At 39.8% G+C, this 113,312-nt stretch overlaps 1 protein-coding gene across 2 annotated transcripts; it reads right to left on the bottom strand.

Annotated features, from left to right (window-relative positions):
* Positions 1-4,319: 4,319 nt before the first annotated feature.
* On the bottom strand, positions 4,320-67,083 carry NWD2 (NACHT and WD repeat domain containing 2). Of its 2 annotated transcripts, XM_030492215.1 has the most exons (7): positions 65,912-67,083; positions 43,066-43,154; positions 37,222-37,338; positions 14,361-14,564; positions 12,458-12,602; positions 11,567-12,156; positions 4,320-9,971 (listed from the first exon to the last, which is right to left on the bottom strand). In XM_030492215.1, the coding sequence occupies exons 1-7, from the start codon at positions 66,060-66,062 to the stop codon at positions 6,036-6,038; spliced, it is 5,232 nt and encodes a 1,743-aa protein (XP_030348075.1). In that variant the 5' UTR covers positions 66,063-67,083; the 3' UTR covers positions 4,320-6,035. The 2 variants fall into 2 exon arrangements, with proteins under 2 accessions (XP_030348075.1, XP_030348076.1); XM_030492216.1 differs by lacking the exons at positions 43,066-43,154; positions 65,912-67,083 and having other exon boundaries at positions 37,236-37,311.
* Between the last annotated feature and the right edge of the window lie 46,229 nt (positions 67,084-113,312).

Here is a 113,312-nt window from a genome sequence, read left to right as displayed (position 1 = left end):
CAGTCCATGGGCTCACGAACTGCAAAGCTCTGGAGCAGCTCTTTGGCAGATTTTATGGTTTGTTTTTTTTCCTCCTGCCAAGCTTTTAGTGTTAGCTGAAAATGGACTTTGAGAGCCAGGAAATGTCTTATTACAGAACCTTCACTAAACTCTCCCAAAGGCTCTCTGGCCAGTTACTAAAGTATTGTCCTTAAGTTGTTAGGGAGGTGAGGAAGGCGGGAGATGCAAACAGCTGGGGGCTGCCTCTGCTCATGCAGCACGATGCTGTGTGCAGACCCGAGCACAGCACTTGTGCTGCGTGCCTGGCTTACAGCCCTGCCAAGACGGAGCCGGACTCCGAATGCCAGCTCTGCACCCGGTGGTATTTTGCCATTACCTTCGTGGGCTAATGAGCTGGGCTAAGAGGCTGAGAAACGACCCAGTCCAAAAGCTGTGCTGTTGGCCAGGAGGCCACTGGAAGCGACTTTGGGGAGGCTGCCTCCCCCTTTGTCCTGATACCCAGCCTCCTTGTCAGACTCTTTTCAGGGCTACTGTATTTTTGACGTTCCACAGACTTCATTCTTGTGGTTTCTTGAACCTGCACCCAGTATTTCTGCAGCATTAGAGAAGTTCTGCCCCAGGACTGCAGTCCCAAGCATGCTGTGCTGCTGTAGTACTGTTACTGAAACCTAACATTTTCTATGGATATGTGCAAACTGCTGCGATCTATTCAGGCTGCTTGTTTGGTCAGGCTTTCATAGTTGTGTCCTGCAGGAAATGGTCACTTGTCTCACCAATCCATAGTCCTTGTTCAGAAACACAGGTGTGACAACATTTTTTTTCAAAGTACTTGAGACATTCAGCCTGCAGAAATCCTTTCCTTTAATCACATTCTTGTACCTTAATCGACTACTTTGGCTGAGGTTTTCTGGAGAACCTTCCTGCTGAAATAGAAGTCTGCCTTGAAAAAATACAGCCCCAAAGGTAAATTTTGTAACTTCAGATACTATGTCAACATGACATTACAGCGAGGAGTGCTGAGCAATTTACTAACAAACAATGCAATAATGGAGACAAATGGCAGCAAACTATCCTGTTACTTTTGGGGTGTTCTATTTTCACTTGTTCTACAGCATGTCTGGATTTTTGCTTCATCTCTCACCTTGCAAGTGTGTGTATTTCCCTTTAAATATGCTGAATATATCTATTTTAGTCTAGAAGCTTTCTCACATGCACTGAAATGCATGTGGAATCAGAGCTGTGGCATGAAAAGGGGCGAGTTTAATTTATGCTATGTAAAAGTAAGACCTGTGCTGGTGTGCAGTATTGTGTGGTGAAAGCTGTGACAGCAGGAACATGTGAATGTGCCTTAAATCTGTATCTTCTGTATATTCCCTGCTGAGGCCGGAGAGGGGACCGGTGTGCTGCCCAAGGGGCAGGTTCTGCAGGTGGAGAGTGTACCATGGCTGGGAACATGTCAGGGGCTTCGCTGAGTTGGGATGGGAGCGTCACCCACCCTGGTGAGCAGGAGCAGCATGGGCCTGGGATGATGAGGCAGCAGGGGCAGGAAGAAGAGCTTGCTAGGTGCAGATCTTAAGAGTCACTTTGGGAAACACTTGTGATCTTAATAGCATGTTCTACTGGACTAGACATCTTGTGAGAACATTCCCTCTCACTCTTCTGGTTATTGTGTTTTCAAGTGAATTTAGCATCACGTAGCTGGTCCTCAATGGTGAACATCCCTTTTTGACAGCAGGACAGTGGTGCAAATTGTGCCTCTGGAGAACACACGATAAAATGCCTCATCCCAACCTGGGAAGGATCATGATGACTATTCCTTCAACCTCTGACCTGCCTGCTGAAATTGGGAATTGAGGCTATGATTTAGACCCGCACTGAGAGCACCATTTTATGTCATGAAAGTGAGGAGACTACCTCCAAAACACAAGCAATGGTGTTCAGTCATAAGGAAAGGTAAACTGGGGAAAAAATGTAGCTCATTACTCTCCTTGCAGCCAGGTGGTGTTCCAGGAAGAGATACCGAGTAAGATTCTTCAGGGGGTGAAAGAAGTTTGAAGTAGGTTGTATCTGTAGCATAAATTCTTGATAATGATTCTTAGTAACAAAGCCTTGATAAGAAAAACTATCCAAAGGCTCTAGTCCACATTTAGAAGATTACGCAATCAATTTTATGGTTACATAAAAAAAAAAAGTGTGAAAAATTAAGATGTCTTTGGTTTTATACTATCTTCTTAGAAGAGATAAAAATAGATTTCACAATTGTCCTTTTGCAATGTTAATATTTATGTTAAACCAGGTATTTTTAATCTTTAATCAACAAAATAGAACAGTTGTAGCAATCTGTAGCAGCAGATTGCTGCTAAAAGTCTAATGGTAGTTAGCCAAAGGACCCATACAGAGACACGTAAGAAGTTTTTGACAAAGGGCAAAATCTCAGTATTTTCAGCTGATCTGTGGGGGGGATGAAACAGTCCCCCCACATATGAATGCCATTTTAGTATGGATTTTTGCTTTAAATTCTCTTTGCTAGATGGCTAAAACTTCTCTTTCCATCGTTTTATGTACAGGGCTTGAGTATGCGGCATGGAGAAAGCAGGGCTGGGGAACCACTGAAACCTGAATGCCTTCTGAATGCTTTTTGCAGGCTACACGTTAACTCACATTTTGATGTTATCTGACAATAATGTGAAAAAAGTTGAATGGCCACAGGCTGTATGAAATGAAGTCATGGGCCGTGCATTCCCCAGCTGTGGCGCAAAGGAAATGACTGATAAAAATATTTTTTCTAGCTGACCTCCGGCTTACCTTTGTCTGCCAAAGAATTTCCGGCTAATTCCCCTTTAAAGCTTTCTTGCAACTACAGCCTACTCCTAGAATCTTCCGTGTCAGAAAATATGGACCCCATGTGAGCCTTTTGATCGATGCACTTTAGATAAAAAATAAGTGGAAGCTTTGTTCTATATACCAATAATGCTCCTTAAAAGAAAGTAAGTTGCTCTATTCCTAGGTAGGGATAGAACAGCGCTTGGCATTTGCATGGCTCATTATTAGAGAAACTACTTTGTCCCTGTACCACTGCATAGACATACGTGGGGACAGATTTGTGAAGGGCTATGGAGTGCTCACTCTGGCAGTAGCAAGTAATTGGGGTCTGAGCAGCCTAATGTAATTCAGAAACCTACATCTGCTGCTTAGGCTCAGCGTGAGGAGAAATAGATTTAGAAAGCTGGAAAGCTGAATGAGATAGTTTATCTGTTAAGACATAGGTAAATTATAAGGAGGGACAGGATTTAAACAGCATCCTTCAGTGAGATTAGGAACTCAATACCTGTCCGACGGGTTTAAATGGATTAGAAGTCATGTTCATGTTTGTGTTTCTCGTTGTTTTACAATTAAGAAAAATAGTACTGCTGTCCCACTCTTGCCATCCTTGCTTAGAACATAAAAGACTAAGGTTCAAAGTAGGACAGGAACATGCCTTTTTATGTACAGCATCACTGCTTTCATGTGTCAGCCTATTCCTTTGACCAACTAGACAAGGCTTAAAATCAATTCTCTCTTTGGCCTGAGATGAAGGGAAGACTGCTCTCACGTTTAGGTCCTCTGTTTTGCTGGGGACTATTTTCTGCTCCAAGAAGCCATGCCACTGTGCAGAAGACCACAAAGTTTATTGAGCCAGAAGACAAGAGGAACAAATCTGGGTACTCTTTGGATAAGCTGTTCAGCTGAGCTGGGACCAGCTGGGCTCCTGTAGTGCTTCCTCAAAAGAAAGAACATTTCTCTGTTTCTGTGTTTTGCTTTGTTTCAATGTTACACTCCTTTACTACCCAAAGTTAGCCACTCTCCTGGCAGATAGGAGGTGTATTTTTACTCTTACGAGATAACGAAAGAACAGGTTATGCATAAGGAGTTCAGGGCTCAAATGTGCTAGTCATGCCCAGTGCTTAAAGAAGGTGGAAGTTGCTTACCTTCAGGACAGGATCCACAGCCCCTTTCTGAGCTCCACAGGTCTGAAGGGAAGTGGGATTTCAGGTGCTTCTCTCTTTTCTGTGCTTTCTACTGAGTAGGTTACACAAACCTTCATGTCTGTTGACTTGCACCCTGGCAGTATGCAATCAAATCATAAGCAGCACCCAAGCATGCTTTTTTGTTGCTTTTTGAATGCTTGATTTAGTTAATTAAAGTGGGAAAAATACCGGATTTTTTCCTTATAAATATAGCCCTTACAAATTATTTAAATACAGGCTAATAGGAGATGCAAATGCCGCGTATCCCTCTGCCAGTATGAAATTTCCCTGAAATTAAGGGAATCAGACAAGTCAGTTTCCATAGTTTATTAGTACAAACAAGGCATACACAAGACTGTATATTGTTTGAAGACTGCAATAGATTTCTAATTTAACAACTCTGTAACAAAATTTAACTAAATTTGACATTTATGAAAATATAAATCTCTGCTTGGGTAGGTTTTCCCAACAATACAAAGTTTACATAAAAACATTCAATATGATCTATTAGTTGCAAACAAGTTAGGAAAAATCATTCAAGTCACTTAAATACTATATTGGCTTGTACATTGAACATTCACACACTACATTAAGTTCTAGCTTAGCATTCATTTCTTGGAAATTTGTGGCATGGAGTTCTGATTTGAAAAATAAAATTGTTTTGTTTAAATAATTTGAAATTATTTCCCCAGGTGTGCCATCTTTAGGATATGGAAGGAGGGGAACATCTTATCCTTTCAGATGCTGCTCAGTGTTTTTGTTTACTTGGGCAAAATGTAATTTATTTTTTTTAAAGCATTTGTCATTAATTCACAATTTCTGCCTCGAAACTGGTAAAATTGTACAAAAGGCTCAGAACAGTTCTAAAGCAGAAAGTGAATCTCGTAAGTATGTGGAAGTCAGAAAAACCCATTATAAATTGGAGCAGTAAAGGAGTTTTGGACAGCCTTTACATTTAGTGGGGTATTTCAGCACATATACAAGTAGTCCCAGAGTGTTTGGTCATCTGATCTGTTATCATGGGAAAGAACAGAAATGATAGTAAGGCAATGTTATCAAGATTAATACATGGCATGTCTCAAAACTTCCTACTAAGATTACTTTGGGGACATAGGAGATAACTTCAGACTTTCTTACAACAAAACGGACAGCAACCTTTTAACACAAAGAAATTAATGTGTTTAACTGTTTGTAACACCCTTTCCCTTTGAAAAAGTTTGCATTATGACCTGTACTAATACACACTGTGAAGACCAAAAAAAATCCTCAAACAAAAAATACCCCCCCAAATCCTTTATTCCTTTTATGACCTAGGTTTTTGTCATTGTTGCCACAAATCCCTGCATGCAATTAAAAAAAAAATAATAAAATCTTTCAGTCCATTCATTGAAGTGAACAAATACTTATCACCTCACACGTTGACATGTTTGCAGCTGACAGGCACCTAGTCCTTTCAACCCAAAGATTAATCCCAATTAAAAAATAATAAAAATCAGTAGGTATTTTTAAAATGATGATGGAATGTATCAAGTGTTCCAGGTTGGCAGGTGACATCTTGTCATTGCACCATCAAGCAGAAAAACACATTTTTGCAAGTGGGTATAAAGTTGGCTGTTAGCTATAGACCCATCTAGGCGACTTGGTATATAAAATAGTGGTCTGACTTTCTTACCGATCATGTGGCGCTTTAGTTCTAGTTAAGCAGTTTGTCGATCCCGGATAAGGTCACCTAACTTCTGTAATAGCATAACATTTTTGATAGTATTGCTAGAAATTTTTAATCAAGGCCCTGGTGAAATCCTGGACTGAACCTTGTATTCCGAAATTTAAAAAACCCTGCAGCCCATTTGCTTTATGTTTGCTTTTATCTTTACATAAATGTAAGAATATTTGTCAAGGAAAAAACAGGTGCTCTGCCCTCTGCTGTTTCTGTCTGTCTTCCAAGAAATGCACTGATTTTTACATGAATTCAGAAGACAAATCTATGCATGTATACTATTATTCAGATAAGCTCATCCAGATGGTTACTCAGTTGTCAGAAGCAAAACTGTGCCCTCTGCAATCTATGGCTGAGCACACTCTCTCATAGCAATAGTTGTGTTTTTTGGTTGGTGTTGCTTCACTCACCTCAGGCTCTGTCACTGTAATGGGGCTATCCCTTGCAAATACTTCTGTTGATTCCCTCCAAATGCAATCTGCAGTGACTTTGAAGCTATAATTGTGACATTTTGGCCTAATCACTTGTGTTGTGTTGTTGAAAATCTGACGGCTGTTCGAAGTAGCAATTTTGATTTTCAGTGCAGCGTCGACTCGATCCACTACAGTGTAAGTACCTATACTTCCGTCATCAAATCCAATAATAATATTTAAATGTCTCTGTGAGAGGGCAAGAAAAGTGGGAGTTTTATAAAGAGAACAGGCACCAATGTTTTTGCCATCCGCTAGCCTCATTACAATTAAGCTAGAGACTGCACCATTATCATCATCATCTTCACTGCGAAAACAGATGTACACAAGATAGCGGCCATCACGAGACAGCCTCTGCCGCCAGATGACACCTGGAGCATGAACCACACGAAGTTTTCCGCTGTATAAATCAAGCACATTGATATTCTCATCACCACGGGTTATAATTCCTAACTTCCCATTTGGGGATATTTCAAAGTCTTCCAAATTTTTTAAGAAATTGGTAGGCAATTGTACGCGTCTGCAGATGACTTCTTCTGTTAGGCTCCAGATGTTCACAGTTTCAGTAGATGTTATAAATACTATAATATCTGGGCAGTCTGGTATCAGCTTAATATCCACAATGCTTGCACCATCATCACAGCAGAACTTCTTGGTTATACTTCCTGTCCAGAGACTCACTGCCAAGACTTTATTCTTCGCCATTCCGACTACAAATGTGTTTGCAGTTGTTATAAATGCATTCTGTAAGGCAACTAAAATATTGCAAACCCTATGTCCTGTAGCCAGTCGCCAAACTCTGGATGCATTTTGCTCGCAGAGAGAGACTACAAATTGATCGTTATGAGTAATCATTAGCTCCGAGATTTTTTGTCCATTAATACGAAAGATATTTTCACCACTAACTGTGTGCCATACGTACTGGCTGCATTTATCATCCGATGTAACCATTATCTCTCCAGAAGAGGTTAGCACACAGTTTTCAACAATACCTTCATGCTTGAACACAGCTTCAATAAATCCAGTGCTGAAGTTCCACTTATGGACAGAATCTGATCCATCCAATGTGTATATTAATTCACCTCTAGCTGGCAACACCAGTCTTTGGATAGGCTTGCCAGATTTGTCAATATTGGACATAGCAGTTATGATGTCTATATCCCAAATAGAAAGGACACCACTGGTGGATAAGGATAGCAGCATGTTATGATGATTTGATTTAATTAGCCTGACTATAGTTCCTGAGATTTCCTGTAAGCTTGCCATACACTGTCCTGTATCTCTTCTCCAAACAAAAATGGCTGAGGTATTTTCCATTGAAGCAATTATACAGTTGCCATTTTTGGACAACACGGCAGATATAAAGCGCTCATTGTGTTTAGCTCTAAACTTTTCAGCCACCTTCCACACACGAGTGTCAAGAAGTTCAATGCTGAGAGCCTTACAAATCAAAATTGCACTTTGGTCTTCAGAAAGCTCTATGCTGACAACTTCACTGTCTTCTCTCCGGCAGTCAAAGTCATCTGTAAGCTGGGGATTCACGATTTCCTCTGTATTCCAAACAGAGAGGCTACCCTCACTGTCCACCATCACCATTTCTTGGGCAGTGTCCAGAATGAGAAGGAATTTCACGAATCCACTAGAAAAGTCAGACGTCACGGTGGCCAGTTTCTCTCCGCTGCCCAAGTGAAAAATGGTCGCAGTGTTCAAATACTGTCCACAGAATGCATAGACTCCATCTGGAGAACACTGCACACAGGTCACTTCATACCAGCAGTGGAAGTGATAGAGAGGCCAACCATAAAGCAGATCTATTACAGTAACGTCTTTGCTGGCCTCCAGCCAAGCAAGTGCATGGTTGACTGATAAGGTAAATCCATTTATAAAACTGGAGCCCCCCATAATTCCACAATGTTTTGACCCCTTAATTTCCACCTCAGACAAAAGACAGGAATTTACGTTATCATATACCAAAAGAGTGTTTTTTGTTGTAGCCACTACAAGATACTTTTCATCGCTAGTAAGCTTCATCCCCAAGATAACAGATGGAGCTGTTGTAATCTGCCTTAGTAACTGGCGGGTCTCTACATCCCAAGTGCTGATGGAGCCATTTTCTAAAGCAGCAATAATTGTGCTGGGATTAAAAGTAGGCAAAATCTCAGTGACATGCATGCAGCTGGAAGACAGCGGCAGGCGCTCAGGGCTGTAAGTCACGTCCATGGAGGAATGCAAAGGGACAATAGAGCAGTACTTGGGTCCATCCTTGTCACATTCTAAGAGGAGATGTCTGAGTTTGGGCAATGAACTTACTACTGGGAGAAGCCTCTGCTGCAATTCAGCGGAGAGTGAACCTGGGTATTTTACTACTTTGAACTTAATACTGCGGAGGGTACTGGCCAGAAATTTCAGCTCCTTTTCTTGAGCGTAGGTGTAAGCCAGTTCTATGTCAGAAAGTGCTTTATCAAACTGCCCTATTCTAATCATGGTATACAGCCAGCTGAAGTTCATAATGACTCCGTACAGAAGATCGTCTGTTCTTCCACATCTTGTCAAGTGATGAATAAGCTCTGTCATTTTTCTGTGATTGATAAAAAAGATATCAGGCTCTAATGGATTACACTGAAAGACCCATGGCTGATCAGGTGCTTGCCTGTCAAAAGCAGTCTGATCCATGCAGTGCTTTTCATCCTTGTTCAGGCCTCTACTGTCACGGTCAGGACAACTGTTCAGATATTGGTCATTGCTGCAAAAAGGCTTTCTTCGTCCACCTGACCAAACACCAAGGAAATACTCTGCCATGATTGTGTGCATTTCACGCAACTCTTCTTCATTGTGCAGGTACAATTTCTGGGCAATTAGTTGCAAGTGCCTATTTGCCCAAAGAAGCAGTGTTACATTTTTCACCTGTCGCTCTATTAAGTACCCATGTAAGCCCTCCTTAAGCCTTGCGATGTATATATATGGAATTCTCAGTGGGTTACTCTCTCTGACACTCTCACTCAGCTCATACACGACACTGTTGTCCAGGGCTAAAATATCTTCCAGTTCCATTTCACTAAGGCCAGATTTGGACATAGTGATGTAGCCAAGTGCTCTTGACAATAGTCTTGATCCACACTTGCTTTCCAGTGACCAAAACAAGTGCTCTATGCTTTCATGGACAGTGACACAGAGGGAGGACTCATCCACATCTTTGTGAGATCTCCAGTTCCTGACCTCTCTGAAGGTTAAGTTCACAAACATAGGCAGTGTGCACTTGGAGAATGCTTCATTGACATAGATTTGTTGCCCTGATGTTACTTTTCTTTTAACTCGCAGCAGCTGATGTTTCAGTACTTGGCTACACATCTTTCTGTCCCTTGCAGTCAATTCAATGTAGTTGTTGTCTTCATGAATAAGGCACCTCAGTTTTTGCAGGATCCCATGCTTGTTTGGCAGTGTTGACAAAATTATCCGTACTGAACGCGGAAGGTGAATGGGAAGCCACCAGAGCTTCCTACCATCATCACTATCTGTTAGCTGTTCTAGGGCATCGAATATTATCACCAGCGGCCTGTGGAATGAAGACTCATTCAGGAGATTTATGAACAAGTCCCGAAGGTCATGAATCTTTTTTGGGTAACTTTGTACGAGGCAACGATAGTTGACTGCTAATTGTTCACAAATGCTTTGAAGTATATTCTTCAGATCTGTACTTGTTTCAGTGGATCCCAAAAATCTTATGATTACCACAGGGTCAGAATCTGGTCCCATCTCTTCTTGCAACCAGGAATAGGCCTAGAATATAGAGCATAATTTAGATAATATCCAAATGAAGCACAGTAACAGAGTTTACTCTGTTAATACTACTTATTACAGATTGCCTGTAATAAATAAACGTTTTAAAATGTTACTGGCTGAATGGAAATGCTTTCACTGGCAGAATTCAAGGTGGGTTTGATTTATGTGCACTGAATGAAATTCATATAATATGTCATGTTTGTTTAGCACAGGTAGTATCTCACAACACTAAGATCCAGATCCACAAAAAGGCGTGAGCAGAATGTAGTCCATAAATCCCAGGGTACTCTTTGCAAAATCCATGTCTCACTTCTGAAAGTCAGTAGCTAGACTCTCTTACAAATAAATTTCCTTAGACACCAAGCAATGTCATCCTTGGCCAAGCAGACCAGCTTGCCATCTAAACTTGTTTAACATTGATTCCCAGCTGAGTATAAATGCATGCCCTGATGGTTTTGGAGGAGAGGGATCAGAGTACAGATTGCCCTTTACTAGCTGGTTACCTGAAATTCTGAATCACAGAAGTATGCTCTGTCTTGGTGTGCCTACGACTTTTGCTCTTAGACACTGCTGCAAGGGGTAAAAAGTTTTGCTGTTTTTTTGGTTGGCATACTCTAAGCAAGCGAGGAATGTGGCTTTAAGCCCTCAGTCTGTGCAGGCTCACACATTCAGTTCTCTTACTTGCTAAGTCTCTTTGCCTCAAGTTATTACAGTTATTTTATTTTAAAAGAAAAGCATAACAAGAGACTCTAGGTTAGCTTATGTACTCAGATCTGAGTTGCAAAACCCAATTTCATTTATGCAACTAATGTGAATCTATAGGAAGTCACATTTGTGAAAGATATGGGATTTAAAACATTACTGTTCCCTTCTCTATTTCCTTCTTGCTGATGCAGCTGTTTCCCAGCCTACTGTGCTAAATTCTTTGAGCACTCTGCAGGGCATTCAAAGTGGTGACTCTCAGCTGAAGAATTAGGCATATCGATGCCAGCTTGGTCTTCTTCTGCATCTGGTCCTCCCTTGCACAAACTGTTTCACTCATCTCCCTGTAGTACTCTGCTCAATGACTTAAACAGCATATGTCGGATAAATAAGTAAGTACAGGTACTTTTGCAGGTTATTACAGACAGATATGTAGCAAGTGTATCAGACTAATTCCAGAATAATTTCTGATGAGAACCTAAGATGGCACGACTTGGAAAGACATATTGTATTTGTGATTAAGACTAAAAACAGCATATGATGTTTAGATGGTTCCAGATCTGCAGGACCTCAGTGGAACAAGAGGGAAAGAGATCCTTCTAAATTACATGTTGTTAATTCAAAAATATATTGATTCCTATTAGGTTTTTAAGAGCTCTGAAAAAGTATTTTTGGTCTGGCTAAGCACGATACAGACACCATATTATTGAAAGGTTAAGTCTTTTTCTGAGTATGTGTACAATAATATGCAGAATACAGTTTTTATTATTTTTATTTTATATATTGAGGGCTGATATCACATCTGTTGACAAAAGGAAGAATAAAAACTAAGTTGGCCTTTACGCACTAATACTCCTAAGTTCACCATATTATGTAATGTATTTATTTACCTTCTTTGCCACTTCGGCTAATAAAAGAGTCTTCCCTGTGCATGGTCCACCGTATATGATAAGAGGGTTAATGTGTCCTATTTTGCTGGGTAGAATATACCTATGAACTATGTTTAATGCTTCACATCTGTATTCATAAAAAGTGGAGAACGTTTTACATAGCGATGAGTGTTGAAGAACTTCATCATACAGCAAGTCAGTCTCGGTGTCAAAATTCTGCTGCACTGTTGCTTGGATTATATCAATCATATCTTCATAGAACTGTTTGCCGAGTCCTTCGATGTAATGGTTCTCCACTTCTTGGGAGTAACCCAGTTTCATGTCACAGTGAGTGACGGATGTGTACACTCTCAGATTGGATGATGCCACAATGGTAGGAATGAATTCATCCCTGAGCTTGATCAGTTTCTCATGGGCTTCTGGATCTCGTAGATATTTCCCAGCCGTATGTATCACATCCATGTATTTTCCCATCTCTGGAATTTTAACGAAACGTTCAATATTGGCAATTTTCCGAATGTAGCAAACACACTTCTTTAGGAAAGCTGGTGTTTGTTTACCCAAAGCAAAATCAAGTTCATCTTCAATAGCTGAGGATGAAAAAAGAACACAGTCTATTAACCTTTCTTTATAAACAGTTCAAGAACATCCCCCTGACTCAACATGAAGATTCTTAAATGATTGCATCTGTTTTCTGTAAAAAACAGAAAAAGCACAGAAAAATTGCTGTGCGCTTTTGTATGGGTTTTGATCTCAAGCAAGCACAGTGAACATTTTTTTCCCACTTCAATTATATGAGAAATGCCGACAGAAATATATTTTCATGTTTGTGGAAAGGTTGATAGAAAAGATAATAAATGAATATATACAAATATTTAGTCTGAACTTTACCAGAGGAAAGATATCTCTTTGCTTGGCTGTGTTTCATTTTCCCTTTCTCATACAGCAATTTCACAGCAGTCTTAAAAATCTTCTTAATCTCTTCTGATATATCTTGCCATTTGTTCTCATTCATAGAGCTTGAAGAAGATTCCATCTTTTAAAAATATCCATAGTTAAACAATAGCTGGAATACACACATCTACAGCTTCAGAAAGTAAAAGTCTATTCAAGGTCATAAATAACATGGTAACAGAGAAACACATACAATAAAAAAAAAAGAGTTCAATTTTTTATACTGCAGATAATAATGCATTCCATTTTAGAGATATGAAAGTTAGCTACTCTGATTATTTGCTGAATTCCTACTGTAGGCAGCTAATGCAATATTTTTCAAGAATAAGACCAATAACACCTTTATAGAAAGAGGGTTTTGAGAATCAAGCCTGAAATAAAGATAATAAAGCAGCAATAATACTGCTAAAATTATTGATCCTTTAATGAGAAGTAAGAATAATTTAAACTTGGATCTCAAAACTGAAAATGAGGTTCCTGGTACCTGTAATTAAGCGCCTCGTATTAGCTACCGTATTTGAAAAATACGAGATTATGTGTGACATTACTTTCATTCATTGCTATAGCAACAGCAGTCTTACTGTCTTCAGAGAGGGACTCTAATGTAAATTCACTAATCCTTTCAGATGGTATCTCACAGATGCCGTGATGGAGGTTTAAGGTGGTTTAAGGCAGCTGGTGGTCACTGCTGCATTACTTACTGCAGGTGAAGTGTTTAAGGGGTCTCTAGTTTTCCTGGAGGGTGTAATAGGAAAAAGACCAGCTTCCAAGATAAGCTCCCCAGCAACTCTTTCTTGGCATGGTCAGAGCCGCATATCTTTTATTACTTCTGTAAATTTCTGAGGTATAACTCTCTATTAACTTCAAGTTATGAACATCTTTTTACTTCCTCCTGTGTATCAACAGCTTGAGGAAAGTTACTAAGTTTTAACAACAAAAAAGCCAAGCTTTATTCATAGAGATATTGTGGGCATTAGCAAACAGTGCAAAGTTACAGAGCTTGCTTTCTCCCTTGTCATCAATACTTCAGAATTAGCCACATTATACTGTCTTCAAGTCACTAAAACTCTTTTTGTGTCTGTTTTTTCATGTTTTCAATGTTTTTTCATGCAATGGAGAAAATATTCTGCTACACAATAAGTGAATGCAATATAATGGTTTAATTTCATTTTCTTGAATAATACAGTTTGCGCTCAAAATGAAGTGAATACTCTGTTAAGGACTTCATTTTGTACACTGAAATCTGTCCCTGGGTATATTGGATGTGGAGGAGTATAGAACTGAGCCCTGGGTGATATACACTTTTTATTGTCATCAATTAAAGACAAATGCTTGTTTTAAAAATGATAATTAACAGTATTCAAAAATCTGTTAGAATACAGTTAGTAAATTAAAAGTATGAGATCTGACTTGGGACAGCACTAAGCACTTGTTTGACTGTTAAAGAGCTTTCTTGTATGGGAATTGAAGGGAAAATGTGTATTTCCTCTGCAAATCCTGTTCACTGAAATCTAGCAAAGGCACAATACCAGGGCAGAGAGCCTGAGCATTCCCTATTCCAACAGCAGGGAAAAGAAGAGAAATCTGTGCACTAGCCCCAACAGGTTGACTACAATGCACTTGCTCTGGCTGTTACCAGAGTCATGACCCATCATGTTCCTTGGTGTTTCACAGCTGCTCCCTTCACCATGTACGGGAAAGGAGCATTACAGCACCAGTTGCTCTAGTGTGGACAGGGCTGTAGAAGCTAGTTCAGAAACAGAAGCAAGCACTGGCCCTAGGGACTGCCTGCCACTGTACTGAGAGAGAAGAATTTTGTAAGGAGGTGACTATGACTTACCGTATTCTGGTAGCTCTTCAGCATTTCAGATTTTGGTCTGAGGTAATATGCTGGTGGAACTGCATTCTCATCCCTGCAGTACCACTCTTCTAAAATCCTTGTCTCTAACTTGGCTTCTACAGCAGCATCCAGGATCATTTCAAATTCTGCCGACTCAACTTCCCCTGGTATTCGGATGTTCCCATACTTCTCTCCCAGTAGGCCCTGTGTATTTGCAGGAAAGTAGGGATTACATTTTTCTTTTTAGTTATGCAAAACCCCTCCTCAGGATCTGAATTTCATAAAAATCAGTGTGGTAGTAGCTTAATGACTTTGAAATTACTAGAAAGGGAAACAGATACAGTGTAAGACGATTAGTGTTAAGGGTAGAGTACTGAGCTGTATCCTACTATGATGACTTGGCAAAATTTCAAGTGGATGCGTTGTCTTTCATAATATTAACTGGTAATAAAAATACAAAGGCATTCAAAAGAAGTAATTAAAAAATACCCAACATACTTAGCACAGTATTGACTCATTTATTATTTATTCCCATTAGTCACAGGTTGGAATTAATCTCACATGCAAAAGTGAATGTGGAAATCCTTTTCTCTGGACTCAGGATAAGGATATATCTCTGGATTCTTTACCTCTTGGCTTCATTCTTAGTTCACAGTAATGGAACAAAAGATTTTATATTTTTTTTGATGTAAGTTCACATGATGTTATGTATAACTCCTATTAGTATTATTAAATATGTGGCCTATACCAACAATACCAAGGATCAATGCTGCAGAACCACAAGCTGCTTTGCTGTCTTATATTCCCTTATTGCAAAAAGCATTCAATGTCTTTGCCCCAGTATGAACTGGGGCACTCAATGAACAGTGCGGTCATGGAAAACAGTTTTGACTGAATATCAAGTAGAAATGGATCAAACCCCAATTTAGTACTTAAATACACATTTTGTTGTATAAAGGTAAGTTTGTAATATTGCTTGCAATGCTCTGAATATACTTGTTTGAATTTATTTCTGTAGTATGCTGTCCATAAATGTTTTATAAAAATACAATTGTAATGTCCTACATCTCTGCAGGAGATAGAGTAGTAGGAAATTACTGCATTCTTTTGATGGTTTTTTTTTTCAAATTTGTGGTCATCAGATTATATCTGCATTCAAATCTTGGTCCATAGAAGTCAGTGAGAATTCTCACTTCATTTAAAATGGGAATTTTTTCTACTTCTTTCCTCATTTAAATCTATTCAGTAAAGATTTTGAGTTAATGAGAAGGAGTACTTGATGTGGAGAGGAACCAACAATATCAGCATCTTGATTTGAATCAGAAAGATCTCTTAGTAAAGTAATGCTGATGCAAATACAGTAGTACCCTAAAAATGTAAATGACCTTGTTTGTAAATAATAAATCCTAAATATTCATTATTTTTAAACCACTCATCATAATGAGAAGCTGTTTTAAACTCTTCCAGCTGTAACTAAACCCTGAAAATCAATAACTGATGATGATGAAGCCTGCTTCAGTGATTATAAAAGCATGGAGCCACAGACGGCTTTTCTGAATCCAGTTGTGTTGGCAGAAGGTACTCAAGCGGCTCGTCTTGCTAGTTGCTGTAGCCTCAGCGCGGGGACATCAGAACAGTGCATGTGAACACTCCTTAACCTCTTTCAGGCAAAACCACCTCTGTTCGCTCAGACCACAGTTCACTTGTGTAAACTAACCTGGCTGATTTTTGCTTGGAGCAGATAAGGAAGCGCTCACATGAACTAGAGTGCTGACTCTGATGGCTCCTCCAGCAGAGGAGTAGTGACAAAGTGCTGGTGGACAGGAAAAAGACAATGTCTGTCCACTGCTTAGCAGAAATGAAGAAATGTGTAAGTTGTGCTAGTTCATGCAGTCCAGGCTCTGACAAGTCCCAGCACCCAAGTCCCTCAAAAAGCTGCTCCAATGGAGAGACATTAGGGAAATATGGGTTTGCCTGGCTGCCCATTCAGATCCCACAGTAGCTTCATTCAAGGGTGCACATCAGGGAGTCAGGAGAAAGGAATAAATGTGTTTAGTAACTAGAATTAAGTAATAATCATTTTAATGAAATGATCCAGTATTTTTATAATGTGGATTTATTTTTTTTTTGTGATCATTCTAACTAGTAGCTCCCTTCGTAGACAGAACTACATTGCTTCACATAATGAGATAACTGGGGAAAATTTCTAAGCTTTTACTGTTCTGATCTATTCATAGAGCCCTATAATTTTGGAATTCTGAATCTGCAGAGGTTAAACAAAATAGAATATTATTTTCCTTCTTTATTCAAGTGAGGTTAATAACTCATATCATGCTGAAGTGCAAGCCTTTGCACATTCAGATTGATATAGAAATCTAATATATTTCTCTCAGAGGAGCTTCACTATGCAAATTTTGCAATTACCTTGTATAGCAATTATTACAAAAATTCATTAGGCTACACTTTTTCTGAGCTGAAGTCCAGTGGGTTCAATAGACAGTTGCCAGAGCAAAGATCAATAGCTGGGCTCTTCATTAACAATAATAAAATGTCAACATTAAAATGTCTGGTTTTAATGTACTGCATTTAATCAACTAAATTTGTTTTGGAATTATTCTGTGTACTTTTCTGCTTCGCTGGTACAGTTTGTGCTGTTCTCTCTCCACTCTTTTATAGGTAAATAACGAAGAGCAGTACTTTAAAATGAAGATTTTTTTCTTGTATCTTATCTGCCATTGCAACAGACATTTTGTAAATAATCCTGTATTAAGAATCATCCTCCTGGCTACTTGAGCAATACACAATAAAAAGGAAGGTTGACATGATCAGAATACTAGAATTACTGTGGATGGCTGTGTCATGAGCTTTTAAATACAATGGAGGCTCACGCAAATATTATTTGAAAGCCTTCACTGTTTTTTAAATCAAATGTTAAAGAGCAGAAGGCATACATTTATCATGGTGTATCTTTGTGCTATAGATGGCATCACTAATACTTTGCTCGACGTCTAGCGTTAGTTGAGGGAAGAACTACATATACAGACATACACAGAAGATGAATCACACAGACAGAAGTGTCCTCCATTTGGGATGACGGCAGTGAGTGTCCATAAAGCTTAATAAACAACAAGATAAGCCTCGTACCATTTTGCTTTGAGGTATTTGTCCTCTTCTTGTTTCACTGTGGTTTATGGAAAAATTTTAAGATTAATCTTAAAAGATGACACATGCATAGTTCTAGGAAGCAAAGGAACAAGGAAGTGTGGAGGAAAGACAAGTCAGAGTGAATATATATTGATTGCACTGCAAGATGAAAACTGAATCTAGCTTGTTATTGTTGACATCTAGTGCATGGAAGAGCTAACAGCTCTACCAAGAAAGGAACACATCAGTTGAACATCATGTAAGGATCTATGTCTGCTAAAGCATTTAGTTTTAGAACTTAACAAGTGGACCATTGCAAACACAAGTTGCAGAGGCTATGCCAGCACCTCACTGCCATGTATTTTTCCCCCTGAGAACTGCTCAGGGAACAGCAGGCAGCAGAGTACTGACCAGTCTTCTGTAGCTGTGTCCACTGCACACCAGAAAACTACTGTAGGGGTTGTGGTGGCAACTCTTCATACAAGCTGCATGAGTTGGCCAGGCTCAGAGGACACTTCTGAAATTTGTGTCAAACTCACGAATACTGCTTCATGGGGCTGGTGGGAGCAAGGACTCCATGTTTTAGCCAAAAAATTAAGGCAAGGTTAACGAGCAGCTGAACAGAGATTCTTACGACACTTGTGGCACCTACGATGAATATGTGGATTTAGAAAGGCCATTAAATGACTTGGTGTTTTTGATGTTCTAATACAGTAGGACAGACAAGTAAACACAGACGAATAGAAATAGTAACATGATAGAGAATAAAAAGATAAAATAATAAGAATAATTAAATTTTTAATAAAAAATAAATAAATAAAAAAAAAATCCAGCACCGGAATGAAGAAGGGAATTGATTACACAAGTAGAGCCAGCAAATTGTAAATACCATGCTGAAGAGGTCTATCATTTAGATAGACCTCGTTTAGATAGGGCAATCCCAGGCACTGAATTGCAGCTGTGTTTCTCTCAGTGCCCCTACAGAAGTTAGGTGAGGTTCTGAGGTGCTTTGTCAGGTCTAGACAAAGCACCTGACTTTGTCTACTTGACTTTGACTCAACAACATTTGAAAAATATTGTGGTAAAAAAATTTATGTGGTAGAAATCTCTTCATGGGGTCATTCCTGTGCTTTTTGATAACTCCAGACTAGCTTCAATTTACTGCCCGGTTTCACTGGCCATTTAACTGAGGTATTGAAACACAGCTCCTTGTCATTTTTCTGGAGAGGACAAAAGTAACTGACAATGTTTGTCTAAAGGACTGCGATATCACTTCCCAGTGCTGGAAGCAGGAGGCATGCAGAGTAACTGTAGCTGTTTTCTACCGAGAGACTCCTGCTCGAACGCTCGGTTATATCACATAAACACACCAGGTTCCTGGGGAACAGTTCCTCACCTAAACACACCTTCCTCTAGATGTACTGCATGCTTTCCATTAACAGTGGTGACTAGTAAAAAAAAGAAAAAAAAGGCTAAGGAGTATAAACAGACTTATGTGTTTGCTAGAATTTTAATAAACTGTAAGGCTACATGACAGCCTTAGGATGGGTGCATTTGCATGCACAGACTGCGCAAACTATACCCTCCCATGTTTAGACATGGAGGTAAGGCTTATATGTACCTCCTTCTAGCTGGTAGCAGTGAATAGCCACCTCCCCTTCCCTCCTTTAGTGTCATTATGGTTAAATTTATATCTGACTGTATAAGTGTACCACAAAACCACTCGAGGTGGTTTTAGAGGCCTAAAATGATGCCTAGAGATGCTCTGAGCTCCACTTTTTTTTCCCAGCAGCTTCAGTATCTGAACTGCATCCATCTATGCTTGCAGTCTCTGGCATGGATATCTGCCCTGTCTCCATATTCCCAATGCATTCAAATAAATGCAGCTTCCTTCATAGAAAAATGGAGTAACAGAATTGAAAGAAAATATGATTTCCTACAATCTTCATGTTGTTCATGTTCATCTTCATACTAAGTTGACAAATAAGAATTACCATTATTTCAGACCTTAATGAAAAATATCATAGTACTCTACAGTAATATCCTGAAACTTCAATTTGTGGTAACAACATTGCAGCATTTTGATGATTATTATAGGAAATTATTTTTAAAGGGAACAGTAATGTTTACACTGTGTTCAGTACCAAGAGACAGTTTTAAATGCAGACTTGTGAATCAAAATCTCCCACCTGATGAGTCATTTTCCTTTAATAGTAAACCAACAAATTAAAGATTCATTAGATTGAAGGTGATTGAACTGTTTAAAGCTACCAGGCTGACAGCATGTATAGAACCCTCAGCAACCATTTGTATCTAACAGAACTTTATAGAATTAACACAGAGCAACCTCAGCAGTAGTCTTGTTAGCTTTGTTGAGCCCGAGACTGAAGTTACTATTAACTCAAGATTAAAAAGTTACTGTTTAGATCAAGATGGGAAATATTTTCCTTCTAATATTTGTGGTGTGGAAAGATATTAAATTCATAGGCACAGTCGCCATAATGACCAAGAGAAGGAAACTAACCACATTTGGATTTGATCTTGAGATGTGATGGATTCATAATGCATGTCACGTAATTAATTCAGATATCACCACTAAAATGTTCGTGAACCCTAATAGCATACCTTATACTCATACAGAAAAAGTTAAAATTTTAGATATATTTAATTTCAACTAAGATATTTAGTGGATATTTTAATAAAACAAGCTCTCAAATAACAGCAAGTCATATTCATTAGTGATTGGTTTCATTCATCTGTTTTTTTTTTAAAGAAATTAGATATTAACATCTGCAAACCAAGTCATTTGAGAAGTCAGATTTGTAATGTTTTGTGAGGTGATTTCAGATAGTTGCCAACTTAAAAGCAACTTTTGCTGTTTTGCCCACACAGAAAGCTAGAGATTAATCGAAAATACAGTTTTGTGGCTGGTGAATGATCTGATCCAATGATATTCTGTGGGGCTTCATGGAATCGGTCCTACCACTTTTACTTCTTGGTCTTTGTGAAGTTCCACATATGACACTGAAACGCATGCATATGTCCTCTCTGCCTCTTCTCAGAGCAGTCCTGGATTGCCAGCTTTTTGAAGAATAAGCATTCAAGAAATAATCTTTGAAGGAATTAAATCTAACCACAATTCATTTTTTAACCTAAGACACCTCTGTGTGTCCAGATTTAAGCAGCCCCTAAATTGCTCTTGCAAGATGCATGGGGGATTAGGAAGTATTATTTTCTCCATCTGACTTCAGAATGAGATGCAGGGAACTAAACCTGGGCAGGAATTCAGAGCTGTGACAGGTATGCAGCAGTTTGTTATGTATGTAGGAGTGGCAGCTGTTCCTCATTCTCAGCCCTGTCCTTCTTTACAGAAACTGCTCATTACTGGAGGAGGAAAGCCTTGCCCACTTGTGAATGAGGTCCTGAGTGACTCGCATTTCAGCCTTCAAATTAACACAAACTTAAACTGAGATCATGTATCCAAATTAGGACAGCTCCATTAGGAGAAAGAGTATCTCACATTATTGAAGATGCAGTGAATGCTTCACGCTCTGGGGTGAGAATGGCACCCAACATCAGTATTCAGGGGTCACTGAGATGCACCAAGTGGTTCTTCAACAGCTGCTTGACTTGTAGGGACTGAAGTGCTTTTAAGGTGCCTTGGGGTAGTATGTTCACCTATTGCAGGGTGTTGGGAAAGGCTGTTCTCACTGATGTCCCAGAAGTGTCCTTCAATTTCTTCCAATTAGTATGCAGGTATGTATGAAGTGAAGACAGAATCACTTCAGCATAACTACAAGAAATGCTCCATTGTTTTCAAACCTTACTTTTTATATGTATAGTGGCTACATTCTATGTCCTGTCTTTCTGTCCATGCCCTCGTTGGGTGCCAAAAAGAACTGTTGTGGTTTAAGCCCAGTTGGTAAGTCGGAACCACGCAGCTGCTCGCTCACTGCCCCCCTTTTTCCTCCCCCCGCTCCCGGAGGGATGGGGAGGAGAATCAGAAGAATATAACTCCCACGGGTTGAGATAAGAACAGTCCAGTAACTACTGCTACCACCAATAATAATAATGATAAGGGAAATAATAACAAGGGGAGAGGATACAATTGGTGACCGATACCCAGCCCGACCTGAGCAGCGATCTGGGCCTTCCAGGTAACTCCCCCCAGTTTCTATACTGGGCATGATGTGCCGTGGTATGGAATACCCCTTTGGCTAGTTTGGGTCAGGTGTCCTGTCTCTGCTTCCTCATGGCTTCCTGTGCCCCTCCTCACTGGCAGAGCATAAGACTGAAAGTCCTTGATGGGAGTAAGCATTACTTAGCAACAACTTAAAAACATTGGTGTGTTATCATCATTGTTCTCAGGCTAAAGTGGAAAACGCAGCACTGCACCAGCTACTAGGAAGGAGAAAAATAACTGTTACAGCTGAACCCAGGACACTTGTGTATTAAATTTGGAGGTGGTAACACAGTGCACTTGCCTGTGTGAACCCGCCTAGGTGTCACATACAAGTCAGGGCAGGCATGCAGAATTTGTGACGTGTAGGTGTGTTTACCCTCCTTGTATGCAGAAATGTGGCTGAACTGACATAACCAAGTATACAGGAAGATCATGTCTTAAAAATCTGGAACAAACGGTCCAAAAGGGCCTTTTATTTAACATCCCATTCAAAGAAATTTAGTACAACTATAGGTCTTTTTGGTTTGTTGGCAGTACATTGTAACTATTCTAGCAGTAGCCTGTAGAAATTACTGATGTGATATAAGATGTTCAGGCACAGCCAGAGATACTTTTTTTGGAAAAATAGAAAACAAAACAAAATCCAAAATAACTGGCTTAGCTGGAACCTTGTTTCTGAGAAATAAATAGGATTTGAATTGAAACTGAGAATTTACTACCAAAAACAAACAGAAAAGAATGTACTTTTTTTTCTTTCTTTCTTTAAGGGAACAAGAGCCAATTTGTTTCAAACTCAAAGCAAAAATGCTAATGGCTAAACAACAGTGAATCATCTGAACTGAACCCAGAAAAGAATATTTACTTAAATTTATTTCCAATGCACTAATGATTTCAGTAAGAAGAAAAACAAATATATGAATTAACTGAAAATCTCAATGGAATATATATGTTAACTGCTTGTTAGGGCAAACTCCAAGCCATTAAGTTGAACTTAACTGAACAAGTGAAACCAAGATGGAGAAAGCTGTAATAATGCACTTAATCTAAGCCAAATTTTAGGAAGCTGGAGTTCTGGAGTAGCTGGTGCCCAAGAGATATTCTGAAAATAACTACCTCTACTCCTTTTCCTTCTAGCTGCAATGTGGTACAGTGTGAGGACCTCCTGATAAAAGCACAGAGAGAATATTCTTCAGTTAAATACATCTGACCGCTTTTCTTGCCTATCCATGGTAGTGATCAAAGGAGAAAAGTTGTATTGCATTGGAATTAAGTCTCCCAAAAATACTTCCATTAGAAATCAAAAATATGGAAAAAAACTCCAAAACCTACAAATGTTGTAATCTGTGATTTCTAGGATTCACAGGTCAAAGTGCCTTCAGAACAGCAGTTTGCTTCTACTGCCAACACTTGCAAGGCAACTCAACTTAGCAGACAGAACATCAGAGCGCTAGACCTCTTAAATCTTCTTTCCACTTTTGCTTCATCTCAGTATGGAAACTAGTAACTTCCTGGTGCTTTTGCTACTGCCACACATTGCCTATCTATAAAATGAGGCTAATGATAGCTTGTAAAATCAGCATTTCTATTCCGAGTGCCAATATGCAAAGGAGCTTGTGTATTTATGTACAAGCAGGGATGGGACTGTTCCTTTATGTTGTTTGTTCTGTTTAGTTTTTAAGGAAAAAATGGAACCATAGAGTGGTATCAAACATTTTAATTTGATTTTTCTCCATATCTAGGTGATAATTATAGTGTCCATACCTCAGTCCTTTGGTTAAAGCTTATGGTTTAAACAGATTTAGTTTTAGAACTTCAGCTGACTGTACAAAACATAAAATAATAAATACAATTTTTAATTGAAATTACTGAAGTGAATAGAAAACTGAAGGCATAATAAAGACATTTCTGTGCTGAGAAAGAGATTATTTTTTTCCCCACCTGCCTGGATATGCATTTATGTTCATTGGCTTGACAAATATTGCTGTGTGTTGTTTCACGGAGTCATGCTCTAGTTTCTCTCTTTTTGCCCTGGAGGCACTGCAGAAGTACACTGGGGGTGTGGCTATAGGTATTTCAGGAACTTGAAACAGGTATTGGTTTCAGTTCCATGAAAAAACAAAAAAGGGCTGTTGAACTACCTTGTAAGAAAACTGACTGGAATTGGGACTGGAAGGATGAGGTGCAACTGATGAAGTCTTTTTCTATGAGTGATCTTTTGACGTAAGGTGTAAGAAGAAAATGATGGTGGAGTTACTTGATGCTTAACCCATCTTTGAGAAGATTAAAGAGGGCACCCGAATCCAGCTGTAAATGAACCAATTCCCTCAACTCTGAACTTCACCCACAGTGCAGTATTTCTAAATCTCAAAGCTTTTTCTTAGTGGTAGGAAGATACGAAATAATGATAAATCATTTCTCAGGATGTAGTGGATAGGAGCTAACAGTCCATCATACAGAGTGAATGCACTTCCCCAGAAGAAATTCATGACCTACCTCCCTGATACACTTTGATTCATCAGAACTCTCCTTTTTCCTGGCTGGGAAAGTATCAATGGTCATCTTCCTCCACACTCCTCCTCCTGTGTTCTACATGATTGTGAAGCACCAGTTTAGTTCATTTTATTGCATTTTCCTTCATCGTTTGTCATTGCTAGGTCACTGATCTCCCTGAGCATGGGTGCAGGTGAGAAAATCAGTCAAAAAGAATAAAATTAGGAAAGAGGTCTGGGAGTAAAGGTAGCCTAGAGGAAGGACTGGAGAAGTCCTTCCTCCAGCCACAGTGTGTTCCTGTACCACTGTACAGCCACACTGCCTACCTGTGGCTATAGATGTGATCTACTCACTCACTCTAATTCTCCTCTGAACTAATGTAGCATTCTTATGTTCCTCTTTTTTTTGGACCTTGCAGGTAACTCCTACTGCAGTCCAGATTCAACTTTCTGACAAGTCCTGTACACTTCATAACAGTGGAGCTGGGTAGAAAAGCAAGCTACAAGGGCTAGGTTTAATAAAAGGCTTTAGCACACAGCCCAGATTGGAGTCACTAACCTTGTCTGTGGAAATCACTACCCTTCCTACAGGGACTGGAAAACGTAGCTTTCCTGGGAACAGCAAGGAGATCAATCTTGTCTTTCAGAGTAGGGCATGGTGGTGTAACTTCCCTTGCTTTGTAAAATAACCACAACAGTCACCCAAGCAGGAAGGAACTCTGAAAGGGTTTGAAATCCTGCGTCTCATAGGTAAAATCTGGCTAATGAAGAAAAGCTTCTCCTACTGTTGCTATTTAATGTGCCTTACTGAGCATCCAGAAATACAGGCATCATGGAGCCAGAAAGACGACACTTTGACCTACCAGTGTAGTCAGCTGGGAGGACAGGGCACTGGCTTCTGGACACCAAAACCTGGAGTTAAAAGCTAGGAGTCTTCCATTCTCACTGCCTTCCTTAGTATGCTTTGTATATAAGAAAGGATCCTGCACCCTGCTGCACCCAGGCACCCTTTAAAAAGAAGGGGCCATATCTCTATTTTCTGGGAAATATGATCTTGCTAGTCTTTTATTAGAAGGGCTGCTTAGTTTCTAGATTTCCATTCTGGGATAGTATTCAAGTGATAAATGATGAGCCAAAGAGCTTAGATTGAGGTAAAATTGAGCATGGCAAGAAGAGATGAATCAGGCATTTATGGGATTGACAGAGAGGCATCTAGTCTGCAGTAACCTCCAAAGTTGCAGCAACTGAGGAGGGGTTTTTAGGGCTGCAAAACCCATCCAAATCCTACCGTAAGCATGTACTCACACTCTTTATTGGAAGTAGACCTATATATTTATGTTCTTCTGTAACGTAATTAAGCTGTGTTTCTCAGTAACATACATAGCCACTATGAAGGTATTGGAACATGTTAATTAATGACCATTATCAGAGGCAGAGATCACTGGTGGTATAACAGAATTTTTAACACCCCTCCCAACTTTAGGAATACTAAATATTCTAATATGATATGACATTTCACTGTGAATTTCTTTTTTTTTTTTCCTTTTTTCCTTCTTATTAGAGCTAAACAGATTGGTATTCGTTGAGCCTACAAACGAAAACCTGATCTTGTAATTAAATGTCAAGAAAATGATTTCACAAATTGCATAGAATACTGTAGTCAGCGTGAGCCTGATACGACCTATGACTGTGTAGTGTGTAGAGAAACACCTAAAACACCATTAATAAACATAGTTTACAGGGCTATGAAATAAATGAAGGCCAAAAGGCAATTTTTTAATGTAAGGGACATTAGCTCTAGCAGATTGTAATGCCACCTCTCTACAGTACCCAGAATTTAGCATTTATCACAGAACGCAGAACAAGTAGCATAACATAACATCAAATCTGCTTTGCAAGTACATGTGGAGTAGCCTATATAATGTATTTTGACTAGTTACTGGATTTTGATGACTTTTATTTATGATTTTTGGTCCTTATGTGCCAATTGTAACAAAATAATCTTTCTTCCAAGCCAGCTGGCATTGGTTTTAGGGCTTGTTATCTGGGACAGTTGGTGCTGGTACTTTCTGAAGATACTACCAATCTAATCCTTCAAAGATGAAAAGAAATTATTAGATAATTCCTTGCACAAGAATAGTATAGTTTTCCTTCCCCAGCAATGCTAGAAATCTGCTGGCCCAGTAAACTTACGACTGATGTAGAAGTATCAGTCCCTTCTGCATTGTTCTTAAATGATTTGCATGCATTCCCTACTTTTCATGTGCTTAGAAGGGAAGAACCATTTTTCTGTTTATTAAATTACTATAAATTTGGAGGAGGCTAGAAAGAACAGTAGCACAGTTGCAGGATGAAAGGAACTAATTCCTATACAAGAAACTAGTAATCTAAACTGTAATAACAGTTAAGGAGAGAAAGCAAAAATGTGGCTTGGACCTTCAAAGAAGCTGAACTGATAGAAAATACTAAAACAGGCACTGTGATAATAAAGATTAAAGCTTTCCTTGGCTTTATAAACCACACCCCGTATGCACTGGACAAAGGTTTCAGCTTATGAAGAACAGTATTACTTAAAGTATTCAGAGTGTCAACAATCTTTGCAGCCCATTCACATCACTAAATATTACAATGAGAATGTTAACCCTTATAGTTCATTTTATATTAAATATAAATCAATCTTTTCATAAAGCCACCTTAAAAAAACTATTATTTTTCAAATCTCCCCAAGATTAGTTTTCCATTTATAATATTGATGAAAAAATATCACCCTTATAAATCCTCTTAGCTTCCACTTGCCATAGTTCTTCAAGAATGGAATAGACCTAAATAAAACCTTACCTATAGTAGCTTTCTATTGGGATATCTTCATGCCTTTTCTAACACTTTTTAACTAAAAGGTAATCAGACTTAATGGTAAGTGTACAAGCACTCAGCACTAAATACTGCCTGCAGGTAATAGGTTAAGTCATTAGCCAAATGTTTAAAAATTCTGTAGTAAATCCCCATGAAAACAAATGAAATATACAAAAGAACATCAGGTCATGACACTTCTTTCTGTAAAAGCACTGTCTTGCCTATGCCATGCAATGGCATGACTGAGAGGCAGATTATATGCTCTCCAAAGTATGTGGCCAGGCAATGAGCTATTTTTCCAGGCGTGAGTAACACTACTATTCTGAGTTCTTTTAAAATCTACCACTATGAAGAACACTGCAAAACTAGTTACTTTATGGGTAGGTGTTTGTTTACTCTACTTGAGAAAAGGGAAGTTACATACACTAGGGGCAAGTAACAGCATTGAGATCTCTCTTTGAACTTATCAACTGCCTGCTAAAAAATATTGTGAAGTATGCTGTTTCTTTACACAGAATGATCACTGCAAGGTTTAGGATTTCCCCCCCTCACTTCTGCAGAACAGTTGATGTTGGTTTTCTGATCTACTGTTTCATTTGTAGAGCAGACCATTACATCTAGCTGATTACAGTACTACCTCAGAAGATGGTTTGGTAAAGCTCTTGAGGGTAAAGAGAAAATAAATCTTATAAATCTCATGCAGCCTATTTTTTTCTTCTACACATTACATACAATGATGGAAATCTGAGTTCATGCTAATCTTGTTCTCACTAATATGGTGTGTTACATTAAATGTAATACTTAACCTTCCTGGAAGGCAGCACCAAAAATTCTATTTACGTCAAGAAAAAGAAATACGGTGAATTAGCAGAAAATATGTAGAGTTTTCTGACTGCAGGCTGAAAATGCAAGCTATTTTAAGACTACATCAAACCCATGCAGTTTCTATGTTCCATGGAAAAGCTGCCTGATGATGCTATTTTCAATGGGATATGTTTAAAAAATGGGTAAGCATTTTTAGACCCTAGATTTTAGATTTAGAGAAATCCACGGGAAAATACATTCCCAGCCCTAAAGCAGATCAAGGAACTCACAATAGTTTAATCATATAATATCACCCCGTCCTTGATTGTACTCTGTGTATATCTGTTGTTCAGAGATAAACACTATGGAAAGGGATATACACCCTTTGCCTGTTAGTCTGAAGGCTGTGAAAGAAGACCAAGGCTTGCTAACAGGAAAGTTGCATACTACGTATTTAAAGCTTGATCACTTTATCTGTTTTGAAGGCTTTCAAAAAATATACAAAGTTCTGCTTTGAGAAAAATCTTTCCTGTTGCCCAGGTCCATCTAAAACAGGACCAGTGTCTGCAGACGTATACTATACTTCAGATTCATGCCAACAAGACTTATGGAGCCATTCCTGATATGCTTTATGACCCCAAACCCTCCTTTGTTAGTGGGAGTTCTTATTTGGATGAGTTTTGCATCAGATGTGGGGCGAGAAGAAATTCATAACTCAATATTTGTTTCTTGGAATAAACTTTACTGGGAGGGGCAGGCTGTTGTGCCACGTCTAGTTCCAGCTATTTCTCCTCATTCACATAAAAACTATATATAGAGCTGCTTCCCGGAGGAAAATTAAATTCTGGAATGTATCAAGCACTTGTAACTTCTGCTGAGCTCCTAAAGAGCACCGGATTCATAGCATTCCTCATAAGCTGGCTGTTTAAATATAGGCACATTTGATTGAGTTTAGCCTCCCTAACTTAAAATGTGTGGCAATTTTCCCAGTAGAGCAAAAGCAAAGTGTAACTCAGGTGTTCCAGAACCTGTATATATTTCGTTGTCCTATTAGGGATAAATGCTAAAGTAACACCGGAACTGAAATGGGAGTTGAGGAGATTCAGCAAAGCTAGAGGAATATAATTTGGAATTTTCTCCGAGATGGAATGTGCTCAGAATTAATTATCAACCATTTCTACTCAGCAAAGAGAACTAAGTAGCAGTGTACTTCATGGAATGATTAAAGCATGCATTGCACTGTAGGAACAAAAAGATCCAAAGATGTAAAAAACATTTCACTCTTTAATTTACCATATTTCATCTTCAATTTCAGGGTCATTTAAGGACATGCCCAATATTGTAAATTGCCAATATTCTTTTAAAATCCTACTGGAATCCCGATTTCATAATGATAGGTCTTTGTTAATGGTTCAGTAATGCTGAAATTAACAACAAGCTGTCAATAATTAGAGAGGGATAATGTAAATTACAATGTAAATGTAATTTAGAATGAGAAATGTAAATTACAATGGCTGTTCAGAGCAGGTAGAAAATGTCTTTACTGTTCTTTGGACCAGATGATTTGAATGATGGGTGAAAAGAATCTCTTAGGTTTGTACAAACCCAAACATATTTAATTGAGCAAACCATTACAGGCGACAAACTAAAGTTTCATTTACATTTCTCCCTTTCATTTTACAATTTTTCAGAACGTAGTCACACAAGAATGGCAGTTCAGGCAGAGACTCTGAGGTGCCACACAGATGGAGGAGAGCATCCATGCGTTATGACTTCTTGTGTTTGAAGAGAAGTGTAGAGAAGCCTGGCAATTCTCTTATCTCTACTAAGGCATAATCAACAGCAGGTTAGTACTGGAGTATTAGTTAAGGAACCCTGATAAAAGGGCAGTAAAATAACCACTGTAGACTAACGACACCCTAAATAGGTCAAGGCCTTAATTGATACCAAGCACTGTAATTGGGTTCCTAAATTATCAGCCTAACTCTCTAGCGCCTCATTGCTGTTGATGGAGAAAGAGTCACCCAGAAGATGACTCAGATATTACTGGAGGTACCTATATCTTTCTGTTAGTTGTTAAAGGTATTGAGACTAGGTCCACAGTAGATAAATCCTGTTCATAATCAGTTGTGGGATGATAATATAACCTTTATTGCCACTCTACCATCCTGTTTATATTGCCTTCTCTTATGAATTTACCAGGAAACACAAGTCAACAAAATGTAAAGGTTACAGTGATATACTGAATGTATTTTGTCTTTCGTATTGTTATGCAATGATGAGTTTAAGCAGTTCACAGTTTAATAAATACACTGCATTTCAATCTCTCCATGTAGATTCCAGAGACAACCAGTATGATTTCTGCATAAAATTTTATGGGAAGTATTTTTCCTGCAGAAATAGTACTCTTCTGCTCATAAATAAATCTTCATAAATTATTCTGTAGGTCAAAAATAGCACGGTATGTTTTTACCTACAGTAAAGGCTATGAGTTTTTAAATGATTACATATAGTAGGCACTGATTTTACACAGCAAAAACCCAACCTAACCAAAAAAACCAAAGCTCCCCTCTCCCTTAATTGGATCAAGTGTTGACAGAGCTCAGGCAGTAGCTAAGAGGGGGACTGTACATTGAGGACCTTAAAAAAGCTAGGCGTGTCTGGCAGGTTAATAAATGGTTAGAAAGCTGGTGCCATAGTCAGGGGTTTGGCTATTTAGAACATGGGGCTCCATTTGGGAGGCCAGATCTACTGGAGGCTGGTGGAGCTGGTCTGACAAAGAAGGGGAAGAGCTGTTTTGGTAGGAGGCTTGCCAGGCTGGTCAGGAAAGCTTTAAACTAGATGTGTTGGGGGAGGGGAGCATTGATCCATCCCAACATTCCTGGTCAGTTGCCAGCACCTTGTGCTTGGAGCGATGTAGACATGTTCCAGCTGCCCCAGCCATTGAGTCGGCTTCATTTGGAGCTCGGCTAAGGTGCCTCTATACAAATGCCCGTAGTATGGGGAACAAGCAAGAGGAATTACAGATGTGTGCAAGGCTACGGGAATATGATGTCATTGGTATCACAGAAACATGGTGGGATGGCTCCTATGACTGGAATGTTGGAATGGAAGGTTACAGGCTGTTTAGAAAAGACAGGCCAGGCAGACGGGGAGGGGGTGTTGCTATCTATGTCAGTGATAGGCTAGAGAGTATGGAACTCTGTCTGGGGACGGGTGATGAGGTAACAGAGTGTTTGTGGGTCAGGATCAAAGGGAAAACAGCAACAGGGGACATTACGGTGGGGATCTGTTACAGGCCGCCTGATCAAGAGGACTCTGTGGATGAAGCGCTCTACAGACAGATAGGAGCAGCCTCACGCTCGCAGGCCCTGGTCCTCATGGGGGACTTCAACCATCCTGACATCTGTTGGAGGGACGGTACGGCCCGGCACAAGCAATCCAGGAGGTTCCTCGATTGTGTGGAAGACAACTTCCTCTTTCAAGCAGTAGAGGAGCCGACGAGGAGAGGTGCCATGCTGGACCTTGTGCTCACCAACAGGGAGGGACTGGTTGGAAATGTAACGCTCCAGGGCAGCCTTGGCTCTAGTGATCACGAGATGGTTGAGTTTGAGATCCTCAGGACGGTGAGAAGAGCGTGCAGCAAGCTCACTGCCCTGGACTTCAAGAAAGCAGACTTTGGCCTCTTCAGGAGCCTCCTTAGTAAGGTTTCATGGGATACAGTCCTAGAGGGCAGGGGGGCCCAAGACTGCTGGTCGGTATTCAAGGATCACCTGCTACGTGCTCAAGAGTGTTGCATCCCGACTAGAAGAAAGTGCAGCAGGAGGGCCAGGAGACCTCCATGGATGGACAAGGAGCTGCTGAGGAAAATTAGAGGGAAAAAAGAAGCTTATAGAAGGTGGAAGCAAGGACAGGCGGCCTGGGAAGAATACAGGAGCATTGCCCGAGAAGCTAGGGACCAGGTTAGGAAAGCTAAGGCCCAGCTAGAATTAAGTTTGGCAAGGGATGTAAAAGATAACAGGAAAGGATTCTATAGATACATAGCAAATAAAAGACAGGCTAGGGACAATGTAGGCCCTCTCCAGAAGCTATCAGGAGAACTGGCTACCATGGATTTGGAGAAGGCTGAGGTTCTTAATGACTTCTTTGCCTCAGTCTTCACCAGCAAATGCTCTGACCACACAACCCAAGTCTTGGAAAGCAAATGCAGGGACTGTGAGAACGAAGACCTTAGGCCCACTGTAGGAGAGGATCAGGTTCGAGACCATCTTAAGAACCTGAACGTGCACAAGTCCATGGGACCTGATGAAATCCATCCACGGGTCCTGAAGGAGCTGGCAAATGAAGTTGCTAAGCCACTGTCCATCATATTCGAAAAATCCTGGCAGTCAGGTGAAGTTCCCGATGACTGGAAGAAGGGTAATATAACCCCCATTTTCAAGAAGGGGAAGGTGGAAGACCCGGGGAACTACAGACCAGTCAGCCTCACCTCTGTGCCTGGCAAAATCTTGGAACAGTTTCTCCTGGAAAACATGCTAAGGCACATGAAAAACAACGAGGTGGTTGGTGACAGCCAACATGGCTTCACTAAGGGGAAATCCTGCCTGACCAATTTGGTGGCCTTCTATGATGGAGCCACGGAACTGATGGACAGGGGCAGAGCAGTTGATGTCATCTACCTGGACTTGTGCAAAGCATTCGACACTGTCCCACATGACATCCTTGTCTCTAAATTGGAGAGACATCAATTTGATAGATGGACCACTCGGTGGATAAAAAACTGGCTCGATGGCCGCACGCAAAGAGTTGTGGTAAATGGCTCGATGTCCAGTTGGAAACCTGTAACGAGTGGTGTCCCTCAGGGATCGGTGTTGGGACTGGTCCTGTTCAACATCTTTGTCGGTGACATGGACAGTGGGATTGAGTGCGCCCTCAGCAAGTTTGCCGATGACACCAAGCTGTGTGGTTCGGTTGATACGCTGGAGGGAAGGGATGCCATCCAGAGGGACCTTGACACGCTTGTGAGGTGGGCCGATGCCAACCTTATGAAGTCTAACCAAGGCAAGTGCAAGGTCCTACATCCGGGTCGGGGCAACCCCAGGCACTGCTACAGGCTGGGCAGAGAAGAGATTCAGAGCAGCCCTGCAGAAAAGGACTTGGGGGTGTTGGTTGACGAGAAGCTTAACATGAGCCAGCAGTGTGCGCTTGCAGCCCAGAAAGCCAACCGTATCCTGGGCTGCATCAAAAGAAGCGTGGCCAGCAGGTCGAAGGAGGTGATCCTGCCCCTCTACTCTGCTCTTGTGAGACCTCACTTGGAGTACTGCGTACAGTTCTGGTGTCCTCAACATAAAAAGGACATGGAGCTGTTGGAGCGAGTCCAGAGGAGGGCCACGAGGATGATAAGAGGGCTGGAGCACCTCCCGTATGAAGACAGGCTGAGAGAGTTGGGGCTGTTCAGCCTGGAGAAGAGAAGGCTGCGTGGAGACCTCATAGCAGCCTTCCAGTATCTGAAGGGGGTCTACAAGGATGCTGGGGAGGGACTCTTCCTTAGGGACTGTAGTGGTAGGACAAGGGGTAATGGGTTCAAACTTAAACAGAGGAAGTTTAGATTAGATATAAGGAAGAAGTTCTTTACAGTGAGGGTGGTGAAGCACTGGAATGGGTTGCCCAGGGAGGTTGTGGATGCTCCATCCCTGGCGGTGTTCAAGGCCAGGTTGGACAGAGCCTGGAGCCACATGGTTTAGGGCAAGGTGTCCCTGCCCATGGCAGGGGGGTTGGAACTAGATGATCTTAAGGTCCTTTCCAACCCTTACGATTCTATGATTCTATGATTCTATGATTCCCAAAACAGTGTCACAGGAAATTAATTACCCTTTCTTTTTTTCTTCAGAAGTGCTTCTTCCTTTGCGTTTATGAATATGTGTTCATTTGGATTTTGTTCTTTCATATCTGAAGAAAAGCTTAGGACTTCCAATTTATTCACTGCACTAATTTAAGAACTCATTTCCATTTCTCTCCATCTGATATCACAATGCAGGCACAAAGTGCCATAAAGAAACACTTTATAAAAATCAATCCATATCTGCTCGTTAATTCTGAATAGTCCAATTTAATCCCAGATCTGTGTCTGAATTAAGAAAGTGGTAATTGAAAAGTAAAAAAAATGCCAGCTGAATGGAAGTGGAACGTTTTATAGAACTTTCTCAAGAAATGGGAAGTTGTCCAAAGCCTGCAGTGCCAAAGTCAGTTTTTAATTATGTTACTATAAATTAAAATGGTGGTTGGAGTAGAATCATCTTCAATTTGTGTTGTAAATGAAATAAATTCCATCCCACTAAGGTACAACAGAGCAAAAACCAAATGTACGTGAAGAGATTTCTGTAGTTTTGCCACTATAGTCATTGGGAGAGGTATCACTCTGGCCCATACTTGGAAAACCTGGAATATTGGAGTCACTGGCTTACTGCAACCTCTTTGTTAGCTGTTTCGTTCTGTTTAAAATTTCTGATTTCCTTAGTGACAGTATCAGGCAGGCAGTTCTTAACAGCTTCAAAATTCTGAGCTGCTAAAATATGCATAAACATATGCATAAACATGATGAGGTTTCCTTCACTCCTTCACAGGGATTTTAGAACATCCATGTCTAAGGACACTGGGTGTTGCTACAGGAAACATGCCATGCCTTTCTATTCCAACTCTGATTTTTCATCAAAGGGAAGATAAAAAGTAGAAAAATAAACCCAGAAAACTAAATTTAGTCACATCAGATGGAAGCTACCCAAACCCTCTAGAGATCTGGGCCAGTGTGTGCTTGTGAAAAAGAGTGTCATGACAGCATCAAACCCAGCCCAGACTCTGCACTCCAAGCGCTGGGCTCTTTATGGTCAAGCGCTGAGGACAGCCTTCATTCCCCAGGGGTCTGAAGCTAAACAACAGAATGAGGCAAAGCGGTGAATGAAACAGCCAGTGAGATGGTTGTAAGGGTGTGATAAAAACATGGAACAGCACATGCTACAGCTTGCTTTTTATCTAATCTTTGGCATGGAGAGAAGTGATGTCCAGCCTTCACAGCAGGCAGTCTTTTGTATCTTTTCCATCTCCATGGGATTTTGCGGTTTTGGTTCCCTACATCTTTAAAATTCTTCCTTTTAAAAAAAAAAAAAATCAAGGACTTGATTTTTTTCAGAACTCTTCTCTGCCTTATTATGACAACTCTAAGAATTAGAGTTCACTTAGCTATGTTTAAGTATAGAGAAGAAATCTACCTTTTCTAAATTATTTTCTTAGCAAATATAGAAAAGAAAATCTAGAATAGCAAAGGCATGGTCTTAAAATTGTTTTCCATTGAATTAAAGCTGTCAATGGGGATTGGCAGATGTCCTTTGATGTCTAAACTACAAGCATTTCCAGTGCCCTTCCAGTTGGAATAAACAAGTGACCATGGAGAGGACAATCGGTAGTATACCAGCAGTAAACAGAAGCAATGTAATTTTTTACTTTCAGACATTATTACAAAAAAACTTGTAATAAAGACATGTAACTAATAGCAAAACACTTGTAATTTAGTAAAACTTATACTAACAATTAGTATAATAATTGACAAAACTACTGAAGTAGGATTAGGCATGTTTACTTGAAAATATTCAGCTTGATGGATAGATACTGAATGAGTCTGTCTTGCTCTGTATGCTCTGATATGTCTACAGCACTATAATGAAACTGGAACTGAATCTATCTAATGTAGGCAGGATATCTATTTTTTTCTCTGCAAGCACTTTGTCTTAAAATAATGATGTTGGTTATTTTCCTAAACCCAAGTGAAGAGTTTTACAGAGGTTAATTTGAGACTTATCCTAATATCTCTGCACTCCTACAACTATGCATAGAAAAATAATTGTTGTATATCCCCCATTTATTTCTCACAAAGATGGAGCCTCAAGGCAGCTCATAGATAATTAAATAATGTAAATATTATACTTTCAGAGAAGCACCCTTGATGATAGCAAATCCTACTCATTGTGGCCATTTTTGTACTTTCACTGAAGTCTCCCTTGCACACAGTACTTCTCATATACAAAATAAACCCACATTCTTCCCAAGTCATGTTCTCTTTAGTTTTGATGCATTAATAGATGCTGTAAGTATGCAGTATATACCACTGAATAGCGAATCTCATTAGAGAGATTCTCTATCTAGATCTGCCCAGAAAGTTAAAGAACAGCCTTACCTTTCACAAATAAAGCAGATATGCTACTCTCTAAGCAGCTGGGAAAAGGCATTTATCAAAAGTCATATATTTTTGGTCTGTGCACTGAAAACTAAGACAGTCAGCATACCATGTACTAAGCTGGTCTTTAAATATTTTTCAAGTTAACTGTGTTCATCTTAAAACATGGTACAACTCTTTCTAAGCACAGAAGAAAGAGAAAAAATGCACTACTCCGAATTGTACATTTAATACAAAATCAGTGACAGCAAAATCTATTGAATGTGATTCACTGGAAGGGGGAAAAGCATACCTGGCAGGACTTTATACATACAGCCTACTCCCAGTGCCTTTCAACTACTAGAACCCTACACAATGTTTGGCATGACTTCATAAATTCATGCTGCTTCAGTTGTAAAAGCTGTGAGGGATAGCTGAAGACTATTGAGCTTGATGAAAACCAACAGGATCATCTACAGAAAAAGATCTCTCTTACATTGAAATAAATATATAAACCTTTCTAAACCACTGATGTAAAGTGGTTCAATCTCTCCTTTGGGTCCAATAGGAAAAGCAAGTAAAGATCTATCTTTTTTGCCAGCTTTACTGACTATTGAAGAATGCTAAAAGCAACAGTTGTTCTGGCAACAGTAAAGAGAAGGTAGAGTAGGCAAAAAAAAAAGTCTCGGAGCCTCCTCAGGTTGCCACTGACCTCCAGTCTTTTCACATTCTAATACCAGGCATTTTGTCCCAGGTTTATGACACAAAACAGCAAAATGTAGATCCGAGCAGACAGTTCTTTGCTGCTGCTGTGCTTTTGTAAGCATGTCCTTCTAGGCCAGCATGTGTGAGAAGTGCCAAAAATTAATTAACAGTGGCCTCCTTAAACAAGTAGTCCATTCCTCTGTTGTTATAGTATTACAGTCATACCTTGTGGTTTCTAAACCCATCTTACTATGGGGACTGATCATGAAAGATCCTTCTTTCTTCTCCGCTAACACTGAGTAATCACTGTTAATCTACAGTGCTGTATAGGGAAACATATGGATGCAGTATAACTAATGTACAGTGAGAAATATAAAATATTTTAGAAAGAAGAACACATTTGTTACTGAATCATGCATGTTAGGATAGCTAACATTGTATTTTTGTTGTAAAGTAAAACATTATTTTTATACCCACAACAAAACATGGACCTGCAGAACTTTTCAAGCAATCTTCTAACAGCTTCATACGACTCTTTTGTAGCTCAGGACTGTCCCATTCATCTGCTTCAACTCCCCAGTATAGGTCTATGACCTGGAAAACAGTATGCAACATTGTTACTTTATCATATGCCCTTTCTACCTATCGAAAATTAACTTTGCCAACATTTTATGTACTGCTAAGCACTGTTCTGCAGTGCAGTAAAAGGCAATGAGGTCTATATCCAGTCTTTACACAGACTGGCAGGGTTTCCTTAGGTGAATGACAACTCAAGCTTCTTATTTTCCATTCCAGGCAGTCCCTCCTGGGACAGTCTCTCATTTCATATTAATATTTCTTTGCAGACATTAGCATGACAAGATCTTGATTTGATGTAGGCTTTATTTGCTACTAAATTGCATATAATGGATAGGTAAGAATAATGACAAAAGCATTGATAAAATCCTGGCTCCATGGAAATGAATGGAAGTTTTGCTGTGGATCACAGTCAAGACCATGACTTGACACACCCTGTGTCACTTGAATCCACAGGATATAAACTCATCCCGTGTGCATGGCTCAAAAGAAAGAATATGTGCAGCTCTGTAATATCGTGCTTCTTTTGTTAGCTGGTCTTTGTTACTTTAGAAGCAGAGATTGTACAGATGTGCAATGGCAGACAGCTTGCTGCTCAGCTTTTCATCTGTAGCTACAGACTCAGTTTTGTGATGGTAATTAGCTGCAAACAAACTGGAAGAAACTGGACTATGGATGTTAAACTTATTTGAAGAAATTAAGCGATGAAGTGTGATTTCACTACACATCTTAACTAAAAGGCTAAATTCTTACTGTGGAAAATTTAAAAGAATAGAGAGCATATGTATACCTTTCTTTTGGAATAAAACTTAGGGTATGTGCTACTACTCTCTCATTTAAGCTGCTATTGATTTTTAACATAATCTGTGTAACTTGAAAAAAAAAAGAAGTCCAAATGTATAGTTAAAAAAAAAATCAATGTGACATGAATATATTACAATATTGTTATTTGTAATATAATTTGTACAATTTGTATAATAATTTGTGTAATTTGTTGTAATATTATTTGTACTGTGGAAGTACTCTGCTGTTTCCATGAGAAGCAGAATCAGCCTAAAGACCTAATATAAGAACCAATAATGGGTTGATGTAAAAGTGAAATTCACTGGTTTGTATAGAGTTGGATAATCTCCTTGGAAAATATCTCATAACAATAAATGCCAAGGTTTAAGACCTGATCCTAGAAGTATTTACGCCCATGTTTAATATCACTACCAACAGTCTTATTGGTATTTCTGCCAGAAAAGTTTGGGATGGATGTCAGTGTTTGCTGAAGTAGGCACACTGTTGCCAAACATGAGAGGTAATGTACCATCTGATTGATGATGACTGAAATAGCCCAATGTATAGAACGCATTGTAGCTTACACTGCCAAAAAATACACTTAATATCTTTATTTTTCACAGAAACTCTTGTTCCAAAATGTTGCTGGAACAAGCAGCATCTGCTTTACAAAACTGCATCTCAAACAGCCTTCCTATTTCCCTCATTTGCACTGATTTCTTCTCTGTCCTTTTCTTTCAGTCTCATTAGGAAAAAAGTGTTCCCTTCTTCCTCCCTCCCTTCTGTTATTTATCACTACGACTTCATTATTGAACTTCACATTGCATTCAGCTGATTACTTGAATGATGTATGATGAAGCTTAAGTATTCTAGTCATAAAATTAAAGCATCTTAGCATACAGTTAAAAATATTTGAATTACTGATTGAATTTATTGTGCTGCTCAAGTTCATCTGAAACATAAAAGCAATTTCTATTTTAATTAAATGTTCAGAAATCATGTTAATTCTGTAAATGTGAAGAGGAAATTCCCTGGAATAGCAGATATTGTAGTGGCTCAGCAGCTGCCTTCTGTGTGTTATAACATTATATATAATTTTTATGGGGTAACACAATTTTGGCACATAGTATCTTAACCTGTTCTAATTTTGTCCTGCAAGAGGAAATATTTTAGCAATCAAACCTCTGAAGACACATAGAATTTCAAAATTAGGGGTTTAGTGTTTATTCTTTATGCTAACTAAATAAATAGGATTTACAAAGTTAAAGAAATGGAACAAGAGGACAGCTGTATCTGACGTTGAAGTATGTTTCTACTTAGAAACACTGTTTGACGAACACCCACTCTAATTTTCAGTAAGGCTGCCAAGGTGAGATGACAACTGGTGCTTGGTGCAAGAGCTACTTACACACAGTGAACTGACACTGGTCTACCTCAGTTCCACACTAGTCACCTAGCAGAGACTTTTTGTTCATAAATGAGTATTTCTTTTCACTTGTAGCTTTTGTCCTACCAGTCTTACAGTTTCACAGATTTTTCTATGGAAATTAAATCATTTTATCTTTATCACTTCCAAGTGCTTAAAAAAAACCGCTAAAAGATTTCATTCATGCAAAATTCCATTTTCCTTCTGGCGTATATCATATGGTGAAAATGACTTGAAACAGTTCATTTTTCCCAAGAAGAAGAGTATGCTGCTAATTAACTATGGTTAGTTATCCTCCAAAATTTTCTATTACAATTACTTTTGTTAGCCTATCTGTCCTCTCCTAAAAAATTACTGTATATTTCCAGTACAAAACACCATGCACTCTGGAAATCTTTTTCTCAGCTTTCTTGCTTTCTGTCTTCACCAATACCTGTTCTTTGGAAACATTTTCTGATTCAATGGAAAAGAAAATTCATCAAGCAAACAAATTCATAGAGTGATGGGCTGCATCAAGAGGAGCGTGACCAGCATGTTGAAGGTGATCCTGCCCCTCTACTCTGCTCTTGTGAGACCCCACTTGGAGTATTGTGTGCAGTTCTGGTGTCCTCAACATAAGAAGGACATGGAGCTGTTAAAGCAAGTCCAGAGGAGGCCACGAGGATGATAAGGGGGCCAGAGCACCTCCCATGCAAAGACAGGCTGAGAAAACTGGGACTATTCAGCCTGCAGAAGAGAAGGCTGTGTGGAGACCTCATAGCAGCCTTCCAGTATCCGAAGGGGGCCTACAAGGATGCTGGAGAGAGACTCTTCGTTAGGGACTGTAGTGATAGGACAAGGGGTGATGGGTTCAAACTTCGACAGGGGAAGTTCAGGTTAGATATAAGGAAGAAGTTCTTTACTGTGAGAGTGGTGAGGCACTGGAACAGGTTGCCCAAAGAAGGGGTAAATGCTCCATCCCTGGCAGTGGTCAAGGCCAGGTTGGACAACATGATCTATGATGAGGGGTCTCTGCCCATGGCAGGGGGGTTGGAACTACATGATCTTAAGGTCCTTTCCAACCCTAACCATTCTGTGATTCTGTGATTCTATATTCAGTTCTGCTTCCACACATGTGGTGGTAATGTTCCCTAACAGCTCCCACTAACTTGATCTCATGCTTTGCAAGAACTGAAACTCTTATCAGTGCAGCCAGATAACTCAGTGGAAGATGGAGCAATGAATATACTCAAATGCATGTTATTTGGGTCATGATTTATCAGGAAGAGGGCATCTTCAGGACACCCTATGTTAGAGAGCATTTGTGGTAATCACACGCAAGGCAGTTCTTGTTTGGTCAGTAAAAGTTTACATATCAGGATGAAAAATTACGTGTTCTGCTCTGTACAGGGAAATATAAATTTATCCCTGTATCGGAAAGGCACATAATACTTTCTTGACATCACTGCACTGAAATCTGTGCTCTTGGATTTTGCATGCTAACCTAAGAAACTCAGTGTATAAGGAATGTTAAAGGGAAAAAAAAAAAGACGTTTTGATAAAGTCTACCTCAGAGCCTCCTCCAAAATGCTTTACTACTTTCCCTTGGTAATTTTTTGTACAAGCTTTTCTACTTTGCTTCCACAGAAATGTGATAGCTTCCTAGGTGTTTTCAGAAATGTGTCAGTGGAGCTGTCTCTCAGACCTTGTATCACATAAGGACGCTCTTGGTGTTGAAACTATATAAAAAAATAATTTGCTTCCATGAGGATCAACCAGAGTAAACTTAATTATTCCTCCCCTAGAGACTACATTACAGTCCATTTGAAGAAATACATGTTTTCTCTCACAAAGAATTCAACAGTGGATTAGGATCTACTTAGAACAGACATTTCCCTCCTGTCACTGAAATGTCTCCTCAAAGATGACTGAGAAATAAAGAGTTTATATTTTCCCTTAATATCATATGGTAGTAACAGGAGAAAAACACTTTATTATCTAAATATTTTTTGCTATTCCTTGCATGTGCCATTGCAGCTGGGACTTCCCAATCAGCTGATGAGCTAGGACCTTCAGATGAAATTCTTTTATAGCCATAATCAAAAATCACTCTGGAATTTGCCACCATGCAGATTCAGCAATTCCACTGTGACTCAGGGAGTTAAAACCAAATATCATCATTTAAGAACTTGTTATTTTGATTAAAAACCAGCTGCATGTGTACCAAGAATAATACACTGGGAGGAACAGGATGTTGCATAAAAGGCATTAGCTGTTTCCAAATCAGCTTCACACTGGAGAGCTGAGTTTTTGGGGTCACTAAGACAGGAGATTAATACTAGTATATGAGGAAGGCTTGAGGATGTAGAACCAGAATTTTTGGAAAAAAAAAATAAAAATAAAAGAATTAACATTTTTAGACCATCGCACACTGTATTTGTTTCTCTTAACAGAGAGCCAGTTCCAGGCCTGCTGACATATATGAGACTTTACAGGACTGTAAATTTGGATATATCTGACTTAAAAGTACCAGTGACTTTAACTGTGATGCCAAACTTGTGTGTTTTAAGTCAAATGAAACTTATAAGGCAATTTATTACCAACTAGCTCTTCCTAAAGATGTGGATGGATATATGTCTTCCATAACACAAAGGAAAACATGAACTGACTGAAGCAATGGGAATTTTACAAGTGACATTAAAGTGAGCAAATTCCATAGTATATAATCACAATAGAAATGTTCCATATTCAATTCATTTTGGTAATCAGTTTCAATATTCAACTGTTTAGATGATTTTCCACATTACAGTGGAAAACAAACCCACAGGTAGAGTAGATATAATGATTACATGAATATACAGATAGTGCTACTTCAGTGATTACACGAAATTAAAAATAGGTTGCTTACACTTAAGTATGTTTTCATAGAATCACAGAATCACAGAATCATAGAATCATAGAATAGTCAGGGTTGGAAAGGACCTTAAGATCACCTAGTTTCAACCCCCTGCCATGGACAATAAATAATAAATAATAAATAATAAATAAAGTCCCATCCAACATGGCCATAGGACAGCCAAAACTTCTCGGGGCAACCTGTTCCAGTGCCTCAGCACCCTCACAGTAAAGAACTTCTTATATTTAACCTAAATCTCCCCTGTTTAAGTTTGAACCCATTGTCCTATCACTACAGTCCCTGAAATATCTAGAAGTACAACACGGTAATTCAGATGTAACATTATTTCTTCTTAAATACTTTGAATATCTAAAATAGAGGTGGTTTCATTAAGTTTCTAATGTGAAAGATGTCAGTTTGTTGCCATATTGCTTGTACCATCAGTGTAAACTTGCATTGTAAAACTGTGGTTTTTCATCTGTTCAGAATTTACCTCAAATCTGCCTGTAAAATAATTTAAGTACATCAATTAAGTACAATTAACATGAAATACATTTGTTGCAATTTTCTATTTTACCAATTATACTTAAAAATGTTATCTGTTCTAGAGAGGGTTAATTTCAAGAAAAAATAATGAAAGATTCAACACAACAAAACGTACCTGAAATTCCAACCCATAGTTTTCCCTGCAGAATTCTCTCAGCTTGGGATACACATGTTCTCTTAGGGCACTCCTTTCTGCTATTGTATCTGTGTTGGGGAAAGAGATGTTATTAACAGTATTTAGATAAATTCAGTTCTTTTATTCAGAAATACAGGTTTATCACATAAAAAAAGAGCCCTTAATGTGCACCCCTCTCTCCCCACCAATGATAATCAAGCACTGGGAATTGATCCCCAAACTGGATGTTGTGCAATATTAGCCTTCATACGCATCTTACTATTGCAGCATATTTCAATACACTGCAGCTGAATTAATTTTGTAATTCAGCAGTCAGAATTTCTTTATCAGTTTGACTTCTATTTAACTTTCAGGAAGTTGAATTTTATGAATAAGAAACATCACGGGACAAAGAGATATACCAAAGATGAATGAGATCTCTATACTTAAGGAATAAATCAATAACATGAATTAACAACATTGTGTCAAACACTATCGCTTTCTTCATCATCTTTAATCTGATACTATCTTAAACAAAAGATAGCTGTTAATAGTGTTATTTATGGTATATTTTGGTCCAGCTGATTCCTGCTATCATGCTAAATGCACATTTCTGACATCATATATTCTTACTATACAAAATGATGTATATTTTGATAACGAAGTACAAAATGGCAATGACACCAAAATGGTTAAGTTCTGTGTGTCCAAAGTAATCCAGACACATTTATATAAAAGATATCACTCAGAAACATACTGTCAAATGTATGAAGTAAATTTGGTTAGTAATGAAATCTTGTATAGATAAGAAATTCTATTGTCTTTCCCAATAAGACTAAGATATGTGATGGATTTTACTTGGTCTAGATTATGACCAGTGTCGACTGAGTTAAGACACAGAGGGATGAGAAATGACACCGTTGCTAAGTTATTTTTGAGAATAAAACACAACTGTTGTAGAACACTAGATCTGAGCATCATGTGATGAAAAATAAAAGTGTTAACTTATGAATGATGGAGAACATCTACTGCAGTTAAAGCAATATTTGTATAACTGCACTAAAACAAAGCATAGGTTAAAACTGATTTAACAATCCCCATGTTGTTGTAAACCAGAGATATGTATGCAAATCTAACAATGTTTTGTGTATCAGAGCCACTGCTGATAGATTTAAGTCAGAGATCTGTTCATAGAACCATGGTCACAGATTTATAGTATTTTTTATTTTGGCAATTCTAGGAGAGTTTGAACTCTGTAATTTAATTAATTACACCAAATTCATAATACTCTTCTTAATACTTAAATATACCTTTGAAATATTACACAAATGTGTGGTATAATTACCATTTATTTTTATAAATAGAAAGCAATCCAGAACACCTCCACAGAATTATTTCTTGTGAAATCTTCATCAAGGTAAAAAGGCTGTACCACAAAGGCTTAAAAGTACAGGCATGATCTTTATACAGTTTATATGAATTACCACAGTTCTTCCTTCACAAACTTTTGATGGGAAAAAAAGTCAAAGGCATAGTAGTTTCCATAAAACATCCTTTCTAAGTGCAATAATATTATGTATTTATGATTTAATGATTTAAAATATACTAACTATGCTAATGTGTTCTGAAGACAACAGTCCAAAAGCATTAGTATGGTCCTTGCTCCATCAGAAGCTTTCTATTGACTGTGAGCGCGCCACTCAAGGCGAGATTCTAAATGTGAAGTACACAGCTTTTATATACCCAATTTGAAGACTGCAAATAAGACAGACTCTGCCCTGGGCTACATTCAGAAGAGTGTGGCCTCACCCTCTATCTCCTCACTTCCCTCTCAGGAAATTATTACCTTCCTCTCCCTGACACTGAAGAGGCTGTATTAGGAGTGCTGTGCCCAGCTCTGGGCACCCCAAATCAGGAGGATGGGGAGGAAACTGGAGAGGCTACTGAGATGGTCAGGGGACAACAGCACATGGCCTACAAGAAGAGATTGAGGAATCTGGGCTTGTTTAGTTGCGTGAAGAATAGGAGGGGGACCTAATCACAGCCTGCAAACACTTCTAAGGCACTTACAGAGATGATAGAGTAGTAGTGTCTTTGTACTCTTTGTGGTAGTGTCAAACAGTACAACAGAGGTAATGACAATGTACTACGGCTTGGGAAGTGGCTGGACCTAGGAGAGGCTCCTCTGTCCTTGGAACTCTTAAAGACTCAAATAGGCAAGTTCACACTTGATCAAGTTACTGTTGGCAGGACTAATACTCCCTCCCACTTAGAGGACGTCAGCCTAGATGTCCTCCTAAGCCCCCTTGCAACCAGCAGTGGCCCTGTCATAAGAACCTGTAGGTTTGCCTTACTCATCCAGGTGCCTCATATGGTGCCTGGGAAGACTTTCACTACTGTGTGGGCCAGTAGGAGCAAAACTGTAGGGTAAAATATCTGGTGCCAAGGACTCAATGTCCATGCCATATGTATTTCAGGGGATTTTACTTTGGATTAGGCTCAACACCCTCAAACATTTGGAGTGTATTAGGTAAGATCATAGAATCACAGAATCATAAAATAGTTTGGTTTGGAAGAGACCTTCAAAGGTCATCAAGTCCAACCCCCATGCAATAAGCAGGGACATTTTCAACTAGATCAGGTTGCGCAAAAACACATCCAGCCTGGCCTTGAATGTCTCCAGGGATGATGCATCCACCACCTCTCTTGGCAATCTGTTCCAGTATTTTGCCACCTGTAGTTATCTTCCTGTTTTTCATCCAAAAGGAACCGAGTACATACACACCAAGATCGCTCTATGATTTGAGTCAAAGTATATTAGATAGTGACGATCAAGAGATTCACCTCAGAAATGTACTCCAGATCTGGATGAATACAGGCATATCCTACAAATATTTAGGAATGGAGCACAAAAACAAAGCTCCCAGCCCAGAGCTGCTGGAGTTAGTACATAAGGGACGGATGAGTTGCTCTCTCCTTAGGATCCACAGTCATTAATCTTCTCTTCTACTTTAGCGCCTAAGTCAACCTTTTCTTGCAGAATGTAGTACACAGCTAACAAGGCTAATCAGCCAGAGGGTTGCACTATGCTGACACAGCAGTATTATTCTGGCTCCAAAGCAACTTTTCTCTTTCTAGCTTGGAGTCACTTTCTGCACAGTGTTGCTGTACCTTTAGATAAAAGCTGCCTGCATACTTCGCTTCATTTGAAATACTTCACTTTTTATTTCCACCTTCACAGTAACTGAGGCCCTTAGATCAGTCTATATATTCTGTATTTTTGTGTTAACACAGGTTAATATTGGCATGAAAGTCTATGAAAACGCAAAGCATCATATCTTCATGACTGAGTAGAATAAACTGTTGAAAACCAACTTACTACTGAGTTACTGAACTAAACCAAAATGATTCTTGCCTCTCTAAATGGAAATTAATCATGACTACAGCTTTGTAGTCATGAAGCAACTGTTCACAGATACTGTTGGCAGTTTTTTAAATGATCAGTCAATGGCAGATTTAAATAATCAATGTGGCAGTGGGCAGAACAGTCTTATGAGGGAATTAAATAGGCCAAGTTGCAGGAATGAAAAAAAAATATTGGAAAAGGGCATAAGATAAGAGTAAACACGATTAAATGATAAATGGGAAATATATTTTCTGAGGCATACAACAGATATTCTGCTACTTTCCATTTACGCCCATAGGATTTACTCTGCAGAACCCCACTGGCTCTAGTTTTAGAACATTTTGCTGTTCCCTGCAGCGTAACTTGTAGAGTCTTGTTCAGAAAATGAAACAACACACTGCAAGAGTAGTGCTACATTCCTAATACCTTATAAATGAAACAGAGAGAGATAAAACATTCCTTGAACTACAACTGTGTTCTGGATAAGACACTCAGCATACCCATCCTGTATTTTTATTCCTACCTCCAAATCTAATGGGATGTGCTCATCTAATTGGAATTTGAGTCTGGTGCTTATATTAATGAATTTTAAGAACTCCTGTATTTGTAACAAGTTATGAAACTTTAAGGAAACAGAAGTGCATATAGTTAAGAATAACTACAGTAATTAGTATGGATGGCAGATAAGCTGGCTTAATTAAATAAATCTAACCTGATTTACAGTGACAGCAAATCTGTGAAGCTGGCAGATCCTAACAACAACTGTGTCACACAGGCAAATTCTACCTTCCAGGCTGCTGCTGCAGATGAATGGATTAACTAAATGACATTCTTCTAGCAGACAAAATGAGAAAGTAGCTGTGAGATGAGCTTTATACACCTCCTTAATTCTGATATTCTGAAATCCAAATGACAGTCTACAATAAACTGTGAGAATGAAACTACATCTCCAAAAATGTTAGGACCAAAAAAAAAAACCAAACCCAACCCTAAACATGTTGCGAATATTTAAATGAAACCAAAACCAGACGGCCTTGAGCAAGACAGTGACTTGCTGAACACATATCTTCCAGTTGCGGATAGTTACCTCCTAAGCTGGTCCATAACCACACCGTCCTGCCCAGCTCTACACTTTGAACTGACTAGAATGCCATTGTAGTTCTCCCTCTCCCCAGGCATCTGCGGTGTAATGCTGAGGACTGAACTGAAATAGCCACATGGGCATTTATAGCCTTTCTGCCAAGTAATAGGCAATCACTGTTTAAACACGATTGTTTGGGTGAGGTGTGATTTCTGAAGGCTTGTAGCTCAGTCAAATCACTGCCAGCTTTCGTTAGAGTTCTCCAAGGTGCTGCTTCTCAGTGTGAACTATTTCCACGCCAAAATCTGACCTTCAAACACAAGCTATTCTGCTATTAAAGTCACTTATTTTATTTTTAATAGGGAAAGTACATTTTACATTCCTGCGTTAGTAAACTGATGATGTGTATTTACAAACAGTTGCCAAACATTAATCTACAGGATAAAATAAGTTACGGAAAATATCCTAGTTGAAGAACATTTCAAAGCGCATATGCAAGTGAACGAAAGAGTTAACATGGAAGCCCGATGGAAATTGCCCATTTTTAAGCATCAGTTATTCTGCCCTAAGACCAAATAGTTCCTCTTCATGCTGGTGGTCATACTGGTCTGGCCATACTGGTGGAAGTGATGTGAATGGCTCTTCCATGCATTTAGGCTGCAGTCACACGGAGTCTTATTCAACCATGGCTTGACGCAGCTGAAAGGGCAGTTGCTCAGCCCCATCCTGCTACTGTGTGTTGCGCAGGGGGTGCCGGTGTGGGGACAGTGAGCCCCACTCAACAACCCTCAAAGAAGCAGCACATTCAATTTGACAGTCTCTTCACAGAAATGTAACCCACAAATAATCTTACCCATGCATGATGCAAGCTAAGGCCCTCTAGCAGGCAAAATCCTAAGCAGTGAGGGTGTTTGCACTGCTACTCTTTGACTGACAGAGGAACACTGCAGTACCCAGCTCGCAGGAGCTAGCAGGAAAATTGTTGACTGACATAACAGGTTGAGGCAGGCAGCTGAACCTGGAAGAAGCACGGCAGAAATAGAAGAACAAAAGAAAAGCTGCCCTTGTAGCTGTTCGAGGCACCACAGAAACAAACGTTATATGGGGCCAGAGCTGCCTGAAGGTTTCAGCTCCAGCCTATCACCCAGGAAAAAGCAGCTCCTTGTATCCACAGAACGATTAATTTCTGTATCTTCCCGTGTTCTTGATGTTCCTATGCTTTGCAGTGGGTCAGGACAGAAGCGTCCTGGGGTCTTGACCTTACCTCTTTCACAGCCTACTTCTCTGCTAGCTTAGCCTTAGTCTCCTGTACAAATGCACACAGGTAATGTTTGTTAACACATAATGTTGGAGCTTCTGATCTATATGGAAGCCTTGGATGAGCAGAGTATTTCTAATCTAGTCCTGAATCCACTAAGTCACCCAGCTATTTGCTTTCTCGAAGTATTCCAAATGCTTACATTTGAGGGATGGGTAGGACAGACTCCTGTCACAGGATTTTTTTAAATGCACTGCAATATTAAAAAATATGGGTATTTTATAACCATTGTCCATTGTCTATTAACTGCAGTGAGGATCTCTGCACTTGAATTCTCTGAGGATATGAGGCAAATAAGAAATTACTTAGCAGCAAAACCAAGTAAGGAACTGACTGCCAAGCCTCTTAATGCTAGTACGTTCTTGTCACATAACAGCTATTCAACTGAATTGTTCCCTGTAAACTGACTTTTTTACTAATAACACACAATAGCATTGTCTATTACCCCTGCTACTAAAAGCTTTGAATACTAGAAGGTAACAAATGTCCCTAAATATTATGGAAACCTTGTCTCTGAAAATAATACCATAATAATAAGTAATTTGCACTTCTATAGTGCCTTTCATCTGGGAGTCTCAGAGCACTTTTCAAGCAATGAGTTTGAATCATAGCAGCCCTCCAGTAGCTGAAGGGGGCCCTACAAGGATGCCGGAGAAGGACTCTTCATGAGGGACTGTAGCAATAGGACAAGGGGTGATGGGTTTAAACTTAAGCAGGAGGAAGGGTTAGATATAAGAAAGTTCTTTACTGTGAGGTTGGTGAGGCACTGGAACAGGTTGCCCAAAGAAGTGGTAAATGCTCCATCCCTGGCAGTGTTCCAGGCCAGGCTGGACAGAGCCTTGGGCGACATTGTCTTGTGTGAGGCGTCCCTGCCCATGGCAAGGGGGTTGGAACTACATGATCTTAAGGTCCTTTCCAACCCAAACCATTCTATGATTCTATGATTCTATGTAGCTGGTAATAAAAGCAAAAATGACTTGACCTACCTAGTATCCTTGCCTTCCTAGAAAATTAAATCCATAGGCTTGTCGTTTCCTTCCTTTGGGGTTTCTGTGGTTAGAAAGCATTAGAATAAGCATCCAGAGCTTCCCAAGACTCTTTTTAGGTGACCGGGAATGGTAACAGGTTGGCCTGGCTCACTTCTTCCAGTGTCCCCTCCCCACACAACACTGCCAACACTGGGGTCTCTTACCAGCTTTTTATGGAAGGCAAATGAGAAACTGGACAGATTGAAGGCCATTCATTCATTAAATTAAACCCTATAACGTATAGTAACCCTCCAAATAAATTCTGACTAGCAAAATACTACAAGATTACTGTGATGTATACGGCTGAGTGTCCTCTGCCAGCCTGATGGTGATCATGAGATATGCAAAAAGCATGCGTGACTCTGCTGGACTAGGGAGGATGTAGATTGCAGTTCTTCAGCTCAGAGGTTAGCGCTCTAGCCACCAGGCTATTGCATAACAACATTCGTGGCATCTCCCTCTCCTCAACCTTCTCAGTGCTTAAAAAAACCAACAACCCAAAAACAGTGGGCTGAGCATTTGAGCCCAAAGGAATAGCTGCTTGGCATGAAAGCCAGAAGGAATAATGAAAAATAAAATTAAATAGTAAGTAATCCTGAAACGTGTCTCTCAGTTGTGAAGGAATGACAGGATGTGACTTTGTGGTCTGCGCTAGAACATTTAAACAAACACATTATCAAAACAAAAGACCTAACTACCTGAGGCAGGATTCAAAATGTATGGCATAATTATAAGCCTAAAACTTCTAGTTGCAGCAATTTGCTCTTCTTTTTTAGCCCCAAATCAAACAATATCCAATTTAAAGTGATGTAGTTTTAAAACCGATTTCTCTGAAATTTTCCCTATTTTCAGTTCTGTAAGATGACAAATTTAAAACAACACATGTAGGATAGGTATTTCTTATTTTTTTAATTATAATATTTAATAGCTGGCCACATTTCACAGCGACATCATGCTTATACAATATCCTGCATCTTGACTGTTAATATGATTAACCAGTGCCACCTATTGGCTTACCAATAACACCCAGTTATCAATTTACATGTATAAAAAATAAGGCAACTAGTAAAATCAAAGGGGACAAGACCCAGGTTACAATATAGAATTTAGGGGATGTATCAGTATGGAACTGACTTGACAGAGGGAAAAGCAAATACCAAGATTCAAATTGCCATTATTCACCCATGATTGTGTTCGCAATTTAAAACAGATCTTGGTTTCTGAGAGCTCTGAGTTTCGTTATGTGTACGGTATGCTTACATGAAACAAATTTCAAGTCCGATCCAAAGGTTGGTGATGTTAATGGAAAGATCTGTTAATCTCAGCAGATTTTAAATGAAGGTCTACATTTGTGGCACGTATTGAAACCCTAAAACTTTCAATGGCTTACTGAGTTCCACAGAGTTTGGATGAAATCCTTCAATCCATAAATAAATTAATAAATAAACAAACACTACATACTCGCTGAATCTAGTGGGTATGGTTTGGGTGAGGACTCTGGTGCAGAATTTTATCTCGTAATGTGTCCTAATAAATAACCTCACATTATCCCTTGGGAATACAGCACCCTTACATGTAGAAGTTCTTGAAGAAAAAAGAAAGAGTTGAGTTGACCCAGAATGCTTTCCCAACCCTGCAAATGGTCCCTAGATTGCAGCCTGGGATCCTATGCATCCTTGCGTCCTTTGACTATGATTTGTGGCGATCACTGCAAATGCAAATGCCAACGCACAGTGGGAGCTTTGGCAGCACCATGGGTTGAAGGCAAATCTCTACAGGCAGAGAATTTTGCATTCTGCAAACTGCACAAGTGGAAGAATTCAACAAAATCTAATTATTTCATGTAATAAAGCAAGCTAGGAAAAGTTCTTGAAAACATGACAATTTACAAACAATTATTGTTACGCAATTAAATGATGTGACAGGAGAAACTGAAGACACAGCACGTTTAGAGACACCAAAATTAAGTCTGAAAATTATCTCTGCAGAAAACCAGAGCTTATTACAACTAAGAAGTGGAAAAGAGCAAAGCCTGCAAAGACAAGAATTTGCAACTATAATCAAAACTAACATGAAAGAAAAACTTCTTGTGAAACCTAAAAGAGGACTCCTGAGTGAGCTGTGTAAAAATGTGTAACAGAAGACATAAAAAGGGCCACTGCAGTAACAAAGATATGTGCCAAAATCCTACTAGTTCATCTAGAGGTGTCAACTCACACTTCGAAAAATTGTGGAATTATCTCGAAAGTAGAAAAAAAAAGCTGTACAACATTAGAAAATGTTGTTAAAAATTAAGTTGTATATACTGCTGTAGCTTTACTTTTTTTTTTTTTTTCTGATATCACTAGACCAAAGAGAAAACAATCAGAGTACATTACTAAAGCACTTGAGGTAATGAGGCAGTGGCAATCAATAAAGCAATGGGATGTCACAGACATTCTGCCTCCAACTGAACTGCAGATTCAAGTGCTGGAAGCCAACAAAGAAGTATATTGTAGGCTTTGAGAAGGCATAAACCAGAGGTGGGTCATAAAAAAACATGAGAAAGCAGGGCTCATAAAAGCACATGTATTTCATAGTACAGGCCGGCACAGGCCCATTAAATACACCTCGTTCTGAAGAAACTCCAGTAAACACTCTGATGTGACTTTACATCTAGCAGTGCTGCAAAGCTATGGAAGAGCTCTGCAAGCACTGTTGGCTCTCCGGTAAAGTTGCCCTTCCCTTCTCTAAATGTTCTGTTTAAGTTCACAAGCCACAAAGTTCTAGTCCAGGTCATATTCTTCCTTAAGTTTGGTGGAACATGGCCACAGTTTGCACCACTGTAAAACTGCTGAAGTCAGCTGGTACAGCTGGAAAGCGTGACTGATAAATGTAGCTTACTGTATGGGCTTCAGGTGAAAAATGTAGAAGACTTTTATGCCAGAAGATGAAAAAGTCTTGAACATGACATTTGTGGGTGTGCAGAGACACCCACAGAAGAAGTGAAAGGTGCTGCTTGCTATCAATGCAGTAAGTCTGCATCAATAGTTTTTCTTTGCAACAGACTTCTTTTTTTCTTGATGCTAAATGGAGAGGACTACTAAATAACACCACTGCACAGTCAGAATAGTTCTTGGCTGCTGAAGAAACAGCTATCAAAGATGCAGAAAGTACATGACAATCTCAGCAAAGGAGAGCAGCTGCAAAAGGACTATTTCACATACCACCAGACAACTTCTACCTAGCTACAACCACCCACTTACAAGCACTGTGGTACAACAGTTTTAAAATGGATAATTCCAGGTGGGGTCTGCACTAGAAATCACTGAACATGGCCAAATAATTCATAGAACTGGCTCATTTTGATGGATTATGTAACGTCTGAGATGAAAACAGTGACTGACATGTAAAGGAAGTGATTTATCTTACCTCCGTTCTCCCTTACCCTTTCCAATTCCAATGATTCATCTAAGCATTATTTTTAGTGAAGATTATATAATCCAGTTGAAAAGGCCATTTTTAATAAATTCTAGAATGTATCTGCTTTTATGAGTCAAATATTCTTCTGATGCCTTGATATTATTAGATATTGTTTTCTTGTTCCAGATTTCATTTTTCTGTTTGCTAACCACATTTGTTTGATATTATATATATATTATATATATTAAGGTAATAGTAAATTTGCAGTTTAACCATCTTGAGGAGTTAGTAATTGAAGAAGGGCATGTTCTAGTAACTTGCTCCATTTGAGAAGCTGATGTAATTGAACAACCAAGTTCAATTTCTCACAAATATCTTTCACCAGTGTGATACAGCAAATAGTATTTGAAGAACTGCCAGAACCGGCATACGCATTTAATCAGTCAGTGGCTGAACTACAGACTGTCTTCTGAATTAGTACTTTCAAATGACTTTAGCTGTCTTCCACAACTCTTTGCTCTTATTTTCACAATAGTGTTACCCCATGATTTACAATTACCTTTAAAGGAAGACAAAGATCTTCTATGACACTATACTCTCAGCAGCAGTGTAGAAAACGTGTGGCTTCATTTCCATTTCTTGGACTGCCAGACACTATCAGTCTTTCTCAGTGCCTGTGAAGATATTTGTCCCCTGGCCACAGAATAGATGAAAAGATGTGCAAACCATCTTTTATCTTCCAAACCTACAACTGAATCCACAACTGGGGATCTAAATTCTTTTATTTGAAACAATTTTCAATTTACATAATGACTGTGAGGAGATGACTGTGGTATTAAGACTGGAACAATACACCAGCAATGGAATTGCTTAATATATAGTATTATACATGGTTTAGTTGTTTAGTTGTTTATTATACATGGTTTGGTTGTTTAGTCTGGAGAAGAGGAGGCTCGGAGGGGGACCTTATCACCCTCTAGAACTACCTGAAAGGAGGTTGTAGTGAGGTGGGTGTTGGTCTCTTCTCCCAGGTAACAAGCGATAGGACAAGAGGTAACAGCCTCAGGCTGCACCAGAGGAGGTTTAGACTGGATATTAGGAGAAATTTCTTCACAGAGAGGGTGATCAGGAATTGGAACAGGCTGCCCAGGGAAGTGGTGGAATCGCCGTCCCTGGAAGTATTCAAAAACCGTGTAGATGAGGCCCTTAGTGACATGGTTTAGTCGTGGACTTGGCAGTCCTGAGGTAATGGTTGGACCTGATGACCTTAAAGGTCTTCTCCAACCTAGTTGATTCTATGATTCTATGGTTGATTACGGAAAGCATAAAATAGAACATGCAGAATTAAAACAGGTGGAGTATAAGGATATCATTTGCATTTAACTCTGTTTTCTAAAGAAAGGAGGAATGAATGATCATCTGTGTCTTCTACATGTCTTCTGTTCTCTTTTGAAAAATATTTTTAACTCATTGACTGACATTAAACAAATCTGACCAAATGATATTAATCTCAAATATAATGAATATCCTACATGAGAATAAATTAGGAGATAAGTAAGAGAAATCCTGTAATATTTACATGATTTCCCTCCTGGGATTACTCCTCCCGGTCGTAAATCAAGCCCCAAAGGAAAAGCTGTAACATGAGCTATTAGACACTTCATAAATGCCTCATTTGCAGGAAAGCTTCACCTGAAACATGCAGGCCATTGCAGGACAAACATCCATGGTAGAATATTCTTTACGGCAGTTTACTGCTTTATATTATCTATCTTTTGTGTGGATGGATATATCGGTTTCTTATCATAGTAAAAGGATGAAGAGGCATTAACTGGATTTGAGACATTTATGAATAATGACACACATTAGTGAAAGTCACTGAAACTCATTCTAAGCAAGGAAATTTTCAGCGAATTTTTTGCCTTTGGTGATTTTTATTGATGAATGAACTTACTTTGTGTCTGTGTTGCTGTAAGCCCTAGCAGTAGTGCTGTGAAGGCAGTGCAGCAGTATGCTGTACAGTCTGCTTTCCTGTGCATTTTCTTAACGGGTTTGGACACAGCTCATCAAGAGCTAGACAATCTTCTATCAGGAATGGCACAGGTATGTTTGGTCCTGCTCCAGACAGGAGGACAGATCCAGAGGCCTTGAAGAGGTCCTTTCCAGCCTTCTAGTCTGTGATTTGCACTAATATAAATTATCAATTAATGAAATAACTGCCTGAGGTCCCTTAGCGCTCTATACAGCCACATAAATTAGTGGCTGTGGTTTAAATTGTATGTCATTTAACTCAATGACACTCCTTTTGCTAACCACAGACTGGTTAATTCTTTATAATCCCATGTTGTAAATTACTTGCTTTTCAACGTAAATCATCATACAAACTTTGCTAGTGTCTTGATACATCAAATTAGGGATCACGTAAACAGGAATGCTTCAATAACTTGCTTCAAGAGCATTGCATAATTCTTGATCACAGTTAAATGTAATCCAGTAAGTATGTAAGTAAGTAAATCAAGACCATTATCAAACAATAATATGACTTTATAATTTTCCTAGTATTTTTCAGTAACCACTGGAAAATCAATACTTACTGCACACTGCTCTCAGTATCAGCTATCAGGAATACTATAGGGTGGAAGATGATGGAGAAAAATAGGCATTTTCTTCAGAACAAATTACTCCGTCTTGCCAGAACAGTACAGATTATGAGTCCAGCCACCAGGACTATTATCAAGTAAGAAAATATTTTTCCTTTGATGTCTTTTTCTAGAATTTGTGGGGCCTTTATTAAACAACAATAGATGGGGAAAAAAATAATTAAGTCCTTCCTTTTGAAATAAATCACTTATAAAGCAATTATACATGATTTATGTTATGTTTGATTGTGGCAGTAAAGGAAGATTCTCTAGATGCGTCATGCTGGCATAATTAGGTGTGGAAACTTCTTAGTAATAAAATAAGCCTTAGACTACAGTCCTGTATGACACACTGGACTTCTTTAGATTAGACTCCATACCTTAGGCTCCTGAGATTACTGAATACTGTAATGTCTTTATTTTTTTCTTAGTATGGCTCAGTTTTAATAACCCCATGGAAATTAGGATATTCAGATAACTAGATCTTCACAGTTAACCTCTCTTTCTATATACAGATAGACAAAAATGGATCATTACAATGATGGTTTTGGATAAAGTTACTCTTTTAGGGAGATCTGCTTTTAGGTAGTGCTGCTCCACAGATATTTCCACTTCTGGTTTTTGACATCTCTTCTTTGGCTGAATACACATGGTCTTGTTCATACAAAATTCCCACTGAAGTTAGCAGGATTAGGCATTTCACCGGGCAATAATCTATCTCAGGATTTGGAGAGGTTGCTACAAGTACGAAGACTATTGACTAATTAGTAAAGCAACTAGACAAATTCATGGAAGCAAAGGACCTCACAGATTATTAAATACATATATCATTATCATTCTTCCCCTGTTGTGATCTCTTTTTCTTTCATCACACATATGAAACTGCCAAGGTCAGAGGAGAAATTTTGGGCTCCGTTGCTCTAACTCACTAACTCCGACCTTACTGCATTTGATTTTCATTTATCTTATATGTAAGAGCTGACGTGAACAACTCTGCAAATACAGATAACTCCTCTCATCTAAAAGTATTAAACCTACATGGTTACTCAATGGTTCTCAATCATTCAAAGTAACCTTAATCTAATAAAATCCAGTCAGTGAGATTGTCTGTGAATAAACATTGAGTGTAAGCTCGGGCAGCATCAGGACTTCTGTTACATATACTCTGAGGTGCCAGTCACTTTTTCCTACATTGCATGGTCAGGCATCAATCCTGTACAACACAGATAAACAATACTAACTAATATATAATATACATTGAAAACGCTATGCTAAAAGAGGTTTTTGAAGGGTTTGCAAAAGCTGTTTATTTTGCCAATGATTTTTAACTTTAAACTTCTATATGCTTCTGAATGGCTGTTTTGTACTTTTATGAAGTGCTGTAGCATCTAAGAAATGCAAATGCTTTTTAATAATATGAACACATCAAAGGGCCTAGGCTTCAGAAATGCCTGCCAATAGCAAACACTACAGTAGGGTTGCTCTCTGAAACTGAAGCTGTCCAGATACGGCTCTTAGTCATTAATGCTCATTTCATCTTAGTGTTTTGTAAAACATTACTAAATAAAGACTTTAAATAATAATTTTACAAATAACATTGCTATGTATCATACACATGCTATAATAACTGTATGTCTCAATACCTGACTCAGGTAAGAAAGTTGGAGGACAAAGCTGGAGATTTATAAGGCATAGGTGAGACGGCGAAGGTACTCTATAAATAAATATTTTTGAGTGTTTACTTATACCACAGAGGCATGTTACTATACTGAAGATTGCAGCTGTGCAATCCCAAGCAAACACTAGTAGCAGGTTGTACAAAGGATTTGTCAGGCTCTGACAGTTTGAAATCTGATCTATTCAGCTATTTGATCAGTTGCAATGACTGATACTTAGCAACAGAATGTCTCTGGATTAAGTCCAGTGTGGAAGTCCTGCCATTTGCTAGTCTTTCCAGTTTCTGGCACCAACTGTATTTTGGACATCCTGATAAATCTAATCTGTAAAGGTGACTTTTTTTCTCTAGACCCAGATTCTGTACAAGAGTGACTGTAGTTGCTTAGGCATAAGGTCTGTCCAGCAGAGTGTCTTGTCTCCAACAATGGGCAGTAGCAGATGCTTATAGAGGGAGCTTAAGGCCAGGTCAAAGGTAGAGGCAGGCATGTAATTATGGTAGTGATGGGGTGGCTTACAAGAGGTATGTGTGGTACATCTTGCTCAACACAGCAGCATGCACATGGCACTCTGAGCTGACTCGGGGCTCCTTCCTCTTTACCTTGTTACACTCCTTGTCTTTGGCTACCTGTGATTTTAACCTACTCCCCTTTTGACTAAAGATTTTGTAAGTAAAAGGGTCTCTATGATACACCACCTAAATTAGTAAGAGTAGCATCAGGCCAGTGGAGTTACTTTAGAGGTGCACTGGCATAACTATGATTAAATTGGTTTCTCTAATTCTATTATTATCTTTCTGTAATTAAAATTCCAGTAAGGGGATAAAGCAGTTGTCTTGAACAGCACTGCGTATATTAAAAACTGCCAGATTTCTTTGTATTCCATACACATAACTATCTATGACTACATTATATTTATATCTACCACCTTCAATATATTAAAACCCTCAATTACTGCTACCTAAGTATTACTAATGTATTATTACTGTCGCCTGAAAGGACATCTTATTACGAAACACTCTTTCAGCAGATGAAAATGCAAAGAAATTTCAGCTGACAAAAAACTGTGGCTCAGGCACTGCCTTCGTATCTTGAATTAGAAGTTCAGGCATTCCTTGATCAAAAGTTCTTTTTCTGTAATCAGTATTTTAAAATTCTCCAAAACCTGAAAGTCTAATGTAGGATTTTCTCTTGTGTATTTACACATATGGGACACATGCATATACCCGCGTAGTGTAAGTTTCTTAAAAGGAGTTATTTCTCTGCAATAAGCTCAGAGACAGGATGCCAAGTTATGTACCCTTTGTACTACACTGTTCTTATGTGATTACACAAATCCCACCACCAAATACACGTGGTCTCCTTGAAACACATCCTCAGAAATCCTCTTTAGTTTGCTGCACAGTAGAATGTTGTTTAGCTGAGAGGTCATCCCACTGGCCTCGATCAGGCAGGAAAGCAGCTCCTCTGTGTTGATGCACTGATTGTAAAGCTGCCTTGCACTATGCTGTCTCTCAAACAAGGTCTCACACCTTGCTAAGGGAATGATTCACAATAAGGCCTCAACTCAATACTACTGCTGTCCATCATCTATCATATTATTTGAGAAATTAGTATCACATGGAATTTGCGCAAGTATTCCATTGTCCCTCACTGTATTGAGAAATTGTGTCAAGTGTACAAGGGCCTCAAGCTCCTCTTTGTCTGTCACTGAAAGGGTGGCCATTCTGCACAAGAACAATCCATGCTCCAGCGTCCCATGTACATCCTAACTGCTTTGCATTTCTAGTTGAATAAAAAGATACATACATTTATATGTATGTATATATACCTAAACTACAACATAAGGAACCAGTCTAGTGTGCAAATACATCTGAAGAAACAATGCAATATTTGCAAAGTTACAAAGAAAGAAAAGAACTTGTAGGTTCTGCTCTGTTTTAACAGTATTTCTCCAATACTAAGAAAAAGAGTCATAGAACGTAAGCTGCAGGTGCACACAACCCTGAATGTTTACAAGTTTACTTGTGGATAAAATCTAAACTCCTCTGTAAAGCTCTTACTTTTACAAAAGCATTTAACAAAACCTAGGCTGTTCTTCAGTAATGCTAGAATTACAACCTTCCGTGATGCCCTTTGAACATGAACACTCAGTTCTCACGAGGGATACGAACAGCAAGTTTGACAATAGTCCGAGTTTTATAAATCCATTTATAACATTTTATACAGTTTGTACTATTTTATATAACTTGTGTGTATATGAGCATGTGTGTATACACATATAGATACATACAAAAATCATAGAAAAATACATTTCTAATTTTTTTTTTTTTTTTAATTAAAAAGGACTGGTCATGTGGTTAATAATTTCAAGTGCTGTTTTTTAAGTAGATAGGGTAAATACATAATCCAAACTTTTGGAGCTGATAATTTCAGATGCTGCTTAGCAGGAAGGTGACTGGGTTTCAGGTAATTTTTCTGATTTTTAAATATCAAGACAAAAGAATAAAACCAACAAACTTAAATAGCTTGCTGTTTTACTAAAAAAGAATCCCACACTTCTTGATCTTAGTCTTATTCCCCAAATGCACATCCTGTCTTTTGAGTAGGTGAGTAAAAGAATTTGTTGAGCAAAAGTTCTCAATGTTTCCACTCGCATATTTGGTATGTTTGGAGCAAATCTGTAGCCCAGCCCCCAGGCTGCCTAAGCAAAGAACCCACAAAAAGAACAGGGGACATAAAAAGCAGTTCTTCTCATACAGTTTATCAACAGTTTCTCAAGTTTATCTGCCTGGCAGAATAAACTTTAATTCAGTCTCCATCCTAGCCCAAACCAAACATTTCCTCTAACAAGAACAAAGGCTTCAGGATCTGCTCGGCAAAAAATCATCTTGTACTGGTTCTGCTTGAGATATACCAGCCCTGCCTTGCAAAGGAAGTTAAAGCCTACGTAAGACTTGGTCGTACAGTCTCATGGAGAGTCAGATCTTGCCTTCTGCTCTACCATACCAACAACAGAGTTGTTCTGTGGCACAAGATGAAAGAGATAAAACATCACAAAGAGGCAGAAATACTGAAAATGGCAGGCTTCTGTCCAACCTGATGAATTGTAGGTATCTCTGACCTCTGGGCCTCCTGAAATAAGGCATATTTCAAATCAAGGCCCACACCAAACACAGGTACTTGAACCATGTAGCTCTCCCCAACTCTAAGATACTCAGCTTTATTTCTAAAATTATTTAACTTATTTTTTTTTCCCCAAGTGCAGCTTGGTTTGTAGCTCTTAAACACTACAGTGATGTGCGTCACGTAAAACCATAAATAGGTGCAAAGTTAGGTAACCAGAACTAACACTTAGCATAAAAAAAGTTCTGGACTTATTTGTCTCCACATCTCCGCAACACCTCCCTTGCAATTTCATACACTTGAACATCTGTGTTTTCCTTTAGCTAAGGAATAAATTCCACCCAGATTATATAAAATTGTCTTTATAAAAAGACCTCCATGCAACGTATCCAAGTAGGGACACCATATGGTATTTTGGGGCTGACCAAAATGAACTGTCATTAACTGGCTTTTGAGTACTTTTCCACATTAACATTTCCTTAATTATATTTTTCTTAATGGAAACAACATTTCAGATAAAAATAATACAATACACCTGGAACATGCTGTGAATGCAAGGTTATATCTTTCTCTATTGCATATGGCAATAACTTTATAATTAAAGCAATCATAATTCTTCATCTGTTGAGTTATCCGCCCTCATGTTCAGTAGCACCAAACTACAAATGCACATAACTTTTTCTTTCACACGTACATGAACATGCATAAAAATGCATGTAATTCCTGCAAAGCAGCCTGCAACGCAGCCTGCAACAATAGGTCCAAACAAAAACATCACTAAGACCCATTTCTGCAATCATTATTTATAGGAATAATCCTTTTCTAGTCAGCAAAACTAATTGCAGGTGAGACTTTAGCTTTATGTATCATGAGAAAACACATAAATTTGGCATCAGACATTTGTACTTTATTAGAATTGAGTGTTTTTCAAATTAATACAATGTTTGGGATGATGTGTGTCAATGGAAATAAACTAAGTTGAAAAACTGGATAACCACTGAAGAAAACTGAAACTCCCTCCATAGTGTAAGATAAGGAAATCTCACTCAGGTAATCTATGGAGAAGCTGGTGAAGTTCCAGCTGTCCAAGTTAGGTTTATACAGTCCTTGTACAATGGAGGCATTAAAGTGGTGGCACTATCTTCTATTAGAATAAGATCTTCATTTTACATTCCTAAATGTATATATAGCTCTTCATACTTAAGATTGTTAATCATGCCAAAACTAGTATTAGTTAGGTTTTTTATATGTAGTTGGTCTTACAGTTTCATAAAATGGGTACTGAAGACACAGAACCCGTGACGAACATAGCCTTTCTGTATTAAAAATGGCTGTTAAAACAAAGCTTGTTCATGATCTCATTGCAATTGTTTCTGTTTGTATAACAGAAATGTTCTGAATGGCTAAAAAAATGGCTAAAAAGTATTAACCGTCAAGATCCCCTAAACACAGTCCTGTGTTGGAATTTAGAAAGCATGCAGAGGTGCTGCACAGAGGACAGCATGCAGTAAGCAGTATGCAGCTGAAATAATGGGTGGAAAGAGGAGCATCCTTACCATGTGAAGCGCTAAATGCAACCCTGTTTACACTGTGAGATAAGACTGGCTAACGGGACCTATGTCAGAACATGCTCAGGTGCTATATAAAGGTATTAGTATCTTATCTCCAGTGGAACCACCTGTGTGTAGGATTTGGCTTTATACATATCCCACGTCAGTACATTCGTTTGTCTCTGCTAATGACAGACAGGCAAGTCACCTTCACAACCAAATCCAAAATTATCAATGTCTTAACTAATCAAAGCAATAACAAGACCTGAAGTCAAACTAGCAAAGAGCTAACTTCCTCACTATCATAACAGCCAAAAGAATTTAAAATTATCAGAATTCTGACTGTATGATCCAATTCACAGGATCTCATTTTCAAGACAAATTCCTAACTCTCATTAAGGCATCAGTTTCAAGCAGAGCTTGTAATATTGCATTATATCACCACATAATTTCTTGAAATAGCAAACTTTGCAATTCAAATAACTTCCAGTTTGAAGTAGTGACGAGAATCATTGGAATGTTCTGAACCTATATAGGGCTGATGTCACAGCTCCATATAATAGGACCATAGGGAAGTTGGTACCTGTTGTATTTCATATGAACTGTTAAAGTGCTATTCAGGCACTGCTGAGCAGCAGAGAAACTGTCATTAACTAACTGCTGTTACAGTCGACAGATTTTTACATGTAACAGTAAAAGCACTTATTACTATCAGGTGAATATAATTTACTTTCCTTATCACTCTGAAGCAATACAAATACCTTGAGAAAATCAATTAATTATTTAAAGCAAAATCCTCAACCTCTCTTAGCCAAAATACATATTTAAAATGTCTGCTTTTATCTACTGAAATAACAGACTTATAGTCAAATAATAAAGCAAATTCAGTGTTTCTAAAGATCAAACCAATTTTGTTCCTATTACCCATGCTCACTGACATCACTTACTGTTTTTTTCAGGGATTTTTGTCTAAGAAGTTTTACAAATAACCATTTTCCTACTTGCGTAATAAAAACATAACACGTTTCCATCATACTATAGTCTGTGGATGCCCCATCCCTGGAAGTGTTCAAGGCCAGGCTGGATGGGACTTTGAGCAACCTGGTCTAGTGGAAGGCGTCCCTGTCCATGGCAGGGGAGTTGAAACTAAATGATCTTTAAGGTCCCTTCCAATCCAAACCATTCTATGATTCCATGATTCTATGTTTGTAAAGAACAGACCAAACACTGATTCACCAGAGTTCTCCAATACACACTTATTAAATTGACATAACTCAAGGAAGCTACTTTCAAGTTTGTACACTTCAAGTTGTAGGTAAAATTTTTTTGTGACTGGTAACAGGATTAATCCCTCGGCTTCTGTGGCATCCCAGCTCTGACAGGTACAGAGCACAGCCAGGGGTATTCTGTTCTACTTCTGGGAGTCTGGGGACTCCCCGCTCCTTTCAGGAATGCTCTGCATCAAGACAAATGGGTATAAACTGTACTGATATGCTGAAAAATACCAAAAAAGGCCTTGGTCAGGCAAATATACATTGTGGTTGAGGGCTTAAATATGCTGAATGGTTTACTAAGTAGAAAGAGTTTAACCTTTTTCCAGAACTCTTGCATTGTGAACTCTTCTAGGCATTTTGCCAACAGCATTTCTATTTCTAAGTACTCTACCAGATGATACCTAAATGCCATTGTAGGCTACTTGTTTATCCATACACACTTTCTTTAAGGTCACATGCAGTTAGCAATACTTCTGTGTTAGTGGTATCACTGATAGTCATGGTGGTTTCTCATAATTTAGAGTCTGTAAATGTTCATAATCAAAATCTGTAACTACTCTGAAATGTCTGTCCCATACTATAATTTTTAAAAGCGGGAGCCATGTTGCAGATAAAGTTTTGGACATGAGAAGTGTTAATTGTTGTGACCATGTGAGTCTGCAAGGAAGCTAATGTAAATGACCCTAAACTGACAAATTATTTTCTTTCTCTCAGTGTTTGGGGTTTTTTTAAAGCTGAGATTTTCAAGTAACAATGCAAGGGTAAAACCTGCAAATGGATATATGGGGCTTCAAACCCCAACTGTTAGAATAACTTCAGTTTTTGGTTATTATTATTTTAGCAAGTATCTAGCTAACATACCAAGCTATCCTAAATGCAGTTCACATCAAATACGGAGCTCTACAATTAAGGCAATGCTGGCAGAAATCCATTACTAATGAATAACATATCTTCTGAAAATTTTCTTTCAGAGCCAAATAAACATTTTTCCCCGATTATCACTGTTTATATATGTTTTCTTAGATTGCAACAATAAACTGCAAGCATTCTCATGCCTTCCCTTAAGAGTGTCATCTTTTTAAACATACAGGGTTGTCGGATGTGAGAGCTGAGGGTTTCCTTGTGTTGAGAGCAACTTGGAAGACCTGGAGGTGTGGGAATTCTTCAAGGCAGTGCTATGCCCATTTTTGTGCGTGTGAGCGCTATTTCTCATACTCCTGTAAGTATTAGTGCCAAGACAATTTTCACTTCAAAATTTAAACTCTTCTGTCATTTCAGGCATGGTTTTCAGACCTCTGATGTTTGCATAGAAGGTGACAGTATTATTGAATTAGAAGTGTTGGGGAGGAAGGCGGTGGGTGGTGGTGTGAAAGAGAATTGTGAATACCGTGGGCTCATTTTTACAGACAAGAAATGTCATAGGTGTGAACGCTTAATTTATTGTTTCCATGCTTCGAGTGGGAATATGCTTCAGCAGCTTCAATCTTACGAGCGGGAATGACACCTCCTGAATGTATGCAAATTCCCCGTATCAAAGGGTAATTTTAAAAATAGGCTTTAAGTAGCAGGATGCCTAATTAGTTCTGATACCGAGTATGCGATCCCGACTTTATTAAGCTAAAACTGCAGGTTTCAGTGCCGGCTTCCTTGGAAGTCGAGTATGACCGGGATCAAAAGATCGTATTTGCTGTAGCCTCTGCCGGTTAAGACCTGCTTTCACTGTGCTGTGAAATCAATGGGGAACTCTATTAACCAGCCTTCTCAGGAGAGCTCCACAAAACATCCCCCCAGAAAAGCTTCCTCTTCGAAAGAAGGCAGCCCGTTCCCCTGTCCCGACCCTCGTGCCCCGTATGTCCTGCTGTTCCGCTACCGCAAAAAAGACAGGCACCACTCTTCCACCCTCCCGACCCGGTGCCTTTTATACCTGTCATTTACGGGCATAAAACTTCAAGAGCGGAGTACATAGGCGCCTCCAAATCCCGCTCCGAGCCCATACACCGACACCCGACAAATCGAGCCGCCCAAAGCGTTGCCACCCCGCCCCACACCCCCCACGGCCGCCTCGCCCCATGCCCCACACCGCCCGCCCCGCCCCGCCGCCCCACACGGTGCCCCGTTAACCCGCTCCGCTCCCCGCGCTCCGCACCCTCGGGGACGGCTGCGGAGGGGCACAAGGAGCCGGCCTCGGCCCCACCGCGGAGCCCCTGACTGGGGGTGCCCGGCGCTGTCCGGGAGCAGCGGCAAGCGCCACGGCGGCCGGGCCCGGGGAGCGGCGCGGGCGCTATGGGCGGCAGGGGGAGCTGCGGGGCGGGCGGTAGGGAGCGGCGGGGCCCACCGGGCCCGGGTTACCTTCGGGGTTGGCGCTGATGAAGACGCGGACGCTCCTGCTGCTCGGTACCAGGTGGGACGGCAGCGCCGAGAGGTTCCCGGAGAAAGCTGCCCGCCGCAGCGCCGCGTCCCGCGGGCAGGGAACCCTGCCGCCCGCCCCGGCCGGCCACATCCCGCCGCGCTGCAGGGCGATCTTCGCGGGCGGCCGCCGGGCCCCGGCTCACGGCAGCCCCTGGACCGCCGCGGGAGCGGCAGCGCTCGCCACTGGCTCGGCAGCGGCCATGCGGACCGTCTGGATGCCCGGGGTCACCGCCCGACTTCTCGGTGGCGGCGCGGTTGGGGCTGGAGCCGTCGCCCGGCGCCGGGGCGCGGGGGCAGCGAGGAGGGGAGGCGAGGCGCCGGCCGACCCCCGCGCCGCTCCCCGCCGGCGGGCAGCGACGGGCAGGGCGCGGGAAGAAAGTTTGCGGCGGCGGCGGCGGCGGCGGCGGGACGGAGGCAGCCTGGACCCCGGCACCGCCCGCCCCGCCTGCGGCTGCCGCGGAGAGCAGCGGGAGGCCGGGCGGCGGGAGAGCCGCTCGCTGCGCGGTCGGGCCGACGAGTGTCTCGGGTTTGCGGTGTCCAAAGCAGGGACGTCTCCGGCAAGGCTGAGGTCGCCTTCCCTCCTCCGAGTGTGTCACAGCCCTGGGATCGGATTTTTATAGGAAAACCGCTGCTGGCTCATCCTCTGGGCTCTGAAGAGTTCAGAGCCCTTCTAGTGTTTTGTTCTGTAATCGCCTGCACAGGAGTCCCACCTGCTCAGTTACAAAAGAGAGATGCTCTTGCTGCTTTTTTCTTTATCTCCCTTTTTTTAATCAGTTATTTATTTATCGGAATAAATGAAAAGCCCCGGCTTGAAGAATGAAAGAGGAAGGAAGCAGCGAGGCCAGCCGCCGGCGGAATGCGGTCCCTTTGCAGCAGTCAGTGGCGGGGCATCCCGTCGGGCAGCGCCGATGAAATATTCAGGAGGGCGGTGGGGTCGGGCCGCGGCTCTGCCGTGCACCGGGGCCGATCCCCGCGGGAGGGCGGCGGCGCGGAGCGGTGCGGCGCGGAGCGGCCCCAGCCCCAGCGGGCGGGCGGCCTTGGGCGAGCCGCAGAGTTTAGAAACCTCCCGGGGAGGGGCGGGCAGGCAGGGACCTGGCAGCAAAGCGGAGAGGAGGGGCTGGGGGGGGAGGGCAGGGGTGGGCACGGGGGGACCCATCAGCCTGATGAATCTGGGCCGTGGGAATACCTCCTCGGGAGGGAGATGCAGACTCCGGCAGAGGGGTTTGCAGCTGTTTTGGCGTGCTTAAAAGCTGGAGAGAAGTGTCTTTCATGCGGGTAGTATCTATATAGGCTAGTTCATGTGCTGTATCTGATACAAAGCTGGTTTGTGCATTTACACATATTACATACATATAATACGCTATGTATAATGTATATCAACCAACCTTATAGTGTATTTATACACGGTATTTAAGAGCTGGGGTGTTGTCGTCCCCCCACCCTTTCGGCACTCAGCTGCTGCCCGCCCCTGCCCGCTGTGGCAGGCAGTGTCGGCAATAGGGGAGGCTGCGTTAGTTCAAGGAGATAATGCTACTAAAGTAGGCAAAAGCAAACTGCTCAGCTCTTCAGTAACGAAGGTGACAGCCAGATGGGTTACTTAAGTATTGCTGAGCAGATTTTTTTTTTTAATCTGCTTTCTTAAAGATACAAGACATATGCAGATCTGTGTCCCGTGTGTATTTGCATGTGGGTATAAGGGAGTAATTCTGTTGGTGTTTGCTTGCTGTTGCTTTATTAGTTCAGCATCCCATAAATTTTAAGCTGATTTCAACCAACTCAGAAGGGTAGAGTTTAAGATAGTAATTCTCAAAGAGTTAACATTTGGTAAATTCTGTGACCATAGCTGGGCAGGGGCGAGTGGGTTTATCTGCAAAGAGAAAAAATATGTAGTGTACATTTCAGTCATTAATATTGAAATGTCAACATTGGACAGAGGAGTTGTGCCATTGTGGAACGGCATGCCTAGGAATTGGAAAATCCCGCTTTCAGGCAAAGTGTATATTCTTGTAGGATTCAGCAGTTTCCAATAAGGAGCAAATCTCACTTGAAGCCTTTCATGGTAGATATACATATTTCTCTTCTCTGTGGATTCTCCGATGCTGTGTTTAAGACAAGCCCGAAGCTGTGGTATAATTTGGTTAAAAAATCTGACAGTCATGAGATGCAATTCCCTAGGAAATGAGGCTTCATATATGTCACTGCTTACAAATCTATTGGTCTTATCTGCACTTCTCTTACCCTTTGTATAGCCAATGTGCTTAGACGTGCCTTTTTCTGGCTTGTGTCATGAACAGGTAATTTCTGTAATACAGAGCTGAAAAGCATCTCCTCGAGGCTGCAGACAGTTAATGAATGCACAGAGGAAATGATTTATAGTGTAGGCTGAATTACGTCTTACATGCTTTGCTGGGACCAACCCTCGGCTGGGCTATCTCCTTTCCTTCTCCAGCATGAAGTACCAGGCAGTTCTTGAATACAAACATGCTTGTGGAAGCAGCTCCTGGTAAGGATGCAGAGAATCTCACTTCATATTGCTGCTGCCTTAGTGTTACCATCAATAAATTTCTCAGACAGCTTCTTTGACAGATGAGGCTCGTTGACCTACTCCTTTACCATGCCAGCCATAATGCAGTGTTTTTTAAGGCTCTTTTTGGCAGTCAGTCATCTTTACCAAGTTGAAAACTTGAGCTTGCATAATTTAAATTCTTTTGGAATTTTGCCTTTGACAGCGCTGACAACAGCATCAGCTTTTAACTGAATATATTGTCTCATGAACCCAGGCTGAAGGAAGTGGGGCCAGGCCTATCATTTCCAACTGTTCACCCTGTCTGTTTGTTGCCTGGGTGTTACGGCTCTGTGGCAGGCAGAGTTGTGTTGCATGTGAAGCAGGTAGTCTGTGCAGCTTGCAGGCTCCTGCTATGCAGGTCAGAATGTGTGCTGATCTATATTACTATTTTGATCCGTAAACTGGATTGCCCTTATGCATGACTCAGCTTCCTGCCATGGTAGCTGCCACCTCTGTGGAAGCTGAACTGGACAGATGCCTCAGAGTGGTAATCTCTTCAGCTGCCCGGCTTCAATCTGTCTGCATTTGGGGCTCAACATCCTCACATTCAGCACCTGTGAATATAAAATGCTGGGAATGAAGGAAAGCTGAAATGGAGAGGATAAAGAAGTGATTACAGAGAAACTAATCTATTGCTTTACCTGAGACTTAGTCCGTATGAAAGCACTCTGGGTTATCTCAGTTTGGAGATTAGTTGGTAGCTTTTCTTAAATTAAAAAAAAAAAATTTTTTTAATTCAATGAAAAGAAAAATAATGTAAATGAATGCTGTGTATACCCAAAGACAAATCAAACTGTTGTGTTCATTAGAAAACATACATCAAAATTATCCTGTTTCATATTGAATAACAGATTTTGTAGATTTTTCATTTAGGAAAATTTACTGCTTTAGAAATGATATTTTAGAGTTGGTGTCTGTATTTGAGTCCCAAACTAGTTACGAGGAAGCTGCCTGGGCAGAGATTCTCATCCTGTAGAAGAGATTGCAGAGCATTGCCTGAAGGCATGATCCCCAAACTTTTGCACTGACTTTACTGTACTTGAGGCAGATCTTTGGTGTCTGTCATTAAAGTATCAGTGTCATTAAAGTATCTGTCATAAAGCATCAGCTTTTAACTGAATATATTGTCTCATGAACCCAGGCTGAAGGAAGTGGGGCCAGGCCTATCATTTCCAACTGTTCACCCTGTCTGTTTGTTGCCTGGGTGTTACGGCTCTGTGGCAGGCAGAGTTGTGTTGCATGTGAAGTACAAGAAGTATCCTTGTGCTGAACAGGAATAAAACCAAAGCTGTAATTCTGCAAGTGGCTTCATATAAATATGGCTGGTAGTTTGTTCCTGAAAAACCATAAATCAGTGAAGTAGCAGGGAATCTTTACTCATATACACTCAGTATACATTTTTTCCCTTTTATCTGAATACTTGTTAGTTATCATTCTGGCCTTATTTGCTCCAAGTCCAGATATATTTAATGAAGCTACAGAATACATCCCTTCATAAAACATGTAAGTTATCCAAGTTATTCCTGATGGCCTGATCCTTCTGTAATTCAGACAGCAGTCCCACAGGAAATAGTAAGACTCTGGAGATAGAAAGAAGTATGGCTCAGTAGTCCTGATCAAAATCCATGGAGATCAATCACCAAGTTGTTTGGCTTAAACCCAGCATGAATAAGGGTTTGCAGTTTACAAAAACTTTCTGAGACATGGCATTCTGAGTTGAGTTTTGTGTAAAAATGGGCATTACATTATATAGCCTGAAGATCTTGGGAAGTAACATGACTGATACAGGCAGTGTTGTGATTCAAACTGTGAGAAACAAATTCTGCCTGCAAGATCAATTTATAGTTTTGTTCATATGTGCTCTTTTGGAAATCCTATACCAAGTGTGTGACAGGGTCATAATAGTGGAGGGGTTTTTTTAATATCTTTCAAATAGACTGTTTTGCCCTGTACTAAAATAGAGTCACTGGGGTATGACTTAGGTACTTAAAATACCTGTCAGTTCTCCTCAGATGTTTGGAGCCTGGTTCTGCCAGGGGCTGCACGTTGAGCCTTCCTATTGTCTTCTTTCCAAAATGGTAGCTATTTGCAGGAACTGGGAATGCAGGGTCTTAAGATCAGGTCAAAAATCAAAGTTTAAGGGTCAGCAAATTGACCAGCATTTCCACTTTTCACGTAGAAGCTAAAAGACTCCTCTGTGGAGTTACATCTTCTGATTGAATACTAACTTAAAGCCGAGTGTTTTTTTGCCACTCCCTAGCAAGCTGGCCCAGTTTTAGGAGCAGGCAAAGCAGGCAGTTGCCTAGAGCGACAGACAAAAGGAGGCAATAAAATCCCGTTTCAAGCAAGCAAGAGACCCTGTGACTCTGTGCCTGTTTCTGCCTGTTTAATGAGGACTTGGTGTGTTCCCCAGGCATCATTGTCCCCAAGCTGCTGAGGTGCTGAGACTAAGCAAGCTCTTTACCACCAGAACCGTGGCCGCAGTCCTGTTGTTTGAATATCCCATCTATTTGTTCTTGTCTCTGCTTCAGCTTCCTACTGCTGAAATGTGGGGAGAAACTTTCTGTGCTCCTTCTCTGCTCCTTTTTCTTGACAGTGCTGTATTACTTTTGCTGGGGTGGTTGGATTGGCAGGAGTGCAGAGGCAGATGTGCTGAGACTAGAGAACTCACAGAATTCATGCTTAACTAAAAAAAACCCCTGTTATTATTATCCTTGCAAATTAGGAATGACAGGCTGCTGAGACTTACTGAGTTTATATTTATATCAAGAAACTGATTGCAAGAAATAAGAAATGTTTTAGGAAATCATACATGGGTACTGGGTTCCTGTAAGGACCCTTTACAGCCATTTCAGGGTTGTTAGCTCTACTTGATGTAGACTTCTATTTTCCACCTAGTTTCAAGTTCTAAAAAGGTTTGTTTCCTTCCCTTCTCCCCTCACTCTCGTACTTTGACACCTCTAGGCTTTTGGGATGAATCTCTTCCATACTGTGAATAGGTTGCCGGATCAGGCTTTGCCAGTAGACTCAATGGTAGCTTTCAGTCTCACTGACAGCATGGTTATAAGCTCTAATGGAGAACCTCTCTGGAGTGATAGTCATTTCACTCTACCTCTCTTCAGAGGAGCTACTTGAGCAGCAGAGTTTTGTGAGTTAACTGCAAGGTTTGAAAGGTGATGCTGTATTGGTTCGCGTCAGGTTCACAGTTCGGTTTGTCGTGTCATCCAAAGGCATACGCTGAAAGCATTGGTAGGCTGGCATCCACCACACATCAAGATCCTTCATAGCATGGTAGGAAATGTGTATGGATTACAAAAAAAAAAGACCATCCAGTCTTAATGTGAGAAATAAGAATTTGGAAAGCATATTACATTTCATTAGATCTTGCAACTTCAGTCAGTCAGTGGGTCGCATCAGGAGGAGATGTATGGGAGGCAGATTATCCCATATTGGGCCACTGGAATGTTCTTACACTTTCTCTGAAACACCTACATTACTACATCAAAAGAGGATGCTAAACTTTGGTCTCATAAAAGAAGGACAAGTTTGAGTTTCTGTGGTTTTTAGTCTAGGAATACATTTTTCCTGTGGGTGAGCTGTAATGAAATTCTGGTAACTTCTCTGTGTTCTCTGCACAATTTAATAATAAAAAAGTTTTCTTTTTCCATTTTCTTATTTTGCTTTTGAATATACACTGTGTTAAGTCTTCAAACCAAACACTTTCACAAGTGCTAAGAAGGGGACTCCAACCTGGAATAAGAGTTCCAAATATAGAGGTGTAAGAAAAATCCTGGTTTTCAGGAGCTGCCAGGCAATGTAATTATGCACCTGTACAATATACAGATTAATTCATATTACAAGGAAAATAGGGAAGATAATATCTCTAAGCTGGTTAGATTTGTACCTTTGTAACAGTGGTACTTCATTCTTGCCTCCAAGTCCCAGTCTTATTTGCCAGGGGGCATTGGCACAAGGAATTTTGTCCTAAAAAACAGCGCACCACCAGGAATCACCTTTAACCTCTGGAATGACAGTGGTCTGAAAATGGAAGAGGGCTGCATGAGTTTTTTTCCTTTCTTTCTTCTTTTTAAGCTTTAGAAATTTTCTGTGTTCTTTGAAACCTAACAAAGCAAACATAGCCTTTTCTCTTAAAATGTTGTAAGTGGCTATACCACATCTTTATTTTTATCTCATGTCACACTTGATTGAAAGGTTCTTCACAGCTAAAATAACATGATGAAGGCATGGAAATTATTTTTATCATAGTTTTTACTGGAAGCTTTAAAGAAATCTGTTTCTTCATAGAGAATTAGTGTTCTCTTGCACACATAAATAGAGGTACATCCCCAAGGATAGGCATGTACATACGAGTACACGCACACTCAAAAGATACTCAAGGACATATTGATTGCTATATTCACATGGGGATTATGCAATAGTAAGATTTCCAAGTTAGTCATTCCAATTTGCCCATATAGCTTTACATTTTACCCTGTTGCACGTATACATTATAGCAATCTTTAATTAACTGACCCAGTACTCTATTTTACCATCCCTTGGCACAACTCAGTGCTGAAAAGAGGAGTGTTCACTTAATGAGCAGTATTCAAGTGTTGGTCAGTGTGCATTCAGTGGCATACTTGCAATTCACCATTCAGAGTCTGTTAGAAGACAGAAGCAGTCTTTCTCTCCTCAGCTCTTCCGTATAATTTCCCAAGCTAGTAAGTATATAAGCACTTCCAAAATCTGAATAACACCCAAGACAGAAAGTTTCATTATTGAAGCATACTTGTTCCACTGAAGCACAGGAAAATTAACACCTAAAGTATCCGTTAATTTTGGACGCCCTCTCTGTGAGACCAAGGACTGCGTTTTTGCAAAGTAACTGCTATTAGATACTAACTACAAGACACAACTTTTATCAGCTTCAGTTGCAGCTGAGAGTGTTCACTGTTTTTGTGTTTTAACCTTCAGACTTCCATGTCAGGTGCCCAGAAAATAAAGAACCTAGAATTAATGACCACCCCTGAAAAACTTAAATGACTTAATTAGCATCCTAGGAAGTCTATGGTGGAAGCCAGGATGGAATGTAATTCCTTCCCTGTCTGGATCAACATTTACTTTCTTAGCCATGAAATCATTTATTTTCCTGTAATTCCTTGCCTCATTCCTGCACCTCCTAACCTCAGCTAAAAATAAATCAGCAATCTGCTTGGTTTTATGATCCTGCATCATCCTTAAAGGTTATCCATACTTACAACATAGGTAAAATATGCTTCCATGTGTTTTTAACTTGCTCGGTGAGCTGTAATTCCCCCCTTAGCCCACCGTGACAGTCTTCTCACATGCTTAGTCTGCTTCCCTAAGGACTTACCCAACTTCACTCTCCTTTTTTTATCCCATTCATCTTGTCTCACCCAGTCCTTTTATCCTTTTCCTAGTTTCTTGTCCAATCTGTCTGTCTCCATCACCAACCACCTATTTTTTACCTCTCTTAGCTACTGATCCCAGTCTCCGAATATGCTCTTTTTGTGCAATCTCAGTGTCTTCCCCCCACCTTGTCCTCATCTCTTTGGCCAACCACTCACTCTTAAATATTCTGGCCCTGCGCTTTCTAGGGATCATGTCATGATGCAAAGCTGTTTTGGTCTCACTTTCCGCCCTGTTCCCCATCTTACTTCAGTCCTCCCTTTCCCCTCTGCCTGCTCTGTTCCCCCCCATCCCAGGGGTGGTGGGATGGTCCCTGCTGCTCTGTGACAGACACTCCTCCTAGGACAATAATAAGGAGCTTTAGTTATTAAAAATACATAATGGTAGCGGTGACAAGTATGGTAAAGTTCCATATGGTGAGAACATCTGAGGTGGACCTTCTGGGTCCTTCCATCCTTCTGATGGAGCTTCTGGGTCTGGAAGTTGCTTAAGGCAGCAAAGACGGATCACATTGCCCTCCCTCTGTGGAAATGCAATCTAAATACAAACCAGAAAGTAAAGGAGGAGGAGAGACAAAAGGCTGAGATGTTTCTCTGTGAGTCTGCGCAAGCTGCTGCGCTGCTGCTTTTGCATAGATTGTTATGGCAAGTAGTCTTGGAATTGTATTCGAAACAGCAATTAGGTAGAGGCTGAGTCTAGTGGGTACGTACGTGTCTGCAGCAGAGTTAAGAGAAAGCCATTTGTTGTGCAGGATTTTATGGATGTTTTCTTCTTCTAAGTGAACTTGCTTACCACCAGTTGCTTACCTGCTGCAGATATGGTAAGCGAATTTTAAGTCAACAAGTCGAAATCTTCATGCTGCAAGGTTGCTGATGAATAAAAGTTTAACAATCTGACTATACATGTCTGCGTGTGTGCGTATTTAGTATTTTGTGCACATTTCATGGAAAATAAAATTGCCACTCTGATGTGTTTGTGCTAATAGAAAATGAAGCCATTTACACTCTGTTGTTCATGTGATTTTATGGGATATATTGACATGGCAAGTTTATTTTAGACACAGGAAGACCCAGGGAAGTGGGATTATAATAGCAACTTTGTCTTCGTAGTGCTAACAAAAAAACCCACCCCAAACTGCTAAGCTTTGTTTTACCTGCAGGGGTTCTGAAAAAGCAGCTGTCACTTTTTTTAGTCTTATTTAGTACATGCCATCATTTTTCATCTGGCTCTTGAACTGATACTGCAGCTATGCTGGGGGAAAAGGAAGCTCTCCACCCGCTCCAACTCCAGAACAAAGTACTTCATCTTGGAGACAAGCACTGAGAGCAAAAGGGAGTTTCTCTGCATTAATGTGGTTGTTCTGCCACAGAAATCATGGCAGTGGATTTCTGTCTTTGGTCCACTGTTGCTAATACTGATTTCTGTAAGTCAATGGAGCATGGAGTACCTTATTGCCACGTGCCATCATAGACATGTTTTGCAACCATTGCTGTGCCACAGTTATACAGTGTTGTGCTCTGAAGTGTTATGAAGGCCCTTAGGCATCCTGAATGTAAAAAAAAAAAAATCGCTGAAGAATCATGAAGACATCTGTCATCATCCAAGGGTGAATTTTGATTTGAAATAATCTTTAGCCCCAAGTAAAATCTGTCATTTGGGTCATTGCTTCTATAAAATGTTTACTGGTTTTTATTTTGTTTTTTTTAACAAGCAAGAACAGTTTAGATCTACTATTGACAGTTAATCATATTTGGCAAGCCATGTAAATAATTCAGTAATGTGGGTAGGTATAAACCAGTGGATCCAAAACCGTTTCAGAGCTCCCAGCTATACAGTCGTGTTGAAGGTCACCGTCACCGAGCTCATGTACCAGCTGCTCTTGCGCATTATTTTTTGTTGTGAAGAAAATCTGGATGTTTGGGCCAGATGGGAGCAGCAGCAGGCACCAGAGAGAGAGACAAGTGCCCCAGCGCTCACCAGCTGCTTACTCCAGGCACCAGCCTCTGACACTGTCAAATATTCTGCAAGCAGGTAAGTGTGCTGAACATGTGGTTTAATATTTCCTATTGGCTGAGTAGCCTAGTGGGTGCAGTCACTCCTTTTTCAGTTTTCCTGCGTAAGAGAGTTGGCAGCTGTTCTTCCAGGAGACATGGTTCTCTCTTGTTTGTCCAGATGCCAACTGGAATCAGTTGGGCAGCTTTAAATCTTCTATAAAAACACCTAAGTACAAGCTTTGCTTTAAGGTGTCCAACTACCCACAAACCCCATAAAAATAATAAGCTCCCTCTCGTTCAGAAATAGAGCTGTTCTCTCACTAGGAGTGCATGAACTTGCTATTGGCTTTTTTGTGGCCCTCTTCTATTGACAGAAGTAAGGCCTGGAGATGTCAAGGGACAGTCCAGGCATGTATTGGGGCTGAAACCCAAATTCTTGCGTCTCAGTTGAAGTTACTGGAAGGAAAGGTCAGTTCTTACTCTTTCTCTGTTAAAAAACAAAAAAGCAACTGAAGGCATTTTATCATCCCTTCTCCCCCCAACAATTAATTTGTTCATGAAAGCACATAAAAACCATGCAGGCTGAGGGCTGAGGAAGAGTGCCTTCCTGCAAGGATGTGGGTACTGTTGATATCCACAGGAGACAGAGCACGGTTAAGAGCTGGGATGAAGCCCTCTGCTTCCCGCTAGGTTGTATCTTGCTTGTGCATACTCAGTTAAGCAAATGGCTAAATCTGAGTCAGGAAGACAATTCCCTACAGGTGACGTGTGCTAGGATTGTCAGCTGGTTTTGCTACCCTCTGGTATGGGTGGCCTGATCTGCTTCAAGCAGTCATTGAGCATATTTACCCCACAAATTCTCATGTCTACAATAATTCTGTGGCTTTGTAGTATTGTGCAAAGTATGCAAGCTTCAGTTTGTAACCGGGTTTTGAAAAATGTGTTACAGAATTACAGAATCATAGAATGGTTAGGGTTGGAAGGGACCTTAAGATCATCTAGTTCCAACCCCCTGCCATGGGCAGGGATGCTTCACACTAGACCATGTCATGTTCTGTAGTAATATGTAACTAAATAAAATGGATTTTCTTTTAGGTTTTCTTTGGCCCAAGTATATGTGATGTATTCTCTTCAACTCACTGAGAGTATTGTCTACTTCATGAGGCATGGTCAGGGTATCAGGAGACTTGGGTTTAACTCCCAGGCCTGTCAAAGTTTCCTGTACAATGACTAAGCGAGTCAGTTAGGACTAAATCTAGTAAGAAATTTAGGGATATAACTTCAGGTGATCATGATCCTTCTTTGGCTGCCACTGAATCCTTAGTTCTGTAATGGCTAATTTAGGTCACACAGCCTTACAGCTTCTGAGAGCCTCTTTCCTCAGAAAAAAGTTCTTCCCATTCAGGAACATTCGGGAGCCAAGGAGTCAAAGCTGGGACCGGTGACTGAATGGCTTTAGCAGTAAGTTTGTATATATCATTTCATCATTTGTGAGATGTAAGGGAGCTAAGGTACAAGCTGTAGTATCTCCTCACCTCACAGGGATGCTGGAAGCATTAGAGATCATGAGGCAAACATAAGCATGAGATCCTTCAGGTACTACATGGGATGTCCTTAAAAAGGAAGAATTTAACTTAAAAAATGTAAGTCTATTTTACCAAGTCAGAGTTTGGCCAGGACAGTGGACTTAAATCTATTACTCTTGAGAGGATTACTTTTGGTATTCTCATAACACAAGTGCATAAGTTTAGCTTTTCACCTGGAAAACAGCATTTCAGTTCACATCCTGTGCTAAATTCATCCCTTGGTATCGAATCAGTGGGAGCAGATAGGTGTTACCAGTTGCCATGGTATCTCCGTGGTGATTTCCACTTCAAGGTTTCCTTGAGGAGCAGTGTTTTTTATGCAAGTACTGAACTTTTCCTGACACTGCTTCCTGGGACAGTGTGTTTTTGTATTAAGTGTTTCTTTTTCTATTTTATGTTTTCAGGTATAGCTCTGAAACCGAGCTTTTCAGCTCGAACCCTTTTCTTTGATAACACAAACTTTGTGTGTGAAATGTTACAAGCTCAGACCAGGTGCTGAGGCTCTTTGCATTGCTGGGTCTGTCCACCTTTCAGAGCTGCTTGGCAAGTAATGTGGTGACAGCTTGGAGGTGTTTCGGGAAGCCTGCAGCACAGCACAGAGGCTTCTTGACATAGGGGTGGCCTGTATTTAGGAATGAATTAAAGTTTCATTCTTCGTGTTAAGGGTGTCACAAAGATTTCTTGCTGCTCTCCAGAGGAGACGGGCAGCTGAGCTGTTCAGAAGATAAAAGCTCGCTGCCAAATAATCTGTTGAGCAAATAACTGGCTGTGCCTTCAGAGTGCAGTGATACCGTGACTATTCAGAGAAAACAGCACTGAAGATGTCTGACAAAGGTAAAATCTCACAAATTTTAATCTCCCAAGCATATTACTCAGAACCTTAATTATGTATCACAGTGAAATGCATAAAGCTGTTTAATTCTGTACTCCTAAGGGCTTTTGTAACATTTTGCAACAATATAGAAATAGGTGGCACCTTACAGCTATTACGTTTCAGAGGCTTGCTGTGTTTTCAGGAGGCACTAAGATGGCCAATGGAGATATTTTTTCTCTTAGCTGTAAAGCTTTAATTTTATATTTATTCCAGGGAAACAGGATTAGGTTTAATTAGCTGTACTTTTAAAAAGTGTGAATTAATTTGCTATCATACTTATTCTATAATTTAACTAATGTCTTAATGGATAGTTACATTAATATTTTTTGGTCCCATCTGCCCTGCTTTCCCTTGCAAATAAACATTCATGTTATAGTTAGCAAATTAGTGGATGCTAAAGAACAGAATTGCCTTTTCTTCTGTGGTGCAGATTGATTTTGAAACTCAGAAGCGACAGCTGTGGAAGGGCAGGCACCACTGAGTTGCAGGGCAGTACGTTCATATTCAGTTTGGGTTGAAGTGCACTTTTGAGATGTCTCTCCCAGGTGTCCCCACTTACTTGGTTTTGGCTGGCATCAAACAGTAGTCTTGGAGTGCATGAACTGGATTCTTTTCAGGTGATACTAAACTGAAAGACAAGCTGTGGCATTCAGCCTATAGGGCAAGACTGGGGATAATATGAAGTAAAATATCAAAACCTAAAATGTGTGTGCTCTTGGTGTCAAAACCTCTGCATCAACAGTTTTACCTGCAGAGTGGTCCACACTACTTGCTAATGTAGACCTATCTAAAAGGTAGCACAAACTAGAGCCTTTTTCTGTTGATAATTTCCAGAAAACAGGGAACAGAAAATATGCCTTATCTATAGAAAGACAAATCTCAGGATTTGTAGTTTTTTCAGTAGTCAGAAGAGAAATAGCATTCTTGTGCATTATTACAGATTATTTAAGTTGCACCATTTGAAAGCCTGTGCAATTGAAAGATTAGAAATAAGGATACCAGGAAATAGTTTAATCTGCTGCTCGTTTCACTGTACTCCTACATAACCAGTTTTTGATGGAAGACATGGCCAATGTCTTGTCTCCTTTATAGTCAGCACCTTTTAATTATTTAATTTGTTTTCCCTGTTCCACTGTTCTTAAAAAATAAAACCACTTGTAATGAAACTTAAGTAAAGATGCTTCAAATTAGCCCAGCTACATGCACTGTATGCTTACAGCTCTGATAAACCTACTATAATAACTATATGATACAGCAGCACATATATACACTTGTACACACACAGAGAGCCAAGACAAACTGATTAGCATTCCAGCTGTTGCTAATAAGTGTTTTGGCCATATAGATTGAGCTCTTTCGAGTCGTTGCATCTGCCTCACTTCCATCAACTTAGGCTGATTTCTGTCCCTGGCAGGATGTACTACAACTCAAGGAGGATTTTCATTATGCTCACTCAAATGGCCATTTCTTCATATGACATGTTGTTTTCTCTGAAATCCTCTTGGACCCTGCAGAAAAGCATTGGAGTGAGGCATGCCATGAATTATTTATTGGAGTGATGGGGTCAGGCATATGGCAATAGTTTTCTAAGTGCAAAACAATGTGCAGAATAGAAGCAATTTGGTGTGATTTTTTGGTTATAGTGGCTTTTCAGTCTCTAAGAACCAAACTTGAGCATATATATTGAAGTGGAATCTGGAGTGCTTTCCCATTTTCTGGGTTGGCATGAGCTTTATGTGTCTTTAAAGCACAAGGCTTGGGAAATGCTCCTCTTCTGCGGTGTCTGTCTCAGTACAGCCAAGCATTCAGCTGTGCCTGCAGTTTCTGGAGGAGGAACACACAACTGAGGAAGACCTGCTAGGAAAACAAGCCATGGAAAAGTCCAAACATTGAGGGAAAGAGGGTCTGGACCTTGAACCTCCTTGTGGACTCCTTAATGAGAAGGCCACATGGGAGGATTTGCAGAGGAGGATCCTGGTTGTGGTCTACAAGAGGTCTGTCTGGGCAAGGATAGCAGAGGAGGCCTAAGAGTATGTACTGCTAGAGCGTTCCTGTGAAAAAACGAAGCAGGTCAGGTTGACCACTGGAAGAGATAGCTTCCCATTGATTTAGTAGGCTAAGTCTCCAGTAGTGCATGGATAACAGAATCCTGTTCCACTGATACTTTTCTGGAAGTAGTGGCAGAGAAGGACTCGTAAGCTTTAACAAAGGCTACCAAACCTTGATATGATAGGAAAAGGGACCCCTGGAATATGGATTTCCTGGGAACAGCAAATTTGCTCTGCCTGTCTGGAATGCTCATTATTCCTTGGAAAAAAGGAAAAACATATTTGAAGACACTGTAAATCCAGGTAGCACATAGCTGTCATTTATTTGTCAGGAAAAAAAAAAAAAGGCCTATTTTTGTTCTTGAGCAATCTTTTCACTTTCCTTCTTTTAAAGCACAATGACAGTTAATGATTAATAGACACAGTCCTTGGTGCTGCCAGCAGGAAGCCAGCCTAAGTGTGTGGAAGTCTAAATAATTGAAGGGAAAATGTGACATAGGCAGCCATTAGTTCTTCTGGGTAAGAAAGTCTTCATTGCTTGGCTATTTGCCCAAATAAAAGGGAAAAACTACCATCTGAGTAGGGCAATCTGTAGTCCTCATGATGTAGATACATCATGTAGACAACTTCCCTTAGGTACAAAACAAAAGTCAGGGCTCAGTGTTTCTAAATTGGTAGAAACTGATGCAAACACACCCACCCACCCATTTTTAATTGTGTTACAACACCTTATCAAGCTTGCAACATAACCAGCTTGTCAGAAATAACTGGGCAGCATTCAGAAAAAACATCTGAGCACCCTATAGCAGAGTGAATGATGTCGCATGAGGCACTTGCCTTCACAGAGTGACTTCTGTCCATGGACGTCCTGGCTGCCACAGGAGACCCTGTTTACTTCCAAAGAACACCAGTAATTTTTAGGACTGAGCAAATCAGAGTGGCAAATGTTGAGCAGAAAACTAGCTTTAGTCGTGGTTTGAGCCCAGCTGGTAACTCGGAACCACGCAGCCGCTCGCTCACTCCCCCCCGCTTCTTCCTCCCCCCGCTCCTGGAGGGATGGGGAGGAGAATCGGAAGAATGTAACTCCCACGGGTTGAGATAAGAGCAGTCCTGCAACTAAGGTATAATACAAAACCACTACTGCTACCACCAATGATAATAACGATAAGGGAAATAACAAGGGGAGAGGATACAATTGCTCACCACCTGCCAACCGATACCCAGCCCAACCCGAGCAGTGATCTGGGCCTTCCGGGTAACTCCCCCCGGTTTATATACTGGGCATGATGTGCTGTGGTATGGAATACCCCTTTGGCTAGTTTGGGTCAGGTGTCCTATCTCTCTTTCCTCCCGACTTCCCCTCCTCCCTGGCAAAACATGAGACTGAGAAAGTCCATGGGCAGAGTAAACATTACTTAGCAACAACTAAAACCATCGTGTTATCAGCGTTGTTCCCAGGCTGAAAGTTAAAAAACACAGCACTGCACCAGCTACTAAGAAGGCGAAAAATGACTGCTGTAGCTGAACCCAGGACATCTTCCCAAACCGAGTGATGAAAACCAGAAGTATCCAAAATAAACAAACATTTTTCAAATAGCAAGCTTTGGTTGGTTTGCTGAACTGCCCATTCTGGAGATCTGTGTCATGGATGTAAGTGAAGAATATTGTTTCAGATTTTTGTCAGGAGAATAAGAAGATCCTTTGCAGCAGTTTTTAAACAAACTGTAGATTACTGCTTCATCCGACACTTCTCATAATTTAATTTCCTTTAATATCTAGCCATAACAAGTTCCATATCACAGGCTGTCCTATCTTCTACAGAAAAAGTTTTCTAGAACATAGTCTTTTTTTGCACAAGCAGTAACATTAAGGCAAATGTTAAATGTGTTCATTTAACTGGTGATGTAAAATGAGAGAGCGGAAGCAGTAGTTAACAATGCCCTTGACAGCATTGCTCCCTTGACAGAGCTATCCCGACCTGTGAGGTGATTACAGCAGCTGCTGTACCCTGTGCAATGTAAGAGAGAGGCATGCTGATGCCTCTCCCTGAGCTTCCTGTCAGCTATGGCATTCTGGGAGAAAGCCATGGTAGTATGTATAAGGAGAATCATTCAGCAAAGTAGATTTGAGATACTTGACTCTGGCAGGATTTCTTAAAGAATTTGCCTTCCCTCTGATAAGGTCTTGGTGCTAGTTCTAGGATGCTGCTTTCATTAACTGATTGTCTCATTTCTGTATAACTTTCCTAAGAGGAGGACAGTATTGCTTCTTGTGGCTTATAGCTCCTGAAGGAATATGTAGGGTCTATCTAGATTAGATATACTCAGCACAACTTTGCTAGCCAGGCAGGGAACTACATAACACCCTGGTCATGGGAATGACTTTTAAACACTGCAGATTTCAGCAGCAGTTTGTTGTATGCATAAACTTTACCATAATTCAAGGGAGCCCCCATAAGAAAATCTTTTTCCCTTAACATTTTACATCGTGCCTGTCACTTGCAGGTGACAATGAGCTAACACCTTTTCATGTTGAGATTCTCACTCTTGGACCATTTAATTAAGATCCTGATGCATGTGGAGAGTAAGACAGAATTAATTTTAGGCACTTTTCATCCAGTAACTCCTGAAAGTTTTTTTAAGAAGTCTGTAAAAATACAAGGAAATAGGTCAAACATAAGCTTGTACTTAATATCCCAGTGAAGATTGTTATTGCACAACTTATTTCTACAGTGGCATTTAACTGTTTATGCATCTTCACTATGCTTTCATCAAAGGAGAAGTTTGTGACTTTGTGTAGTGTTAAGTGGCTCTACAAAACCGAAGTTGTGTGTCTGCTTGAAGTATTCCAGAAAGAGATCGAAACAACGTAAGAGAGGGTAGTAGAGGTTAATGCCCTTTTGAAGGAGTTTTTAAATTAATGGGAACCACAAGTGTATTTTAAATTCTTTTCCCAGAGGAGTCACACTCAATAATACTAGGAACAAAGGCTAAAGAGAGAAACTGGAGTTAAGGGACTTTATTTGAGAACAGAAAATACTAGTGATTCCTTGGATGTCAATGAGAAAGAAAGACGCCAAAAGAGAGAAAAGTAAAGTAGCAAGCAAAGTCAAGCAAGAGAAGGTCATGGAGGAGGAGAGAGACTGTAGCTGTGCAGGAGAAAGATGTTTGAATGCACAGGAGTAGAAAGAGCTCCACGACCCAGACTCAGAAGTATCTAGTGACATTACAGACAACTCCTATGTATGAATGAAAGTCAGTGATATATTCTGTTTATTTAAAAGTGAAACATCTACAATAGCATTTCCTGGAGGCATTTTGCCTGCAGAGACTCGGGATGTAGCAGCTACCTTCACACAGTGACAGCCAGTGCAGAAAACTGTGAGAGGCCGTGTCTTGATCCCATCACTACTTCCCATCTGGTAACACTGAGATGATTTTTTCCTTCCTCACAACAACTCTGCAGCAAAAGGCAGCTGCAGGCAGATACCAGAGCAGTGCCTAAGGAAAGGGTCTCAGAGAAGCGTTACAGGAAGATGCAAGGCAGGAGCAGGGCCCCACTTGGAGAATGAATGAGCAAGCGGAACCTGAAGGCTTAACCTGGCAGAGAGGGGGCACACCTACTCCTGATGGACAGTGAGATGGACACTTTTGTTGCATCGAGTTTTCTAAAGCAAAAGTCATGCATTTAGTGTGATCTTTTAGAGAAAGTGGAATCTAGTTATTTCTTTTGACCAACAATTTTTATGCAGAAAGTTTGTGTATTTAAACTGTTGACAGCAATTCTAATACTACTCCTCATAGAGCTGAATTTCAGAATAGAGGCTTAATTTTTATTCATCAAATAACACATTCTAAGTCTGCAGTGATTCTGAGTGAGACTGGGGAAAAATAAAAAATGTGTGTGACCTGTTTTGATTGCTACATCTGTCATGTTTCTCCTCTAATCCAGATTTTTCTTTCCATTATTTTAATATCTTTGAGTTTGATAAATTATTTCTAAACATAGAAATGATGAAAACTACAAGAACTGGCTGTAAGACTGCTTAGATATTGCACTTTGTGAGGATAGTTTTCATTAAAACCCCACTGTATTTACAAAATACTCAGAAGCTGATTTATTATGTCTCCTGGGCACTCTGCACTTCTCAATAGACATTCTCCTGAGCTCCTGTGAGTTCTGGAAATCTGCTCTTGTTTTAGCACATGAGAAATTGATGTACCAACCAGCTTTCTTAAGCTGATGAGAAAGTCTCTGTTAGAGGTAGGTGCTATCAGATTTCAAATCCCAGACCAGTATTTTAAACCCACATTTTAAACAGGTGATTGCTTGGCTGGGTCATCATAGTAATTTCAATTCTAATTCATCACATCAAGCTGAATAAAGTAATATTTTTGGTGAATTGATATTCTTCACTCACTCTATTGTGCTTTTTTGAGGTAGGTAAGGTGCTACAGGTGCCTTCTACTTTTGTTTCTGAGTTGGCTTGCAAAGGAATTTAATCAACTTTTATTCACTGAAGAGTATCTCCCTCTAAAGAGTTCACTTACTTACAGAAAGGTCAATGAAATTGTAAGGAAATTGTCAATGTTTCCATTCCATATCCATGGTGTAAAGACTCTTATTCTATCTAGTACCAAGAACATTCTCAGCATTTCTTGGAAGAAAAGGAGAGTCTTTTTCTGTGTTTATTGGAAGCACCTTTCAAGCTTTCATATCAAGATTCAGACAAGTAGGCTTAACTGTAGGCTTTTCTGAAGATCAGCTGCTCATGACCAGGTGTGCAAGTGTGGATTAGTTGTTAATAAGCAAGGTCACTGATGAAGGCTGTGTCCTTACCCTCTGTGAGTATGTGACAATGGGAATTTTTTTCTGTTAAGAACTGGACTAGAACCATTTTGGTTTTGAAATTTTCCAAGTAAATTTTTTTTAAACATTCATATATTTTCAAAATTAAATGTGCTTGCTGTGTCTTGGAGCTCTTCTGTGAACCTGGAACATTTGCCTAATCTAGGTTGGCCAATAAAAAGAATGCTGAGTTCACTGAGCTGTGGTCTAAAATGCCAGGGTTTGTTTTTTTGAAAAAAGGTAGGGATTTTGATTCCCAGCTCCACTGCTTGCTCCTGACTTTGGGAAGGTCCTGGGGACAGGCACATCTGGACCATCAAGGGCTCTTGATTCCAGTGGGTTCCATATCCTAGAATGCTCAGTGAACATTTGGTAAAAGCTTTTCAAGCCTGAGATATTTTTAATAAAACAGTTTGTGTTCCACACATTGACATTTTCTGGCAAGCATTCATCAGAACATTTCCAGCAAGTTTAATTCCTGTGTAACAGGAGCCATAAGCAATCCTATAACAGTAGGATATATTTGGGTCAAACTACAGCATGCATCTTCAGTATCAAATTAATATCCTCTTTTCTATTGTTAATCCAGGCAGCTCATAGCTAGTCAAAACACAACAGAAGATTATATTAAAAATTACTGAGCAGTGGCTAAAACAGCCAGAGAAGTGGTAGTGTGTCATGTAATTATCTTGATACTTGAGGAGGCACTGCTGCTACTTATTCAAGTTATATATTTTACGTATATATATATAACCATTGTACTATAACTTTGGATTGATTTAGTTGACTTTGTCTAGTCAGAATTAAAAGCAAATTTTAAGAGAAAAATAACCATGAAATGTCCAACAAAAGTTATTCAGAATGTGCAAGTATCCAGAATACAACTTATAAACAAGGATGATTCTCTATTAAATTAATAATAAACGATGTGGGCAATAACTCAAACATGTTTCTTTGAGAAACCTGAAATCAGGTTTTTTTAAATACTTTTATGGTAGATAGCTGTAGGTTTTCTAAGGAATTAACCTTAAGTTCCAAATTGTGTTATCACTGCCATATGGATTATCTTTGCCTCACCCACCTAGACACCACAAATTGTTGGTGACAACATCTATAGCTCCTGCTCTGATTCTGTGCTAGATTATTTTAAAACAGAGATAGCGATGTTTCAGAATTGCCGTCTAGAGATGTGATTCTGCCTTGGGAGCATAGCCTGACATAATAGCATAGCTACTTTACTACATTGCTGGAAGGACAAGATTTTAAACACCTGTTCAGATATGAGTGATACTTATACTGCTCATATCTCTACACAGAAAACTCATTTTGCTCCAAAGATAAAATAGTTCCTCTTGCCAAATCCCTGAACACCCTCATTTCCACCCAGGAACCTATTGACCCCTCACAAGCAATCTGTTCCTCCCAAACTCAAATCAGCTGGTTCCAGATGGGAGAGGTCCATGCATCGGAGCAAATTTTTGAGGAAGATGATTGGACTAAAACTACATACATGCCCTGTTTGCCACTCTTTCAAATTGCTCCTAACACATCAGTCTGCTTAGAACAGATACTTACAGAGTAGTTGTAGCCCACCTGTGGGAAACAAAATATAGTCAAGCTTTTTACCAGAAGTATGTTAGCCCTATTAGGAGGTTATAGAACAGGATGGAAAAGGTTTATTTAGTATCCGAAGAGCAAGTCACAAATATGATGGAGGCCAAATGCTAGGTGAAAAACCATCTGGCTTGAGTTCAATTTAGTTTTTATAGTATGTGTCATATTTTTCATTGTGTGCTTGAGAGACTCCAGGTCTAGTACGTGGTAAAGCTGTGTGCTCTGATAGGTGCATATGAATATGGAGTTGTGATATAGATAGTGCTTAGAGGCCAGTTGTGGGGAAGAACATATAATACCTGTACTAATGCAGCCTAGACTAATGAAAGTGTGTTTCTTGGACTTACACTGCAATAAGATCTGCATGTAGTAGGCCAGACCATGTAATCTATAAATAGCATGGAAAATGCCTACTGGGGAGATATTCAGAATGTAGAAGTAATTCATACTCATAAGTCCAGAAAGCAGAATTTAAGAGGCTACAAGAATGTTTCATACTCCTAGCAATGTCTTTGCTGTTATAAAATCGAACTCTTCATGTTGACACTGAAGTTCCTTTTGTGACTTTGTACTCTAAATGCAATTTTGAGTGAGGATTTTGTTTAGAAGTCAGAAAGCTCTGCAAAAGATAGAAAAAAAAGTAATTGGCAAGTTAGATATTGTTAAGCTAAATCACACTGTGCAGACCTTCTGTGAATAATTAGCTCCAGAACTTACTGTGCTGCTTAAATGAGGCCTGCAGTAAAAAGCAAAATTATTTTCACTGTGAGCAGATTAATTAATTTCCTATTCTGTGGGACATGCCTATAGTAGGAGTAATTCTTCAGTGTCAGTTTAGCAACAATATTTATATCTGTCTGTACACCTCTTCTGAGATAGAGCTAGTAATCCATCCGTTAAAGGCTTAAATACGTCTTTGACGCTAAAACATTTTTCTTTATTCCATAAATATCTGGTGGCACTTATTTTAAACTGAATTTTAAAGAGGGATATACTGCCTCACGTGACATAGCGAGCTACGAACTCGGAGCTAATGAGCAATGTTGAAGTGTGCCTTTTTCAAAGCAATTACCTTGATAAAACTTTCTATAACACATTCTGTAGGCCTATAAGAAGACCCGTCAATATTGCAGATGTCTGGTGTAAGATTTTCATTGTTGCAGTTGACTTTAACAGATATAATGGGTAATTTTTAAAATTTTGTTTCAGAAACTGTTAGCAGCTCTGATCCCAGCAGAACGATGAGTATAGTGCTGTGTAGTACAAGCACTTCTTTCAGCATTTATCCACTCACCATTTCTGTCTAGACCCAAATCTTAGCTGCACTGAGCTCCGCAGGGACTGGGCCTTTAGGGTTACCTGAAGGGAATTTAGGACAAACAAGGAACTAGCATCCACTTAACCATGGCTATTCTGAATAGAAACTGTGGGACCTTCTTTTGAGAGGATCTCACTAATTTCAGTGGATGTTGGTTTGAAGTCTTAAAGTACCCCATCTCTTTTTCCTCCCCAACCTGGACCAAGTCTTTTTCCTCCCTCCCTGTCCCAACACCCCAAAATCAGGGTAAGTAGTGCAGATGGGCAAACTGGCCTCCTTGATGTTTCTTGGGATGGGTTTTGTCTGATCAGGAGAAGGTACTTATATCTCAGCCTTCTTAAGATAAAATATGGAGTGTCAATAAAAGTAGCATCATTGTGGCAATTGTATTTACATGCTAATAAATGCGTTGTGCATTTGCTTCACATTGAAATAGAAGTTGCATTTTAATCTGGTCTTCTCATTTAATTCATTTTCTAAATATTAGTCAGAGGAATAAAGGTATCAGTTCATCGTCAAGCAGAAATGCAACAGGAACAAAGTTAAATGGCATTTGAATGCACTGACTTTGTATTTATCTCATAGGATTTTACCTGAAGAAAAAATCTGTGGAGAGTGTAACTGTCAGGTTGCTGTCCTATGTAAGGCATGAGGACAAGCTGGATTAAGGTAATATATGTAAAATACAAGACAAATGTTATTTCAAATGCATGATGATATTTATTGAGACCTTGCAGAGTCATCATTAGATTTAATTCAATAGAAAGGTCTGTCATCATTAGATATAATTCAATATAAAGGTCTTTGGTAGAAACTGCAATGCTTGCAGTGCTGCTATTGCTGCTTTGGGAATTTTATCAATATTACAAAAAATTTTATGAAATCTCCAGAACTATTGCCAAGGAAGAGAAAAAGCTGGAGCACCCAAATTGTGGCATTGAACCAGAAGAACATAAATAGAAATTGGCAACTTTTTACAAAGCAATCTTATATTTCAGCTGGGGAAAAAAAAAAAGAGTTAACATTTATCACTGTTAAGCATGTTATGTAGAAGTCATTTTAACTTGTCATCCATTAAAGGTTAGTAGTAGAGCAAAATGAAGGGGAATTTACTATGACTTCACATTAGAGGTTAGTGAAGTCTAAAATACTCCCTTTATCTATCTGATCTATGTGACACACTGTATACAAATTTTATGGGGTGTGTGTATTTTAATGTTAGTCACTGTATATTGTCTGTGTAGAATATCAGACATCACCTCAACCAGTGTTACTGTTTGACAGTTTAGGTATATTTCTGAATGAAAACTCATGAAGCTCATTTCTTTTGGAAATTGTAATCTTAGACATTGTGAAAGACTGTACAACTTTAGGTGTTATTTTTATGACACCGACATGCATTAAAATACATACTGGTATGACATGACGGATCTGTTACTGACTGCATACTTTCAAATGAATGAATGTGAACTCAGTACATATGGTGTGTCATTTTCCAGCAGGTAAGCCAAATTTTGTGCTATTTAAATATTTAAATGCGACCAAGAGGTGGCAGCCTTCACTCAATTCCCTCTGGACATCCTCTGATGCAGGTTGACCAGATGTGTGTCTGGCATTGACACGCATGTACAGTGGTTGGTGGATATCTAGGTATATCCTCAGACTGTCTCAACACTGTTGGTATTCTGTATTTTTGATTGGATAATAAAACAACTAGAAAAAGACGAAATGTATAGGAAATTAAGTTAGTTTTGAAGAAGACTGGGCACTACTTCGCCTTTGCTGCTGTTCCCAGTCCCTGATGAAATCGGGATTGGAAAGTTCATTCTATTCTCCCCTAGTTTCAGGGTGAAATGTTCATCTGGTTCTCACTGGAAGTTCTGGACGGTATAGATACTTCATGCATTTGTAAGAAAATGCATACAAAACATTATTAAAAACTGATCTATGTGCTTTTGTGTTGTTACATATTCATTGTTTTTAATGCGATTAAAGTTATCAGAAAACACATCATATTATGATTTCCTCCTCTCTGGAGGAAGAAGTGTGATGGCCACTCTGTGCAGTTCTAATGGATGTGCCAGGTATCTGCATGCCAGTCAGCTGCCAAAACAGTCCAAATATGCCCTTCTTTAATAAGATACTGAAAATATATTGGTCGTAATGATTGTTTGTTAATTATTTCTTTTCTCTGGGTATATAGTATGGAAAATCTAACATTAAAAGTTTAGGAAGGATTTTTGTAGGTTAGTTTTCTGAGTCAGATATCTAACTCAAACCAGTCATTTGGGCTGTCATCATTCAAGGTGAGAGAAAATATCTTGATACACTCTACATTGCATCCTGAGAGGCTTCAGAATATATCAACTGAATAGCTGGTTAAACCTGCCCATCTCTCCCTGCAGACTGTGGAGGAAACCTAAGTAGCTAGTTTAGATTGGATCTGAATTTGAAGAATTAAACTGAGATGTCCTGAATCTTTCTGTCTTTAAATTCTATCTGAAGGTAGACATTCATTTTCATAATTCTTCTAAGGCCTTGTCAATATGTATGTGAATAAAGGACACATAAACAACATATTTCTGCTCATCTTTGTTGCTTTCTATTTACATTAGGAAGAGATGGTGGGAAAAAACACATCCCTTTTTCTTGAACATTTTGCACCTTTGAGAGATGGTGTTTAAGTATTTCATGAAGATTCTGTAAAATTTATAGCTAACTAAAGTTTCTAAAACATGAATAAGACCAAAAAGTATATAAGGTAGGACTGTATCTCGTGAGATTTTGATTCCTTGTATTTTGCCTGGTGGAGCATGTAACAGCTTTGATTTTAGTTTTTCTGACCTATGAGGAATGCTGAGAGAAACCAGATTGAGATATGATGCTCTGTTTGAGATTTAATCTTCCATATGCCTTTTGAAAGCAGATCAGTAATTTCCATCATCATTTGCATTAATAAAATTCTGGAAAAACATGTTAGAGAGTGATTTCTCTCTTGGTCATAAAAGTTCTTGACGTTTGAAGAATTCCTTCAGTGACAGTAATGGAAACATCACAGATGAAGCAATAGAAGGGCAAAGGAGTCAGCACAGATAACCCAGAAGCAGTGGCTGTAAGAATAATACAGCTGTGTGAGCATGCTGCCCAGTGCCTCATTAGATCACAGCACTCATCCCGTTTCTGTGACCTAGACTGGCACTGTGCTTTTGCACATTGCTAGCTTTCATGTCACTGTGGAGGTCCTTAGAAAGGTAATTTAAAACACAGTCTCAGGGTACAGTCTCCAGTTTTTAAACTATTCCACCATTCCCTGGTTTTAACACTAGCAGTTTTGAGGAAAGCAGATGTATTTTATGTGATGGGGATGCTTCTTGTATTTTTCTTATTTCCAGGAATAAGATCTGCAGTATATGTTTGTACTAAGAAACTCTGAAGGATGTTTATAATGCTCTTAGTCTTATTTGTGCACTTCAGAGGCTTCTTGTTCTGACTGGAGACAACATATGCATGTCTTAGGCTATTTAAATAAATGAATGTCTGGGCTGGAATAATCTGTGCAGGGATGAAAAAGAGAGGAAGGTTAAAAGCTAAATGAGATCATTCAGAAGATTTACAATCAGCTGTGAAAGATGTTTCCCTGCACTAAAGCTAATCAAGACAATGAATTTTCATGTTTGTCTTGTACTACAGAGGAAATTGAATCAGACGTCTCCTGGGGATTCCTTCATTATTTGGTATTCGCACACTGGCACCCACACTTTTTCAGCTGCTGGCAATCAGATAACTGCAATGCACATACAGCAACTAGGCTTCTTGCAAGAATGTGAAGATGCAACATTTCCCAACAATCCCAAACATTAGCTATGTTCTCTAAAGAAAAGAGATTCTGCACTTAGATAAGGAGTGTGTTCATTTCCTAGCTGTAGGGTGGTCCAGCTTTGTCAGCTGCATGGGGCATATCTGGGCTTTAGGATCCCTCATGGGCTGAGTTTTGTTCTCACTGCTGGGAGTAGGGGAACAGCTGTTGCCTGAGCCAAAGAGCTGGGTTGCACTGCTGGGTTGTGGATGGAGCAATGCTTGTGGCGGGAGGTGAAGGCTTCCCATCTGCAGCAGCAGCTGCATGGGCCCCTGTGGCTAACCATGGCTGGTGCAAAACCAGGAGGAGGCACCGTTTGAGCTGAGTTCACTGAGTGAGCTGCTTCCCTTCTCCTTTGGGTAAGGGGAAACAAGTCAGGGGTGCCGGGTAAGCCAGGCTGCATAAGAATTATGTGTTTATAAATCAAGGAGAACTAAAAAACCCACACAACAGCAGTATGCCTTTTTTTTTAGACATAAGCTGTTATTTTTTGCTGGTTCAGCTTTGGTTTTGGGTTTTTTTGAGAGGGACACAAAATGAAAAAGGACCCTTTAAGTGCCTTGCTTTGGGTAAAAAAGAGACACTACAAAGTAATAAGTCAGCTGAAACTATAATGTACAGGTGTAACTAGAGTTAAATCTGACTCAGGTGATCTATTTTAGAAGATTAGTCTTGGTTGGATTAACCTGCCCTGGTGCTTGCACATCATGTTTTTGTGGTTAAGACTTACTCAGTCAATTCCTTTCTGGTATCTCAAGATTTATAAGCTTTAAGCCAATCTTTGACATCAGGATCTGCAAAAGGCCTAACTCAGTAAAAGAAGACTATCCGGCAGTTTTTGGCATGTGTAAATGTCACAGAATAACTGTCCTGTTTTTATTAGGTCTAGAAGAGATAATTAGGATTTTTTTTTTTCTGCAAAAAGAATGTGAGATACAATTTGACTAAGGAAAATATGTTCCAGATTGCACAGAACTAAAGTATTCACAGATCATATAAGAAAAGCTAAAAAAACCCTCCAAACTTCTACTTCATAAAAGATAGCTACTCAAACCAAACATTTTTTCAAAAGCGATACCATTAGCTTTCTCTAAATGAAATATCTATGGAAATCTGACAGGATTTCACTAGAATTAGCAAAGTTACTGACATTCCAGCTTTTTGTAAGCTCTGAAAGCCAGCTGAAGCAGCTCTTGACTCATTGCACATAAAGAACAATAGAGTCAGCCCTCCCTGCTGCCCCATGGAGCATGTGTTCGCCACCTGGCCCTGATGAGGTGGGCAGGCGAGGAGGCACCTGCACCTAGAAAAGCAGAGAAAAAAATCCAGGCTACTCTTTGTATGGCTTCCTGGGGGTTGCCTTGTGCTCTTTGTTTCTCCTGCTGCAACAAAGGCAACTGGAGGATTGGTTTGCTGGCTCTGTTTTAATGAAGGCAAGTGTAGTGAGACATAAGTTTCTGTCTGGTTGTTACCTGGATGTTGAAGGAGAACAGGGTAAGTAGGGACTTTTTTTTTTCCGGGAGCTAGGAAAGAAAAAGTCCCTTGGAGGGATCTGTGGGTTTCTTACCAAGAAAAGCTCTAGGAGGTAGGGTTAGGAAAAATAATTAAAAGGATGGTGGATCCTGCAGGTGGGGGTATATTTGTGTTGTTCTAGTGCACTTCAGCATATACTGATTTTTAGTCCTGGACATGGAAAAGCTAACCTGTGAATGTTTCTGCCCCTTTATATAAATTGAGAGGGAATGCATGACTCCATTAAGGGAAGTTGGGGCTTCATGTACTGAAGTGTGCAGGTACCCAAGAAAAGCTGTAGATCATCTATTATAAAGTAGGTGAGATCTACTGGCTTGTGATAAGGCATTTCCCGTGGAAATAAGAGGATAGAGCGAACGGGTTCCTGGGTAAAGTTTTCATTATTTCCCACTTGAGGTGAGCTCACTCCATAATGCTCATCTTGTACAGGAATATTGCAAGGCTGCCCTAAAAAGGGAATATGCAAAGGCTGAGGAAGTGCTTTCCTGTGTTGTAACTTTTGTAAAGCAGTTATTATTATTAAAAAGGGTCACATAACAGCATTTCTGATACCTTTGTCAAGTGGCAGTGCTAGAGGTGTTGCTCTGATGCAGAAAAAGATATCCAAGCAAAAATGTGCCATTCTGTCTGGGAAATATTTGTGGTTTTTTCCCTTATGACAGCTGGAGCCGTAATACGGTAGTCATATTTGAACAGGCTCTCCTGTGGAGATGCTTTTTGCTAATGTGCATAATACTCTTTAATGATTGGGAATATTTGTAGATTGTGGGGTATTGAACAATCTCCTTTCCTCTATATGCACACCCCATGGACATTGTTTTGTGACTAGCATGGTGAGATGACCTTGGATGTCACTATTCCTTTCTGTAAGAGGGGTTTGTGTGTCAGTGAATTTGGCTCTGCATTATGCTCACAGCCTCTTTGCATGTGGCAGGAGAGAAAATGGATCCTTGTGCAGCAGCAGGAGAGGGAGTGTGGAGAGGAAGAAGACCTAGTTTGTTTTTAAGCCAGTCAATGACCACTGAGTTGTATTGACTGGCTAATTATCCCCACCTCATTTAGAAATGAAAAGGTTGTGTACTTCTCTTTGGCTGTTCTCTCAATTCAGCATGTTTTTACTTTGAACTGAAGTTTAGTTTTCCTCTGAAGCATGCATGGTGAACCTGTTTTTAGTGTGAATGCTGTTCTTGTCCTGTTGGCTTGGCCATACATCTGACTGAAGCTTATACCTGGGTTCAGGGTGAGTGAGTAGAGCTAGTGATTTAAGCTGTGCAGCAGGGAATTGTGGCAAAAAAAAAAAGAGGCTACAAACCTGTCTTTTTGTAGAAGACACTTCTCTGTGAGGTACGTGTGAGCTTGGATGAAATAGTTGCTCAAAAACTGTGCAGAGAAGTCTCTCTAAACAGCTCCTTGATGGAAGGAGAACTGGGGGTTTAGCAAACCCTGGAAGCAATCTATGCAAGTGTAATGGAAACACTAGCATTTGTGGTAGCAATATAGAATTTCAGGAGTTGCAAGGAGAGCTTCCAGCTCCAGCAAGCCCCTTAGCTGCTTATGTTGTGTATGAATGCCCATCCCTTTCCCATGCCTCCTCTATATCTGCAAAATTGCTTTGTGTGGTGTACAGGTGTCAGAATTGAGTACTTGGCTTTCTTGCTCTAATGGCTTTCAAGTGTCTGACATCTGCTCTTGCTGTAACAGGATGTTTAATGTTATGAAGTGCATTGATATTAACCAGGTGCTGATGCAAAGAGGTGCTGCCCTCAGGTGCTCTGAATGTACCTGAGTGGAAGATAGAACAAACAATTTCCGAATGAGAGAGGGAGAGATATCACTGTTTAGGTGTCACCCTGTCTATAAGGATTAGATTATGCTAAAGCTGCCTTGTGTTAAATTGCATTTTGTTAAACTGCCAATAAAGCAAATATTTATCTCATCCTTTGTACATCTCTTTCCCTGAAGTTGCAAAGCACTCAAATGCCACTTATGAAAGCTTCTTGTGGTATAAATAGTATGAACACCTTTCTTAAAGGTTGAACCATACTCACTACATCAGGGAATACAGTGATGAGGACCTTTAATTGTAATGTGTATTGATACTAATGATAAAGAACTTTATATGTGAGTTTTCAGGGGAAACTATGCTTTTAAAAGGTAATTAATATAAAAAAAATAGTATTTCATAATGTGTTGTGTCCTGTCCTACCCCTGTCTCATTTGTCCTTGCCCTCCCCCCCCTTTGAAGTCTTGTATTATTTTTAAACTTCAGAATTAAGTTGAAAATGTTAGGCATGTTTGTCTACCCTGACCAAGAAAAAAACACCCCGCATTTTTGCAACTAGCTTGTTTAGATTGATTTATTGATGCAGGTGAAATGAAAACTCTACAACTAGTATCCTGCTGTAGCTACTCCTGTGATTTATTGTACTTCCAAGATACATAACTGGAAAGGAATGCTGCCTGGTCTGGATGCCTTCCTACATAAGATTTGTGCAAGGGGAAATTGTTAGACCTGACTTTTGTTTAATCTGTTTCTGGGCAAAGGTGTAGTTGCTTCGTGCATGTCTGCTGTATCTTTCCACCTCTTCCTGTCTTTACTGCAAAGTATTTCAGCAGATTCAATGACTTTGGAGTGCTTTTAATGCAGTCTGGATTAAGTGAAGACTCAACTTTAGTCAGGTAGATCCTGAGATATAAATTGAGCTCTGCAGTTACCTACAACATGAAAGAGAAATGAGCTTCATACAGTCAGTTTCTGTAGTTCTTCCTAAACTGACACAAATTTGAGTAAAACTAAAGAAGTCTTCCATACCTACATATCTCATTATTCATAGGAAATTATTTAGTAACTTTATTTAGTAGCTTTATAAGTGGCTCTTATTTAGTAGCTTTAGTTGATAAATATGGATCTTCTCTGTGATGGCAGTTGATGCAGTAGTTGTATCAGACTTGGATAAGCAGGATATATCATCTTTGCAGGAGGCTTGAGGAGGCCTCCTGAGGAAAAATTCATGAGTTAGTATAATCTTGATTTCTTTCATGTAAGTGCTCTAATGACCACTGACTGGTATGCACTAGGAGTACAGAAATCATTGGCTCATCCCAAAACAAAGAATCTGGTTACTTGGATTGCTGTGTGAAAAAGATTTACGTTCTATTTGGGGAAATACTCTTTAGACTGTGAGCATCTTGATAGAGAGTTTTTTGGAACACACAGGCGAACTGTTTCTAAATTTTGGTGCAAAGATATATGATAGATAAGCCTCTTTAATCACAGGAACTGATGTGCTGTGGAAACTGCATTGTGCTGGTTATGCAGTGACAAACTTTTATCAGTTTGAAGGATTTCCCCCAAATGCTAAGAACAATAATATTTCAAAGCATTCCTGAGGCCTAATAGTGAAGAAAATTGAAAGATGAATAGGTCACAGTGACATTGACCTTTTGAAGAAAACTCAAACTTGATTTGAAGAATAGCCTTACAGCTTTTTTCCAGTCCATCAAACTTGACCTTTCATCATGGGCTGTCTTATTTTGAATACAGATTTCACATATCTACATATTCGTGTGAAACAAATGCTCCTGATGTCAGTTACAGAGTCAGGTGTTCAGAACAGAATAGCAAACACTTTTTGGTAGCTAGCAAGCATTTTGCACCTAATATAGAGTAAAAATCTCATTTTAGCATAACACCTGTTTAGTATCATATAAATGGTAAGTAATGTATGTGTTGGCATAGGTAGTTTTAAAAACAGCTTTGGGAATAGAATAAGCAGTTTAAACTTTTATTCTTGCTATAGGCCTAAGCTATGAAAGTTTGCTTTATTTTTGTTTCTGTAAGGCTGCTTTTACAGGGCCAGATGGTAGCCTATGAAATGTAGTGTAGCTAGGGAGAAATAAGGCTGTTATCACAAGCAGCTAGTCATGAAAATTTAAGTGCTGTATTAGTCTTGATATAAATGTGCAAATAAATTTGGAGTAACCATAGTGCTGATGGGTATAATTATGCTGGTTCCAACATACTATCTTGTTTGCTAAATGGTGAATTAGCTAAGGCTAATTCAAAAGCTACTCGTTGTCTTCAAAAAGATGATTTTGTGCTAACTGGAGTAAAGCAGGTGTGTGTGTGTACTTCTAGCAGTTAAAATCTCGACTTTGTGCACCTGGTGGTGTGCCAAGTTCAGTGGCAGAAATTTGCTGAATTTTTTGAATAGTTTTGCATGTGTTAAAATTTTAGCAGCTAAGACTTCACTTCTGGGTGGATAAATGAACATCTATTGTAAATATGAGCACTTTGAGATTTAAGTCAAGAGTGGAATCAACATGTTCTATAAACACCTGCCTGGTATGCAGTCAGGTTACGTTCTTTGATGTCCTGAAGCCACTAGAAGATTAATAGAAGATACTCCTGTCTGTAGGTAACCTACGAGCTTAAATGAGACAACTTTTGAGCTGAAGGGTTACTGTATTTGATTTGCTTTTAGGATTAAGACTGAAGAGAGGTGAATACCAAAGCACGTATGGTTTGGCAGTTGTGAACTGACACATCTGTGTGAGAAATTAATTGGAAACAAGAACAGACTTGACAGAATGGGTCTCGTATGCATAACCCTACCAGGGCCTCCAGATAAATCAAGGGAGACCTCTGTAGGTAGGATTTGAGAGATCTTAGAGCCTTATAAGTTTATTAATCTAAACAGGAGCTGAATAGTAGTCCTCTCTGATCTTGGATTGCTTCATAAGTACCTGAACTCATGGCCTGGGTCAGCTGAAACTGAAATGGGGATGCATCATTCAGCACATTGGAAGTGGGAGAAAAATAACAGCCAAGTTCTGTCACAAAACAACTTTGGCAAGCTAACTTGTAGTACCTGGGTAGGCTGATTCATAGAACTCGTTTAAAAACTCACCAACAAAGTTTTAAGTTGACAAGCAGGTATTCTTTATTGCGGTGCCAGAGAACACGGGGGATAGCTCCTTCTAGCATGTTCTATCTGAGCATCAATCAAACCGTGATTATATTGTAATTAGTCATACATATTCGTTATATTGTATACATATTCCTTATATTGTATACATATTCATGAAGTTGTTTATACATGACATCACATTCCTAGAACATTCTTCCCGCATGCACATTTTATTATGGTAGTGGTCTTTGGGACCTTTGGTGGTCGTTTCTTCATCATCTTCCTCTTCACCACCTGATGTTTTCCTTGAATTCTTGTTCTTGGTAGTCTTTGAGGTCTGCGCAGTAGATAAGTGCTTACACCAGTTTAATTAGTTCGGTAACACTGCTGACGTAAGTGAGTGATTTCTTCTCATCCTTCTACTTATCAGTTAACTTAGCTACAGCACATCCTGAACATCTGTTAGTTTCAGACACTCTCTATCTACAGTCCTTATTTTGTTTACAATAAGTTTTATACGAAGGTCATAAGGTTCTAAAACTATGTCAGCTACAGCGATTTATCTTATACAATGATCCTCATTATGTTCTTTTGGTTGGGCTTTTTAGGTTTGGAAAGTTTTGTTGTTATGTACAAAGCCACCGAGCTTAAAGTTATTTAAAACTGAATTTTCTTATTTGCAAAGGATTATATTTCATTTTGTACTTCCTTGTCTCACGGACTTTGGAAGCCATGCTGAGCTCTGGGTTGCTAATAGCTAGTTCAAAGCTGTCTACCATACTGATTGCATTTTATTAACACCTGTATTGTTTTGTCTGCATCTGTCGGAAAAGTAATCAGTCTTGCACATAGCATATGTGCATATTAAATGCAAGGTCAATATATTGTGACCCACAGAGCTGAGGAGGAATAAAAATAGAAATGAGAAACTGGTGCTTTGCATACTTTGGGACAGAGCACATTTGGGCAAAGATTTCTATTTTTGAACAGGATATCAATCAAGAGGTCATTCGTGTTGAATTGCTTGTGGGTAAATCCATGAATGAGGCGTGAGAAAGCAAGCTATGGATGTAGTCATACAGAGAACTTCATAGCTGTTAAAATAAATGTAGGTTCTGTGAAGATGAATGTGCTTGATAGCAAGAAGTGCTTATTAACTGATGCAAAAAAATCAATAAATTGGACAAGAAAGCATAGCAAACTGGAGATCTTAACTCTGGAGATCACTAGCAATAAAAGTGTTTAAGCTGTATTGCATGAATTGTCATTTCACTGACTTGCTTTTTGTTCAAGAGTCAAGAAGGTAGGAGAATTATTGATGCGTACACTGGCTTTCCAAGAAGAAACAAGCTCTACATAAAGACAATATAGTGGCAAATTTAAATGCAACTGCACAAAAGGAGAGCTATATTAATCTCTTTTTGTTGGCAGTAAACACTTGTATAAACTGAAACACTTGTTAAAAAAGTGCTAATTAGCATTTCAGTTCCTCTTCATGAAAAGCAATCACTTATCACTTCCAGTATATTATAATTAAAATGGTGATAAGTGCTTATACTCTTATTTACAGTGAAATGCATATTTTTATCTTGTATTTGTCCAATTGGCAGTTGCTGTATCACTATAGTCAAGCATAGTCAGAAAGTTGGTTTTTTAAACAGCAGAAAAACCTAATAGATTAGGTGGAAAGAGATGTATTTTAAGAGCAAATAATAATTAAAAATATAATCTGAGCTAATTAAGATCACAGCTAAATTTGCATTATATTTATAAGCAGATGAAGGATCAATTGGCAGGCTAGTCTCTTGTCCCTGCCAATGTGCAACTAAAGTTACAGTAAAACTTCAGTATTAATTTCTCATCTTGCAATAGAAAATAACCTTGTAGACACAAAACAGGAGGTGTGAAAAAATGCAGTGTTTCTTCTACTGTACTTCTTTAATTACAGTAGCATTTGAATAACATGCAAGTTTAATCTTTAGGCTGTATGAGGTCAGCACTTGAATTCTGTATTTATAATGGAAATGTTCAAGGCAGGTTGGATGAGGCTTTGAGCAGCCTGGTCTAGTGGAAGGTGACCCTGCCTGGGGTAGAGGGATTGGAACTTTAGATGATCTTTAGGTCCCTTCCAACACAAACCATTCTATGATGACTCTATGAAAATGGCATCTAAGTGACTTAATCTCTTCCCGGTATTTTCTGCAGTTGTTGAAATGATATAAGAATTAATTTAAAACAGTGACACCTTTATTGTAAGGACTGAAGCCAGCTTTGGACTGTCTTCAGTGGCTTCTGAATCAATCCCCAGGAAAGGCATTTAAGGAATGTAGTGATTGTTTTCCCTGGTTTTTTTTTTTTTGGTGGTTGTTTGGTTTTTTTTTTTTTTGTAAAATAAATCTTCCTTTTCATAAACCTGTGAAGAACTATATTCACACTATACATATTTATGCTTGTTTAATCTCTTAAACTGGATCAAAGAATTATTTTCGTATGGGATTTATTGACAACTTTAACCTAAGAAGTAATTTTTCACAGATCATATTATTTGCTGATGTGAACATCTTCAAAACTGAATTGTGAAGAGAGCTGTCTGAAGGTTTATTCCTATAAATGAAAGGAAGAACTACAATTCTGTAGTATTACTAAGAAGTGTATGACTAGAGATCATGAGCCTGATCCTTTATTTCTAGTTAAATGACTACCACGTGCAAAGGAGTTAAAGTAGGTATTTTCCACTGTTGCCTTGATTTGGTAAGTTTGCAGTCTGCACAGGCGGTAGTGGTATATGTGTTCGTGTAAAGTGATTTACGCTGCATGTAAGTAAATCTAAATCAAGTTTTGTCGTGACAATTCTGGAGTGTCTGTAGTCAAAACTGAATGACAACATACCTCCACAAGTACTGCCAAGTTCTCCTTACTAGCTAGAATCTCTCTTCACTGGAGGTTTCCTGCTATGGTGAATTTATTTAATTCTGTGTCTGTACAGTACCCAACAGGGTTATGTCCTGAATCAAGGTGAGGACTAATAAGTAGCAATGACCAGCTACTTCAGAATGAGGCATTAGTTCTCTTTGCCTGTACTGTACCTGTGGCATTGTGCAACATTTTTCCAAGAACTTGTTTCTGACTCAGCTGTGATGAGCTCACGACCTAATTTTAGATACAGTTAGCTCTTGTAACTTTATAACAATAGCAGCTGCAGTTATACTAATGATATTTGTGTAAGTTCTTGAAGCAGCTTCTTTGCTGCTGGATATACTCTGTTCTTAGGAGGTTGTGGTTTTCAAGAGCTAGAAGACCATACAAGTGTGTTTCTGATTGGAAAAGAAACAGAATTCTCAAAGGTGCTTCCAGATGATCTAACTGCATTTGCTTTGAGTAAATTGAGTAGCAAAAAAATGCAGTTAATTCAATGACAGTGGACTTGGAGGCATTTTTAAAAATGGTTGGAATATTTGGTAGATCAACAGCAGTGTGCTGTAAATGCCCTGGGAAAAATTATAGTGGGAGAAGGATCAATAGTATAAAAAGTGTAGTCAGAGAAACTATCAAATATTGGTCATTGTATGTCCTATTTGTGGTATTTGAGATCTCAAAATGGGAATATATTTTTTTAATGTAAGTGTAATTGGTGCCTGTAAACAAGCTGAGTTTGCAGAAAATGTAAATAGCAAAGTTTCCATTTGAATGCAGGTTTTCATGCACCTGATATTAATAAGGGGTGTGAAGAAACTCCCCATTAGTGTCAGGCAACAAGAACACCCCCCTGCTTTTCAGAAACATGGGAGCAAAATCCCAGTGTCAAGGTGGTTTTCAACCTAATGATGTCATGGTTGGGTTGTCGCAAAGGTAGTTGCAAATGTGGCTTGACATGGAGGTGGATGAAAGTACAAACCTTAGCTGTGTGAAAATCAAGAGGCAGATGGATGAACAGATTTTTAGAAGCAATAAACACTGAATTACCCAAAAGCAGTAGCCCTGCCTTTTCCTGTTATTTTTTTTATTGTAGAAAAAGCATTGCTTCTCTGCTTGAGTCAGGCGTTTGAATTGCTTATAGATTCAACTCTTAGTCTAGTGTAAGGGGTATTATTGTAAGAGACAGTTTAAGCAGGAGGAATCTTGCCTGTTTTCAGCTGTTTTCAAGATGTACTGCGTTAAAACTTCATAAATGCATGAGTAACATGGAGAGAGGGTGAAAAAATATCTTTTCTTATGACCTTCTGTTTCCTTTATTTGTAGGAATTTTGGGCTTTTTGCTTTTCTAATTTTTGTTAAACCTCAAAATAACCAACAAACAAAATAAAACCAAACAATTTGAAGATGACAAAACAAAAATTCGCAAAATCTTTTTGCACCGAAAGTGCTTTTTAACTTCTGTGAGTAGTTCTCTCCCTGGAATGGCTGGAGCTGGGGACAGAGATGGAAGGGGTGTGCCATGGAAAAAAGTCATAAAGCTTGTGTTTCATATTTTTTTTTTTTTTTTTTTTTTTAATCTTTTAGAGTTGCCCTTTTTTAAAGGTGTAAAAATCCCTGAAATTCCCTGGAAGTTATTTCACCTTTTCTTCTAGCAAAAAAGGAAGTCAGGTATGAGAGGCCATGTGTGAGGTAGCAGCTACTGGCCAGCTCTATCTCCTAGCTTGCGTGTGCATGGGATGTGGTAACTGTAGTCCCTGCTCTCTCTGCCTCCTACCTGCCTCCATTTCCTGTAGGGTCAGTAAAATTAGAGGACCTCCAAAGGGGTTGGGATTATTGCTATAAGATTTGGAAGCAAAGATAGCAAGTCCATTTGCTCATGCTGTTGCTTCTGAATTTTTCTTGTTATGCATGTTTATAAGCTTTTTTTCATCTGTATCGAATGAATTTTGGAGGGAACTTTATGCTTTGATAGCGTAACTTCTTGATTTACTGTGTTTAAAGAGTATAAAAAAAAAAACACTGGGGGGAGGATGGGGGAATTAGAAGAAGGTCCAAGTGTTTAAAGACTTTAGGAATAAAACCTCCTTTATAGACTGTTGAAAGCCATGCAGGCTGTGGGTCCTGTTAAAGCCATTACAACTGTTCTGTCCTGAAGGTAAAAAGACATTATTTCGAAATGTTGGAGATGTGCCATCAGCTGAACTGAGATATCAAAGAAGGCATCAATGAAATGTTTTAAAATATTGTGTTTGTAACCTGTCACTGGCTACATTGCAACAACTTGCTGTGAGGTGACACAAATAACTGTAGTGAAGTTGATATCAAAACATGTTGCAGGCTCATCATGAGGCACAGATGGAAGATCAGTTCTGACTAATGGCAGGCACCTGTATCTGAGAATCTAATTGGCATCTGAGCCTTAAGTGTGACAGGATTATAACTCCAGATTGCATGCTGAATCTCAAAAGCTGATAACAGATTATATATTAAAAAAAAAAAAAATCCTGTTGCTCTTTCAGTTGGTTTTTCTGGGTATGTATCATTTTTTTTTAAACAATTATGTATTGTAACAGTAATATTCTACTTACTGACAAACCTGGCAATGTGAATACAACCTGAACTCTCTTTATTTTGTACTTATTTCTGACCTCTCTTTGGGCCTTTTTCTAGTAGTGTAATATTGCCTTTAAAGATAGTAGTCATTCTCAATCCTGTTTTTCAAGGAAGTCAGAATCAGGCTCAGAACTACAATTTTCTGCAGTGGTAATTTTTTTAAAGGCGTTAGTGCAATTATGCAAACTTAATAAAATCTCTTAATTTAGAAATTTGACACTTTATTACTGTCTTGATACTGAGAAAATGACATGCATCTCCTCTCATGAATCCTTTTCCAGCCAGGGAAGGAACTGTAAAATAGGTCACAAAGTTTTATCAGAAGCTGCTTTATGGCTGTGGGATGAATTTTAGTGTTTTCACCTCAAGAGGTACTATGTAGTCCTGAAAGTCCACCACCTTTTATGGGTGCTCAGATTCTTTATTAATATTCAATTAGAGAATTGTCTCAGAAGAAATATGGTGCACAGTTTGTATTTAAGAACTGAGAAATAACTTAATCCATAATTTCAAGTTCAATTAAACCAACAGCCTGTTTGGTTTGATGTTTTCTATTCTCAGCAGAATTTTATACTTAGCTGGGAGAAAAAAAAAACCAACCCAAAAACCAAAACACAAAACCCACAGCATGTATAGATTGGATGAGTAACCTTCTCCTTTTGTAAATTACATTTCTTAATTTGCCATTGCCCTCAAACAGTAGGTTGACTCAAAGTAATTTTTTTGAAAGCAAATATAGAACAAGAGACTAGTAGAAGTTGCATGGCAAAGTAGATGCTCTGTTAATGAGGGAAAGATAGTGTTTAGTGCAAGGAAAAGGTGACATTTTGTTGCATGAATGCACTCCAGGGTTCCTGATGACATTTGCTACTTTCCTGCCTGTCTCAATAATTTAAAATCAGGCAGTGAGTGATAGTGCTGTATTTATCAACCCTTTTTAGATTACCAAACAAGGAATCACCTGAAGTTGAGGGAAAAGTTTCAAGCTGGTCAAAAGCAATGCAAGTCCAGTTTGAATGTAAGCAGGTCTTAACTGTGAGAATATCTGGGCTGTTAGGCTAAGCTTCAAATTCCTTTCAATTTGCAGTGGCGGCAAGAACTTCTCTATACTTGCCAAGTAGGGACTTGCTTCTCTGATAATCTGTTCTTAACAAAGAAAGAGACCTTTGGTCAAAGATGGACAGCGTAACAGTTGAGGTATTTGTGTAACTGACCTTGAATGCTGCAATTCAGTATGGCCTGGTGTAAATTTGCATTCCTTAAATGCTGATGTGCTAATTCCTCTTTCTAGGATTGTCAGCTGGGCCTGGAAGTCTATTCTAGTATAACTCATGTCACCTACAGTATCTGAACTGATAGAAACCAGCAGACCCAAAGGAAAAAGTTGAACTAAAAATGTCACTCTGGCCTCACTGAGCATGTTTCAGACTTGTAGACTTTTGACTTCAGATCAGCAGGCTTTCTTATAAAAGGAAATAGGTACACAAGTGATACTGGATTATCATTTTCATTCCCCAAGTCTCTTACCTTTGTATCACTCTTCTTCATACTACTAGTAAGGTTTGGCTGAAAATTTTACTTTTGCCACTGTCAATAAGGGTAATCTAGCCTTAAGAACATTTGTGGAGAGAGGCTTTCAAGTTTCTGGCAGTTAGAATTGCATTGTTTCCCAGAGCACTGGTGCTCTGGATATGCACATTGGCATGTAAGGTGTTCTGTGTGTTGTAGCTACTTTATAGCAGTAGAAGCTGACTTGAGAAAGAAAGGGGGGAGTAGATTTCTTCCATGTAATTAACCCAGAATTATTGACTTCTGTTTCATTTGACTCCCTTCATTGAATGATTGCAGTGATCCATAGACTTCTGGATTGAATGAATCCTGTTTTAGGTATAATTGAGTCTTAAATGTAGACCAAGTAAAACTTAATTTAGAGATCAAGAAACATAAAATGATTTGAGATGTGCTAGTACTTCACTGCAATGATTGAGTTCCAGGATTTCTTCACATTCAGGAACTGAGCGTATGTATACTTCAGAATCTGTTTCAGGGTTCAAATGTTTTCTACAGCATGCTGCATTAATTGTAGAGGTTAGAGTGACCAAAACTGAGTTTTGAAAGGAATTCATGACCCGTGTTCCAAAGAGGATAAAGAGTTTTTGAAGACAGTTTGTTGGAAAGCTGCTTTCAAGCTCTTTGCTACTTGAAGTCACATTTGAAATTTAGCTGCCCATACAAAAGTGCTGGAAAGGCTGCTTACAGGCAAAATCGCATGCACTTGGCTAATTTTCTGCTAAGAAATGTATGTGGTGTCCAGAGCACTTGAATCTACTGGGATTTTCACTGTAAATGTCTTGGAGCTTGATGATTACTGCTATAACCACTGCATTAGTCAAAGATAAAAAAAAAAAAAAAGTTTTTGTCCTCTCAGGAAGCTCAGAACTATTGTGTGTGTGTGAGAATCTTGTACTTAGGATTTTTACCAAGACTGAAGTGTATCTTGTTGGAGTACTTCATGTATATTAATCATAAGGTTTTTGCACCAAATTCTTGTTTCTTACACATTCATGGAATCATGGAATACTTGTTTAAGGGGACCTGGGTATGCCATCTAGTCCAAGCTTGTGCTCAGTGCAGGACTGTTGCCAATGTTAGGTCAATTCAGTTGTGGTTTTGTCTAGCCAAATCTTGAGAGCCTTCACAGCTGAAAATCCCATTATATTTCTGGGTAACCTGTGCTAGTGCTACAGGACTGTTAATGAGAAGCTGTGTCTAATGTCCGGACTGCTCCTTCAGAAGTTGGCATGCGATCCAAGTGATTTATGGGAGTTGCATCCAGTGAACTGTTTGCTTACAAAATATGTTGTTTGCTTTGCTTTTCTTAGCCAGGCTTGTAATGATGTACACTGGAATTGAAACATGCTTCCAAGTGCTTGTTTCAGATGCTCACATCAAGTGTGTATATACAGTTATGGAACAGCCTCTTGCCTCAGGTAGAAATGTTTTCTATTTATCATATATTATGGTTTCAGAAGGTATGTATTAAGTTTGCTGTTCTTTGAAGTTGCAGTAGTTGAAGTGAGCTTTTCTCTGTTACAGGAGGCTTGCACCATGTAAGCATTGCTAAATTTCTTGATTTTTGGATCCTGCATTATCAAGCCCAGTTCAGTGGTTTTGAGCTAATTTGCAGAAGGTGACAGATGTTTGGTAGGTTGTCACACAAGCTTGACCAAAGGAGCCTGTAAAGAAATACAATGTAACAGGACTGTCGATCACAATGACATCTTAAATAGTTTGTTGACAGTATCATAATAATTGTAGATTTGACTACTTTTAGAATATTAAATATTGTATTTTAATGTACTTCTTGTTTTCTTGCCATTTAGGGAATATCATACATGGTATCTTAGCTCCTGGAATGTGGCCACTGTTCTGCTTTTGAATGGCTCATCACTAAGGACCTTACAGTTTCTATAATTTTATGGCTAGTAAAAATCATTAGTTATTTTCCTACAACTTTGTATTTGCTACACACATAATAACACCATTTGCTAATTACTGTGGCTGTTGTGAAGAACAGAGACTATAGCCATGATTAGTCCTTGCAACTTTCCTGAAAATAAGCAGATTCCAACCTAAACCAACTTGTATTGCTTGAACAAAAGAGACACAGTGGATGAAGCTGCTTTTTTGCCGTTTTACAAATACCTTAATGTGTTATCTTTTTCCAGATGCTAACATTTAGGCTATATCTACATAACATGATGCACTGCCCCTGTAGAGCGTTGAATGAGGGTGCTTAGATTATCAAACAGTTACAGATGCATCACAGCAGCATAACAATTGGGATAAATAGCCCTGTTGAGAAGCAGAAGGTATTATTCAGAGGAGTGCTGTGCCAATTTTGGTTTCTTGTACTGCAGCTATGACCTAAACTCTTCTCTCTTCTGAATAATATTTAAAATACATTTCTTTTTCATTATCAACCATGGAGCTACCCATTTTTCTAGCCATTTCCCTGTATCTTTCAATGAAATTCTGATCCAACAAAAGAATGCTGAAATATGAGTCCAGCTTAGCCTAGGAGAACGCTGATTTCATGAGTTGCTTTGGTGTCACTTTTAAATATGAAAAAAGTGGCAGATGTTTATATTTTTAGCTGCTATGAATAAAGGCCCTCTTCTGCTTTTTCAGAGCTGAGAGCTTTTCTGTTCTTTTTGAGAAAGGTGGTGAGAATATATGGGCCACAGAGATGCTTTCTCTTGGTGAGTAAATCCTCACTTAGCTTTATTTTGCACAATTATTTGATATTATGAGATGCAATAGTAAAGTAATAAATCTTTGCTTGTACTTGCACTAAATACGGTAAATGGATCAGTTTTATGGGCAAATGGGGCTTACAAGGGTCACTTCTCTCTGCCATCCTCAGATGTATATGCATTTAAAGTACATTTTTAATTAAAAAAATCTTAGCAAAATTGTAAAAAAAAAAGTTCATTGCCTTCCAGTTGTTATGTTATTGTTAGTAGTATCCTGGCAATGGTGTTGGTTGCAATATGAGAATAAAAAAATTAGACATTTCTGATGGCTGCAAATAAATTCTTTCAACAAGGTTTGATATTTAACATGTAAATGGATTCCTGTAACTAAAGCTCTGCTGGCTTTACTTGAGCTAGGTTATATAAACATAGATGTTCAATATTAATGCAGAACTCCTTAATGTGGTGTTAAGACTGAAAATGAATTTTGGATAATCTAGTGTTAAGGTGAAATACATATTTACTCACAGTATGCTGCTTCATAGCTTTAGAAATTCACAAACAATATGCTCTTATAATTATAAACAATATTACTTTTCAAACTTGGTTTGATTTTAAGTTCAATAGAAGTCACAAAATGAATGTTTATCTCTTTCAAGGAGAAGAGCCTTCAACTTGAGTCTTGTGTAGGAAAATGTCAACTCTAAAACCCATTTCTTTTGTTAATGAAGTAGACTCAAATTTTTTCATGCATCATGTGAGCATGGATATTTTGTGTGTGTTTGGTTTTATTGGTAACCAAAAAGTAAAGTTGGTTAAGCTTTCTTTTATTTGCAAATCATTTTGGGTGTGTTCATTCAAGGCTTGTCTTTATTCTGTAAGTCCTAAATGTTCCTGTCTGGAATCTGACAGCTGTGGTTGAACCCATGTGAGTCTGGGACTAGCGGGACAGGCTTTGTTCAACACAAAGCTGGAGGACTGTAATATACTGTGGGTGGCTGTAAGTTTCTTCTGAATTTAGAATTAAGATGTGTGTTTTGACAGGCTAATATTTATTAGCCAGCAGACTACTGCTTCTCAAAACAGAAGCAAATACTTTGGGTGGGTAAATGACAGTGCATTTAGTGTAAAGACCACTGTACCCTGGCAACTTCAGTGAAGAGCTCTACGTAGATAACTGCATTCAAATAATTTTGTATGGGTTCTAAGTCAAAGGCTTAAAAGTCTACTTTATTTGTTAGGTATATACTGAAGTCCAGTCTTTAGCATAATGGCAATGAGAGTAGCATGGGATAGAATGAATTTGTTACTTCATGTGCTCACTTGGTACAAAATCATGACCTAATGAAGTTTCTACAGTGATTTAGAGCATTTGTTTCTGGCCCATGTCTTTAAGTTAAATATCTGCAAAATAAAAGCAAAGTGTTTCTTGTAAGACTTTCCTCTGTAAAAAGACATACTTTTTTTCCCCCCTTAGGATATGTTTTTAGGCTTGCTTGCTTAGGTGATTGTCCTGGGTTCAGCTATAGCAGTCATTTTTCTCCTGCTTAGTAGCTGGTGCAGTGCTGTGTTTTTGAACTTTCAGCCTGGGAACAACGCTGATAACACCGATGTTTTTAGTTGTTGCTAAGTAATGTTTATTCCAACCAAGGACTTTCTCAGTCTCATGCTTTGCCAGGGAGGAGGGGAAGCCGGGAGGAAGCAGAGACAGGACACCTGACCCAAACTAGCCAAAGGGGTATTCCATACCACAGCACGTCATGCCCAGTATATAAATGGGGGGAGTTACCCGGAAGGCCCAGATCACTGCTCGGGTCGGGCTGGGTATCGGTCGGCGGGTGGTGAGCAATTGTATCCTCTCCCCTTGTTATTTCACTAATCGTTATTATCATTGGTGGTAGCAGTAGTGGTTTTGTGTTATACCTTAGTTGCGGGACTGCTCTTATCTCAACCCGTGGGAGTTACATTCTTCCCATTCTCCTCCCCATCCCTCCGGGAGTGGGGGGAGGAAAAAGGGGGGGGTGGGGAGTGAGCGAGCGGCTGTGTGGTTCTGAGTTACCGGCTGGGCTCAAACCACGACAGTTCTTTTTGGCGCCCAACGTGGGGCACGAAAGGTTGAGATAACGACAGATCTGACCAGAGTGTGTTTAATCATATTTGTGATAAGCATTCATTGTTACTACTCATCACAATGGTGATTATTTGGCTCTCAGACTTGTTGCGCTTGATCTCAGAATTTCAGCATGTTGTACCTTACTTACAGCCGCTATTTGCTGTTTTAGCGTTTATCGGCTGGGGGGCCTGGGCTAAGGTTCTTGTTTCACTGTACTTCATGGTAATGACTTGTAATACAATAGACTCATTGATCATGAAACTGGTCTGGTTTGTGCTTCCAGCGTGGCCATCACCACTATACATTGGGAGGTATATAATGAAATATTTTAGCAATTGCATATCTTTTTTTTTCTCCTCGGGGGGTAAACTTACGAAGGAAGCATTCTCTTTCACCCCTCGTTCCCCCACCAGCCTATTTGCAACAGCAGTTGAGAGTTCTGAAGGTTTTAGATGGCCTTTGAGTACCCTTGAAACCTGCCTGCTGATTGTGCTGGGGATCAGCATGTTGGCAAACATACGGAGTGTGTTTTACCCACGGCCATCCCGTCGTAGGAACATCCTATTTCGTTTAATGTCAAAAATTCAGCAGTATCAGGTTCGAATCTGGTCTAGGGTTAGACGACGATATAGGAGGACCACCAGGAGATTTTCCCTGAGGCTGGACAGTTATGAGTGGCAGGGTGTGTGGGATAGTATGGGCAAGTACCTAGGCCAGTGGGCCCCTCCAGTGCTTTGGAACTTCACCACTGAACAAGTGCAACATCCGGAAAAACTAGTAAAACACTTAAACGAGGTGTGCTGTCGTCCTGGTTATACCAGAGAGGGACAAATTTTGGCAACGTGCTGGGGCTTGGCCTATGCCTACAGAGCCCTGCTCAACACTATCCAGCACCTTCAAAGGGAAAAAAATGTCTCTGGATCTGATGGCAAAGCAACAGACAACGCAGCTATGCCAACTACAAGCACAGCAGCTACTCAGACCCTGACCACAACAGTCAACACAGCTACTCCAAGTACAGCAGCTACATCAACCCCAGTGACAAGCACAACAGCTACTCAAACCCTGACCACAACAGACAACGCAACTACTCCAACTTCAAATACAGCAGTTACACCAACCCCAGTGACATGCACAACAGCTACTCAAACCCCGACAGCAACAATGTGGCTACTCCAAGCACCGCAGCCACACCAACCCCAGTGACAAGCACAGTAGCTACTCAAACCCCGACAGCAACAGACAATATGGCTACTCCAAGCACCGCAGCTACACCAACCCCAGTGACATGCACAGTAGCTATTCAAACCCCGACAGCAACAGACAATATAGCTACTCCAAGCACCGCAGCTACACCAACGCCAGTGACATGCACAGTAGCTATTCAAACCCCGACAGCAACAGACAATATGGCTACTCCAAGCACCGCAGCTACACCAACCCCAGTGACAAGCACAGTAGCTACTCAAACCCCGACAGCAATAGACAATGCAGCTGTTGGTGTTACTCAACTCCCAAGCACAACAGCTGCACCAACCCCAGCAATAGACATTGCAACCACTCCAATCCTAGTGGCAGACACTGCAGCCACTCCAACCACAGTGACAAACACTGCAGCTAAACCAAATGGCCAGTTTGTGACAATGTCTGTTGCCCCTGTAAGCAAAAGCAGACGAAAGGCACAAAGAGCAACCCGCGAAGCGAAGAAAGATGAAGACCCAGTGCCATTACTACATGCAACAGCACCTGAACAAGAGTTACTACTATGTGGGTCAGAGGAAGAGGAAGAAGAAGAAGAGGTCACTTCTCGACCCCGGACCTCAACCGAACTGCGGAATATGCGAAAAGATTTCACCCGTCTTCCAGGGGAGCACATTGTCACCTGGTTGCTCCGGTGCTGGGACAATGGGGCTGATGGTCATGAACTAGAAGGTAGGGAAGCCAAGCAGCTGGGATCACTTGCTAAGGAAGGAGGAATTGACAAAGCGATTGCAAGAGAGAAGCGAGCCCTCAGTCTTTGGAGGCGGCTCCTGGCAGCTGTGAAGGAAAGGTTTCCCTACAAAGACGATATTACGAATCGCTCAGCCAACTGGACCACGATAGAGAAAGGCATCCAGTCCCTGAGGGAATCAGCCATTATAGAGATGATCTATCGTAGGCCGGATTCCAGGAACACATCCGTAGACCCAGATGAAGTCGAATGTACACGACCCATGTGGCGGAAACTTACACGGAGTGCGCCATCATCATATGCCCACACATTGGCATCAATGACCTGGAATGACGGAATATCACCAACAGTGGATTTCCTGATTCGTCAACTCCGAGAGTTCGAAGACAATCTCACCCCTTCCATCATTTCAGCTGTGGAAAAACTGTCCCAGGAGTTCAAACAATTGAGAGACGATTTATCCGATCTATCCAGCTCCCCACGCGTACCAACCAATGTCTCAGCTATTAACAGAAGGCGCCCTACTGCTCGAGAAAGAAAATATAGGAGGTACACGCCACGGGCCACTCTATGGTTTTACCTGCGGGATCATGGAGAAGACATGAGAAAGTGGGATGGAAAACCTACTTCAGCTCTGGAGCAACGGGTGCGTGAACTGAAGAGGAGAACAATGGTCAAGGATGATCCTCCCAGGAAAGCTGCTGCTCCAGTCTCTGGTGAGCAGTTTCCCAGATGGAGCGAAAGAGCTGATTTTACTCCAGCTCCTGTGATAAGGAATACTAATCCCTTTCTACAAGACAGAAGTGGAGAATTTTGTGATCACTATTAGAGGGGCCCTGCCTCCAGCCAGGTGGAGGAGAGGGATAATCGGGTTTACTGGACTGTGTGGATCAGATGGCCTGGCACATCAGTCCC

This window comes from Strigops habroptila, chromosome 7 (genome assembly GCF_004027225.2).
Source record: "Strigops habroptila isolate Jane chromosome 7, bStrHab1.2.pri, whole genome shotgun sequence".
Classification (NCBI taxonomy): Eukaryota; Metazoa; Chordata; class Aves; order Psittaciformes; family Psittacidae; genus Strigops; species Strigops habroptila.
Note: the sequence above shows the minus strand (reverse complement) of the source record. Positions and strands in the feature narration are given on the sequence as shown.

Coding starts and splice junctions, on each gene's coding strand:
- NWD2 (XM_030492215.1), bottom strand. CDS start 66,062: ATGTGGCCGGCCGGGGCGGGCGGCAGGGTTCCCTGCCCGCGGGACGCG. Junction 37,339..43,065: donor ACTATGGGTTGGAATTTCAG/GTACGTTTTGTT, acceptor ACTGTTTTCCAG/GTCATAGACCTATACTGGGG. Junction 9,972..11,566: donor TAGCCGAAGTGGCAAAGAAG/GTAAATAAATAC, acceptor TCTATATTCTAG/GCCTATTCCTGGTTGCAAGA.